Source organism: Sciurus vulgaris, assembly GCF_902686455.1.
Source record: "Sciurus vulgaris genome assembly, chromosome: 16".
NCBI classification, from domain to species: Eukaryota; Metazoa; Chordata; class Mammalia; order Rodentia; family Sciuridae; genus Sciurus; species Sciurus vulgaris.
In genome coordinates this window covers 26,687,034-26,821,996 of record NC_136477.1, presented here as the reverse complement: position 1 = coordinate 26,821,996, position 134,963 = coordinate 26,687,034, and the positions used below count along the sequence as shown (strand labels likewise).

The 134,963-nt window shown below is 42.1% G+C and overlaps 1 protein-coding gene across 1 annotated transcript; it reads right to left on the bottom strand.

The window, feature by feature from the left end:
- Positions 1-22,640: 22,640 nt before the first annotated feature.
- On the bottom strand, positions 22,641-117,017 carry SCN10A (sodium voltage-gated channel alpha subunit 10; the record flags this gene model as incomplete). The annotated part of the gene is given in 28 exon segments (XM_079115630.1): positions 22,641-24,354; positions 27,825-28,095; positions 33,041-33,141; positions 35,166-35,307; positions 36,190-36,243; positions 37,489-37,773; positions 39,180-39,302; positions 43,163-43,336; positions 46,234-46,388; positions 47,316-47,439; positions 49,116-49,256; positions 50,631-51,080; positions 52,570-52,929; positions 60,890-61,063; positions 63,863-64,101; positions 72,050-72,161; positions 74,788-75,066; positions 80,328-80,498; positions 81,224-81,421; positions 81,545-81,686; positions 85,404-85,470; positions 85,896-86,087; positions 88,700-88,782; positions 88,784-88,789; positions 89,310-89,438; positions 111,793-111,873; positions 114,559-114,677; positions 116,748-117,017. Coding segments are annotated over 28 exon segments (5,889 nt in total). The 3' UTR covers positions 22,641-23,107.
- Between the last annotated feature and the right edge of the window lie 17,946 nt (positions 117,018-134,963).

Here is a 134,963-nt window from a genome sequence, read left to right as displayed (position 1 = left end):
GTTTGAATTGAATTTGACAATCAAGGCATCTTAAACCTGTTCACCCTTTGCCTTCAATGCCACCTGTCTTTAGCTGGGATGTACACTGTCTGGGTTGTATTATGCTTATTAGCAATACCTACCCAGCCCAGCAGTCATTTGAGATTTTCTCTCTTGGTTTAGGGTCAAGATGCCCAAGAGGACTGTGAGCACCCAGTGGGGCCATGTGAACCAGGTTCAGAAGTAGGTACCCAGAGGAGGACTGGAAATTTGGGTCTCTGGACCAGCTGTGTGTTGCTATGAGCAGCAGGTCTGAGACAGTAATGGGGTTGAGGTGGTGATGCACAGTGATTGTGGAAGAGCCTGAAATTCCCAAAAGATAGGATTTTAGGATGGGCACTGAATTTCCACCAGAGTTTTATTTTTCTACCTTTAAGAAGCATTTTTTCTGGATACACACAACATGGACGAATAGATGCTAGGTATGTTATGCTAGGTGAAAGAAGCCAGCCTGACATGATTGCTTAGATTTATATGATTTCATTTATGTGGTATTCTGGAAAAGGAAGCATTAAAGGAACAGGAAACAGATTGGTGGTTGTCGGGAGGTGGGGTAGAGGGAAGTGTGGGGTCCACCACAGAGGCCCAGTGAGAGGCAGGGAATGTTCTAGGGTGATGGATCCGTTCTGCAGCTTGACTGTGACGGTGGCTGGATGACTTGGCATTTGTCAAAGCTCACAGAATTGTACACCAAAAGGAATTTGTCCAAAAGTGAATTAGGAAACAAATAAATAAATAATTAAAATCTAAGAAGGCATTCTTAAACCTTTTTGAATGGAAGTGGTACTTCCATCAGGAGTGTGTGGGCGTGTGGGTGATGAGAAACAGGAGGTGCAGAGGGTCTCCAGGAGGCGGGGTTGGAGCCTGGCCCTCAGGGACTCAATGTCTGCTGCTCTGTTTGGGCTTTGGCACAAAAGACTTTTTTTTTTTTTTTGCCTTCATCAGACTTTTCCTCCCTGTGCTTCCTAGTGGGGAAAAGGGAGGGGGCCTGCACACACCTAGGAGCCTCGCCACAGGTTCCTTCCTTCCCAGCATCCACAGCTTCCTCAACACATAGGTATCAGGTAACCTGGACTGAATGTGGGCCAGAAGAGTCACTGACTTCAGTCCCTAGCTTGCAGACAGCTAAGAAGCTGCTCTGGGTCTTGGTGTCCCCATCCCTAAGAGAAAGCCCTGATATCTTGAAATCCTCCAGTTGGTTATTCCACCTCTAATATTTATTTATTTATTTTTGTAGTACTCAAGATTGAATCCAGGGGTGCTCTACCACTGTTCTACACCCCCAGTCCTGCCTTATTCTTTGAGACAGGGTATCTCTAAGTTCCTAAGGCTGGCTTCCAACTTGTGATCCTCCTGACTCAGCCTCCAGAGTAGCTGAGATTTACAGATGTGTACCACTGCACACAGTTCCACTTCTAATATTGAGGGAGAATGTCACCTTAATGAAGGAAGGAAGCCCATAAGGAGGACTTAGCCTCTTGCATAGTTTTTCCCCTGCCAGGGGCCATCTGCCTCATCTCTGCATCCAAGCTCTGACAAGAAATCCCGGGTTTCCCTGCCTACCCCCTGCCACCTGCACACTCCCAAGAGAAGGGAATGAACGGAGGTGCCAGACCTGACAGAAGAATTCAGAAAACTTTTTTTTTTCCCCACTGGAAGTCAATGCTTTGGGCCAGAAAATGCTCAGAACTGGCAGCGACTGACAAAAGCTGCCTCTTGTCTGCAAGTGTATCAGCTTGTGAGAGATGAGAGGCAGGGGCTGGAGTGCAGGCTTCTCAAGTGAACGCTGACAGGAGAACAGAGGAGCTGCCTCCCACTCTCACGGCACAGAGCATCCGGTGCCAGGGTGGAGACGCCACCACTTCAGCCCCCTCCCTGCTCTGAGATGGGAGACAGGCCCACTGATGGGTGGTGACCTGCCCAGGGCCTGTAAGTGGCAGTAGCTGTTGCTGGGCTCCCTGGGGGAGGGCCCAGGGAGCCAGCATCTCGGATGTGCACTGTGAGAGTATGGAGCTGCTCTGGACTGCTGTGTTGGATGGAAGCAGCCTTATCATTTCTGACAGCTGCAGAGAACAGAATCCCCGAGGCTCCCCTTCTGGGAAAGGACTGCTGGAGGCCATGTTAGTCACACTGCTAGGGAGCTTGGCTTCTGCCTGGGTCATCACCAGCACCACACCCAAACAATGAACCTTTCTAGGGGAAGATCAGGTGAAGAGTGGGGTTGGCTTTTGTTCTTTCAGAAGGCCCTATAGGATAGTTCTTACCCATTCCCAGGGTCCAGACATCGACTATAATCCCTTCATGCAAACACTAGGGGTCCCTTGGGCTGCCCCTCCCGGGCAGATGGCACGCAATAGGAATGCCTTCTATGAACATTCACCTGCAAGTCTTGGTATGAACACATGCTTGCTTTTCTCTTAGGGAAATATCTAAGAGTGAAATGGTTGAATCACATGGTAGATGTTTGCTTAGCTTTTTAAGAAGTTATCAAAGCGGTTGTACCATTTTCACATCCTTCCCAACACTTGGTCTGATCATTCAGTTAAAATTTTAGCTACGTGTGTAATGGCATGTCACTGTGGTTTTAATTTACATTTCCTAATGATCAGTGACATCGAACATTATTTTTGTATGTGCTCATTTGTCTTTACAACTCTTTTGTGTGTGTGTGTGAAGTGTTCGTTCAACTTTTTTGCCCATTTTTTTTAATCAGGTAGGTACTTCCTTATTATTGAGTTTTGAGAGTTCTTCATATATTTTGGACCTTAGTCCTTTTTCAGATTTGTGCTTTGCAAATATTTTCCTTCAGTCTGTGGCTTGTCATTTTATTTCCTTAATGATGTCTTTTGCAGAACAGTTTAAAAATGTTATGAACTGTAATTTATCACTTTCTTTTTGTGGATATGCTTTTTATATTGTATCTAAGAAATCCTTGCCTAATCAAAGATTGACAACCATTTTCTCCCAGAAGCTTTATAATTTAAGGTTTTATATAGGTATGTGGTCCATTTTGAATTGATCTTTGTATGTGTTGTGAAGATTGGAATTCTTTTTCTCTGCTGTAGAAGTCCAATTGTTCCAGGACTATTTGTTGAGAAGACCATCCTTTCTCCATTAAATTACCTTTGTGCCTTTGTAAAAAATCAGTGAGTTTATACTTGGACTCTATTCCATTCCATTAATCTGTATGTTTCTCCTTTTATCAATGCTTGCACTACTTTGATTACTAAAGATATATAGTAAATAAATCAGTTAATGAGAATTTCCCAACTTTCATATTTTTTTTTGAAAAACTGTCTTGGCTTTTTAAGTTTCTCTGCCTTTCATATAAAGTTTGGAATTACATTGTTAATTTCTATAAGTAATCCTGTTGGAATTTTGACTAAGACTGTATTGAATCTATAGATGAGTTTGGGGGAGAATTGACAGCTTACCAGTGTTGAGTCTTGCAATTCATGAATATTGATTATTACTTAGATCTGATTTGATTTCTTACATCTGTATTTTATATACACCATTTGACATATATTTCCCGTATACATTTTGTTATACCAAGTAGAGCATTATACGTTAGTATTTACAGCAAGTATTTCAACTTGTATTTCACCTTGGAGGGAATGCCTAAAAATGCTCCAAATTACTGAACCCTTCATTAGGAGCTTTGTTGAGGTTATGTGCCCTTGCATTTTAATGAGATTCCTGTCCAATTTTCTGATTGATATCTCTTACTGAAGGTATCTAAAATCTCTGCTACTTCCTGTTCATCAGATTCAGTCATCATAATATCAAGAATGACATGGATCAGTGAGCTGTTACATAAATGTCAATATGATGGGGATTTCTTCAGACTATACAATTGCAGAGAACATGTGAGTTGAAATAGTACTAAGGCAAAACCATGCAGGTGTATTGTTACTCACACCAGGTAAAAGCAAGAAGCTTCTGGTGATCTTTGTAAACTGATATGAAGGAAGAAGCCTTTTTACCATCACTGGCTGCATCCAAATGCCAGGAGATGTGTTGATTGGTGGGCAGCAGTGGCAGAAATTCCAGTGACCTGGGAGGTTGAGGCAGGAAAATTGCAAGTTCAAGGCCAGCTTTAGCAACTTAGTGAAACCCTGTCTCACAATAAAATGTAAAAAGGGCTGGGGATGTAGCTCAGTGGTAGAATTCTGGGAGAGGGCTGGGTAGAGAGGTAGTTAGCTGGGATTATAGGTGTGCATCAACATACCTGGCCTTTTCTCAATTTTGTAAGAAGGTAGAAACCACCTTTTTTACACAGGTTTTGCCAAGGGGAGGAAAAAGGGCTATAGGCCAGATTTGGCCTAGGCCACAGTTTGCCAAGTCTTGGTATAGACAGGTGCTATATTATATAATAAAATTTTCAGTGATAATGGAAATTTAAGTTTAAATAGCTTATAAGTCAGTGGACTACATTGAACAATGTAGCTCTAGACCCATTGATCATGGAATCTCTTCCTTCTGGTCTCTTCCTTTTTCTCTCTTTCCTTGCAGGCTCCTGATGTGAGGAATTTTGTTTGTCATTCACTTTGATCAAGTTGTGCTGGGCTGCCTAGCTACAGGCCTAAAGCAATGGGGCCAATTTATCATGGTCTGTTACCTCCCACACTGTGAGTCAAAATAGCCCTTTTCTTCTTTGTTAATTATCTCAGGTATTTCTTTACAGTGACAGAAAGCTTTTCAAAGATGCTGATTCTCTCCTCATTGTTATGTTTGTCAATGTCCTGGGTAAGGGAGTATCCTTTGACTATCTTAAGGGTATATTGGAAAAGGCTGATGAGCAGGTCACATGACAGTTCAGTCTAATATTTCATGCTAGGGAATGTCTCAATATTTAACACATTACTCATACTTATTTTAAATTCCATCATCCCACTGAAGTTAGAGAGCCCAGGTCAATGATGGCCTATACCCTCACTATACCTGGTAAGAGAGGACAGCCTTGCTATAGTTTGGGTCTTGAGTGTCTTAATGCTATGGTTTGGATGTGGTTGGACCCACCCAAAGTTCCTGAGCTAAAGCTTGATTCCCAATGTAATGGTATTGAAAGATGGTGGGACTGTTAAGAAGTGGGGCCCAGAGGGGGGTGATTGGGTCATGACTGTCCTCAGAATGGATGAGTGATCATCTCAGAGAGTGTGTTGGGTCTCAAAATAGTGGGCTGATCAGTGCCTGTGAGAGTGTGTTATTATAAAAGAGCAAGCCAGGCCCCTCCCTGCTCTCTTACTTCCTCTGTGGACATATGACCAGTTTCTGTCTTGTGTGTGTGCCCTATCAATCTGCTAAATCAACCCCCTAGTTAGTGAGAACTAACATGCTGTTGCCATATGACACCATCGATCATATTGTGATGCAGCCAGAGGACTCTAAAAGATGCCATGCCATTGATACTTTCTAGTCACCAGAATCATGAGCTCAATGAATCTTTTTTCTTTATACCTTACCCAGCCTTAGGCATTTTGTTAGAGCAACACAAAACAGACCAAAACCGTGATAGCTCAAATTTATGTTCCACATAAGAGTTCAGTTCTTATTATTTTTTTATCTCTTCAGACTATATTTTATCTTGCCATTTTGTGTGGCTTTAAATTTTTTTTTTTTTTTTTTGGTAATTGAAAGTTGGAGGTCAGTAGACAGGGGTAAATATTTTTATGTTTGGAGATGAGTATGATTTTCCTTCTGCTGGGCCTTTGTGTATGGTGTGTGTGTGTGTGTGTTAGTCAGTAGTTCAGTGGTGTTTGAAGCTCCCTCCCTACCTGGTTTTGGGTCTTACCTTTTTGCTGCTCTTTTAAGGGAATGAACTAATTACTCTTCTCTCAGTTGTATTTCAGTTATTTTTACATGATGCCTGTTAGCATAGTGGTAGAGATCAGGGGAGGGAAAGACTCTGTGTATTGATATAACCTCGTCATAGGTGGGGACAGGGTCTGGGTGGAGTTTGGGCAGTGACTGCTCTTCCACTTCCCCAGTTAGCACTGGGAAGGGAGATTTATCTAGATTCTTCCCTGTGAGAGCCAGGATGGTCTCCTGAAGCAAGGCTGTGGACTCCTCTATTTATGTGCCTCCCCACTAACCAGGAGCTTTCCTCCTCAGGTTACCCCAGCCTTATCCTGTATAATTCATTAAAACTATCTAACTGAATCTCCTCACTGACTTACATCACATTCAGTGGCATCTAACCCAGGTAAGCAAATTCTCTGGACTTGTTTTCCACAAGGGCCTGTCTATCTCAGATAGTGGGTTAGTTCTTTGTTCAGTGATTTTAGATCTCTCAGGGATTTAAGAAAAGTCATTAATTTTCAGCTCTTTTCTTGTAAGGTGGGAACAATGCTTTCCCAGCTCTCTACATTTTTAAGAAGCAGGAAATCTCCACTACCTATTTTAACGGAGATAAGTTAATGTAAATGATTGTTAGCCAGGTATTAAGCTGTTCATTAGGTAATGGAAGAGGTAAAAAAAAAAAAAAAAAAAAAAAACACATTGGGATATCATAGTTGAAGCAACTGCAGGAAGCAGGTGTAACTTGATAGAGCTGGAGGTACAAAACTAAGAGTCTAGAGAAGGGATGCTGAAAAGCTGCAACTTGGACTTCAAGGAGGGATTCTGGCTGTTTATGGCATGTGTTTCTGGGAATAAAGATATGAAGTTGGTTTTTTAAGTGTTAGCAAATGCCAATAGATTGACCTAAGACTCTGGGAAGGCACTGTGGCTCAGCACATTATTAATAGAGCAGAAATTCCTCAACTCGTGTATCTGCTAGCACATAGGTCAGTGACTGAACAGAATCTCAACAAAACAGGAGATTAAGAAATAGAAGCTTATCAGGGAAAACAATATATAATGGGGCTGGCGGGGTGGGAGGTGAGAGAAGAATGGATGAACTTTAGATTATGCAGAGGGAAATGAGAGGGAGTGGGGTATGAAAGATGGTGGAATGAGACAGACATCATTACCCTATGTTCATGTATGATTACACGAATGGTATGAATCTACATCGTGCACAACCATAGAAATGAAATGATGTACAATATTTATGTACAATGAATCAAGATGCAGTCTGTAAAAAATTTTTAAAAATAAAAAAAAAGAAATAGAAGCTTATTTTTCCTTTGCATAAATTGATTTTGAAGATAGGCAGTCCAGTCCACGTTTGGTGGCTCTGTGATCATTAGGGATCCATCTGTCTTTCCAATCCATCATTCTGATTCACAACTCCTATCTCAAATTATGTCATCTGCAAGAAAATGAATGGAATTTGAGACCACTTTGTTAAGCAAAATAAGCCAAACTCAGGAGGTCAAAGGTTTTATGTTTTCTCTCATATGTGGAAGATGGAGAGGACAAAGGAAAGGAAAGTGTGGGGAATGTCTCATGAAAATCAAAGGTGGTCAGGAGAGTAGAGGAAAGGGATGGGGGAGTAAGGAAAGAGGACAAGGGAAAATACTGGGGAATGACTTTGGTCAAATTATACTGTTATATTGTGTGCCTGTACAAATATGTCACAAAAAAATCCCACCCCTATGCACAACAATAATGCACCAATAAAAACTATTGGAAAAAAAATCATATGGACATATTGGTGTGGGTCTATTTCTGAGTTTTCAAATTTCATTCCCTCAACCTATGCATTCATTTCTCCATTGATGCTACACTATCTCAATTACAGCTATGCAGTGAAATCTTAACATTGAATAGTGATTGTTTTTAGTCAACTTTTTTGCTGCTGAGACTAAAAGACCCAACCAGCACAATTGTAGAGGAGGAAAAGTTTATTTAAGGGCTTATGGTTTCAGAGGTCTTAGTTCACAGAAAACTGGCTTCATTCCTTGGGGCTCAAGTGAGGTTGAACATCATGGCGGAAGAGTGTGGCAGAGTGAAGCAGCTCACACCAAGACTCTCTCAGGAAGCAAATATATACCCCAAACTGTGCCCTAATTCCCACCTCCTCCAGCAACAGCCTACCTCTTCAGTTACCACTCAGTTAACCCCTTTTAGGGGATTAAATCACTGATTGGGTCAAGACTCTTACAATCCAATTATTTTTCCTCTGAATCTTCTTGCACTGTCTCACATATGAGCTTTTGGGGGATACCTTACATCTAAACCCTAACAATGATTTTTCCTGCTTTTTCCTTTTTCAAAACTATTCATCTCTTCTAGGTCCTGGGCCTTCACGTGTAGTATTTAGAATAGGCTTACCAATGTCTACAAAAAGTGTTGCTGAGGTTTTGGCAGAAATTTCATTAAATCTCTAGATTAATTTGGGGAGAACTGACATCTTCACTATATTGAATCTTCCAACCCAAGATTCAATCCATGAATCATCCAATCCAATTTTCAGGATATAGATACTGTATATATTTTGTTAAATTTATGTATTGCTTTTTCTTTGACATAATTCAATAATAGCAATTATTAATTAATTTTGGTTTCCGAAGACTTGTTGATAATATAGAAATATATTTGAATTTTGTGTGCAACTTTGCTTAACTCATTTATTAGTTCCAGGATTTTGTTCATTTTGTGGATTCCTCATGACTTTCTACTAGATAATCACATCATCACTACCTAGTACCTCCAGTAGTATGTTGTAAATCAGAGTGGTGCGAGTAGACATTCTTCCCTTGTCCCAAAATTTAGGGGTAAAGCATTCAATCTTCACTGTTAAATATGATGTGAGTGGTAGGATTTTGTAGATACTCTTTATCAAGTTGAGGAAATTCTCTTCTAGTCCCGCTAAATTGCTGAGAGGTTTTTATCATGAATTGATGTTGAATTTTTACAAATGCTTTTTCTTTTTTTTTTTAATTTATTTTTATTGTACACAAATGGGATGCATACTGTTTTTCTGTTTGTACATGAAGTAAAGGCATACCATTTGTGTAGTCATACTTTTACATAGGATAATAGCGTTTGATTCATTCCGTTATTTTTTCCTCCCCCCCACCCTCCCACCCCTCTTTTCTCTCTACACAGTTCATCTTTCCTCCATTCTTACCTCCTTCCCACCCTCCACTGTGTGTCATCATCCACTAATCAGGGAGATCATTTGTCCTTTGGATTTTTGAGATTGGCTTATCTCACTTAGCATGATATTCTCCAATTTCATCCATTTGCCTGCAAATGCCATAATTTTATTATTCTTTATGGCTGAGTAATATTCCATTATATATATATATATGTATATATATATATATACCACAGTTTCTTTATCCATTCATCAATTGAGGGACATCTACGTTGGTTCCACATCTGGCTATTGTGAATTGAGCAGCTATGAACATTGATGTGGCTGCATCTCTGTCTGTAGTACGCTGATTTTAAGTCCTTTGGGTATAGGCTGAGGAGTGGGATAGCTGGGTCAAATGGTGGTTCCATTCCAAGTTTTCTAAGGAATCTCCACACTGCTTTCCAGAGTGGCTGCACTAATTTGCATCCCCACGAGCAATGTATGAGTGTACCTTTTTCCCCACATCCTTGCCAACACCTGTTGTTGCTTGTATTCTTGATAATTGCCATTCTAATTGGGGTGAGATGGAATCTTAGGGTGGTTTTGATTTGCATTTCTCTTATTACTAGAGATGTTGAACATACAAATCCTTTTTCTAAATAAGTTGATATTGTGTTAGTCAGCCTTGCATTGCTGAGACCAAAATACCTGACAAGAACAACTTAGAGGAAGAAAAGTTTATTTTTGGCTCATGATTTTAGAGGTTCAATACATGGATGACCAGTTCCATCACTTTGAGCCCAAGGTGAGGTGGAACATCAGCAGAGAAAGAAAGCAGAAGGCAACCCCTGGTGATCTACCTCCTTCAGCCACACCTTATCTGCCTACAGTCACCACCCAGTTAGTCCCTTCAAACTAGATGGACTGATTAGGTTATGACTCTCGCAATCCAATCATTTCACCTCTAAATGTTCTTGCACTAACAAAGGAGATTTTGGGGGACACCTCATATCCATACCATAACAGATTTGATCATATCGTTTAGCCTGTGGATATGATCACATTAGTTGATATTTAAAAGTTCAAATGATTTTCAAGCCATTTGAATAAATCCCATTTTGTCATGGTATACAATAATTTTTAAGCATTGCTAGATTCATTTATCAATACTTTGTTGAAGATTTTTGTGTCTAAGCTTCAGAGAAATATTAGCTTCTCTTTCTACATTTTTTTTGTACTTCCTTTGTCTGGTTTTGGTATCAGGGTAAGTAATAGCATCATAAAATGAGTTGGAAATTGCTCCCTCCTCTTTTATTTTCTAGAAGATTGTGTAAACATGATTCCTTTTTAAAATCTGTTTGAGCTGTTTAGATTTCCTTTTCTCTGGACTGCCTATCTGTACTTGTTACCCACTTGTGTATTGCATTGTTTGTCTTTTTCTTATATATATTTGTAAGAGTTCTTTATGTATTTTGAATCTAAAACATTGATCTTTTCTGTGGATTACAGATGTCTTCTCCCACACTCTCTAGGGCTTTCTAATCCATTTAGAGATCAGTGAAGGACAGCACAATGAGGTGGGCAAGGGTACAGCCCTCAGCCCTTGACTGCCAAGGTTCAACCCACTCCATCTCTTATTAGAGGGCGGCAGTGAAGGGCGGGGAAAAGGTATGGGGGAAGGAAGGAGAGTAGAGTGAAACAGACATTACTACCTCATGTACGTATATGACTGCATGACTGAGGTGATCTGATCTGATTATGCAATATGCATAATCCGAAAAATGAGAGATTACACACCATTTATGTATGCTCTATCAAAACATATACATGCATTCTGTCATGTACAACTAATTAGAACAAATAAAAGAAATTAATTTAAAAAATTCTAAGTGTTATAAAAAAGGAATCAGGAACATACAATTAAAACCCCAGTGATTTATCATTTTGTCAGATTGATAAAAGTTAAAAATTCTGACATTAAATGTAGATGACAATGTGGGTAAGCAGGAATTGTCCATGCTACTGAGTTTAATTTGGTTTGACCACTCTGTATTATTTACAACTGCTAATGTGTAGTATGTACCCTAGGAAAATGTGAAGTATGTGCCCTAGAGAAACTTTCACATATATGCACAATAAATGTTCATAAGATTGTTCCGATCAGCACTGCTTTCAATAGTAACTTTTGTTTTCATGATGGTGGGGATCTCATGCAGGGCCCTGAGCATACGAGGTAACATTCCCACTATCTCCCTAGATCAATAGTAAAAATTTGAAATGATATAAATATTCAAAATATTGGAAATGGTTTATTAATTGTGGTATGTTCAAAAGAAGAAAAATAAGAGTTTAAAAGAAATGATAAACTGGGTATGGTGGAGCATGTCTGCAATCCCAGCTACTTGGGAGGCTGGGGCAGGAAGATTGGAAGTTTGAGGCCAATCTTGGCAACGTAGGTCCTAAGCAACTTAGTGAGACCCTGTCTCAAAATTAAACAAGACAAAACAAAAACACAAAAACCAAAACTGGGAATGTAGCTCAATAGTAGAGCACTCCTCTTTTTCTTTTTTTTTTTTAAAAAAGAAAAGACATGGAAAGAAAAGAAGGATGAGCTCCAAAATAATGTTAAGTGAAAAAAAGTAAGATGTAGAAAGATACGTGCATATTATACTAAGCAAAAAATTTTGAAATACCCATAATCTAATATATTATATTACAAATTTATGTCACATAAATGTAAAACATGTGCAAGAACATGTGGGCTCTCAACTCCTAATAACAGCTACCTCAGTAAAGGAAAGAGAATTAGATCAGGCAGGGATACAAGGGATACCTCCACTCATTGTTAAGGTTTGAATTCTTTCAAGAATAAAGGAAGAGATCCGAAGTTAAATGGGATGGATAGCATTTGTTAAACTGGGAAGTGAATATAGAGTGGAGGAAATGACCGCTGGATATGAAGGAAACCAAGAACACTCTGTTGGATGAATCACTCTGGAACTAAGATAGGAATAGAGATGGGGTCAGTGAGCTGGCAGGCATGGCATTAATGAATAGTGGGGAATAACCTGAAACTGTTACTTCTGAAGACACCCCAGATTCCATTAGTGGGTTGGGAGCAGTGTCCATGAAGGCCAGGACAATGGCGAAGCAATCAAGGCCCTAAGGTGCAAAATTTAAGGGGACGGTAACTCACGGGCTCACATAAGCACAGGACCAGCATTTGAGAATGAGTGTCTCTTTAAATGTCGTGTCCAGGGTACCTTGCTGGCAGACAGCACTAGAAGGGCAAGAGCAATCCCTGCAGGTGGGATGTGTGTGGGGGCGGGGGAGACTTCTCCTGAAGCACTGATTTGAAAAGATCAAATCTGTTATGTGGAAGTGTCTTGAATGGGGGGCTCTGAATCAGAAACACTGGTCCTCAACTGGTCTTGAGGGCAATCCATGATGACCGTGAACAGTCAAGGAGGAGTTGTTGTTAGATCTAATTGCAAAACAGCATTCCTGGTCCAAAATGGCTAAGGATGCTCAAACTATTGCTGAACTTCTGCTCTGACGGGCTCACTCTGTGGCATCTTCAGAATTTACTGTAATGTTCATGCAGAAGCCATGTTCTTCCTGTACTTCTCTCCCATGCTAGGAAGTCCTAGGGCTGAGCCATCCTTGCCCAACAAAGATTCCTTCAGTGGGCAGCCTCTATTCCGGGACTCCCCACCAACCTGACTGAGACTTTCTTACAGTTACCTGCACTGCACACTGAGTATCCCTAGCTAATCCTGCTTCCTTCTTCCTTTCCTTCCGTGGGCATCTGAGGCTTTCCCAGCTTGGTTGTGGATGCAGTGGACATGCCTTTTCAGTATTCATGGGTTGGGTGGAGTGCAGAGAGTAACAGCATCTATGTCACTGGGATGCAGTGGAAATTGTAAGGCTCTACATTCTGGGCAGTGCATTTAATATTTCAGAGCCATGGGGGAAGCAATCACAGCGGTCCAGAGAGAAGGCAGGACCCGGAATCAGGACAATGACAATGTAGCGGGTGAGAGGATGGAGTGAGATAGAGACTACAGAATCTAACAATGGATGGCGTGTATGGACTGGCAGTAAGCATGGGTGACTCTGAGTGTCCACACTGTGTGGATGGGAGGTGAGTGGTACCCTCAAGAGGGGGAAGGGCACTGGAGGCTGGGTAGGGGAAGGGGCATGAGCTGAATGTAGCTTGGAGGTGTTGAAGCCAGGTGAGAGACCTGGTGAGGAGGGGTGACTCTGAACTCTAGGGAGCACTTACAATTAAGGATGGTCAGAGGATGGGGCATTCAGAGCGACACGGACAGGAAGTGAAGAAAAGTCTGCTTTCAAGCGGGTAGTTGTAGGCAGGGCTCGAGCCCTTCTACCTCTTCCTCAGGGAGAGAGAGGGCCTGGTGTGTCATTCTGCTCCATTAGGAGGCAGCTCTGGAAGTTAGACACTCACTCCACATCTGCTGAAGAATTCCATAATGGTTCCAACGGAAGGACCCCTCACGAAGCTCTTTTCCTCTCCTAACACTTATAAAGCAGTTTTATTCCCTCTGAACCTCTTTGGTGGGCCTGGCAGGGCAGGAGTCTTTGCTCCCATTGTATAGTCAAGGAAAGTCGCTCAGAGAAGTGGTGACACAAGCAACAGAAACCCCAGAATCCAACGGGTCATTCCTTCCTCCCGTCCAGAGCATGCACTCAACAGAGGACCGTGCTGCTCAGTGGATGAGTTGAGCATTTCTGTGTGGATCGGTTGCAGACATTGGTAGCTTCCCAGTGGTTCTGGGGTTCCCTGTTCCAACTACAAGGTGCCTCATTCTTCAACAGGCACCCACGTGCCTTTTTACAGCTGGATAATGCAATTAAATCTGAAAGCAGGAAGCAGGGGCGGCCACATTTCTAATAACCAAAGAACTCAGTTCTGGTCAGGAAAAAAAAAAAAAAAAGAGTCTTCTTTCTGTATAACCCTTTATAATTTGTCATCTTTGTACAGTGAATTATAGCGACTGAGTTTTGTTGTTGTTGTTTTTAGTTCTATTGTCAGAACTGGTGCTTTAAAAGGTCAACGGTAGACGTGAACTTTCGTGTTATGTCTTCGATGCCCATAGGCAAATCCTGCCTTTTTCCACCTGAACTCATTTGGGTGATGACTCATCTGGGGCTCCTCAGGAGGACACACTTCAAATATATTTCCACTTCAGGGAATGTACGAACAATTTTCTGGGGTCAGAGTCCATTGCTGATTTGGGACTGAGGGAGTATTCATCTGGAAGAAAAGGTCTTGACCTTCTCACTAGAAGGTGGGAGTGGGCACCCCATCCATGTCATGAGCATCCTATCCGAATAGGTTTAATGACTCTTAATCAATTTCCTTGAAAAACTAAACAAATCAATAGCTCAGGTCTCCATAGAGCCCATCTTTCTACCTAACCTCCCCGGCCCTAAATTCAGCCTCTACCTTAATCTGTCACTGCCACCAGAGGGATCTTTATGAAATAGGAATCCAACACAATGGGGAATTCTTGCTTACCCAGTCTCCTTCCTCCTTTTGGTAATAATGTCTTATTATTATTATTTTTTTTGAGAGGCCATCAGGGGAGGCAATTGCATGTAATCTTGGTGGAGCTATCAATCAAAATGCCCCTGCCTTTCTTCACTAGCGCTAAACCCATCAATTGTTCTCTTCTGGGAATTTGAATTCTGACTGGACACCCTCAAGAACAAAACCTATAACGGACTGCTCCTAGCCTCCTGGAAAGACCCTCTTTAACAGTTTCTGCTGCCCAGGAACATGTTCAGCCTTGGCTGAGGTCCTCCTGTTTACTCAGCATTTACTTCCTTTCCGTGAGATTCTCAGTAGCCTTCTGGTAAATTCTTCTTATGCTGGATCTGGTTTGTGTTGCTTGTTACTCTGACTGACACAAAAATTGATACCTGGAGATGGGTGTTACTCTTAACAGATCCTAAAATGTGGCATCAGCCAAATTGAAATGGGATGTAGGACACTGAGACTTTCCTGTCCCAAGATCTAAATCTGGAAATTTCTATCATGCTCTTAAATGTGGCCTGTCGTATCTGGAAACCCAGCCGACCTCTTGCTGCAACAATTTAAGGGACTTAAATTAGGGGACAATCTCTAGGATTTGGAAAACTATAGGATACTTTTGGCTGGCTTAGTGAAGTTACACAAAGAAAAACAAACGTTGCCTAAGCTGGCCCATAAGAAAGCTGAAAGGGAGGCCTTTTCTGTCTGTGAACCCAAGCTTTTATTGCCTTATAGTCTTGTGCCTTGCAAAATGGAAAGAGGCAAATTTCTGTCCCAACCTAATAATGGTGTGAAAAGACAGAAGGTCTGGAAATAGAAGTGTGTTGGCAAGGGGTCTATTGCCAAAGGCAGCAACACCCAGGTTCAAGTTTAGATTGAAAGACCATAACCCAATAAGATCTAACAAATCGGTAAAATGCAAGATAAGAAATTCTATTAGGGTTGTAAGGGACACACATTGCCAGAGAAACTTCAGTCCAGGCAAGTAATGGCCCATGATTAATCAAACCTGAAGACTACTTCCAGGGCCCACTGGTGCCAGCACAGGAAGTGAGGAAACTTTTCATTCCAAAGAAGGAGTCTTATCTGATGTTTCTGTCTCATGAGGAAATAGGCAGTAGAGAAATTCTCCCAGATTGCAGGACCAAGAAGACCCTCCACTGTTAGGGCAAGGGCATATGCTTCAGGCCATATTGTGGATGTATGTTTCTGGATGTGAATTCTCCCTTGTAAAACAAGTTTTAAAAAAATCCAAGATGGTGTGTTGATCCTATACTTCTGTATTCTGAATGAATTGTTAGCTTTTGGATACTGTGCTGAGAGCAACTTCTGCACTGATCAAGAAGACGGCATTCACTCATGTGACAAATGTCTGTGAATTTACTTTGGCACTCTTCTGGTTGCTGGGAATATGTCAGTGAGAAAATAGAGTCCTTGTCCTCAGCTAATATTCTAGTAGGAAAGACAGGCAATAAGCAAGTATATATATGATATTCCAGAGCAGGGGGTTTGGGGGTAAGTGCTGGGGATATGACTGGCAATTAGACAGATTGACTGTGGAAGAAGTGAAGAAAGAATAGGAATGAGACTCGCCATATTCTGACTGAGGGAAAGGCGAGTTCCAAGGACTCCTGCAGAGAGTCAAGAGCATGGTTGGAGAGTTTCAGGAGCAGCAAGGAGGACCATGTGGGCCAGGCACAGTGAGCATCGGGGTGGGAGGGGACAAAATGTCAGAGAGGAGTGAGGACCAGATTATGTAAAGCCATTGTAATAACAGCTATTCAGAGTACTATAGGAGCTGTGGATGGATTTTGAGCTCTGGCTGCTGTTTGGTAATGGACTGTTGGGGACAAGAGGAGAGATGGAGCATTTGTTGGAAGACTTGATATAATGCTTGTACAAGATGATGGTGACTTGGATAAAGCTGAGATTTGTTAAGGTAGTAAGGAGCGGTTACACCTGGGTGTATTTTGGGGAAGTAGAGTTAACAGGACTTGCTGAGATATTACTGACATACTCTTGGCTTCAAGCTGAATGCAGGGATTGGGCGAGGATTCGCATTGTCTCCCTTTGGGAAGACAAAGTGTGGCTTTGTGTGGGAAGAGGGAAAGCGTAGATATATTATGTGGGCTAGGTATTTTTGATATTGCATGTCTGGAGAGCAGGATGTGTGTGGACACTGGGCAGCTAAGGGGTGGAATGTAGCAGACAGCTATTGTTTTATCCCACTCATCTGCTGTTTCCCCTTTTTGTAACAGAACTCTTGTTTGGGAACTGCTCTCAGCTTAGCTCCAGATTCCCAGGGTGAACACATGATCTGCGAGTAGCCGGTGTGCTGGACACAATATGTCTCCCTGGATTTTTGCTGAAATCATTGGGAAAGATTCAAGTTTCCACTCTGAAATCAAAGATGTTAATGATTGCAGGGCCATCTTTGCCACCACATGTGAAGAGTCTGCCTTGGAAGGGAGCCAACATAGAAGAAAGCAGAGTGAAGAGGGAGAGAGAGGATATCCCGAAGGCACCATTTGAGTTCCCAAATCCAGCTATATCTCTAGATTGAAATTATTTTCTTCACAACCTAATTTGGGTTGGATTTCTATTATTTACAACAAAAGCTAAAATCTGGTCCATGTGCACAGGTACAGTGAGCTATTCCTGTGCTGGCTAGTAAACAGCTACTGCCTCAAGCCTTCTAAGTGGTATCCACCCTCCCTGTCCCGGATGTCCCGGTGCCTTCTTTGGGGCTTCTCTCTAGACCTTTCCATAATCCAACAACCAGAGGGTTAGTACCTGGGCACAGCAGGGGACCTCCAGAAGCATGCTTTTGGCAATGTGGTCAGTCCTTGCTAATTTGTTGGGGTCCTGTGCTAGGCGGATTGCTTAAAGTTTTAGTATCACTCATGACACCATCCAAAGTGATTCCTAGGGATGTAAACCTGGCGGCCATTGGGAGCATTGCACTCACTGACCACCCTCCCTCCTGTGCTTGCTTCCCAACATCTTGGTTATATTTCCCCAAACTCTTCACACTCTTGCACGTCTCCTGTGTCTTGCACAGTTGTTATTCCCTCTCCCTAGAATTTCCTTTTTAAATTACCCACTACTGAACTCCTACTCCTCCCTTTACACTCTGCCCAAATAATCCAAGTCCAAGATAGAAATGCCGTGATTGAGAGTAGAAGACAGTAATTACTTCTGCGAAGAGAGAGAAGAATCTAAGCTGAGCCATTTAAAGTTTCTTTTTTATTTTTGAAATGGCGAGATAGAACATACACACAGAAAAGGAATTAGATAAATGTGTTTAGCTTAACACATAAAGACAACACTCATGAAGAGTGAGTAATTAGAACATTGCCAACATCAAATCACAAATGACTCCTTCCCCTTGGTGGGAACTCTACCCTGACTTTCATAATGACAGACTCCTGCATGCATTCCTAGACAATACAGTTTAATTCTGCCTGTTTTTGAATCTCATATAATCATATGGTAGATGTAGTTGTGGGTCTGGCTTCTTTCATTCAATATTATACTTGTAAGATTCATTTATAGACTGGTATTAGGCTATCTGTCATTTTCATTGTTGCATAAAATTACATTTAAAAAAGATATAACAATTTATTAAATTATTCTACTGCTGATGGACCTTGGTTGTCTCAAATTTGGATTCGTTATGAACAATGTCCATAAGAAATCTTGTACATGTCTCCTAGATCATGTGTGCACAGATTTCTCTGAGACATGAGCTTATGTATCTTCAACTCCTTTAGGTTAAGTTGAACTCTTTTGCAAAATACTTGTGCCAGTTGACACTCGTTCCAGTGGTGCTTGAGAGGTCTTGTTGTTTTCCTTTTTTGCCAAGTCTTGATATTCGTTAGTCTCTAAAAGTTTTGCAGATCTGATAGATGTATAAAGGCCTTTCATTGTAGATTTAATTTGCGTATTTCCATGATTACTAATTAGGTTGTGCACCCTTTTATATGTTTATTAGTTATTCAGATTTCCTCTTTTGTGAAGTGCCACTTCAATTCTCTTACCATTTTTCTATTGTGTTGTGTATTTCATATTGATTTGTAGAAGTTAAAAAATCTTTGAATATTAGACTTTTGTTGGATATTAAGTGTGTTTTTCCCAGTTGTGGGGATCCAACCCAGGACTTTATGCGTGCTTAGCAAGCATTTTATTAATAAGTTACACCCCCGGCCCCTATAAATGTTTGAAATATTTTCTGTTACTCTGTAACTTGCTTTTTAACTCTTAAGGTATATTTTAATTAACTGATATTGTAGATTTTAATGTAGTCTAAGTCATTGTTTTTTATTTATTATGCAGGTACATACATATTTCTATTTATTCTAAAAGCTTAACATATTTTCCTTTCACATTTCAATACACCTGGAATTGATTTTTGAGTATGGTTTTGTTAGGACTCTAATATTTTTCTTTTGAAAGCACAATTGCCCCAGTACCATTTATACAAAGATCCTCTTGTGCACTGCTAAGCTATCCCATTTTTGCCATATTTTAAGTGTTCATATACATGCTTGGGTCAATTTATTTTTGCTATTGATATTCAGCTAAGTTGTATTGCAGTTTAAAATATATACTTTATGCCTTTTGTCTTTTGAAAACTTTTGGAGTCTTATTCTATAGCTCTTTTTGTATATGAACTATTTTTGTAAATGTTCCTTAAGTATTTAAATATGTATTTTGCACTTAGTTGATAAACATTTGCATAGTGTATAATTTCTTCTTTTATTTTTATCTTTTTGTTAACCTTAGGTTTTAGGTATATCACTTGGTAAATATCATTTATTTGAATTTTTTGAGTCCTGCCTGACATTCTTTGTCTGTATTCTGGAGCATTTAGTCCATCTGTTTACATTTAGTATAATTATTAATATATTGGTGTTCAAATATACCACATTACTCTGTCTTTTCCACTTGTTCCTCTTATTCTACATTTCTTATTTTTCTTCTTTTTTACCTGACTTTTTAAATTGGTGGATTGTTTCTTAGCTTATTTCCGCTATCCTAGTTTTGAAACTCTGTTTTTGTTTTATTAGTGACAACTCTAGTAATTAAGTAATGCATTCTTAACTTACCAAAGTCTAACAATAATAAAAACATTTACTATCCTTCTGGATAATAATAAACTTTATGAACCCTATCCTATTCATGTCCTCCCAACTACCTGTTATTATTGTCCAGTATTTATATAATGCTGTTGATGTTTTCAATGGGAGGAGTGATTTAAATAATCTACCCTGTCACTACTGGAAATCTTGGAATGACTTTTTAATTAATCAGTCTATTTAAAAATGTTCAAACTGTGCTCAAATCTAGACTGAGGGTCTGTTTTATTTTGCAACCCTAGGACTTTGGAAAGTGAGTTTACATTTGTCTTTTTTTTTAAGATATACAAATTTTTTAGTGGTAGATGGACAAAATACCTTCATTTTATTTATTTATTTTTATGTGGTGCTAAGGATCAAACTCAGTGCCTTGCACATGCCAGGTGAGTGCTCTACCACTGAGCCACAACCCCAGCCCCTACCTTTGTCTTAAGGCAAATAACTTTAGTACACCAAGTCTCTCCTCTACTCACTCTTCTAGATTGACTGAATGTTCTCAAATGTACTTTGCCATCCATGTCTCTGTGTTGCATAGTTTAATGTCATAAAAATTAGGGTGGAGTTTATGACGGGAGCATCTATTGAAGAACTTGCAAGTTCCAGACATCCACATAGTCAGCACCATTGTTCTGGGCCTTATCTCCTTTCAGTGCTGAAGTGTCCTTACATATTCTGGGCACAGAGTTTCTAGTGCCATCTCTGATGGTGAGGTTGATGATATACCTTTGGCTGTTCATCTTCCTTGAATGTCTCAGGTTTGCTGCCCTGGAATTAGAATTCCTACCTTGTAATTGAACCCCTGGATAAAATTTGGAACTGAATCTAGTGAAATTTTCAGAGAATAATCTAGCATTTGCATTGGATACATTTCCAAAAGCTCTGAGTAATGCAAGATCTATTGTATCCCTTTTCTAATGGTTCTCATTATAATTTGGGAAATGCATGTGTATGGAAAAAATTGTAGAGCATATTAGTTTCCTAGGGTTGCTGTAACAAATTACCACCAACTGGGTGGCTTACAACAGAAATTCATTCTCATATTTCTGGAGGCTGGACATTTAATATCAAGGTATTATCTGGGCTGTTCTCTCTCTGGAGTCTCCAGGGGAGAATCCTTGCCTTCCACACCTCCTCCTTGCTTCTGATAGTTACCAGAAATCCTTGCCATTCCTTAGTTTGCAGCTTCATCTGTCTTCACATAGCTGTCTACCTCACGTGTGTTTATGTGTTTCACATTGTATTCTTCTCTGACCAAACTTCTCTCATATTATTATTCAAGTTATTGGATTAGAGACCACTCTAATCTAGTATAACCTCATTTTAATTTGATTACATCTGAGAAGATCCTATTTCCAAATGAAATCACATTCATGATTCAGAGTCATGTACAACTAATTAGAACAAATAAAAAATTAATAAAAAAGAGGACTTCAATATATTTTTTGGGAGGCGGTCACAATTCTACCTACAACAAAAGGCAAAAGATGTGATAAGAAAGCCTTTGGGAATAATATTATCTACTTAGTAAAACTAGTTTGATGGCTGGATATATTTAATGATTGCACCTAACACTATAAAAATAAGCCAGTCCCTAAGCTGTCTACCTAGCTGTCTTATAAACACTTGGGCTATTGTCATTTCAGTTGATGTTTTAATTGACCGCGTGGGATTGAAGATGTTGAAGAAGTTGTATGGTCAATATCTGTGCGTTCTGGTTCAGTGGCATACAAACCTAATGCCAGAGGGTAGCTACTTTGGGCTGCTATTCCAGCACCATCTTATTTTGCCTATGTAGGTACTGGCAACTGCCAACAAGCATCTTGAAAGCCTTCTGCTTCTGATGGGTCAAACTATGAGAGAAGGAGAGTAAGCCCCAGAAAACTTGCTTTCATGAGGCATATCAGATGGATCAACCTCTATGCCAGTGGAAAATCTTGTAAAACGATCAACTATATATCCAGTTAATCGACCTAATCTTTCTGAGGCTGGGACTATCCCAAGCATTAATACAAGATCATAGCTGTTAAGATTCATTATGTCCTAGGTAGCCACATGAACTCTTTGTTATTCTTCATCTGCCTAAATATACTCTACTGATAACCCTTACTCCATTCTTTGAATAAATCCAATTCATCTTTTGGAGCTTAACTCCTATTTTATCTCATGTACTTGGAGCAATGTCGGCCCTATAACAGGATTTTAATAAATTGGTAGATGGATGAAAAGAACTACTGGCCATACCTTTTATCTACCAGATCATCTTTTTCAAAATATTCCTTTTCTTTTGGTTATACTAATTATGAAGTCCCTAGCCCCAGGGATATATGAAAACCTTCCTTCTTAAGGTCTGATATGAGATGTAAAAAGGCTCTGGAATGTTTCCAAAAACTGCCTTGGTAGCCTCATAGCAGAAAGATCTGGCCATTGGAATGGAGAGTGTTTTTCCCATCTAAAGGGAACAGGGCACCCCTGAATTCTACCACAGAAGACTGAAGGGCTAGGCAAAACAGAATGTTTCCCACTCCCACTGATTTAGCATATGGGGAAACAGGTTCATAGGGGAAAGAACTCAGCTCTGGCCAGCCAGGCAATTGGTGGGAAGAGTTACGATTAGAACCAGACTCTCCAGCTTCCAGGACAGTGTTCCTTGTGGCCCTCCCCAGCCTCAAACTCCAACTACAAAATATCAGGATCCCTGAAAGTGAGGAGAAATGACTTATAATACATGTCAGTAACACATTAAGAAATTAATCAAGAAAAAGTGATGCTTTAAGATATAACAGTGGTCTTGGGCTGGGGAGACAGCTCAGTTGGTAAAGTGCTTGCCTTACAAGCACAGGGCCCTGGGTTCGATCCCCAGCACTGAAAAAAAAAATTAAGATATAACAGTGGTCTTTACATACTTTTAAAAATATTAGTTTTAATGGAATTCTCAAAGGCATTTCATGGCATAGACCACAGGCATTACTCTGGGTTGGAGAAGTTGTCCAGAAGTTCTCAACATGCAATCATGCAAACTCCTAAATAACATCGCACATCTCTATGTGGTATTTCAAAGAGGACAACCGCAGACCTTCAGCAGAGTCCTTACCATACATATCTCTGAAAGTTCTAGTCCTGAGAAATTTGTCTAGGTAGATAAAATCCCTGGTCATGACTAAAATAAATAGACCGGTGATGTTTTCTGGATGGTAAGAGAACCCCATCATTTGATATTGAAATTCAGAAGTGAAGTCAACGTAGAGATAATCTTGGCTTTTGACTTTTGTTGTATGGGGACCTTTTCAAAGATGGGTACCAACTACATTCCCTGCCCATTTCCGACATTGTGCGACGTGCATCGGTGAGGCCGTAGCTGGGGGGCCCTCTGTAGTAGGAAAGTCATCATAGTGAAGGGACACATCAGAGCTGGACATGTCCAGCTGGAGTATTCTCACTAGGATCTGGTGCAGTCACCTCCTTACTGGTGGCTTCATTTTCATTTTGCATTGAGCTGGATGTGCTCATGTTGACTCTATCACTGAGGCCTCTAGTGACGCTGTCATAGGATGGAGGGAAAGATGTGGCAGATGCAGTTTCAGATTTGTCTGGAAGGACACAATTCTCATTTGTCATAAATGCCACAAAGCCTTCATCTAGGTGTGACACAGCCTCCTCCTCAGTCCTGGGCACTCTGGAAGGGTTGGAGAGTGTCAGGGAGCGATATAGCACATAACTCCGATAGGCCTTTTGAATGACAGTGGCTGAAATGTCTTCTTGCTTCCACCGGAGGGTGGTTGCTATTGGTTCATAGGATGCTTTTGAAAGATTAGTTGCCATGAACTTCTCCTCCATGTTTGCCTTCAGGGAATCCAACTCTCCTGATTCTCCCAGAACATTCTTGGTGAAGGCAAAGAGGATGTCCAAGCAGTGGATCTTATCTCCAGGGACCAAGGGCATATCCATCTGGATTAATATATTCTGATTGGGTTTTGGGATTCTCAGGGGGCCTGAGAGAGTGTCTGCAAAGTCTGAGAGGGCAGAAAAGTTAATGAACTGGGTGGCCTCTGGGTCGAATTTCTCCCAGGTCTCATAGAACATGTCAAAGTCGTCCTCGCTCAGGGGCTCGGTGCTCTCCTCCGTGGCTACATTGAAGTTCTCCAGAATCACTGCAATGTACATGTTGACCACAATGAGGAAGGAGATGATGATGTAGGTGGTGAAGAAGATGATGCCCACGGCCGGGCTCCCACAGTCTCCTCTAGTGCCATTGCCATTGGGCAGATTGGGGTCACAGTAGGGGGGCCCTGTGTTGAGGATGGGGCTGAGGAGGCCATCCCAGCCTGCTGACGTCGTGATCTGGAAGAGGCACAGCATGCTGTTGGCGAAGGTCTGGAAGTTGAACATGTCATCGATCCCGGCCTCCCACTTGACATAAGCAAAGCTGGCCATGCCGAAGATGGAGTAGATGAACATGACGAGGAAGAGCAGCAGCCCGATGTTGAAGAGGGCAGGGAGGGACATCATGAGGGCAAAGAGCAGCGTGCGGATCCCCTTGGCTGCTCGGATCAGCCTGAGGATGCGGCCGATTCGGGCCAGGCGGATGACTCGTAACAGCGTTGGAGAGAAGTAATTTTCTAGTGATGTAAGAATTGCAGAAAACACCAGACCTTTGAAAGAAGGGGGAAATTACCTAATTAGTATACCAACCATGAACCCTGACAAAGTTGGTTGTGATTCCATTTCCTCATCTCTTCTCAATATGAACTTCCACTGGGGCATCCACATTCAAGGACTCTGGGCCCTGGGAATCTGGCACGGTAGTAGACACCACAACCACTCGATAAATGTCCACTGCCTTAATCCTCTCTTCATCAAACTGGTCTTACCCTTCCCACTATGTTCTTATGTTTTCCACCTCTTAGAATATCCTCTTTAAAAGTCCGCCTCGATGAGCGACACCCCATCCTCTGCAGTATTGTGCACCTGCCCACTTTATTTCCAACGCGATGCAGACCCTGCTCTTCCCCGAGGTTTCAGCTTTGGCCATGCCTATTCCTCCATCTTGGTCCTGTGCTCTGGGAAGGCCTGGACCCCCTGTGATTTATCTCCTTATATCCTGCTGTGAAAATTGACTCAGATCCTGGCACATGGTCCCATAGATAATTGTATGGAGCCTGGGATTAATTATAAGGGGGAGTAGGAGTTGGGCAACTTGCTGACAGCTAAAGCAGAATGGCTTTGAATGCCCAGCTGTCTGTATAATGGTTTTAATTTCTTTCTTTCACTTCCAGCTGTGCTGAACTCTGTTAGGGCCTATGGATGGGCTTTTTTAGGGTCAGTTACTGCCCCCAACCCTAACTATGAAAAAGATTGGAAAGATGGTGACTATAGGTGTCCCTCTATATGATATCTAACATGAAGATTTTTGAAGCTTGGATTACTGGGACCAAAGAACTCCGCTGAGAAAGACAAATGGCCTTCAGGGTAAGAGAATTCAAAGGACGTAGAATCAATTTGTCACTCCTTGTAGGGTTCCCTTGACCCTCTTCCCTGCTGTCCTTTGTTGCATGCATATGGGTGGCCAGGATATTTTGTTAAAGGGAATTGGAGGGAACTTAGAAATTTACTATAATTCTGTATCATAAAATCATTGCAAAAACTCAGTTTAACTGGGACATTTTTTCATAATGTGGATGCATTATGTGTCTATATAATCTACTAAAAATTTCTTCCAGACAACTGCCTACATCCTAGTTTAAATTTTCCCAGTACCTTATTTCAGGGTAGAATGAGTGCTCATACATATGACAGTTTGAGACTCAGTATGTGTCTCTATGGTGGGAAGGAAGAAAGGGAGGTGGCAGTGAGGACAGAAAGGTTAATAGGGGGCTATTTCACTTGTCTTTCAGTTATCAGAGAGATTTTCGCCTAATAGAGCTGCTGTTTTGGTCCCAGGAGCTGGTAGTTAAGATGTCTTCTTCATAGAACTGAGTATGGTGGGTGTATTTTATTTCTAAATTATTGATATGGGAAGTTACCTAAGCAAACTCCTTTCTCTAATATAAAATCAGAATGACCTTTCAAATCTCTCACTTCAGAAGGCCAACAAAAACCAAATGAAACAAAAACAAAAACAACCAACAACAAAACTCCTATTATACTAAGTGAAATAAGCCTGAGATCTTATTTAAGTGTCTTTAGCAATCAACAACTAACTGACTAACTAACTAACTAACTAATGTGGGAGAAATTTTTGGAGGCAATGGATATGTTTATGGCATTGATTGATTGTGGTAATGGCTTCATGAGTATATATCTACCTCCAAATGTTTTAGATTGTATACATTAAGTATATATGGCTTTTTGTATGTCAACAGTACCTCAATAAAGTGCTTTTCAAAAAGCAGCAGCAATAGAAAACAAAACAAAAAAGAAATAAATTTAAATCCTCCAAACAAATAAATGCAAACCGAGTCTATATTTCTGCACTAGGATGGGGAGATTGATGAAATGCTGCCAAGTTGTGTTTAAATGCTATTAACTCTTGAAGGTAAATCAATGGAAAATTAAGTCTACAGCTATGCCCTGACATGAAAAGTAAGCAGGTCAGGATATAACTGATTGGGATATACTTACAATGACAAGCGAAGCTGGGAGCTGGAATTTGGCTTTTATATCATCAAACCTTGGCTAAACCACAAGAAACCCAGGGATAGTCTCTTGGTTCTGGGTGAGAGGCAGCTAGTTCATTAGAAGAATTTAGCCTTGATTCTTATCCAAAAGAAATGAAGTCAGCATAGTACAGAGATACATGAATGCCCATGTTTATCGGAATGCTATTCACAATAACAAAGTTATGAAACCAGCATAGATACCTGTCATGAATGAATGGATAGAGAAAATGCACAATAGATAACAATGGGATTTTAGGCAGCCATAAAGAAGAAAGCAAGTAAGTCATTTGCAGCAAAATGTATGGAACTGGAGAACATTATGTTAAGTGAAATAAGCCAGTCTCAAAGTCAAAGGCCGTATATTTTTTTCTCATATGTGGAAGATAGAAAAAAGAGGAGAAAAGAGAGATTTTCATGAAAAAGGAAGGGAATAGAGGTTGGGAATTGAGGGGAGGGTAGAGTGGAAGGAAACAGAAGGTAAACAGGAGGTAATGGGCAATAAAATTGACCAAATTATATGTTATGTGCATATAGAAATATATCACAATGAGTCCCACTATTGTGTATAATTGTAATGCACCAATAAAAAAGAAAAAGAAAAGAACTTAGCCTGGTCAAAATTCAGCTCCACTCCTTACAAACTTTGTGTATTTGCAGAACTTTCTTAATCTCTAAGGCTCAGTTTTAAATGTTTCAAATGAGGACAAAAACATCTCAGGGTTTTCTGTGAAGATTCATGGAGCCCAGCTCAGTACTGAGGACTCAGTAAGTACTCAGCTCTGGTGGCTCTATCCCTTTATTTGCCTCTGACTCTACCAATTTCTCTGAACATCATTGTGTCCCAAATACTGGGTCTTTCATTCAACAGCACCCAGATTGAACCTTTGCAGCTCTGATCTCTTGGCATTGATCCCTTGACTTTTCTGACATTCATATTCCCTAAGAAGATAGTTACATATATATTTGACTTCAGACCCTCAGTTTAAGAATACCCTTTGAAGAATCTCCTTCTAGTCTTTCCCCCACTTTGCTGGCAACCCACTTCCTTTCTCAGAAAGTGTTTTATGAATCATTTCACATAACACCCCCCCCACACACACTTCTTTGAAAACTATAATGGTAAGTCCAATTGGAAACTTTATCATCTTATAGTCTAAGGTTCTCAAGAGGAGTGACTGTTCCCTGTTAAGGTTCTGGCAATGGGCTGTGCATATAGTAGGTGACTGCAAACATTTCACTGCAAACATTCTCATAGAATGGAGAATACTGATGGAAACTCTTCATTAAGAAAGCATCCTAGGGGAATTTCAAATCTGCTGCTCTTGGAAGGCTGCACATACTGGGCTTTTCTAACACATGGTATGTATTTTAAAAATTAGTTGGTTATCATCTTGATTTTAAAAAAGCAGTCAAAACAACTCCAAGCAGAGCTTGGCTTCTCTATCACGCAGCTGCACACTTACTCCCAATGGAGAGGATCACTACGATGAAGTCAAACACGTTCCAGCCATTGGTGAAGTAGTAGTGCCTTAAGGCGAACATCTTCAAGACACACTCGCCGGCGAAGACAGCCACGAAGAACTGATTGATTTTGCCGAGGATTTTCGTCTTTTCTTCACTCTGCTCATCTGTCTCCACCATCATGGTGATCATGTTGAGGCAAATGAGGACCATAATGGCAATGTCAAAAGCTTGCCTGGTCACAACGTCAAAGATGAATCCCTGGTACCTGTTCTGAGAAAACAAAAGATGGTGGCATGAGGACCTTTGGTTCCACATAAACCAAACTCCTGGAGGGGCTGAATTCTCCATACATGAGATTTAAAATCGTCCCTTTTGTCTCACTCACACTCCACATTCAAACAGAAGCCATATCCTCCTCACTGCCCCATTCTAGTACTCCTCAACCTCCGAGACACTCACCATCACCAGCTACTTCCTTTGTCCTGGTCCATGATCTTCCCTCCCTTTTAAATGCTCTTCTAGATTCCTCTCTCGTTATCTCAATCCCAATAGAGGCTGAGCCATCTCTCCTGAGCCCCACTTCCTCCAGGGGTTTTGCTTTACCACATTACACCTGTCCCTTGGCTTCCACAACCTTTGTAATCAGTCTTGAGTTAGGATTTCACATATGCATCTCTTCTTCTCTACTGGACCGTGAGCTCTTGGAGGATGGGGGCCAGGCTTACTCAACCTTGTGTTCCTGTAGTGCCCTGTGCATAGCGACAGTTCAAGAACTGCTTGTAAGATTGTTGATTTGAGCTGTTCTGCTAAGTATAAAGTCAAGTGAAATGGTTTGACCTACTCCTAGAAATGTCCTCTGAAAAGAACATTCTCGGGGTTCGGCAGATGTCTAAGCAAATGTAGGTACGGGGCACACGGTCAGGTTTCAGTTGTTTGCATTCTTGGGAGAAGGTAGAATATACTGGGTAACCAATTGACCATTTATATCCAGTTATCTTTATGAGGGTATTTAGAAAGTTCCCAGTGCAGGCCTTTCTTCTTTCTGTTGTTGTTAACATATTAATGCTCCATGAGTTCTTGGCCCACTCCCATTCTCCTTCCTTCCCCTTTTCTTAAGTCCTTCTCCTGACCTCTATGGTGCTCATAGGCCTCAATCACTAAACATCATCTTCCACTCAAAGGCCATCCTCCTCCTCCACCCTACGTGCCCCAGGACTTGGGGGCAGGCCTGGGGTCCTCTTTGTTCCCCATTATCCCTTCTAGACCTTTGCTCTTCCTGTATCTTGTAAAAGCCCTTCCTCCCTTGAAGCTCTGTCATCTCGTTGGCCAACCTTCACCTCTTCAATACTACCACTGACCCACCTCTTGCTCCCTCTGCTCCATTCCTGATAAATAAAACTCTTGACCATACTTGCCACCTTTTGGCTCTTATCCTAGGCATCTTTAACGTCCATGTAAATGACTCTAACTCTCTCTGTTCCTTAGACAATCTCTAATGATTCAGTTTTTCCTTACTTAAAGCAAAATCCTCCTGGGCCTCCCATCTCCCTCCAGCTACCACTTCAGTTCTCTCCTCATTTGCACAGCTCAAGTTTTTGAAAGAGTTACATACTATCACTGTCCCCCATTCAGTCATCAACCCACTCCAACAGAGCTTTGCCCCCAGCCTGCCACTGAAGTGGTTCTAAGATCAATAATAATCTCCATAATGTTGGCTCCGAGGACAGTTATTTGGCATCGCTCACTGCCCCCTTCTCCTTGAAGCTCCCCTTTCTTAGTTTCCGTCATGCCTTACCCTCTTGATTCTTTTCTTGCCCTTCAGACTGCTCTGTTTCAGTCTCCTTGTCCAAATTGAAGAAATTAGATCTTTCAAGACTCAGTCCTAGAGATCCTTTCTTTTTTTTCAGTCTTAGATACCCTTTGCCTTTCACCCCAACCTCCCTTGGTTATCTTTCCAGCCCGTGAATTAACATATGTGTTGTTTTTGCTAATTATTTGCTTTGGTCACAGACTTGTAATTTCTGCAAGGACAGAAACTTTGTCCATCTTGCTCACTGTTCTGTTCCTAGTGTCTGCACAGTGCTTGGCATAGAATAAATTGGTGAATAAATGGAAGACAGAATGGACAGCTCCACCTTATGAGCTTTGATTAAATTTAATTCTATACAGTAGGCGCTGTGTGCTATGCGCAGGGTTCTGCATAAGTGGCCACGAGGCAGGAGAAGAATGTGTCACAGTTGTCAGGGAGCTTCAAGGAGCTGCTAAGCAGACTGGGGGTGGGTGGGCAGTTCTAAGATGAGGCTTCTACTTCGTGACAGGGTGGGTCACTATCCTGCTGGGTTCGAGCAAAGAATCTGACCCAACTGGGCCTAGTTCCATGCATAATGACTGACTGGCTCATATCTTTCCTGGGGTGGGAGGAGAATTTCTGAGCCATTAACCCTTTCTTTCATCACTGAAAATGGTAAAAAAAAAATAGAGGCCCATTCATGGTCTCATGACTTATAATTAAACAAAGCAGGCAATGGCATCTCTAAGTGTCCAGGCATCAGGTTTGTCCCGGATTTCCCAACTCTAGGGAATGCAGCTGCTTTCTGGCAGATCCTGGCTTAGCCAGAGGGCAGAGATCACTTCTTTGTGACTCAGTGCTCTCAGAGATGATGAAGTGGGTGATTGATGATGTGATATTCTAGAGCCTATTACTTCCCAATGAAGTAGAGTATATATAACTTCCTTTTAGTGAATTCTGTAGCAGGGAATGTTATAGAGTAAAATATCCCATTTTGTGGAACCCTTAGCTGTTGTTATGAGTAAATGAGGCTGAGAACCTGGGCTTTGCCAGAGGTGAGGAGAGGTGTGTGTGTGCATGTGCAGGGTCCCTGTGTGGTTTCAGGTTAACATGCCATGAAACCTGGGGTGCAGAACTCCTGTGCCAAGGCTCTGCCTATCTAACCAGCTTGACCTGTTGGGGCTCCCAAGAGAGAAGGAAAAGGAAGCCGAGCCTGAAAAGGTGGATTCTCAGGAGTGGGAATGCCTTTTTATTCTTGGGTTTCTTTCTTAGTTCTAGACTTTAAGGAGGGTAGTTGATCAGGGAGTGCCAAGATGCCGCCTGCCATATGCATACCAGCCAGGAGCTAGGATGGGTCAAGGACTACGGGTTGTGGAGAACAGTCACATGCAGTTGCTGCTTGAACCCTGATCTGCTGGTTTCCCTAAGATTTCAAATTTTTTTTAAATGTTCCAGTCTTGCCTCAGCTTTGATGGCCTAGGGAACAAAGGAAAGAGCATTTTTACATGCTTAGACCATGTTATTAAAGAGAGAGCCACGTTCCTCCATTAAGGCTAGTATAGTTGGTGATGATGAGTAACACACCCCTCCCTGCAAACAGGTGGAGAATCTCAGGAACAGAGTTGGGCTATGAGATTTCACACATCCTTATTTAGAGGACCTCCCCTAGTGCCACTACTGGAGGAACTGGAGAGCCTTGGATATGGCTTAATTAGGGGAGAAGGTGAACAGCCAGGACTCCCACTCTGTGTTGTATTGCCTGAAACTCCAGCCTCAGGTTCAGACCTTTGTATTTAGATGTCCTTTATGAAATGCAACATATTCTATCCCAGGGACAATGAGAGGAAGAAGCTACAGTAGCCTGTGGGATTGATTGTAAGAGGAGAGAAGCTGGGATGTTGATTGGTTGATTGAGTATTGTATAGGGGAAGGTGCTAAAGCCTTTAAGGTTTCCCCAGCCTAGGACTCTGTGGGTCAAATGTGAATTTGAACATGAATCTGGCCACTAGTAAAGGGCAGCAGACTCAGCTACTTGCTTCTCACTAAGTCTCAGGATATTCCTCCTAGAGTTCTTGACTTGAGTCTTCTTGGCTGGGCTTAGTCTTTTCACCTACATCTTTTAATTTTGAGCCTTTTCTTCCCTATTGGACTTCTTGACAGAGGAACACGATCATATGAAAGATTTGGGAGAAATTCTCTACTCCTACAGAGGTCTGAATCTTCTACCGCTCCCTATTACAATCCTTCTTATCAGAATCTAGAAGAACAGTAATACATTTATGACCACTATTTCCAAATAAAGTGTGTCAAAAGTCATATCTTTTTTCTCTTATAAACGTTTTTTGAGAATCTGTGTTCACCAAATTTGGAGGCACTTATATAAGTACTATTACATGATTTAGAAAATCTAATGACTTGAGCAACAGAATGAATGTCTTTTAATTTCCTAATTCCTTTAGGGAAAGACTTGTTTCTTTGTTGAAGGTCCTTTAGCTTTGCCCTTGTGTAGGGAAGGGGTTAATGACATTGTGTCATAGGAAGTACCTATAGTTCTCTTCATAAATGCTGCATCTTACATAAACTTCCTTATGTAAATGGACGAGATGCCAATTCCATTCACTGCAGTGGTTGGCTTAGAAATTCTTTGAAGAGGTTCATCTGTACTTTCTGACATATCAACATCTTCATTCTCAAACCTGTTAATCCACCCCAACAGGGCTGCCATCTTGGGGCCACCCAGAGATTTGATGTTTCTTTCCACCTTCCAACAGAGAATTGGGAAGAATTTAGATGATGTCATGTATGATTTGGGTGTTGCATGTAATAGAGGAATAAAAGGGCATGTCTCTTAAGGTCTTTAGGGAAAAAAAGAATCAAAGTAGAGTCTGGTTCTAGTTTTGGGCCAATCTCTAAATTTCAGATATTTTTTAGTTCCTATTGGGCTACTAGACTATGACCATAACTGTATCCTGGGGGGCTGGATTTTGACCATTTCTTCTCTAGTCTACCTATAGGCACAAGGTGGAATGCAGGGTTAGTACAGAGATCCATTATAATCTGGATCATGATGTATAACCATACAATGTTTCATCTCTGGACTCTGATCACCCTTGTTATCATTTAACCTCATCTGTTTCCAAACCTGTGCTTGAATTCTAAAATTGCTGGGGAACTCACTGCTTTCCCAAACAGGTCTATTTGTAGCATATTTAGGAGTTATTTTCACTCCCAAATACCAGTTTCTTCATCTAAACTTCTCATTCTTTGGGCCTGGGAACCTTCATCATCCTCATCACCCTCATCTCCAAACCCAGTCCAGATCTCCTCCTCCACAGATAGTACTGGTCAGGCCTGCACAGGCATACTCATAGGCCTGCATAGGCTGTACGCACAAACACGCTGCTGGGGGGAAGCTGCATGGCTCACCAGAGGCCGTGGGATGGGCTTCTGGGGTTTCTTGGAGCCCAGCTTCTTCATGGCATTGTAGTACTTCTTCTGTTCCTCTGTCATGAAGATGTCCTGGCCCCCTAAGTAAAGGAGGGAGGCATACTATTGTAATTAAAGTAACAGGATCACCCAGGGAAACCAAAATCAGAACATTCCATATGGGAAGGACCATTTCAACCTTCTCTCTATGCTCAGCCTAGAATCAAGGAATCTTGACTGGACACCATAACCAATGACAGAGTGGTAGGACTAAGCTCATCTCAGACTTCCTGCCTGGGTCTCTGAAGCCAAGCTTGTTTCTGTTCGCCAGAAACCCAGAGAGGGGGAGAGTTTGGGACTAGGACCCAACAAAGATACATGTTGATTCAAATCTGAGTCTTCATTTCGTTTCAGTCAAACTCACTGGACTTCTAGAGTCAGGGGGCAAGAGCTTCTAAGAGCCTCTGGAGCAAAAATTCAGGACAAAGGGCCTTAAGCCCTTTCTGGAGAGGAGTTGCTGAGGACAGTTAGGGCCTTGTCCTTGGGTGCCTGGTCTTTAAAGGGCCTTGAATGGTTTTCTAGAGCCCCCCAGTTTCACTACCCCTGCTGTTAAGAGTGCCACATACGGTATTGATTGAATATTTCTCCCTTCCTTAAGAGTCCTGGAATCCTTTGGACTTCCTTCATTCAATTCCTCACCTTTCGATTCCTGACATAATCTGACAGCCCACTTCAAAAACATGCTTGTATAAACGAGTCTGCAGATGCTGAGGAAATGGACTGGTATCTATGGGGTAGGAGAGGAAATGTCAAAAGGCTTCTTGGGAGGGTCATCTTGGTGAGGCCAGAACAGGGGTTGGGGCAGTGAGTAGATGAGCACTGGGTAGGGTCAGACTGAGAATTTTGGGCAAGGAGTCTGCGGTTGAAGTTCTTGTCTCAATCTGATCCATGGCTCATCTCACTCTATCACATAACATGTCTAGTTTCCTCATGATGGCCTCAGTTTCCTCATCTGTAAATAGGAGAAAGGATTGCTTTAGTACTCTGAAATTGCTGGAATGGAGTACTAATGACAGCGGTCATTGCTGCCCTGAAGAGGCTGCCCTCTGGGGTTCCCATAGCTCTCTCCTTCCCTTGTCTAACACCCAGGACCCTGAGTGAGGATTTTCTGTAGGTGGGATGCCTATTCCACTAGACATATATTCTAAATTACAATAGTTACACTTAGCATGTGGTGCCCACTGTGTGCTCAGTCCTTAACTAGATGCTCTTTGTAGATGTTTTATTTTCCTTTCACCACACTCCTGATAAGTAAGTATTATTAACTCCATTGAGTAGATAAGAAAACTGAGACCCAGGGAGGTTTGTGATATTGCCAGCATCACCTGTTCAGCTGGTTACTGAGTCAGGAACACAAATCCGGGCTTATGTGATGCCAAAGGCTATGCTGTGCTGTGACTCAAACTTGCCACCCCTTTCTCTCTGGATTTCAGTTTATACAAATCTAAAATGGTGCCATATCTACCTTAGGGGTCTGGAGCGTACTCAATGAAAGGATAGCACAAAAGCACTTTATACTGTCAATGCCCTCATATTTTACTACATTACAAATACAAGAGGTTCCTATTAATCTGAATCAACATTCATGGAGCCGAGAGCCTTCCTTCCTATCCCAAGGAGAGTTGAAATTTTGCCAAAATCTGGGTCTTGACCCTTCTCAAGTTCTCCTGACTTAGTCCTCTGGGAGTCAGAACTCCAAACAGAGCAGTAAATACTAGATCCCTTTCCCTCCCTGTAGATATTTCCCAAGGGATCACCTGTGACAGTCTCAACACACTTGGTTCCAATTTGGAAGAACGAGGTCATTTTGAGGACAGTGGGAACCCACGGAGGTTCGTTTCTGACATGGAGTGAAGTGCATTTCTTTCTTCAACAACGGCCCCAGGCCCCAGATGGGGGTGAGGACTACGACCAGGAGGCAAAGGTCAACTTGGTGTTAGGGGTCAAAATTAGGCTCTGGGTTGGGAATAGAGGACTACAAGCAGTGTTGACTTTAGCCATGGGGTCAGGCCAGAGGCTAGGAAGTATGAGCTTCACCACTATGGTAGAAACAATGGAGCGCCACTTATCTTTTTTTTCTGTTGATTGAAGTTGTCAATTATGACCCCAACAAAGAGATTCAATGTGAAGAAGCCACCAAAAATGATGAAGATGACGAAGTACAAGTACATGTACACATTGTCCTCCCACTTGGGCTGACTATTGACCTATGACCAGACAAGAGGGAATATGACAAAAAGGGCAGGTACCTTAGGTTAGGTTTACCCTAAAAGTCAACCCTGAGACTTGAACCTGGCAACAGATAATTTTCCCAGGAAGCAGGATTGAGGAAATGGGGGAGAATAAGCAAGAAGTGAAGAAAGGTTAATGAAGTGGGCATTGTTAGGCAGGTCATCATTGTGGGCAACTGATGCTCAATCCTGTTGGAGCCTCCTGAAGACTCTGTAGAACACATCCAGAATGGTACCATCAAAGGACGGGGAAGCTGGAGTATTTATTTATGACTCCCCAAACTTATCAGTGAGGGGAGTCGTAAATCAATTTTATGACATTAAATTCCCCATCCTTGGGGGACAGGCTGCTGAGCAAGCTCTGAAGCATTGTAGGAAGTCTTGAGACAGACTCAGAAATGCAGCATGCAAGCAAACTCAGAAGTGGGCTAAGGAGACATGGGTCATGGCATCAGAGTGTCTGTCTTGACAGGAAGGTGTCCTTCCCCACTAACACCTCCCCCATCTCCTGATGCACCTGATTCTATCTCATTCCTTTGATGTTCCTTTATTCTTGTTCTATCCCTGTCTAGAGAGTGGCCTCCCATACACCATCCTTCAGAAATTACTGGTGCTCTCCTGGTGAGCAGAGGAAGAGCTTGAGAGGCCTGGGGAGTGTGCATGGGAGAAGAATGGGCTAGGTGGGCTTAAACACCTTCCAGAAGGCCAGCTGGATACTGCTTCAGGGAGGGACAGCATAAGGCTGCTGGATGACTGCCTCTTTTTGCACTAAAGCCATTTTCATTTTATTTCAAATGTAGACTGATATGAGCATGACACTTGGATGGGAGGGCTGTAGGCACTAGAATTGAGACTCACCTCTCGGGAATCAACAGCTGCATACATGATGTCCATCCAGCCTTTAAAGGTTGCCTGGAAACAAGGAGCAGAATCTACTCAGTGTTCGCCCATCTATCTACACTGGACCCCTCCCAGACCATGATGGTCCAGTGAAAGAGCAGATGCTAAGGAGGCATGAGGAGGAAAGGGCTTGGGTGGAAATGGAGAAAGGAAAGAGTCCTCTGGGTGATGTGATCAATCTCATATGAAGATTTAAAGTAATTCACATGTGGCTATTTTGAAATAGAGTGGTATCAAAGACATGAAACCTTCTAGAGTTTGGCATGGACTGGTTGTCTAGATGCCTGGCTGTAGTACCATCTGCTATGAGACTGCTCTGTGTCCTGGATCAGGCTACCCATCTCAGGACTGCTATTTTCTCAACAACTTTCCCCCTCATGCACATGACATAAGAATGTGATATAGTCACCTCTAGAAGATTAGGAAGTTGGGAGCAGAAGACCTCCACATTTCTGCCTCCAGTTGTAGCATTCTTGAGGTCTTGAAATTAGGCATGCCCTTTAGTATGTGCAGGTTATGAAAGACATCTCAAGTCTTGCACTCCTAAGTCTGTTACAGCACTAAATGGACTGTTCTGATTCACTATTTGTCTATTTTTCTCATACAGCATCAGTGCCTGGAACCAGTTCTGACTGTGTCTCCCAGGGCTAGTCACAATGCCTGGCATACCAAAGCTACTTGGGGATTATTTGTTGACTATTAAGAACAAATGGTGGAATGTGTGAACTCATGGGTAAATACATGACAAATGTATAAGTAGTTGTATCCACACTTAAGAGAAAAGAGGACTGAATAAACAAGTGGATGAAGACAAGGGATGAAGGAACAAAAAGAAAGAAAGCATGAATGTGTTTGATTGCCATTATGCCAACATCATTCATTACAGTGATAAACTTAATTAGATACAATTTATTACCATCTAGGAGATGATATAAAGTAGAAGATTAAGCACATGGCTATACCATGTCCATTTTGTACAGGCAGTGTGGTTATCCCTTGATACAATCCCACGGCAGGCCCTTCCTTTCATTCTATTCTCTTAACCTAGACTTGTCTACCTGTACCACTGTAAGACTGCAATCATTGGTAATGTCCTCTAGCCTAACAGTGTAGTCTATAGGAATAGAGAATGACCTCAGCCCACACTTAGTGCCACCCCCAGCAATATCTCTATGTACCATCTTCTGGAAGATTCCAGACTCTTCACTTGTCAGGCATCCAAAGAAAGAGAAATGATTGATCTCATAGTTGACTCACCACCTGAAGAAGTGCGAGGTAACCCATCGCAACATTATCAAAGTTGACTTTCACGTTGACCCAGAAGAGGTTTCCTGTGTAGTTTTGGTTCTTACAGTCAGAAATGTTATCCACAATTGACCAATGCACAAGAGAAAAGTCTTCATTGGTATTGTTGATGCACCTCCCAAACTTTCCTGCGAAGAGGTTCACACCCATGATGCTGAAGATGAGCCAGAAGATGAGGCAGACCAGGAGGACATTCATGATGGATGGGATGGCACCCACCAAGGCATCCACCACCACCTGGCAGGAAATAGAAAAGGACCTGGAACCCTGCAAATGTCCCTCCCTATGGGGTCCCATTTCCTTCTATACACATTCAGGCTGTTTCATGAGCCAGTGGCCTTTGGAAACAGCAAGAGAAGTATGGTTAATTAGTGCAATAATTCAGACTCAGAACACTAAGAGACATTGGGCAACTGAAAATGGGTTTAGATCTTCTTCCCCAAACCTCACTCAGGGAAGGTTTCAATGTCTTTCTTTAGGATTGAGGATATGAATGATTTTACAAGCATAAGCATATTCACTTAGGGGTATCAGTGTATGTATTGCTTTTCAAACTTTATTATCCTTAATTTTTGCATTTTATAGACTTCAGTGCAAACATCAGTGAAACTAAATCTATATTCACCAACTTGCTCATTTATAAATCAGCAAACAAGAATCTGGGCACAAATTAAAATAAATTTCAAGTTATTTCAATCTTAGCTCCTACTATTTGTAAAGATATAAGTTAATTTTAAAACTCCAGGTTAATTTTTGAAGCTCTGGTGACTGCTTTGAGCCAATGATGGAGAGGGCAAGGTGGAGGCTGATAATGATGGATAGGGGAAGGAGTGGATGGAAGGGAATAAGCCACAGGACATGGTGACTGTGTTAGGTTGGAGAGAAGTTGCATTCTGGTGGTGGCTGAGGTGTTGAACTGAAGATATCGCTATAAAAATGGATCATTAGAGAAAAGACTCATTCGTTAGGGAAAAATGGAGAGCTTGGGATTCTTTGGAGATGTTGTCAATAAGAACAAGAGGCAGACAATCCAAAAAAACCAAGGTCAAATGTTTTGTCTGATATGTAGATGCTGATCCATAATGGCAGGGGGCAAGGGAAGAATGGAGGAACTTCAGATTGGGCAGAGGGGGGTGAGGGAAGAAGAGGGGACGTGGAGGTGGGAAAGATGGTGGGATGAGACAGACATTATTACCCTATGCGCATGTATGATTGTGTGAATGGTGTGGCTCTGCATTGTGCAGAACCAGAGAAATGAAAAGTTGTGCTCCATTTGTGTTCAAAGAGTTGAAATGTATTGTGCTGTCATGTATAGCTAAATAGAACAACAACAACAAAAAAGGATGAGAGGCAGAGTTGGGAGCTCCACATGCTGTGGAGCCTTGAGTCAAGATCACTTCACAAAGGGAGTGAATCTTGGTGGGGGATATCTATGGATGAGAAGGAAAGAGGTTCTGATAAGGGTCTTGGGGAGGACCCAGAGAATTAGGATTGCAGTACCACCAAAGTGGGAGCAGGAAGGGAAGATGCAGAACTGACCTTTGGAGGTGGGGTCTGGAGGTTGGGGTCATTGGTATGAAGGCATAAAGTGGATAAGGGTTACCAAGTAATACAGATCAGAGAAGTTTTGAGATAGGTCTTACCCGCATGCCTTCGAATCGAGACAGAGCACGCAGTGGCCGCAGGGCACGGAGGGTCCGAAGGGCTTTGATGGATGCCATATCAGAATATTCCAGGATCTTCGCTACAAGACTTGTCAGTGAGATCTGAGTGCAGAGAGCAAAAGCAGGCAGAGAGCAAAAGCATCACACTAGGGTTCCAAGAGGACAGCCTGGTAGAAGAAGACAGGAAATCTCTACCCAGCCTCCTATTTCCTGCTCTGTCTAAGCCATTGTCCTGGCTCCCACCTTATTCTGTACATCAGTGAGAGGCAGAGAAAGAGTCTAGTTCCTCCTTATTTAGAGAAAATTTTGCTGCTTACTTACTTGGACCTTTGGATAAGAAAAACTCATTCTCCCACATTGCTACTCCCGTGGACATAGGCGGTCACACTTCCTTTCCCTTCTCACGTCATCAGCTAAGTCCATCAACCTTGGAATTTTGATTGACTTTCAGAGACTTGGAGAGATAAAGCCCCTTCATGGTGGCTATGCTTACAGTCTATGTTGAGGGATATAAAGTGAGTCTTAATTGTATTTGCTTAGAAAAGTGGACTGGAAAAAGACCTGTTCTGTCCCTCTTGATCCTTAATTTTTTGTGACCTATTAGTCCAGGATGCTTTTGCCCTTTGTAAAATGAGGAAGACAGACTAAAAGAATCCCACAGTTCTTACAGCTCTGCGGTTCTCAGTAAGAACCAATGGCAGGGGGTCTAGCTTCAATAGATGTCTGAGATATAATGACTGAGTTGGGAACCCCTGTAGCTCTGTCACCTGCCGGTTTTCTTTAATGATGACCCAAGGACTTCAAAGGACACAAACTGATGTGGAAAAATGGCATGGGAAAATGGTCACTCCTTCTATGAACTTTGAAGGTGCTAGGGAGAGGCAATCTATGCACAGGCTGAAGCCTGCTGGGGACTGTGACATAATCTTGTGAGATCCCAGCCATGGCAGGGATGGTGGGCTGATCCGGGCTTAGCTTATTCTGGTAGCCATCATAATTTTAGAAAGAGGTTTACACTTGGGTACTGCACCTCAAACAATACCCATTCTCTGAATGGGTGGTTCATTCCACCAGGACAAAGAACTGGAATTTGAAGGATAGCTTTCTTTCATTCGAGAAGAATCCAGACACTACCAGGTAGCACCAGCGTCTGGGCTGGTCAAGAGCTAGGAGGTTTGGGGCCAGTTCCATGCTAGCCCTGTTGAATCTTTTGCTCATCCTCCTGGGAAGGCTGGCTCATGTTCAACACGTACAGCTTAAGCAGCCAGGGGGCTGCTGCCTCTCCAGCAAATCCCACCCACCCAGACCAGCTCTATTCCCACTGCCCAGGGCAGCAGCCTGAACTCTAAGCCCCAGTTTTGTGTTCATCTCGTCCATACTCTACTGCAAATCTGATCGTGATCACATCTTTCTCAGAGGCACAACCTTTGTTGGTCTTTTATCACACTCAGGAAAAGTTTCAGAATCCTTAGCTTGTATTACATGACCACAGCTTACTCTTTTTGTCATATTTCACCCATGTATCCTACACAAATCAAATTGTCCCAGAACAACCTTGTGTCTGTGCCTTTGCTCAAAGTCATCCTTTAGCTAGGATGGGCCTTGTGCATGCCTCTTGAACCTCTCTGCTCTTGCTCATGTGTGTGACTCATATATAATGCCATCTCCTAGGTGATACCTTCCCAGTCACCCAAATCCCTGAGTGGAAGAAAGTTCATGTTCCTGACTCCTTAAGACACTAATTGCCCCCAACAGTGTCCACCACATCCCCTATCTTGACACATTAATTTCCCTATGTGTGTCTTGATCTGTTGAAAGACTAAAATGTAAACTCCTGGAGGTTGGGAGTATTTATCTCTTGCTTTTGTCCCTCTCTGAGCACTTGGTAAAACAATCTTGTATTTGGTAGATTTGAATAAACATTTGATAAATAGATGAAAATATAGAAGCATGTTGGGACAGACCCAAGGAATGAAAGAAGAAAGGAAAAAGAGCTGAGTGGAAAGTTGAAAGGCAACTGGGTAGAAAGATGGGTTAAAGATTACACAGATGGATAGATTTGATAGTCAAATTTAAGGATGGAAGATAGAAATCAAAGAAGAAAGGAAAAAATATGGGAACAGGGAATAGTGGATGGATGGAGAAGAATGCTGGATGAAAGGACTGATGTATGAATGGAAAGATGCAGAGTTGGATATAATGCATGAATGGAAGAAACAAGTGGATTATTAGAAAGTTGACTGGATGGAATGAAGGACATAAATGGACAATGAGTGGATGAATAGATGAATGGATGGAAGGAAGTGAAAGATGAATGGACAGATGAGTGAAACACAGAAAGGACAGTTGGATGGGTTGAAGAATAGAAAGGTGGAAGAATGAATGGATAGAAGGATGCTTGGATGGAAGATGCATGAGCAGGTGGATAGAAAGTTAGATGACTGGATGTCTGGATAGAAGGGTAAATCAAAAGAGAGAAGGATATAAGGGTTAAGGATCAGGATGAATGGATGGAAGGGAAGTTAGATGAATGGGTAGGCACAAGGGAAAAGGAAAAGAATGGGAATGGATAGCTGAAAGGAAAAGATTGAGAGAAGGACAGATGAGAGAAAAATAAAGATGAATGGATGTTTTTGGAGAAGGAAAAAGGAAGGGTGACTATTTGGATAGATGAAAGGAGGAATGTATGGAGGAAGGGCAGAAGGTTGGAAGGGAGACTCTGTAGGAAGATGGATGGAATTAAGGGGTGACAATTTAAGGTGATTAGGACTGAAATTAGTGACGTCCACATAGGTTAGAGTGACTGCACCCCTAAAAAGGTGGGAGTCAGAGTAAACATTTTCCTTTCATTTGTGAATAACTGTTTTGTACGCACAAAATTGCCACCCATGTCTCAGATTTTAGGCCTCACAGCTAGTCCCTGTGGTGCAATGGCCAGATGATGCTAGCACACTGGCATCAGGAAAGAAGGGAGAAGAGAGTTGTATGTCTTGGCCTGCTGTGGAGGATTAGCCAACATAGGAGGCTGGACAGAATGTTCTGTACTGAACCTCATCCAGTTTCAGGAGGCAAGTACCAAAAACAGAAACATTTCCTGACACCTCCAATGTGTAGACCTTGGTGCTGGTGTCTGCTGGTTGGGGGAGGCAGAGCCAAAGAGCACTATGCCTCACCCTGCTTATGGGAACCCTCAGCTATGTGGCAAAGCCAAGAGAGTGGCGACAGAGAGAGAGGGCGACAAGGAGAGGGTAAGGGAGAGGGAGAGAAAGAGAGAGAAATGTAATGATTAAGATACAGGAGAGGATGTGTGGGAGGCACATGGTAAGTTCCCTGATGGAGAGGTTAGCCGTCACAGGTTACTGTGAATCTGAACACATGAGCTCTGGCTCATCGCCTCTCCAAAGGGACCATCTTTCCTTCCCAATGGGAGGAGCCAGTGGTATCAATTCAGTGGTTTTTCCATCACAGTTGCACCTTGGAAATGCCTGGGAGCTTTGACAAAATACCGATACCTGGGCCCCACCCCAAATCAGAAAGATCAGAATCTCTGGAGTAGTGGTGTTTGGCTACTGTATGTTTAAGAGTTCCCCAGGTGATTTGAAAGTAGCCAAGGATGTAGACCGGAGCCGGCAGGTGGGCAGATTCTCTGTGCTCAAAGGTCACAGCTCCCCAAGTTCAGAGCCCTGGCAGTGAACGCAGGGTCCTAAGACCCCGGCCAGTCTTTATGTCATCTTGCTTTGGAGGTAAAAATGCAGAGGACTCTGGTATTCTTTCTGGTTGGAGGTCTGAGAACTGAGGACTCACCTGAGGGTCACCTTTGTGTTGGAGCTTAAGGCTCACAGGCTTTCTCAGACTCTACTCAGTAGTCAGAGCCTTTCTTTGGGCTTCATCTGCACTAGCTGGGGTCATGAGCCATTCGAGATGAGAACCCAAGCCCCACATGTGCCCACTGAGCCACTTACATTCACAATGAGGAAGTCCAGCCAGCACCAGGCGTTGGTGAAGTACTTCTTGAAACCGTAGGCCACCCACTTGAGCAGCATCTCAAACACAAAGATAAAGGTGAACACCCTGTCAGTGTACTCCAGCAGAGCTTTGACCTTGGGCTTCTGGTCCAGGTAATAATCTTCAAAGGCCTGGAGGGAAGGAAAGAGAATGGCAGGCTGCACAGTGGCCCTGGCAGACAGGGCAGGACCCAGCCAGCCCTGCTCACAGTCCCTGGGAGCAGTTTTGGTAAGCCAGCTTCTCCATATCATTTTCTTTCCTCTGTTCTGGGGAGGGGAGGTGGAGAGGGGAGGAGGCACGGTGAGATATAAACCAAGACTTCCTCAGCCAAGAGGGACACGAAGCCCTGCTGATGCTTTGCAGGGTTGCTGAATGCAAGTGAGAAAGGAAACCTTCTCGAATGGGATTTTGGAAGTGAACCAAAGGGATGCTAACAGTGACTTGGTTTAAAAATAAAAGCATCAAAGGATGTTCGCAGGCAGTTCACAGAAAAATGAAAGTAAGAAATGCCAACAAACTTCTGAAAAAAGTGTTTTATCTCACTGGTAATCAAGGAAATTGAAATTAAAAGAAGATGCCATTTTGTTCTTTTATCACACTGGTGGAGATCAAAAAGAATGGAGGGAGACCCCAGCACTACTGTGTGACCAGTGGGAAGGAAAACGAGGCTAGTCTTTGGGAAGCCAAATTGGAAAGATGACTCCAAGGTTTTAGAAGCTCAGTAATTCTGCCTTCAAGGACTTGTCCTAAGGGCACTGGATGCTGTTAGGACCCTTTTAATGAGCCAGTGCCCTCACTCCCAAGCACTGGGAGTGGCTTTGCTGGGTTGAGGGAACTGGTTCCACCCTGAGAAATGCTTTGCAGATTAGGTATCTGGTGTCCACCTCAGGGCAGCCAGTGAGGATTGACATGTGGGTTTGTAAGGTCATCCCTTTGCTTTCAGAGGAGGATTTCCTGTGGGATCAGTCATGGCTGAATTTTATCTTCTCTTAGCTCCTTTCTTTGTTCATGTACTCCCCTCACAAACTTTACCTGAGAGCACCCCAATAAACTGCCAGCACAAGAAAGTCACTTCGGGTTCTGAATCTAGGACCAAACCTGACAGGCAATCATTGATATCTCCAACGCAATACATATGGAAATGCGATGCATATTAGAAGTAAACACAGGAATTGGTTGAATAAATTATGGCACATTTCTCTGATGGAATAGGCTGTAGTCATTAAGTGAGATAGTATGAGAACATTTCCTGAGAAAATTTCCTGGGAAATTACAGACTGCATAGATGTGGTTTTAATTTTGTAATATTTATGTATTCTGTGCATAAAAGAGATGGGAAGGAGATATATCAAATGTTTTCAAAGTAAGTTTCCCTTTGAGTGATAGGAAAATGGGTGATTTTTTTTTTCCTTTGACTTTTTTCTATAACTTTCAACTTGGTTTTCTCTCTCTCTCTCTCTTGTTCATTTTCGTTGTCAGATGAAAACTCAGGTTATATTTTAAAAAGTACTTCCAAGTAAGAGCATAAAGACTAAATTGGTGCAAGCCTGTTTGGTCCCAGGGGAAGGAGATGGGGAGTGAAGGGAAGCTGCTGGGGCAGAGTCGCTGTTGCAGGGTCTGAACCCCGGCTAGGAATGGGGAGGGTGTGGTTGGGGTGTGAGGGAAGAGCAAGGGAGATGGAGAAAAATGAGAGAAATTAGTATTATCATTTTATCCAGGAGGTCAGAAGGGAGAGAAGGAAAGGTGTGGAGAAGACCCCGTCCTCCTTTCTCAGGCTTCAGTCACGTGGCCTCAGCATGCTGCAGGCCAGGTGGACCAATCAGCACCCTGTCCCATGGCAAGGGCAGCCTCAGAGGTTGTCACCATCTGCAACTACCTCCATGGCAGGCCAGCCCTGCCACTAAGACTCTCCTCCCTTGGCTTTGTGCCATCACTGCCGGGTCCTCCTCCACCTCTCAGGTGGAGCCTTGTCCCTTGCCTCTGCTCTACACCAAGGTTGAGGCCGTTCTGACCAGTTCTGGCACCTTCCATGGGAAGTCAGGCCATTCAGTCCAGTGCTCAGATATTCAGTAGGTTATTTTCATGATAGAAGAGGAACAAGACAAGTGAAAACACTTTCAGCTGCAGAATCAGGAGACCTTGCACTAGTAATCTGGGTCCCCACACAATTGCCTTCATGTTTTGGGGCTCCAACTTCCACACTTATAAAATATGCACAACTCGGGATGACCAGTCCCTTCTGGTGTCTTTGTCTACCTTGGTCTTTTGGGATGAGCACTAGAGATTGAGCCCTGGGAGAGAGAGGATCCTCCTTCCTTGTCCTACAAAGCCTGGCTCTCAGCCCAGGGCTTTGGGAATGTCTTGAACTCTGAGCTTCTATCCCTGAGACCTTGCTGGTCAGCGTGCAAAAGTTCATGGATGACAGCATTAGCCTCATCTGGAGCATGTGAGAAACACAAGCTCTCAGACTCTGCCACCAATCTCCCAAAGCGAACCTGCCTTTTAACTAGCTTCCCAGGTGAATCGGTTTTGAGAAGTGCTGCCATAGTAATTTTCTGTTTTGAGGGATGAATAGTAGCATTTGCAGGTAGTTTGATAAGACAAGGAAGGATGGTCTTTGTGCTAGGATTTCAGGGAAAGCCAGGGGGAGGTCAGAGGGAGGGAAACCAGGGACAGGGGACTCATTTGAGGGCAAAATTAGGTTTTGTTACTGCCAAGTTGGGTGAGCTTGGAAAAGTCCCCCCAAACCCTTTGAGTCTCAGTTTCTCCATCCATAAAGTGGGGGACATGCACTCACTGTTTACAATGCAATGTTGCAGTCAGACTTATCAGGTCACGTTGTGGGTAACTGAGAACCTGCCATGCCCTGCTGTTAAGAGGAACACTGACGTGCAGCTCTCCTTCCCCAGCGACAGGCTGAGAACTTGAATCCCAATTCAAGGGAGCCCACTGAAGCAGCTCCAGGGCCTTCAGACAGCAAGAGCTCCCCTTCGGAGAGCTTAGGGGCAGGGATCCCTCTTCCCCTTACCAGAGACCCACTGCTAAGGAGGATCATGAAGATGATGAAGCTCTCAAACCAGCTGTGCTCCACGATTCGGAAGCAGGTCTTGCGCAGCTGCCAGCCCACGGCCCATGGAAACTTGGTGGCATTCACTTTGCAGCAGGGACAGTGTTGAATGCAGCCTGTGGGAAGAGGTGACTCATAGTGAGTGATATTCCACTTGAATCATTTCTGCTCCAGCCCTGCAGAGAAACCACTCTTCTGGGAAACCCACTTGATACACTTTTGGAAAAAAAATCCTCTCCCAGAATTTGAGAGGAGGGGTCCCTTCTAGGTGGCCCTTCAATTCAGTCCTTTAGGTGATTTCTGCCTCGTGGGTCTTGCCCACTCCGATGATACCAGTGGTCCCTCTCTTTATGCTCAAACCTCCCTGGAAGCATGATGAACCATGGGTTATGCCTGAGCCCATGATGGACTAAGCGGTCATCACATGGCTAGGATGTGACCCATCCTAATCTAGGGTCACATGGAACCAGAAACTCAATGAAAATGGTTTTGCACCCCCTCCCCAACTTCTACTTCTTTAAAGGTGCTGAGGCCACAATAACTGTTGTAGTGTGAACTATTTGTTTACTCATTTGTTTCACAAATATTGAGAATGTCATGTGACTCTGTCCTAAACATTGAGGGAAAGGATGAATAAGATTCAGGCTGTGCCATTGAGAGTCATACAAAAGACTGAGGGAAACAGACCTGTTGTGGCCATTCTCTGGGTTCTTTATGTCCCCACTCAAGAGTTATGGTCATGCTTGTGGTAGTGACTATTCTCTTTTCAGGATCCAGAAGGCTGGCTCATAACTCAGTGAGGTGTTCTCAAGGCAGAAGAGGGAAGCTCAGCTCCCGTCTTGTGTCCATCTGACATGGCATGAGGTACGATGAGTCATAGCATTTGTGTCTGACATTGAATCCCTGAGCCTGGGATTAGGGCATTTGTCGGGCTCCTGTGGCTGCCAAGCCAGAACCCTGGACCCAGAGGTGCCTAAGTGAGTACCCACCTGAGTTCTGACCCTAAGGACCACCAGCATGAGGAGGCCTGGCCACCCCTTTACCTTCTGTGAAGCAGTCCTCTGGTTCTTCCAGGTCGTCCGCCAGCTCAGGGATCTTCCTCAGCATCTCCTCCGGGTCTGGGCAGTCCACCGTGCTGCCCTCTGAGGAACTTGTGTCGTCCACTTCCTGCAGGGCAGAGGCCCAGGCCAGTGAGCTCAGCTCTCTGAGGCACCTGCACGCAGTTCCTGTAGGGCCAACTGGCTGAGATCCCCGAGGCGCAGGGTGAGCCCCTCAGGGCCCAGAGCCCACGTCCTGCCGCTGGGCCTGACCCGCATCCTCCACGCGTTTGGTGCCTCAGTAGCTGAGGCCTGGAACACTGCTGCTCCCTGTGGAGCCCCTGAGGCTTAGCTAAGCGAAGCTGTAAACTTCCAGGCCCTGATGGAGTGCTGGCGATGGCCCGAGACACCATAATTACACCCATAAAGACTCAGCTTTCACTGGGCTTGAATATTTAATCGGGGAGCAAGGCTGAGGGGCCTGCTGCCCTCCTGGCAGCTCTGGCCCTATAATGTCTCCAATGAATTCAATTAGGACTTGAAGCTGCTCTCATATTAGTAAACCTGATAGCTTGGCTAATGGACCCAAATGATGGGGTGGGTCCCCATCTGTCGCTGTCAGGCCCCTCCCTGCCTGGCCAGGGTCACAGACAAGAAAACAAAAACAACAATAAAACCAACACCCAGAAGTTGGGCGCTGAAAACATGGAAGGGGGAAAACTGATAGGAGAGTCCTGAGAATGCTTAGAAGGGAACGGGACACCCCGGTGTCCAACGTGACGACCCCTTCTACTGGGGTCCAGCTGGCTTGTGTTCACCCACCACCCCCAAATCCCAGCTCAGCCCGCTCTCTTATCTTACCTGCTGTGTTGGCCTTGCCCAGGGCCTGCAGCCAGCAGCCGTCAGGCCTCCTGCTGGAGGGCTTGATAACTTTGGGGTGATTTCTGTCTGGCTTATCTTTGCCTAGCCTAGTGCCGGTCCTACAGCCTACACTCAGGGGCTGTGTGTCACATTAAATTCTCCGATGGATTACAGTGGTAGTGAAGCTGCTGAACCTTTATAAGGCCCCTCTTTCCCTATGGATTGTTTTCTTCCAAGGTTTGTAAGCCACATTGCAAAGTTTATTTTTAGCTCCCGGAGGACATTCCTAAACCCGACTCTCCCTCCGGCTCAGTCCGTGTAAGGCTGTCACTTCACCACTCACCTGCAGACAGCCTCTCTCCAGTCCCAGTCTGCTTTTGGCTAGGACAAAAAATGATGTGGACAAAAGAAAGCGGGGGAGCCTCGCAGGGGAGACTTCCCCATCCACGAGCACCTCCCACTTTTATCTGCTGCCTCTGAAAGGTATTTGATTCTTTTTGTGCACTGTCTTTTGTTTCCTTTTCCTTAGCTGTCATTTTCTGGGCACTTACTCCATTTCAGGCAGGAGCTAAACACTTGACAAGCAGCGTCTCATTTAAGCCTCAAAATAATCCTACCCGGCAGGCATCATCAATTTCACAAGGAAGAAGGAGGCTCAGAGAGGTTGAGAAATGGCCCTAAGCCCCACAGCGTGTGGAGCCTCACTCCTTCTCACTATCCCTACAATCATCCAGGAATGAGGTTCCAGTGACAGTGTGTGAAAGCTGAAATTTACTGATTAGCCAGAGGTGGGCGGGGACTTAAAATTTCCCAGTATGAAAAATGAAGTTATAAGGTGGAGTGTGGTCTGGAATACCCTCCCCCAGCCCCATTCCCCAGTGCCACTGGTCCACTGGTCAGTGAGCAGCTGGCTATTCAGCCTCTCCAAGAAGCTCACATACCTACCTCTGCAGGAACCTGAGGAGCAGCTGTGTCTTTCCGCTGCTCACCCAGGTATGGAGTTAGGGCCTCAGAGGATGTACCAGAGCCTGGACTTGTAGGTGCCAGGTGGTCCTCACACCTCCCAGCTTGCTGCAGCTGCTCCTGCTAATGAGAGAGGGTCCCGACTGGGTACTTGAGTCGGTTTCAGCTGAACATGTCCAAATTTGAAAAGATCTTGCACACCACCAGCTGCCAGAGCTAAGGACTTCATACACGCAACTAATACACAAACATCCATACGTACACTTGTGCAAAATGAGCACAGACCCTATAGCCAGATAGATCTGCATTTAACTCCTGGCTTCACTACTCAGAAGCTGTGTGAGGGTAGGCAAATTATTTAATCTCTCTTATCTTTTTTCTCCATTTGCAAAATTGAAAGGCAGGATCTACATCATTCCATTATTTTGACAACTAAATATGTTAATGCTTATGAAATACTCTGTAGGAGGTGCTCGGCTCAACAGATGTTAGCCACGACCAATATTGCTTGAGCAGAAGTCAGACTGCTGGTGAACTTGGCCAGCTGGATCCCTCCAAAGAACCCCAAAGTAACTGAACATGCCTCTTAGTGGCAGACAGCTGTCATAGAATTCACGTCCTTTACTCTGGGATGGTGACGCCCTGCCCTCGGCAGTCACCCAGACAAAGGCATGTAAAAAATGGCAGCTGATAACAGCAGCTGCTCGAACGTAAGAGAAGTGACAGCCGTAGAGTAAGAAGGCTGTGGAAGAGATGCAGACTCAAAGCACAGCTGTCTGAGGCCACTTAGTGTCCTGGCCAGCTGCCCTCTATGTCCCTGGGGCCCCCCACGGATGCTCACCCTCCCATGTTGTGCCAGAGGACGTGTCCTGAGTCAGTGAGAAGAGGTTCATAGGGTTGATATACCAGCTTAAGGTAGTAAAGAACTGTGCAAAGGTTTAAAAGTATATATTCTCAAAGGTTTAAATGTGCTTTCCATTCTTTGATGCTGAAAGGAGTGTCATTTCCCGATGACATCACTTGTCAGGGAAATTTCAGCAAATGAGTCACATAATAATCAGGACTTCTTAGGATGCTGGTGAAGATTACACGGGGCTGCTCTTGGACAACATCCTGTTATCAAAGGAATATCATTAGTGTCTCATGTATGAAGTCTGAGCAGGGAAGAGTGAAGGGGCCGCAGTGTGAAGAAAAATGCACAAGCACCTCAGGGTAGCCTGGGACTGGTCTGTGACCCTCGCTCCCTGTTTGCCTGTCTGGGCTTTCTGACCATTTCTTCCAGGCCCTGCTGATGTGTCGCCTCCTCAGGAGAGCTTGGTGTGGTTTTAGCTTCTTTATGTCAAGGTCTCCTCTGCCTGACTAGCCAGGGGCTCATCACGGCTGTGCCAGCCCCAGTGTGGAAAGCCTGTGTACCATCACTTCCCTTCTGTCCTTTGTCACTCTCATCCTGAGGCCCCTCCCCATTTTGTGTGGCTGTCTCCTGGGGAGCACCTTTACCTGTACTTTTGGGGGCACTTCCTGACAGGAGCTCTGAGCATCCTGCTCACCATCATCCTCCAAGTCATCGAGATCAGATTCGCCCTCAGCAATGGGCACAGAGACCCACACGTTAGGATTGGTGATGAAGTCGCCGTGTTCCTCCCTGGGGTCCCTGAGACCTGGCAGTCCTCCAGGGCTCCCCGCAGCAGCCGCATTGGCAGCAATGTGGTTCTCGGCTTTGGAGATGGAGATGGAGGGTTTCATCCACAGCTGGGGCTCCGCCTTGGGCCAGGGGAGCAGGCAGGGCCTGCTGAAGAAGCTGCGAAGCGCCTGCTTGGTGCGTCGGCTGAACACCTGGATTCGTGCCAGGGCCACCTGTAGGTTGTTCACTTCCCCATCATCCTCTGGAGCAGTGAGGTTGTCGGCACTGAAAGAGTTCAGCAGCAGGGCGATGAACAGGTTGAGCACCTGAAGAAAAGGAATGGAATAAAAGACGGCTTGATCAAGGAGCTGAGTCCCTTACTCAGCCCACCTGGTGGGCAGCAGGATGGCAGGATCACCATAGGTGGCCCTCTCTCTCCATGTGTGCCCAGGATGCCTTGCTTCTTGGGAGAATGTGCATTCTGAGATCAGTTGGGGGGATGTCCTGGGTGACCTGACTCAGGAGAACAAGCCTCGTAAGCACATTGTCCACCACAGTGGAGGATCACCCTGCTGAGCAAAGGGACATTCAGGAACAATAGAGAGGAGCAGGCAGGGGCTTGCCCTAGGGCCACCCTTATCAGTTGAAGCCCTGCTTTCTGTTCCTCACTCTGGAATCCCAGGCACATCTCCTTGCTGCTTCCCCAACTTCATGCCCTTCTTCGGCGAGCAGGGAGTGGGGCTCCCTAATTTTCAGAGTAGATGTGAAGATATAAGGATGTCATTGTGCTCAGAGAGACAAACTTCCTGCATGCTAGGAGAGCTCATGGCTCTGCAGAGATGGTGAGTGAGCTCCACCTGGGAGAAAGGAGTAACAGACTGCCCCGACTTGGGGACGCAGGCAGGAAGCATCTCTGGCTTGGGGACCTGACTGGGAAAGATTTGAAGGGTCTGGATATGTTCTTTTATCTCTTCTCTTTGTTGAGTTTTCTCCTGTCTGTAAAACTTTAGACAAAAAGACTCCAAAATGGTGGACTTCCATGGCAATAGGAAAGTGATTCTTGGAAGATCATGTCCCCTCTGGTCCCCCCCCCCCCCCCCCCCCCAGAAAAACCAGAACTAGTCAGTTGCCCACAACTAGAGTGGGTGGAGCCAAGCTGAGGTCGAGGAGCCAGGCAGGGGTGGAGAAGGGGTGTTGGTACTAATTGGCAGAAAGGCCTGCAGAGGGAGTCCCCCAAACCTGGGAATAGAGTTGAAAAATAAGATCTGCTGGACACTGTCCAGTTTTTCTCTTTCCTTGTGCCCTGACTCTTTCCTCTTCTTTCTTGAAGAAATGTATCCTCCGAGCACCCCCAGATTGCAAGAGAGGGGATTTTTCCTTCAACAATGAACAGCTACCATTTATTGAGTTCCTAGACACTGCACTAGGTAATTTGCATATGCCATCTCCTGTCATTTAATTTCCCCAGTAAGCCCATGAGTAAGCATGTTTTTTAATTTATTTATTTTTTATTTTAAGGAAATCAGAGCTTAGGGAGAATTAGGTCTCTTGCTCTGGGTCACCCCGCCAGTCAATGTGGTGGGAGATTCCCCCCAGGACTTTCCTTCCCTGTCACATATGCTTGTTTCTATGAGTCAGGTCACTTCCCGTGGCATGCTTCATATTGCATGTCCCACGTGACTTTGAAAAGTTTTTAGACTTCTCAACCAGGGGGGGAATGTGGTCATAAAAATGCATTGGTCAAGGTTTTATAGGTGGCCCAGAAACCTTCTTCACTGGCCATGAGAGGGGACCCCAGTGGGGCTCCTGACTCACCACAAGGTTCCCCAGCACCATGACCGTCAAGAAGAGGATGAGGCATATGGATTTCTGGCTGACTTCCATGCAGGCCCACATGTTCTCGATCCACTCTCCACAAAGGATCCGGAAGACGATGAGGAAGGAATGGAAGAAGTCGTGCATGTGCCAGCGAGGCCACTCTTCACCTGGCACAGCGATAACATTCCGGTGGTCCCGGTAGTCATCCCCCAGGAGCTGCTTGCCCACCAGAGCGAAGATGAAGACAATGATGGCGAGGATGATGGTCAGGTTCCCCAGCGCTCCCACGGAGTTCCCGATGATCTTGATGAGTGTGTTTAAGGTTGGCCAGGACTTGGCCAGCTTGAAGACCCGCAGCTGGGGAGAAGCAGAGACTGTGAAGCCCTGGCAACTCTTCATCACCTTTCATCTAGCCTTGGCTGGAAACCAAAGTTCTGAGAAAAGTGCGTGGCCGCTCATCCGCTAAGCTGGGATGCTCCCTGGAAGTTGCTTTCAGAGACCTCTTTTTATAAGTCACTCAAAAATAGGATCAGCTATCTATGGTCCTTAAGTATCAATGTACTTCACTGACTGTCAATCAGGGTCTTATACTGCTCAGGGAGTCTCCTCATCTTTGTTCTATAGCCACGGGCCTGATCCCTCCCAAATGTCACTTGCAAATAGCTGGAGTCATCTAATTGGGTTCTGACTGATAGTGTGGACATGGAGACAAAAGGTAACACATATTGTTTCAGGCATAGCTATAAATTCCCTGCTCTTTCTCTTTCCCTTCCATGGTTACCACAGAGGCTACCCATTTAAAGTGGTGATATCCTAAGGCGGGATAATCCTGAATCCCCACATCACTTCTTGGAGTAAACACTCTCAGGAAAGCTTCCCTACCAGCACTGAATGTGCCGTGAGATATCGACCTCTAGTATGCCAACTCACAGACTTAGGGTTGTCACTGGAGCTAGTTATATTTATTTTGAGCAAGTGTAAAAATTGCATGCAGAAAAGATGTATTGCCATTTCAGAAACATTGATTGTGTGGCAGTGGCCCTCTGGTCATGTTGTGGACACAATGGAAACAGACTAGGAAGGCTTGGAAAGTGTTGATCTGTGTTATTCATTGGCAAAAAATATTCTCTGCAATAATTCTGGGGTAGATCAGTGTGCCGTCGTGAGCCGCAGCCCTAGGAGAAAAGTGGTAAACCTTAGTACTGTGTGTCCACTTGTGATTTGGTTTTACCATATTATAAGAAAGATATGAGTTTCAGAAAATATTTGGTTGATTGTATAAGACATGAAGGGAATAGAATCCAGAATTTTAAATCCTTGAAGATATGGGAATGTACTGTATTTCTAGATCCCAACAATAAGCTATGGATTAAATCTCAAAGTGTTGAAGACCTGTCAAATTTTCCAATGAAACGAGGTAACTCTCAGCAAGATTACATTAATGTGTTAGCCATTAATGTTTTTCTTTTGAGAAAGAAAAGACAGGAGGACAAAGAAGCAAAGAAAATAAAGCAGAATTAGGAACTATGTCAAAGAGTGGTGCTCTGAGTGTGTAGCACACAAAAGGTCTGAGCCATTTGAATTGATTTTGAAGGAATGGTATTGCACATGATCCCTGACTGAAAAGCTTTTGACTTTTAAAACCTAAGGCAAAATCTTGGTCCATTTTCCCTCAAGCAGAAGCACTTTTGCAGACTGGAAGGCCATCTTTGAGAGACCAGCAGAGTCGGTTCCTGAAGGAGTCCCAGCTAGCGACGCCTGATTTGCCTGATTTGTATCAGGCTAATGATATGACTGAGAAATAAACCTTTATTAGGGTTCAGCTACTAAGTTTTTGGGGTTGTTTATCAACCGCTAGCATTATTTGTTCACTGATTAATGACATTTTTTTTGTTGTTCTGGGCTCAACCCCATAAATGCCTGCACTCATCATCACTGAGCTACATCTTCATCTCCCTAATTGTTAAAAAGAGATAAAATTAAAATACTTATTGCATATGTACTGGGAAGGAGAAATTGGATGAAAATGTTCCTGGAGGAAAGGTGGAGACTTTAGCTAACTTTTGACTTGACTAATTTAACTGCTTATTGCTGTAGTTTCTAAGGGTAACTACTCAAAGAATAACACTGAGTATTTAGTTTTCCAAATCAGTAAAGGGGGAAATAAGACAAGGAAAATATAAAAATATACAATCTAAAATAAATCAAGAAGTGTGCGTGTGTGGGGGGATTGATCAATTTAATGATAAACATGTATTCAAATATGTCAGTATTTATGGTAAAACAGGTAGACTAAGTGCTTAGTGTCAATGTTTTGGGGGAGCTGCATTCCAACTCTGGCAGCAGGAGGGGACCAGTGTGCCCAACCCCCAGCCCGTGGTGACCATGCTCTCCCACCTGCTCAAAGGACACCAGGTCAAGCAGAATGAGCGCAAGAGCTGCAGAAGAGGAGGGCTTGAGACTATCACTTGCAGTGACCTGCCAGACAGAAGCTTGAGTGGATCACCTCAATGTGGGTGTGGCCCAGACCTGCATGAAGCAGAGAAAGCTGGACAGTGAGATGAAGATCTCAGGAGCAGCCCATTTGCTAAGGCAGACAGGTCAGTGGATCAGGATGGTGGAGAACTTCAACCAAGCACTCAAGGAAATCAGGGATGTGGAGAACTGGGCTGCGGAGCATCCAACTGGATAGGCCGACATATTGCCACTGCACTGGAATATGTCTACAAAGGGAAGCTGCAGTCTGTACCCGTCCTAGCCCCTCTTCCCTGCCCCCAACCACGTGCCTCACCCACAGAGGCAGGAGGGAAACTTACAGGTAACTGATGAATAAAACTCAAGTGTCCATTTCTAAAAAAAAAAATAAAATAAAATAAAAAAATAAAAGGCAAAGATTGTGCTGTTGGAACTGATAAGAACAACAACTCTGTCTTATAGCTATTGGCATAGAAATACTGGATTAGCACATAAAGACCTCTAAGTAGAAGTATGGATAAAAATATATTGGGCAGATTCTAAAACCAAAAGAAGAAGGGTTATTTAATTAACATCAGGCAAAGTCATTTTTTTAAAAGGCAAAACATTTATGAAGAAGGTCCATTTAATAATAAAAGTTTCAACTTTACTGGAAGATATAACAACTTAAAATAGGTATGCACTTAATAATGCAGACTCAAGACCAGCCAGATGAGAAACAGACCTGCCATAATCATGTGGGAGATATTTTTATACACCACCTTCTCTGTAATTGCCAGAACAAGCAGTCGACAATAATAACCAGGGATATAGAATGTACCGCATGATAAAATTTCTCTACCCAATGGGTATATACAGGGCATTGTACCCTACAGCTATGGAAGACACATTCTATTCAAGTGCATAAGAAACATTTCAATACACTGAGCCAAAGAGAAATTTCAATAGTATGCCAAAGCATTAAAATCATACGCATATTTTCTCTGACTATAATACAATTAACTAGAACTCAATAACATAAAGATAACTAGAAATACCACATACGTTTTGAAATTAAGAACCACACATCCATTAACCTTTGAGTCAAAGAATAATCAAAGTTGAAATTAGGAAATATTTAGAACCAACAAGAAGGAAAATTCTACATGTGAACGCAGTTCTTAGAAGGAAAGCGAGGTCTTGAATACATTGGAAAAGAAAATTGACTGCAAATTGCATCTTAAGAAAGTTGGAAAAGAACAAAATATGTAGCATTGAGGATGTAATTAAGATAAGATGCAGGATTAATTGAAAATAGGAAAACATCAATGGTTGCAGAGAGGATCAACAAGCTAAAGTTGGTTCTTTGAGAAAACTAATTAAATTGATGACCTTTGGCAGGACTAATGAAAGGATGAGAGAAAGCATGGGTCATTATTATTAAGAACAAAGTGGCAAAGGTATAGGTGACAGAGATCCTTAAAAGACAGCAGAAGATGTACAAGTCTATGCCAATAAACTTGAAACTTTAGATAGGAAGGAAAACTCTTAGAAAAACCCCTTAACCAAAACCAGTTTGAGAAATAGAAAACCTGACTAATTTTGCAGCCATTGAGAAAATTAAATCAACAGTGAAAAATCTTGACCTCCATATGGCTTCATAAGTGAATCCTACCAAACTTACTAGGAGCAATTTATCCCAGTCTCACACAAAGATTGGCTAGAGAAAAAGAGGAATATCCCTCAACTCTTTTTATGGAGATTAGCATAGTCTGCCTACCTTGATATCCAACCTGACAAGGACAAGATAAGTAAGAAAAATCACAGGCTAAATATCATTCATCAATATGGATGTAACATGGTAAGCAAATCATCAGCAAACTGAATCTTGCAATGTATTAACAAAAGTATCAAGATCAAGATGGGTGTATCCCAGGAATGAAAAATTCTTTTTTTAACGTTATAAAACCTATTAATATAATTTGCCACTTTAATAGGTGAAAGGAGAAAGTCTTGTGATTATCTTAATGTGATTATCTTGCAGGCAGAACAATGATGTGATAAAATCAAATGCCCGTTCATGACAAACAGTCTTAGCCAAACAGAACTTCCTAAACTGATAAAGGCTTTTTTTAAAAAAAAAAATTTTTTTTTAAAAAGCCTGCCACAAATGTCAGACTTGGTGAAATATTGAAAGCATTCTCTTTGCAATCAGGAAAATAGAAAGGATGCCTGCTATTAAATGCATATTTTCAACAGTGTACTGGATGTCCTAACCAGCACAGTAATGCACAGTAAAAAAGAATCAAATGGTAGAAGGATTAAAAGAGAAGAAATAAAACTCTTCATTTGCACATGACATACTTGTGTTAAAAAAATTTAAAAACTATGTAGGTAAATCATCAGATTTAATAAAAGAGGCTTTTGGAATCCAAAATATTAAATGTCAAAATACTAACAAAAAGTAAGAAAAGAACATTTAAAAAATGTAAGATCCTTATGGGGAACATCATAAAGACGCTGTAGAAAAATCATAAAACTTTATAGAGAGATTGGAAATAAATGAATGGACTATCTTCATGGATCAGAAGACTACATCTTACAAAGTTTACATTTCTTCTCAAATTGACTTATAGATTACTGAAGTCCCAATGGGAAAAAAAAAAAAAAAAAAACATACCCCAAGAGTTTTGTGTATTTGTTGGTATGTAACATGGCAAGCTGATTCTTGCTGAATATGAAAGTTCAGGGGCTGAGACACTCAAGAGTAAAATGAGGTCGAAGACTTGACTTACGGACACAGACATATTCAAAGCTGCAGTGTGGGATTGGGACAAAGCTAGACCAATGAATTAAGGAAGCAATGCCTTGAATGATGGCATGAGAACTGATGCTGTTGTTGTGGGAGAAAGAAGGAAGACAGACATGGAACTTCCATTACTTCCCTCTTTCCTCCTCCTTCCTTCCTTTCTTTCCTTCCATCAGTCAGCAGGTATTTATTGAGTTCTTACTTATGTGCTGGGCCTTGTGCTAGGCCCTTGGGATGGAAGGGCAAACAAGAAGACTCTGGGTCTAGAGACATGGGATATTCAGATGTAGTCATTATACACTGTGAAGGACAGGTTGATTTGATGAGGGAATGCATTGTTCGCTAGCAGGGGTGGGGAGGTTCCCCGTAAGAGGACATGGAGTTGAGCCCAGAAAGTTGAGAATTACCGAGCTAAGTGAAGACTAGGGGAAAAGCATTCTAGATAGAGGGGATAAGTATAAAAGGCCCAAATTCAGGAAAAATCTTATTTCTAGTGAGGGAGAAGAGGTCTCTCTGGCTGTTGCAAAGGCGGCAAGAGGAGGTTGCTTGGCGAGACAGGCAGGGCTGGATCACGCAGAACTTTTACACTATATTAAGGACTTCAGATTTTATTCTCAGAGCAATGGGAAACCATGAGAAGTTACTTGTAACAAATATAATTTACCAACCTAAGATGTTGGTAACGGGGAAACTGTGGATGCGTGCATGTTTTTTTTTTTTTTGTGCAAGGGGTGTGGGTGGAGACGGGGGTGATGGTATAGGGGAGCTCTCTGTCCTGTCTGCTCATTTTTTCTGAAAAATCTAAATCTGTTCTGAAAAATCAAATCTAGTGATTAAAACTGACCAACTGGACTACATTTTCCTCTGGTAATTCCCACAGTTCAGGTGCAGGCACGGCAGTGGGAATATTTGACTTTGACTCGGGAATAGGACTCTGTACAACGCAAAGATGCTTTAAGAGCCGAGGAGAAAGATGAGTTTATGGTCAAGGCCATAAGGATGATGAACCATGAAACCTAAGCCAAGTCATGTAGGAAGTGGAACAGACCCCAGGAAAGTATGTGGCAAGGGAAGTGGAGTTGATCAGCAGATTAAGATCAGAAGGTGAGGGAGGGGGCATGCACCGGAAAGATTCTGTTGACCCAGGTTGTAAAGTAAACCTCCTTTTTTTTTTTTTTGGTCATTACTGACTTGAGACTTTGTGGGCTCAGAACAAAGTGACATGTAGACCTTAAAGCGCCAAACTTGTGTTTCCCTAAACATCCCCCAAATATTCAAATTCTATTAGAAAGCTAGTTTTGGGCCCTGCCCAGGGCGGAGGAGTGTGGAGTCCTGCTTCCATCTTACACTAGCTGTGAGCATGCGGGCCTGCCACTTGTCATCATCTTCTACATACCTAGAAAAATTTGTCCTCCTGAAAGTGTGACTTAATTATAATCTAAAATTTCCAGGTCACATGAAAAGAGTCCTGCAGGCCTGCTCTGCTCTTCTCCTCCCTGGGATTGGGTGGTAAGGTTATTGGGAGGCACTACCAGCTTAGGCAGACTGAATCAACCAATGGGATTAGGGCAAGAATGTCTCAGTGCATTGATCTTTAAGTGTGATGATTTTAAAAATTGAATTACTAGTCAATATTAATAATATTCATGCAATAATAGAGATTTCTGGTTTCTCATGGAAAAATTGGAAACTCTGACTCTCATGAGCAGGTCACTTCTTTGGTATAAGTTGCAAGGACTTATTGCATTAACATTCCTCCCCTGGTGTTGTGAATTGGGCTGGTCTGCCTGGGTGGGAATGAGTTGTCCTTGTTTGTTTATCTGAGGCGAATATCCGGGACCAGTCCCTCTTCCTTGGCCAGCTTTATTGCATTGCCTGCAGCCATTTGAGTTTGCCACGCCAATTCCAGGGCAACCAGGCTCAGGGCTCAGCTCTGTCTTCCTAACCCCCATGATTAGGTCCTAAGCAGCCTTTCTGTCCTTGTTCTCCTGAACCAAGTGACCTCTTCAGCCTGTGGATGCCCAACACTTGGCAGAACTTTCTATTCTCACTTGGTGAGATCGCTGGCCACTCTTGCCTTCAATTTGTCACCTCTCTCCAAAACTAGACACAGAGCCCCTAGTTGGCACTAAGAGAATACTGAGAACAAGGGACTCCTGTGCTAAAAAGTCATGTCATTTCTTCAGGCCTCTCGCCTACTCCCAAGAGTCAGCAAGATGCCAAGATTCTTCCAGATGGTCTGGGGACATGGGAGACTCCAGTGACTCCAACCTGGCCTCCTGGGAATCTGACAGATTTGGGTGACAGATGCAGCTCCGCTGAGAGTGGGTGGCCTGCAGGCAACGGGTCAGGAGTGACTTGAATAGGGGAACTTCTGCAGAGGATGTCCTGGAGCTGAGTCTGGAGAAGAGTCGGGACATGAGCCTAATGGGAGGTAGTTTTCGGCTGATGTGGAGTGCCAGATATTGGGCTGTGATTTGGGGAACCAGGGAGTGGGAGAATGACTTTTTTAAGGCAGGAAGGACCTGGGACTCAGGAGTCCGGCAACCTGGATTTAAGGTCAGGTCTGCTGCTTGCTGGCTCTCTTGGAGGCTGGGAGACTTTGGGGTCATCATTTAACCATTATGTCTCAGTTTTCCTCATCAAAATAATCCCTGGGATACTAAAAGCCACCATCTCAGGTTTGTTGTGAGTGTCAGATGAGATACATTAGGTCAATGGCATAGCAACATGCCTCACACAGCTAAGTGCTAAATAAATATTAGCTGCTTCAATTTATTGTCATTATTACTATTTGGTAGGAGAACAGGATGGTTCTTGGAGGGTTCCCATTGGTGAAGAGGGGATCCAGGCCTCCAGAGGAAAAGGCATGTCCATACTTGGAGTCTGGGTAAAGCTGGGACCAGAGAACCAAGTCTCCGGGCTCTTAGGAGCCATGCCCTGGAGGAAGGGGAAGTTGACTGGTAGAATCCTCAAAGGACAGTGCCTGTCTCCAGGGGTCAGCTTCCCTCCATCTGGGTGGCCATTTCCCAAGGGGCCAAGAGAAGACATTACCAAGCGGAAAGTCCGCAGCACAGACAAGCTTCCCTTCTTGGCCACGCTCAGCTCCAGCAGGCTCACGGTAACAATGACACAGTCGAAGATATTCCACCTCTTCTGGAAGTAGTAGTAGGGGTCGAAGGCAATGATTTTGAAGACCATTTCAGCAGTAAAAAATATGGTAAAGACCTGCGGAGGGAAACAAGTGGTCATCACAGGGGGGTCTTGGGGTGAGGGGACAATGACAAGAGGACAACAGGGAAAATGTCAGGTTGGCAATGTAGTGAATCCTCGTATCTTTGTTGTGTTCCATTTCTGTATTGACTGTGGGCTTTTGAGGATTGGAAATGGCAACAGTGTGGCAGAAGATGGCAATTTCTGGACCCAGGCTTGGGGCGTGTGCATAGAATCAGAAGGCAGGCTTCAGTTTTGGCGTATGAACGGCAGCAGAAGTGGAGTGAATGGATACTGGTAAGATAATATAACTATCTTACATCATTACGTTAATAGGGGGCCAGTCTGGTTCAGTAGTTAAAAAGCATGGGTGGGTGGTGGGACAACACAGACCTAGATAAAAGTCCCAACTCAGCCATTTCTGGCTTGGGTAAGCTTGGAGAGGTAATGCAGCCTTTTTATACCTCAATTTCTTCATCTACAAAATGGGTGTAAAATGAGCTAATGCTTATGCAGTTGTTAGCAAAGGCCCTGGCAGATGGTAATTCCCTGATACACAACAGTAATGAAGAATAATAATAGACAGTCTCTAAGATTCTTTTTGGCTCTGTGTGTCTTTAATTGCCTTAAATAGGACAGAATTCTGACATTGAGAGAGGTCAGTGTCAGGCTCATACAGTGTCATACAGAAGCCAGCAGGGTAGCAGCCAGGCAAAGAAGAAGGCAAAAAGACCAGGTCAGGGGCTCCCCTGCACCACTGTCTGTCCTGTCATTAGGGCCTTGTCTGGCCTGGGGAACCAGGGACTTGGGAAACTGGCTATCACATCTCTGTTCAAGAAGGAAAAGGCCAAGAATGTTCATTATGCACCCAAGGCCACAGCAGGGTAACCATGTGATACAAAGGGCGCCTACTGAGCGCCCTCTGCAGGCAGCACAGTGTAGGGAGTGAGCATGGGGTGAGGTCTCGTGCCTTGGAGAGACCTGGCTAACAGTGCTTCCACTCTCACCAGCTGTGCAGTCTTAGGCAGGATACTTACCCTCTCTGAGTCCTAGAGCTTTCTTTTGCGATGTGACAGTGATGAAGACCTTATGGTGTTGTGATGTTGGGTAGCATTCCTAAAGCCACCCTGACTCATCAAAGACACACCTTCTTTCCTTTTTTCTTCCTTTCTCTCTGAAAAATGATCCTCTGCCCTGACACATGGGGGAAAGGCTTCTTTTCTCTCTTGCCTCAACTTCTCCAATGTAAAATCAGGGTGTGGGTTCAAAGGTTTCAAAGGCCTATACCTTAAGTCTCTCTGAGGTCTAATGCTGACTTCTTAGAAAAAAAAAGTGTCCCCTCTCTTTCCATTTTCCCTTTTCATGTCAACTTTAAATAGAATAGAACCCCCTTTTTGTACTGGGGATTGAATCCAGAGGTGCTTACCCACTGAGCCACATCCCCAGCATTTTTTTGTATTTCATTTAGAGACAAGGTCTTGCTGAGTTGCTTAGAGCCTCACTAAGTTGCTGAGGCTGGCTTTGAACTTGTGATCCTCCTGCCTCAGCCTCCCTAGCCACTAGGATTATAGGCAGGTGCCACTGCACTGGGCTAGAATATAACCTCTTAGTTCAGGTGCTACTCAAAGAGAAGGCACACTCATGCCACCCTGTGCTGAAACCGCAGCCCCCATCACATCTGGGTTAAGGGGAAGGGGCAGGTTTCCAGGAAGTAGTCACACTCTCTCTGGGACCCTCACTAACCTTTAAGGGGGTCACAAGAGCTCTCAGGTCCTTGTACAGCTGGTAGACCAACTCCAGTGGGGTGGAGCCTAACACAGACCTGGAGGCAAGACCCTAATCCTTCTGAGTGTCTGCTTAGCCACGCACAGTCGCAGGGCCTGCAGGGTGGTTTAGCCCACCGGGTAAGAAGCGTGGGCTTGGGAGCCAATCTACTGTGTTCAGATCCCAGTGCTGACACTTACTCACCCCTATAATTTGGGCAAATGATTTAACCTTCCATGTCTCAGTTTTTTCCATCTGTGAAGGGGGATAATAATAGCACCTACCATGAAGGGTTCTAGTGAAAAAAGTTGGATAAGCCTTGAGAAGCATCTGAGACCATGTCTCAGGGTAAGTGTTCAAATAAAGTTAGCTATTAATATTCCTGTGAATAGAGTAAGGTTGGGGGCAGCTGTCTCCTTCTGAGTCAGCTACTTTATTCAGTGTGCAGTGAAACCCAGTATGGATTGTATCTTGTTGAAGCAAATAATATTAAGGAATTAATGGAGGAAAATTTAAAGTCGCATCATGTCTAAGTTAGACGCAAGAACCAAGTTCTGACTCCCCGATGCTCTGGCTATGATAGCACATGCATTTCCATGTCTCCACCCCTCTCTGTCTTTCCCTTCCCTCTTCCACTATTTCTGTCCTTCAATGACAACATTGAAAATCATAACTATGGTTCATAACAGTCATACAAGTAATTAAAGAGGAAGGAAACTTACAAGACCATAGATTGTCTTTCAATGAGAACGTGACATTTGTTCTCATTGGAAGGTAGAGGGCACTGAGATCCAGAGTATTCTAGTGACTGTCCTACATTCTACAAAAGAGAACCAGCTGCTTCTAGCTCAGGACTTCCTCCATCCACTTTCCTGTGTTTGCTCATCGCTGAGCAATTCCCACCTGCTCATCCTGGTTCCTCCAGACGTGACCTCCTAAAGCCAACGTCCACACTCTCCTGCACAGCCACTCTGCCTTCAGCTAATGAGATCGCCAACCACTGAGGTCATGCCCCGCCACCCCCTCCGCGGTAGCCTGGCGGTCACTCACGATGTTGCCTACGTGGAGCATGGTTTCGAAGGCAGTGCTCATGCCATGGTGCTCCATGGCCATGAAGACGGTGTTCACCACGATGCACAGGGTGATGGTGAGTTCTGCAAAGGGGTCCGTCACCAGCCCAAAGAGAGCTGTCTTGAGCTTCACCCAGGTCGGGCAGCACTCCCAGATCAGATACTTCTGAGCCAAACTGGTCAAGCAGGGTGGGCATCGCTGTTGAGAATCCTCCAGTTCTGCATTACGGGTGGGGTCAATGATAGCTGTCAGTCATGGGTCACTTTGGAGCCCCATCCCGCTGTCAGGCCCTGACATTGTCATACTAATAACCACCACCTCCAAAATCTTGACTTCAGCCCTCCCTCTCCCTGACTATCATTTCCTGCTTGCTGAGCGTCTGTAGACCTGTAACCGCGACCCAATCACTGCCGCATGCAGTCCTTCAGACCACCGACCTCACACATTCTTACCGCCATTTCCAATGTCATGTCCTAACTTCTCATCTTTTCTTTTTGTTGACAATAAAAGCTTTCTTTTATGGCACGTTGTGCCAATATGTATGTTAATAAAACCAGAAGTTAAAAAAGAAGATATTACAGTATAAACATGCAAAAATAATGAGTGATTCTTTTTAAGTTCATTAATGCATTTTTGAAACCCTAGATCTACACGTTGGTCTGCTGTAGAAACAAATAATGTTACAATTAAATCACAAATAACAACAAGGAGAGCAATTAAAGTGAATAAACTTTTCAGGGTATGACTCAACTCAGTAGAATATTTCATGTGTGAGTGAAAATTTGACCTTACCAAACAAAAATATTACACCTCACAGTTTTACTGTTGTTTTTAATTTTTAAAAATTTGTTCTAATTGGTTATACATGACAGTAGAATGCACTTTGACATATCATAAGTAAGTAGAGTCTAACTTCTCGTTATTCTGGTTGTACTTGATGTAGAGTTACACTGATCTGGTAATCATATATGCACATGGGGTAATAATGCCAGATTCATTACACTCTCCTTCCTACCTCTCTGCCCCCCTCCCTTTACTCCCCTCTGCCTAATCCAAGCTACCTCTCAGCCTTCCAGGCCACTATTTCTTCCTTCCTCCTCTCTCCTCCAATCCCTAGCTCCTCACTCTCTGCTCTTGAGCTCCCTTTTATTTCACTCGAAATGCAAAACAGCTTACAGAAGAACTTTCTCTTCTTCCTACCACCAGGTCTCCAAAGTATCCAATCCACCCCAACATCTGCCTTCACATCCCTCTGTGCCTCCTCCTCTCTCCCGTGAGGCGCCTGCCCCTCCCGCCTGCTCAAGACCTGTCCTGTCCCCGTCTCTCCTTTCTGGACTGTCTCCATCAGCATGTAAACATGCTTCAGTGATGTCTCGACTTTGAAGAAGCTCTTCCTGGATCCCGTGCTCTCCTTCATCTACTGAACCTTTACTAGCAAACTTCCTTATAAAATTTTTCTCCTTTTAGCCTTCACCTTCCCACCTGCTCTTCTCTTTACAGACCCTGGAATCTGGCTTTTCCTTCCAAACTCAAACTGTTAATTTCTAGTGCTCTTCTTATCCACCGCTCATAGCATTTGACAGGATCTGTCATACTCTCCTTGAAACCTGATGTCCATTGGCTCCCAGGACATCATGATCTCTTGTTTTTCCTCCAAGGTCAGTGATGGCTTCTTCTCAGTTTCTCTTCCTGTCTCGCTCTTCCTTTCCTGTCTTTAAGCGTTGGAGAACTCACAAATTCTGTCTTTAGTCTGTCTTTCATCCTCTCTCTAGGTAATTTCTTTGAATCCTATGACCTTAAAAATTTCTATGCTGATCCTCCCAAATTATATATCCAGTTTCTTCTCTCCCACTTGAACACCAGGCTCATCTCTCTGGCTTCCTCTGTCAAATTTCTGCTTGGATATGTAGATAAGGGGCAATTTCATAGCTTTGGGGTAATCTGTAAATTCTGCCTTATGACATGCACCCTATAGATGTACCAGCCCATGTGGGCAAAGAAGATAATGTCCATTATTTACAATGATCACAAAAAAATGAAATAACTAGAAAGGTACATTACAAAAAAGGATGAAGCAGATTTGTGATGATATAAAACTATATATATATGGAATGTGTGTGCTTATATATGCATAGAACACTGTTTGAAGGACTCAGGAGAAACTGGAAGGAGACGCATTGGTAGACTGGGGAACAGGGATGATCTCTAGTGGGAGGGATGAAGTTTTCATTGTACACACATTTGTAGTATTTGCATATTTTTACAATATGCATTTTTTCAAAATAAAGTGAGTTTATAGAAATAGTTGCATGATCCCAAATTCTGCTAGTGCCTCATTGGTAGTTAAAATTTTTGTATTTAGTTAGATTAGCTAACCGTGCCTCATTGGTAGTATTTTGTATGTAGTTAGATTTATCATGTGTTTCTTCATCCTTTGCCTTTCTCACTGCAAGTCTTAAAAAACACTATTTGTGTTTCCTTCTTTCTTTTATTGTTCATTTAAATCTTTGATGCATTTGTAGTTTATTTTGGGTAAAGGCAAAGATATTGATCCAGTTCATTTCCCCCAATCTCTGCTTATTGGTGTCAACAAGGATTTGAAATGTCATTTTGTCACAAGCTTTTTCCCATATTTATCCACATATTTTCATAAACCTGTCTATTTTTCTTCCATTGATCAAATTATTCATTTTCACTCTCATGCTGCTTTAATTACCTGCTGTGGATTTTTGAAACTACAGATATCAAAGCAGGCAGAGCAGAGTTCTCTAAAGAAGTTGGCACAACCTGGGAGCAAAATCAATAATCTCTATTTAGAACAGAAGTGCAGTTTCCCTGGACTATTTTGGCACTAAAAAGAAACACAGGACGTGGTACTGAATGAGGAAGCTTGCCGATATGCCATTTTGTTAGGAAGCAGCCTGCCTGTGAGGCATCACAGGAAAAAAGACTCAGATTTGTGAGCATCATTTACGTGGCTGATATCAATGGCTGAGAGACAGAGAGGCTAAAACAATCACATGCTTACTAGATTCATGTATGATTCTTCCCCTCTCCAGGAGAATCTTTAGAAAGAATTTTCCCCAGCCTCAGTGAAAGAGGTGTCCTCTTCCTGACAATGGCCAATGTTTCCACTTGTGCATAGTCTCGTGGCACTTGAGGAATCTACTGAACATTCCCTCTTCTCCCATAATCTTCAATCTCTCCCATTCTCTCAGATCCTCCCCATCAGCATGCAAATATGCTCAAAACAAACAACCCAAACCTCCTTCAACTCAGCCTGCTCCCTGGTGTCATCTTACTCTTCCTCCCCTTTATAGACAAACTGCTTCAAAAAAATTGTCTGCAACCAATATCTCCATTTCTACCCCCTCCCTCATTCTTCAAGCCTCTTCAATGTGGCTTCTGTTGATTCTCCTTCTCTGCCATCTGTCTTGCTCATGTTGCCAAAGACATCCATGCAACTGAAGCCCCTGGATGCCCTTCAGGGTACATTTTACCTGAATAGCATTGCTTCTGTTTATCTTTCTATTATTCCTGAAGGAATTGAGACTCTTGGCTCTGCATTGTGTTCTGAGGCATCTCTTATACTGACTCCTTCCTTCTTAGTCTCCCCTGTTGGTTTCATCTCTTCTGCTTAACTATTAAACCTTGTAGTTTCCTACTTGATCCCTGCCGTGGCATCATGTCCTCCGACATATTTTCAAAATTACCACATTGCTTCAAAGTGCTATCAAATATGCATCTCTGGGCCACCCTCCTCAACTAAGTTCTAGGACCATTTATCACAAAGCCAATTTCCTACTGGACATTCCTACCTGGATTTCCAAAGTCACCTGACACCCAACATGTCCCAGACTCAACTCCTGATCACCCCTGCTCATCTCTCCCCAGTAAAACCCCCTCCTCCACAAAGAGGTCCCTTGTTGAGCGTTTGCACTGACCACCCTTCAGTTGCTTATACCAGAGCCATGTGCGTTATCAGGTCCTGAATCTATGCTCCTCAGATACCTTGGAAATCTTCCATTTCCCGTTGTCCCTGCTGCCACCACCCAGAGTCAGAGTGCGGCCCCCTCTCCCTTGGTTTCCTCCTAACTGGTTTTCCTGCCAGCACCCTTTCCCTCCTAATTCCATTTTCTCTGACTATTCAGAGTAACCTTTATAAATGCAAATGTAGCTCCCCTGCCTCCAGTCCTTTAATGGCAACTAGCTGCTCTTAGGATGAAGTCCAATGCCTTTCCTATGGTCTAGGAGGTTCTGTAGACCTGGCCCCAGACCATCACTCTAGCCTTATTTGAGCCCCTCTCCTCCCTGTTAGATATGTGCCAGCTACAACTTAAATGGCTTTTCATTTCTGCTTCAGGGTATTTCTTCCTGAAATACTTCCCTGAACCCAGGCTAAACTTACTTCACTTCCCTAAGCATCCTGTTCTTCTCCTTCAAGACTCTCAGCACCCCACTAATAACTTGTTCCATGCCAATCTCTCCCACCAAGCACGAGGACAGCTGTACTCACTGCTGTGATCCTGCTTCTGGTCTTCTGGTTTGGACAATTGTCAAATCTCGGCTTGTATGCCCAAGCATAGATAGCTCACATGCCTTGTGCTCAGTGAATTGCCAAGTTCTTGGCCAAACTTTCTCAGGCACCATCACTCCCAGAGAGGTGGCCTCTAAATCCTATTATGACTGACAGCATGAGGTATCCTTCATCTATCCCATAGGCATAATGGAAATAAAATCCAATCAAAGAAGATCCTGCATGTGCCTGGTGCTCTGGAAACTTTGACCTAACCTAAAAATGTCATTGCTTCTCCTGCCATTCCTAGCCTACTCTCACAGTCTCTTCTTAAGGTGACATCTGTCCTGCCCAAGATGTCTGACTATTCCTTATTTTATTTTTTTCCATTGGTTCAGGTAATTATAAATTAGCCTCACCCTCTGAATATCACCTTTTGAGTACCACGTTCATTCATTCATTCAACAGTTGCCTGCAATGTGCTATGCACTGCCTCTCAAGGTACTAGTAATCTACCTGTGAACAAAGTGGACACATCTCTGCCTTCAAAGAGTTTGCAACCTAGTGAACAAGAGCCCACAGGGGATGAACATTACTATGCACTTGACCTGACTCATTTAATCCTCACAAAGTACTGAGTGTATTTTCACTTTTTTTTACTGGTGAGAAAACCGAAGCACAGAGAAGAAGTGAATGGAGTTCCAAGGTCACACCATTTTCCATAAATGGCAGGGTCACAATTCAAGCCCAGGAAATTGGCTTCAGATCTGGGTTCTAAACTCTGTTGCCTCTCCTTCACCCCAAGACCTTCTTTGGTTTTACTTATTTGGGATGTGTCTGGGATGCACGTTTTTTTCCACTTGTGTCTCATTCCTGCAAATAGTGTTGGCGGTTCATGACTGTGGAACTCTCTCCAGATTCTCACATGGCTGATTCCTTTACTTCATTCCAATTTCTGGTCTCCTTAGGGAGAATGACCTTCCACAATCACCTTATCTGAAACAGCCCCTACTCTTCAACTCCTTCCTAATTTCCTCCTATTTCTTATCACTACCTGATTATCTATTTGTTTTTTATCTGTGCCTCCCTTTCCCCCAGCATGTGGGTTCCATGAGAGCAGGTTTTTGTCTTGTTCACTACTGAGTTCCAAGCACCTAGAGCAAAGCTGGACACATAGCAAGTGCTCAACAAAAGTTTGTGATGAGTGAGTAAATATTTTTAAAAAATAGGGAAAGGGGATGCTTAATGAATAATGAAAAAGAAATAAAATAATGAATAATAAAATAGGAAGCTGTTTGTCCTTAACATTTGCTTTTTGAGGACTAATAGCCAAAAAATTAAAAAAAAAAAAGGAAAAAAATCCACCTGGTCAATAAAAAAATTATAGGCAAAGTAACGTGATGTTCTAAGCAGTCATGAAAAATGTTGGGAGTGTAGATATAATAATGAAAAGTGATTATTAAATAATTATCAGCAAGGAAAAATGATTTGAAAGTCTGTATGCATTTTTGCAGGGGGGGACTGGAGATTGAACTCCAGGGCACTCAAACACTGAGCCACACCTCAACCCTATTTTGTATTTTATTTAGAGACAGGGTCCTGCTGAGTTGCTTAGTGCCTTGCTTTTGCTGAGGCTGGATTTGAACTTGCAATCCTCTGACCCCAGTCTCTCTAACTGCTGGGATTACAGCCATGTGCCACCATCCCTGGCTGAAAGTCTGTACGCATTCTTAAAACCAAACCTCAGTTCCATCCATTTACCAGCAAGTCATAATTTCATTCTTCTTTATGGCTGAGTAATATTCCATTGTGCATACATGACATATTTTTTTATCCATTCATCTGTTGAAGGACACCTAGATTAGTTCCACAGCTTAGCTATTGTGAATTGAGCTGTCATAAACATTGATGTGGCTGTGTCACTGTAGAATGCTGATTTTAAGTCCTGTTCTTTCTAATATGTAGATGCTAACCCACAAAAAGGGAGGGTGGGGAGGGAAAGAATAGAAGTACATTGGATTAGACAAAGGGGAATGATGGAAAAGGAGGGGGGAGCAGGACAGGAAGGACAGTAGAATTAATCAGACATAACTTTCCTATCCTTGTATTGGAATACACAACCACAGTAACTCCACATCATGCACAATCACAAAAAATGGAATCTGAATTAGAGTAAGTTATACTCCATGTATGCATAATATACCAAAATACACTCTCCTGTCACGTATATCTAAAAAGAACAAACAACAAAAAAACACCAAAGCTCAAAGCTCAGGTATGCAAGAAATGTAACTTAAGGGTGTCCCTCATCCCAGCAATTGAATCCAATTTAGACTTCGAGTTCCTAACCTGGGAACTTTCGGTTAATTCAATGCCTGACGCTCTTTCATGATCTCAGGTTGTTCTTGGGTTTTGGGAGTTCAAGTTGGGTGGAACACTTAGTTATTGCTCAGTGTATTTCACTTGAATTTGAGTTCTGATGTCACCTCTGAGGGGACCATCCCCGCAGGTGGTTCTTTGCTCTTTCCTTTCTATATTCGCTCTTTGGCTCTCACTTGTCTCCTTCCATAGCCTTCATGGGGGTGAAGTGACTGTCCCTCCACTCTGCTGCCATTCTGGGCCTCCAGCAGAGTGGCCATTCACAGAAGGCCCGAGGCTTTCTCTATCAGGTACCTTACTCTACAGTTTCTGCATCATGCTGAGTGTGTGGGCCTGTCTCTAGGCCCTGCCACCTCTGGCTTCACCCTGAAAGTAAAGCCCAGATTGGGTCTGGTTTCCAATCCTCCAAAGAGTTTCTATTGCTCACTACCCACTACCTTGAAGTGAAGCTTCAGTGGAGGGCTGCCAGGGAGGAACATTGTGTCCCTTCTCAGCAGCACACCAACATCTGAGCTCCCTTTTGCCTCATCTAGTCCAGAGAAATTTAGTTTTTCTAAGGCAGTTAAATAAGTGGATATAACTAGAGCAATATTCTCCATACCCTGAAGTAAAACAAAGGTTGGATTAGAACAAGCCTCGGACTCAGCGTGAGGAAGATGCAGCCATAAATATGAGAACTTGGGTGAATTGGATCCATGACCCAATGCTACCGGTCTCCTCCTCCGTCCCTTGGCTGGGTGTAAGCAGCTAGAACTTAGGCACATCCCTAAGGACTCTGAGTGGCTTCACACTTGAATGCCAAAATCCAGAATTGACAAGGAGTTAGAGAAATGAGCTGATTAATTTACTTAAATTATCTTCCAATATTTAGCATAATGGGGACTTGAGACAGAAATTAAGTTCCCACTGTGTTACAGCCACGAAAACCATGGGGGTAATTTTGCCATGCTAGAAAACTAAAGACTTTTAATCTTTTGTACACCTGAGAGGTGACCTGAATTCTTTTGGTATCTGCCCACTTTTAAAAATCTAGTTTTGTGAATACATATGAAGGAGATGCTAATTTGAACAAGAGATGAACTAGGGTATTTCGTTTATTGAATTCTTTTGTTTTTGAAAAATTATGCACATAAGAACTACATTAGTAAAGGAGGATGGACCTACGGCGTACGAAAGAGTATTTAGGATCTCAGGACACAGAGATGGGTCCTTGGGTGGAGGTGAGACTCGTCACTGCACAGTGGATGAATGTCCCCATGAGGAGCACTTACCCTCGATGACGGAGGTCATGATACTGACAACACTCATTGCTCTTTGGACTCTGAAAGGTTCATTCAAGTATTCTGCTGACAAGAAAGTCTTCTTCTGCCCTGCATCAAACACCTGCTGAGACACAAACAGTCAGGATGCTCCCCCAACCTGAAGTCCTCGGTGGCAAAGACCATCATTCAAGCCTCCTCCTGGCTAGTCTCACAGGGCTGAGCTGCTCTGTGAAGCCATGATCCTCTGCAGACAGTCTTGGAGAAACAGGGCTGGCACTTGAACTTGAGGTAAGAACTCAGGCATGAACACCAAGGCCTATAGCTGGGATGGAACCAGAGCTCAGGTTGGAGGCCAGGGTGGTGACTTGGACTCACCTGAGTCTCTGCAAACTGCTTCCCTAGGACAGGACCTGGACAGCCAGGTGGTGATGTGGCTGCCTCTAGGGTCTCTGAGGTTTCTATCAAAGGGAGGTGGAAGCTGCAGGAGCAGTGGGCCAGGCAGTGGTTAGGAGACTTCCTCTGGGCAGCGCATGTGACACTTTTGTGAAATTCTTACTCCCCAGTGAAATTTCCTGACCTCCCATCTAATAGACCCATTTCCTTCCCCAGCACACAATCCGCTTCCAATTCCACAGTTTCTTTCTTTCTGCAGGGAACATTTGTGTGCATTTATTGCCCATCTGATGATTATCCGTAATGGACTGAATGTTTGTGCACCCCCCCCCCCGCCCACCTCAAGTTCCTGTTGAAATGCTAACCCTCAGTGTAATGGTATTAGGAGGTGGAGCCTTCAGGAAGTGATGAAGTCCCAAAGGTGGAGCCCTAGTGAATAAGATTCATGACATTAGACAAGAAACTCCAGAGAGCTGTCTCACTTCTCCCACCAAGTCAGGACACAGCAAGAAAGTTCCATCTATGAGCCAGGAAGAGAGTCCTTGCCAGGCACTGAAATGGCAGATGCCTTGATCTTGGATCTCCCATTCTTCAGAACTGTGAAAAATGAATATCTGTCATTTATTTGCTGCCCTCCTGTTACAGGAGGCTGAACAGGCATTGTCTATCACAATCTTTTTGACCCCTTCCTCTTTAAACCTTCACTGGAGGTTCTGCCTGGATTCTCTACCTGTCTCCAAGACTCTGGACTTGGAGAGTTCAAGGTCCAAAGCAGCTGACAGCTCTGCACAAACCATTCAGAGTCCATATTCAACAAGCATTGATGGAGTGCTTATCAAGGTCATAAGTATATAGTAGAAACTTAATGAATACGAAATTAAGACAGTTTCCAAGCCCGAGGGTTCTGCAAATGATACTAGCAGCTACAATGTAGGAACTTTATTATTTCACTTCATTCTCCAATTCTTTAGGAAGCTTTTTACAAGGGGAGGTAAGGAGGCATGGAGGGAAATGCTAAAAGGGATTCAGTTGGTATGTGGCACAGGTACTTGCAACATGGAAGGACTTAAAGAGTAAATCTTACCCTAGCTGAGTTATTTAGAAGGAGTCAAGGTTAGAACACTACTACTCTCCACCTCCTTGCCCTGCTCTGTGTCCAGGGAGGGCAACCTGTACAAAATGCTTCACCCTCACCCTCTGGTTCTGCTCAGGCTTGGTCAACGGGAGGTACAAACAGGACATTAGAGAATAAAAGGAGAGACTAGTCAGGTATTTGTCCCTTGGCTTCTTCCTGCTGGGCTATGGCTGAGTAGCAGCTGTGATTCTCTCCCTAGGATGGCAGGTTCTATGCCGCAGCCTCTGACACACAGCTGCAGCTCTTCACAGATTCTGATCCTAGTCTTTTCCTTCACTCGTTCAGCCTAGGCATGTAATAACTTCCCACTGTTGCTGGTCTCCAGTGCCTTGCTGTCCTTATTATTTCCCTGAGCCCAGCCCACACCTTTATAAATACTTTTCTAAAGTCTTTCCATTTAGCCATTGGAGTGACTGTCTTGTTTCTTGCTGGAACCCTGAGTCACATGGCAACTAATCGGATTGAGTTATCGCAGCTCAACTCTTAATACTCACTCAAGTCAGTAGAACCATATAATGATCTCTTTACAAGTCTGTTTGCAAATTGCTCTGTATCCCTGGCTAGCCACAGAGGGCGAATGAAAAAACACTAGAAGCATCTTTACTGAAACTGGATGGAGAGCACAAATTAAATCACAGCTCCAATCCAGTAAGGAGTCCCTGATTTACCATTGACTCTACAATTATTCTATTAAAGAGTGCTGGACATTTAGTCACTGTTGCTTAACTGGCACATTTGGCTAGTAATTTCTTCTGTGACTCAAGCAAGGAATACTTCACTTCTACTAATATCTGTCCTGAGAACCTCCTAGAGTTTTTCTGGGTCCCATTTGCCATACCTTGGGTAGTTTGCACAGAACCATAGGCAAGTATAGAAGGATCTTGAGTTTTTCTGATACATTCTGCCCCTCAGAAAGAAAATGAGGTGATATACAATGCAGTGATGGTGAGTGGGGACCCAAACACTAAGAAGAAATATGAAGATAAGTGGAAAAAATTTGTATCACTCTTCTGCAGAGTAAGCCAGGAAATTTGTTTGACCTCAGGAAAACCCAGTTGCTCTCTCTGGGTCTCACCTACCTAGTCTTTAACACGGGGTTCAGATGGGAGGCAGAATGACTCAAGCACCCTTCCATTGGTGACACTCAGGGTTTCTTAATCAAAGGCCTCTGGTTTGAGAGAGGAGACTCTGAGATAGTCTAGACCATGCACAAACTCACCGGGACTTCGGTGGTTCCAGGGACAAGCTCACTAGTGGGCAGCATTGAGTATCCCTCTTCTCCATGCCCAGAGCCAAGGCTGGGGGGTTGAGGCAGTGGGCCTTGCTGTCCAACAACCTTGTTCAGCAGCAGGGAGCCCCGACGGCTCTCATGGTCTCCTTGAAAGACTCCATCATCTGTGATCCCATCAGGGAATGAGACGTCTCGGCCAGGGGCTCGGAAATGAAACATACTGCCGTGGCTAGCCCGACGTCTTCCAGAAGTAAGGCCTAGGAAAGACTGGGCATTGCCCCAGATGAGCAGGAAAGAAGGTGGGCTGGAAGCTGGCCCTTCTGCCCACTTCCACTTCCTGACCCTATTCTCATGACCTTCCAGTAGCTAAACAATGACACAGATCTGAAGGGTATTCTAGGTAGACATATGGAGTGGACAGGGGAAAGGATATTCTAAACAGACTCAGGGAAAGGCCAGGAGGGAAGGAAGATTATGGGTGTTGAAGATCAGCTATCAGGCCATCGTGGCCAAGATCAGGTCAGAGGACAAACTTGCCATTGGATGGGTTAGCTGTTTGCCGTCTTTTGACCATAGAGCTGGACAAAACTGTCTTAAGTTCCCTTCTCTGTATGCAAAGCGGTGATCTAAGGAGACTATTATGCACACTAGGACTGGCACATGCTTGGAAAGTGGTTGTTGAATGGGCAAGTGCACTCTATTGTCTGGAAATTAGGTTGTACAATTCATTACATCTCATCTGTATGAGAGTGAGAGTTTGTATTGCAAAGGAGGAGACAAGAGCTTTATAGTGTAATGAGTTTCCAGGATCCCTCGAGGCAAGCTTTGAACAGTCAACAATGAGGAGATTGAAGGAAGAGTTGCAGCCTAATTTCCTGGAAGAATAATGCCATTCTTCCAAATCAATAAACATTTCCCATCAAAATCTCCCACTGAGAGAACTGTGTGGCTTACAGGTTCCAGAGGAAAAGAACTAATTCATAGGCCTGGGAACCCCAGAGACTTAGTGCTTGGGTTAGCCAGTTGCAGGGCCACTGTGGGAACCTGACCACAATAAGCCATGGATCCTGTTCTTGGGTCATACATGGTATTTCTAAAATGTAAGCACTGGCTCCCTACTCTGATCATACTGCTCGGCTCCTCCCATCCTTAGTTCCTTTTATTTATTAAACCACAAAATTTGGGCATCTTGCCAATTAGAGTCTTCCTCACTTCTCTCCTTTTCCCACAGAATTGACGTTTCCTTTCTTGATGATTTGGAGCCTGATTCTATTTAGCAGCCATCATTGCAAGCACAGTATTATAACTAGAGTGTTCTTTGCTTAGAACACATGGCCAAGAACGATAGGACTCATAAAAATCCATGATTCTGCCCCACTTTTGAAGGAAAGGAGAATAACTGTCAAATATATATTAAAGATGAGAAGAATGAGTTACTTGTACTTGGATACCATGCAAGCCAATGAAGAAAGTGAAAATATTTAGGTCCAGTATTTGACAGCCAGTGCCTGCTTGGTCACCATTTATTTCAGAATTAACCTATTTGGTAAATGGTGGGTAATGATCTCTGAGTCTAAGCATTGATATTGCCCTAAAGTGCATCAATAAAACAGATCAAGTAGTCTTCTGTGTGTTTCTGGAAACCCCTATAGTCTCTCCTGTCTTACCCCCAATCTCTATCTCATCACTCCTGGTCAGAAAATGTCTTTATATAAAAGCCGTCTAAGCAAACCAAAGAAATTAAAGGGATACGAATTGGAAAAGAAGAACTCAAACTATCCCTGTTCGCTGATGACATGATTATATATTTAGAGGAACCAGGAAATTCCACCAGAAAACTCTTAGAACTCATAAGTGATTTCAGTAAAGTAGCAGGTTACAAGATCAATGCCCATAAATCCAACGCATTTTTATACATAAGTGATGAATCTTCAGAAAGAGAAATTAGGAAAACTACCCCATTCACAATAGCCTCAAAAAAAAAATAAAATACTTGGGAATCAATCTCACAAAAGAGGTGAAAGACCTCTACAATGAGAACTATACAACACTAAAGAAAGAAATTAAAGAACACCTTAGAAGATGGAAAGATCTTCCATGTTCTTGGATAGGAAGAATTAATATTGTCAAAATGGCCATACTACCTAAAGTGCTATACAAATTCAATGCAATTCCAATTAAAATCCCAATTGTGTACCTTACAGAAATAGAGCAAGCAATTATGAAATTCATCTGGAAGAATAAGAAACCCAGAATAGCTAAAGCAATCCTTAGCAGGAAGAGTGAAACAGGAGGTATTGCAATACCAGATCTTCAACTCTACTACAAAGCAATAGTAACAAAAACGGCATGGTATTGGTACCAAAATAGACAGGTAGATCAATGGTACAGAATAGAGGACACGGACACAAACCCAAATAAATACAATTTTCTCATACTAGACAAAGGGACCAAAAATATGCAATGGAGAAAAGATAGCCTCTTCAACAAATGGTGCTGGGAGAATTGGAAAGCCATATGCAACAGAATGAAACTAAACCCATATCTCTCACCATGCACGAAACTAAACTCAAAATGGATTAAGGACCTCGGAATCAGACCAGAGACCCTGCATCTTATAGAAGAAAAAGTAGGTCCACATCTTCACCTTGTTGGTCTAGGACCAGACTTCCTTAACAGGACTCCCATAGCACAAGAAATAAAAGCTAGAATCAACCACTGGGATAGATTCAAACTAAAAAGCTTTCTCTCAGCAAAGGAAACTATCAGCAATGCGAAGAAAGAGCCTACAGAGTGGGAGAATATATTTGCCAATCATACTTCAGATAGAGCACTAATCTCCAGAATCTATAAAGAACTCAAAAAACTCTACTCCAAGAATTCAAATAGTCCAGTCAACAAATGGGCTAAGGAAATGAATAGACACTTCACAGAAGGAGATCTACAAGCAATCAACAAACATATGGAAAAATGTTCAACATCTCTAGTAATAAGAGAAATGCAAATCAAAACCACCCTAAGATTCCATCTCACCCCAATTAGAATGGCGATTATCAAGAATACGAGCAACAACAGGTGTTGGCGAGGATGTGGGGAGAAAGGTACACTCATACACTGCTGGTGGGGCTGCAAATTAGTGCAGCCACTATGGAAAGCAGTGTGGAGATTCCTTAGAAAACTTGGAATGGAACCACCATTTGACCCAGCTATCCCACTCCTTGGCCTATACCCAAAGGACTTAAAATCTGCATACTACAGAAAATACAGCCACATCAATGTTCATAGCTGCTCAATTCACAATAGCCAGACTGTGGAACCAACCTAGATGCCCTTCAATTGATGAGTGGATAAAGAAACTGTGGTATATATATACAATGGAATATTACTCAGCCATAAAGAATGATAAAATTATGACATTTGTAGGCAAATGGATGAAATTGGAGAATATCATGCTAAGTGAGATAGGCCGATCTCAAAAAGCCAAAGGACGAATGATATCGCTGATAAGTGGAGGATGACACATAATGGGGGGAGGGAAGGGTTAGAGTTAGGGTTAGGGAGGGGGGCAAGTATAGAGGAAGGAACTACTGTATAGAGGGTAAAGAGGGGTGGGAGGGGTGGGGGGAAGGGAAAAAATAACAGAATGAATCAAACAACATTGCTCTATGTAAATTTATGATTACACAAATGGTATGCCTTTACGCCATGTACAAACAGAGAAACAACATGTATCCCATTTGTTTACAATAAAAAAAAAAAAAAAAAAAAAAAAAAAAGCCGTCTAAGGTCTATATTCCAGATGGCTATGTCTGGAAAAAGAGGAAGGGATGCATTCTTGTAATGAACTTGAACAAACCAGTTAGCATACAAGAAGGATCCACTTGGTTTCTTTGCACATACATGTTCTTCTTTTTGCCTGGAGAATACTTCTCCTAAGCCCTCCCATACTTTTGATTACTGAAAGAACCCTATATACTCTTTGCTATTCACCTCATTTTCCCCTCATCCAGGAGACATTTACTGACACACATCCACCCCCACAAGAGAGTTTTTTTTCCCCTCATTTATTTCTAAAACATCACATGTATGTCTCTACTACAGTACTTAACACGTATTCTGTTTTTATATCTGCCTCCTCCACCCCAACAGAAGTCCTTGGGAAAGAGGCCATGTTTTAGTTCTCCCTATACACCAAGCACTTAGTATTCTTGAGTGAATAAGACACAGTCTCTTTTTTTCCTTATGCAGGTAAGTCCAAAGGGAGAGACAAGCATGCAGATCAAACAATTCTTGGACATCCAGGTGTTAATCTGTATGGGGCTGAGTGAATGGGGGAAATTAAAGCCCAATTCAGAGTGTCATTGACATTTCCATGGAAGCCGTGATTCATCCTGCTCTGTGATTGTCAGAGCTCCAGTCAAATTTCCTTTGAAACATCATCTGAACTATGCCCTGTGTATGGCAGGTGCTGCTCAAAAGAGGGGGAACAAGGAATAAAAGGGCACAGATGCAAATGAATTCTTCAATGTGGGTAGGTCGCTAGGGTCAGAGTGCATGTAAGCGTGTCTGTGCACACACACACACACACATACACACACACACACACACCTCGGGGTTGGAGATGGTATTGCAGAAAAGTAGAGAGTCCTTTAGATGAGAGAGATCAACAAGAGAGATAGAGAGGGCAGGATGCGTGACGAATAGCTATGTTTATCCCCCTTTCCATACTATTAATGTGGGAACTACCCTTCTACTACCTTTCCTATAGAAAGGGAATATGTGTTGTACACAGGATTTTTGAGGGACAGGGAGGTGGTGGGAGGAAGCCTGTTGAGGAACATTGGAGTGGGACCTTGCAGTGGGAGCTAAAAGTTCAAATGGGGCAGAATAGCTAAAGGGCATAAGGTGAGGTTCTGACACCATTCCTGGGCTGGACTGTGTCACAGAGATGGGCTCTGAGATCTTCCTTGACAACAATAGGTGACAACTTTAGCTGCAGGGCTTGAGGCATGACATCAGAAAGATAGTTTTGAATTGTTTCAGCACCAAGGACAGAGACTGCCTGCCAGCTCAGGACCTGCAGGTCAGAGGGCCCAGGGAAGCTGACCTTTGATGTTCCCAGACACGTTAGGTCAGTTTGTCCAATATGGGCTCCCTGCCTTCCTTACAAACCTGGTTCTTTCTCCCATGCCTGTGTTTTAGAAATATCACCCAGCTAAGTGCCCAGTTCTGAAACCCTGGAGTCATCCTTGACTTCTTTTTTTCTTTTTCTATATTCCACAGTCCCAATCTTGTTGATGCCTTCCTTTCAGAAAGATTCCTATACTTTACCTCTAACATGCCCCATCTAACATGACTCTGCCCATATTTAGGCCACCATTGGGATGGGGTGGGTGTCTGGATTACTAAAACATCCTAATCTCTGTGCCTCTGACTGTCTCCCTGCTAGACCTTTTCCCATGTCAACTCTCTGCCCACAGCAGCTGACAAGGTGGTTAATCTTTAGAGCACAAACCTGAACCCCTTACCATCCTGCGCTGGTTGTAAGGCTCAGATTGGGGTGATCTGTTGTCATCCGTGGAGCCCTCTGACACTTTTGGTTTTATTCTGTGCCTTCTCTCACTGGCATTTTTGGAAGGCAAAGGTGATCCGTCGTGGGAATGGAGAGAGGCTGTGTCAATGCCCAGTGCTGTCAGCACCTGATGAGAAAGAACATCAGCTTCAGCCAACAGTATCTGGTGGGCTTAGCCTAAATATGTGCACCTGACATGGGTTGTCACAGGGATGGGGGATTTGAGACAGAGAGAGTTAAAGGTAAGGTTCAGGGTGGTGGTGGGGTTGAGATGCAACAGGAACAGCCACTTCTGAGTTGCCTCTCTCACTCAGACCCTGCAGCTGACTCTTGGTGCCCCACCCAGTCCTTTTAACCAGGTGAGCATGCCCACGCCCTGTTGTTTGTGGCAGCTGCTAATGCACACACCTGCAGCATGGAAAAAAAAATCCATGGGTTTCTTTCCCTGGTGTAGGAATGGGGGTACAAAAGGCCAGGTCACTTGCCTCAAGGAGTGACTAACTTTGTGGTGTAAATCATGCTCCAGAGCTCTCCAGGGACTCAAGCTGAAGCTAGTCTTGGGTTGAGACCACTTCATTGTTTAGATCCATTTCCACCCCACCTTGCTTCCTTCATTCCACTTCTCCTGAGAAGTCTCTCTGAATAAATTACTTGTACAAGAATCCTATTCAGGTTCTCTTAAGAAACCTCACTTAAGACAATCCCTGAGGTAAGAGGCATCCTCTTGCAGTTCTCTAGAATGGCAACTTAATCTAAGTGAAACCTGGTAATTTGTAAATGAACCTAATTCAGACTCTGTCCAAGAATGTACACTCTGCAGTTGTGTTCACAAAACTTGTGACCCTCACAAACCTCCTGCTCCTTCCGGAGCATCTCAAGGGCCTCCTGAAACTTCTTCTCCTTTGCTTCAATTTCAGCAATTGTCGCCTGGTTCTGTTCTTCATATGCCATGGTGACCACAGCCAAGATCAAGTTGACTAGGTAGAAAGATCCCAGGAAGATGACCAGCACAAAAAAGACCATATACATTTTCCCAGAAGCTCTGAGGGTCTGCAGATTCAAGGTAAAGAAGACAGACCTGTACTCATAGCATGTGGGTCCCTGAGGTTAGGTTAGGATCCTCCAGGAAGCGTATAGCCCAGCTAGTTTGTGTGGGGACATGCAGATCAATACCTGCTGGTAGAGCCGTTCCCAGGAATCCTGTGTCATGAGGCGAAACAGTGAGAGGAAAGCCCAAGCAAAGGAATCAAAGCTGGTGTAGTTAAAATCTGGGTTTTCAGAAGTTTTAAGGCAGATAGAACCAACAGGGCAGTGGCTGCAGCAAGAACAGAGAAGGTCATTGATTGTGTAGCCCTGGTTGGGGGGCTGCAGAGAAACCACAGGGTTTGAAGTTAGAGATCAGAATAAAAGGCCAGACCTTCTTATTATCTGTATGACTTTTTAAAATTTTATTGAATCTCTTTAGTCATACATGATAGTAGAGTCCATTTTGATATAATTATACAAGGGTAGAATGTATCTTATTCTAATTAGGACCCGAATCTTGTTGTGAGATTCACTGTGGTGTATTAAAATAGGAACATAGGAAAGTTATGCCAGATTCACTCCGTCGTCCTTCCGATTCCTATCCCTACTCCCTTCCCTTCATTCCCCTTCATCTAGTCCACTGGACTTCTAATTTCTCCATCCCTTATTGTGGGTAAGCTTCCACATCAGAGAAAACATTCTTTAGATTTTTGGGATTGGCTTATTTCACTTAGCATGATAGTCTCCAGATCCACGCTGAATGACTTTGGGTACTTAGTACCTTTAGGATTCAATTTCTCTCATTCATAAAATGGGATGTTAAGTCTTTTACTCCAGAATTTTACATCCAGGAAGTATCCTGAGAAGACCAGGTGACTGCCCAAAACTGATTCCATAAGGTGTCAAACTCCTTGCCAGTTCATACCTGGGTAAGGGATATTCAGTAACAATAACGCAGACTTCAGTGTTGGTATCATCTGCAAAGCTGTCTATCAAAGGAATACTGACCAATCATAGATAACAATGAAAATAGCACTTTCCATTTGCTTTACAAACACTGTAATTTATTCATCTCAATAATCCTTCTCTACAGATGAGGAAGGTGGAGCTCAGAAGAGAAGTCAGTTGGCTAAGACCACAAAGGTACCAGCATATTCATTAGAAAGAAGAAACGCAGCCATAAAGGAGCCCAATACTTATGTGGGCCCAGACTCCTCCTGGAGATAGGGAGGCTGATGTAACAATGGCTACTTGGTGAGTGCTAGGGTGGGATGTGCTAGACTCCTCTCCCTCTCCCTCATAAGAGCAGGTGGATAGATGAAAAGAAGTATCTCTCAGCTCAGGGCATATGAGTAGCTCCTGTCCACCCCAGTAGGGATGACCTGGTCAGGGACACAGTAGCACCTTGTGTCCTTGTGTGAACTTCAGGATTCTTTTACTCCTAGGAGTCATCCCAAACACCAACCCCAGGGATTCTCCTTACTCCAGACATCCAGGTGAACGCATAGGCTTCAGGACCCACTGAATTGATTAGAACGCTAACAAATTAATTAGCATCAATTCCAGTTCGATCTCCACCTTGACATTTGCAAGTTCCCTGACTCTGCAGACCCTTGGGTTGCTCTCCCGAGGATCTAGTTTCCTAATTAACTCTGAGTACAGGCTTATTTCTAGGTCTTCTCTAGGACCCCACCCTGGTCACTGCACATTGATGACTAACTGCTCGGTGTCACAACAGTTAACTGCTCTGGGGATGAAACGAGTCTGTGGTGCACAGTCTCTTGCACAGCGCTCTTAGCACAATAAATATTATACACATAAAATGCAAGTTGAAATTCCTGCTGTTGGGAGCTACCAAAAGGAGGGGCTGGAATAGCACCTGTGACAAAATGCAGAAACTCCCCAGGTATTGCAGTACTCATTCTCCACCTAGAGACCCCAGACTTTCTCCCATGGTGCCATTGGTCCTTGTGGGACTTTACTCAGGGCTCTGGCTCTTCTGTGGCCCAGCACCAGATCCAGGTTTGGTGTTCACAGCAGGCTACCTCAGGGCTCACTGTGCTATCATTTTGAGCTGACCTTTCAACTAAGTCCCCAGCTGGGTCCATTCCTCCACTGCCTGGCTGGGACCTTCCCAGAAGGAGGTCTGGTTTCTGTGAGCTGAGGTGGGAGGCATAGATGGACCCCCACAACTTTATCATGGAAATGTACTTGAGTTGCTCTGGAGCCACTGGCTTGGGAAATACCATCATCTAGACAGGAAGAGGACATTGGGAGGGCCTTGGTTTAAATCCAAAGGAAAATGGAAACTGACATCAGAACAATCCCCTCCCTGAGCCAAAGACCCAAATGCCAAGAGCATTTCTAAAGAAAGCAACCAAGGAATCAGATGTGGACCAAATTTTCTTTTTTGTCTCCACCTCTTAGCTCTATCTGAGATTATTTTGCTAGTGAGCCAATTAAAGTAGAGCCTCACACAGGTCCTGCCAGCTCCATCTGGGCAATGTGGGGCTGTCAGTCGCTCAGGGAGTAACAACACTGTGAGTGCTGATCTTCCAGGCTCACAGCCATGGAGGTGGGCGAGATGGACCTGGCCTCTCTGATCTGCTGCACGAATTTTTTTCTGCACATGTCTCACTCCAGAGGCCCAGAAGCCAAAGCATTAGGCAGAACTGAGGAATGCCCACCCCTAAGCTTCATCTCACTTTCTGTTCTGCCACCTGGAATGGTCCCCATCCAACATCTCCTGGAAATGCAGACTGGAAGCATCTTACCTACCACTGTTTCCAAGAAGCCTTCCCTGAACTCCCCGCTTGCTACCTCACTGTTTCCCCAGTCCCTGGAGCCTGTGGCTCAGCACTTGTTCTCCACAGTGCAGCATTTTTTGTGTATGCAAGCGAGATAGAGAGAAACCAAAAAACCCTGGCAGCTTACAGGCTGAATTTAGCATGTAGACATATTTTGTTTGGTCAACACAATATGTAGACATTTTGGGCAACTAGTAACCAAATTTATAGATGGGAAATTTCACTTAAAAATCAAAATTTCCGGTCTCTCGTTAAAAGTTAGAAGAGCTGGAAGCAGTGGACCCACATTTCCACATGGCAACCAGAGACAGGACTGAGCAGTGACTGTTCCCTTTAGATGGGGAATGAACTCCCAGTTGCTATGGTTCCCTCCTGGCTTGCTCCACTCATCTGTTGTTATGTGTCTGACCTCTGTAGGAATTTGAAATTGCAAAGTGTTATGCATGTGTTTCTTCCTCTAGTATGCAACAATAATGAAACCCGTATGATCATTAAATGCAGAGTATTTGACACAAATATGCTTAATAAATATTAGCTTCTTCCTGGAGTAGGTCATTTGCAAAATGGCTATAATTTTTTCCCCCTTCAGTATGTACACCCCTTTGCAACAGGAATTTGCAGCTCTTTCCTTGAGAGGTGAAGTCGATTTCCCCACCCCTTGGATCCGTACTGACTTGTGACTTGCTTTGGTCAATAGAACACAGAAAGAGTGACACCATACCAGTTTTAAGTCTAGACTTCAAGAGGAATTTTACACTTCTACAAATTCTCTTGGAATTCTGTTCCTGCATGAGAACAGGCTCAGGCTAGACTGCTAGGGAATGAAAGGTCACCCATAGATAATAGGTATTCTAGATCAGCTGTTTTGCAGTAATCTGTCCACAGTCTTCAGATGCATGAATGAGCCTGTTCAATGCCAGCCAATGGCCAGCTGATCTCAGCCTAAAATGCTGATGCATAGAATCATGAGCTAAATAAATGGTAACTGTTTTAAGTCACAAAATTTTGGGGTTGTTTGTTACATGGCAAAAACTAACTCATATACTTCTATTGCCACAAAGTCTAGGATGGCAAAGACCATGACTTATTCATTTATACATCTTCCTCACAACCTGTAACCCAGTCTCTGCCCAGAAAATGTGGAGGACAATGGAGAAAGTACTGCTGGGCTTTGAGGCTGTCATGTGTTGGGTACTCACCCTGCATCAGATCCATTGCCACACAGTAAGGGATCAGAAGTGCCTGACTTAATAACATATGATAAATCTGCCAAAGAAAGGAAGAAATAAAAGCCATATATATGATTCTGAATCTTCTGACATAGGTCTGTATAGCAAACACAACACCTACATCTTCTCTGTGAATGAAGTGAGCTTCCTTGACTATGTACGCTCAGCGGGCACTCAGCTGACATCCTGAGCTCTACAGAAGGTGTAAATTCCCATGGAAGAAAGGCTGACCAGTGACTTCAGCTCTAAGCTCCACCCCAGCACAGTCAGTATGACTTGCTTCTGGATTTAAAGCTAATTTCCTTGCAAAAGGGATACTGAGCAACAAGCAATTGTGACCCCAAAGTAAAACACAACTCAGGAGAGTCTATACAGATACACAGGGACCTCACCCTTTCCTATGTCCATTGGGTCCCACTGTCCCAACCAGGCCTTGATCTCCATGAGGGACATTCCACTCACTTGTTCTGTGAGATGAATAGTTAGAGGCCTCATCAGGAGATGTGTCATTCTTGACGCACTTGTTCTTGAGGTTGCCCTTGAAGAGCTGCAGACCCACCAGGGCAAAGACACTCAGGCAGAAGACAGTAAGGATGGTCACATCAGCCAGCTTCCTCACGGAGTGGATCAGGGCCCCCACAATGACCTTCAGCCCTGTAGGAAGATGACTGTGATACTCTGGTGTGGGTGACGTGCCACACAGCACACACATCCTCCCCATTCTCTTCTTGTAGGTGTGAAGTGTTTACGAATTCCAGGGCAGTTACAAGCCCAGCTTCTCATCAGGACCTTGCAATGGCCCTGAGGGGCAGGCAGGCAGGAAGGCAGGGGCTATTGTTCTCATTATAACAATAAGCAATTGGGATCCAGGAATACATGTCGTATCATTTTAGGGCTAATACATTTCTGATATTAGCAATTCAATTTTTAAAAATTGCTGAATAACCACTGCGTTCCCTACCCTGTTCTCATGTGAGGTTACTCACTTAACTCCAGTCATTTGGCATCTCTCAGTTCTCATCTTAGTATCTCAGTTCTGGGAGGCAGTTTGAGGCTTGGTACACATGAATCTCAGTGTGTGTGTGTGTGTGTGTGTGTGTGTGTGTGTGTGTGTGTGAGAGAGAGAGAGAGAGAGAGAGAGAGAGAGAGAGAGAGAGACATGGGGGAAGGAAGATGCAAGGGAGATAGAGTGAGGGAAAGATAGACAAAGAAAGATAGATAGAGACAAAAAGATACAGAAAGATGAACTTAGCAATATAGTGAGACCACAAAAGTCACTGAGAGTTACTGAGGTAGAAACCAAGAGACATTGAGGAAGAGTATTTCCAAGTCAAGCAGATCTGGCAGCAAAGATGTGGCCATGCTCATTTAAGAAGGGGTGACTGTTGCTTGGGCAGATGAAATGAACTTCTTTGTAGGGCAGCTTCACAGGCAGCAAAAAGAGCTTTGACTAGGGAAACAGTCTGGGTTGTCTTAGTGGTAAACTGATAATCCATCGAGCACTCCACATGACAGTCCCTGAACTGGAAGCTGACTGACAGTTGTGGTGCTGGTGTGGAGTGGGTGGTCTGACAATGGAAGGGAAACTTCATAGTGCTATCAAGAGGGTGGGCGCACGGAGGAGAACTCTTAACTGAAGCTCATGGTGGGAGTAGGTGGGTGGAGCGTGCGGAGGTTGGAAAATACCAGGGGGTGTCCTTACAACTATGTTGTAAACACTCTGTCCTTGGCAGAACCCTGAGAAGTGAGTGTGAGCTGAGTAGGGAGAGGAGGAAGGACATTCCAGCCACAGGTTGGGAGATGAGCATGGACTTGGAGTATTTATGGAATGCTGGGTTGGATTCTGGAACATGATGCAAGGTGGGTAGAGGTCAGGGAGGAGGCCATAGAGGGAGACTGGGATGGGCCAGTCTTATGAACAAGACTCAGGATCTTCTGGCTAAGAGTAGGTGAGAGAGATACCAAAAGACACAATTATGGTTTCTTCAGGAATTTCATTCAGAGGAAGTTGGCAAAGGGTTTCCAATCTCTCCTTGCCAAGCCAGACATGGACTTTTGCTCTAGAATTAGTGTTCCATTTTCCCAGCAAGGGAAGAGATTCTCAGGGGAAAGGGGAAATCATCCTCCAGGCTACAAGGGGACATACTTTATCTCTGTCCTCACTATCCCCACCACCAAACTAGTGGGCGTTGAGTAGTCACAGAAGGTTGACAACAGAGATATTGGAGGTTCAATAAGATGAGCTTTGGTGGAATACACTTGTTTCTGAATTCTCTGTAGTCACGACTTGCCTAGTTTGGAACTGGAGAACATCATGCTAAGTGAAAAAAGCCAGATTCGGAAAGTCCAGGGTCCAATGTTTTCTCTCATATTTGGAAGCGAAGGAAAAAAAAAAGGAATAAAAAAGGGAACTTTGCAAAAATAAAAGAGAGATCGGTAGAGTAGAAGTGAGGGACCAATGGGGAGAAGGGAGGGAAGGGAAAGGGGAAGAACTGGGGAATGAAGGTGACTACTTATGCCTTATGCATGCATGAATATATCACAATGCATTCCAATTTTACATATAAATATAATGCACCAATTAAATAAATGGAAGGAAGACCAATAGAGTAGAGGAAGGAAATCAGGGGAGAGAGTTGGGGAGGGTAAGTGGAAGTAGTGGGGATTGAAATGGAGGAAATTATGTTATATGCATTTATGAATACATCAGAAGAAATCCCACTATTACATACAATTATAATGTATTAATTAAAATTATTTTTAAAAAAGAATTGCCTAATTTTTTTTCTCCTCTGCAGGTCTAATGACAGGACTGGGGCTCAGGCTTTTAGATCCCAGGACCTGGTGGAGAAGCCAGGCTTTCGGATTGCTTGCTCTCTTCCTCACCACTACCAAGATGAAATCTTCTGTTCAAGGTCTATGTGAGAATCCACCTGGGGGTTATGCCTCAACCCCATAGCAAGAACAGAAAATGAGGACGCGGTCTTCTTGTCATTTACTGATGGTAAGGCATGGGGTGTGTGGACAGAGCATGGGCTAGGAGTTAGGACACTGAGCTTCCAGCTCACACTTTTGCTCTTACTAGTGATAAGGCCTTGAGCTTGTGTTTTCTACACCCAGAACCTCAACTTCTTTGTCTTCTTAAGTAAGGGCAAGTAGTCCTTGCCCTGGAGTCGTACAGGTTTCTATGAAAACTAAAGAAGGGCATTAGGCTCTGAAAACTAACATTTGCTCTGTGAATACATGTGCTGGTTAAAGAAGCTCACCTGGGATCACAGAAACTGTTTTTAAAGCTCTAAGAACGCGGAATGTCCTCAGGCCAGAGATTCCTCGGAGATCTATTGCGCACCAAATATCTGTAGGACCAGAAGTCAGTCAGCATTTCTGCAAGGAGAGGGCTCCAGGAATGCATGAGGCATACGTAAGGAAAACGTCAGATAGTGTGAACTTAGGAAAACTCAGGACTGAGACTGAGAACCTAGTGGCACTGCCATCTGTAGACACAGGCACTGATTTAATTATCACATTCTCTTTTGGAAAAGACCATTTCAGAAGATGCACTATGATCAAGAGGCTCTGTGCACCCCATAGATTATGGATATTCAAGGACACAGTCTTGGCCAGTCCATCTGCTCAGACATGGTTCCTCTGGAGATGCCATCATGTTGGCTAGGTACCCAATATGGGTAGGATGAACTTTGCCTCATCCACTTTGGCCAATTATCAGCTCAGAGCTAAGGTCTTTGATTTGTCCCTGTGGGTACTCTATGGCAAGAAAACCCTAGGCCAGATAAGGAAGCGGAAGTGAGATGAGGAGACACACCCAGAACCTGGACACACAGGGATGAACGCCAATCGGTGTGGGCAAATACTCACGCCAGGGTAATGACGCTAAAGTCCAGCCAGTTCCAAGGATCTCTCAGGTACGTGAACTCATTTAGACAAAATCCTCTTGCCAGTATCTTGATCAAAGCTTCAAAGGTATAAATGACAGTGAAGATGTACCTGGGGAGGAGGGTGGAAAGGGGCATTAATGGGGCCATGGAGAGAGCTCAGGTGGTTCCTTCTGCCTCCAGGAGGGGAGATGAACTGCTGTGGTTGTTCCAGAGAAGCATGAGCGAAGAACATCAGCAAGATGAAGAAGGGAAAGAAGTCGAGGTAAGGAGACAAGACAGAAGATTGCTGGCAGCTGCACTAGTGGGTGGGGTGGGGAGGGGCATGTGTGACTGAGAAGCCAGCAACCTCCGGAGGTAGACAGAGGGCAGTGGCAGGTTAAGAACAAGGATCTTCCTGTTCCAGGAGTCTCTCAGGAGCTCCTGTCCTATGGGAGCTGGAGGCTCCCTTTCCAGTCTGTTTGTAGTGGAAGATGTAGAAGAGGGACGAGGCTCTGCTACACTCCTACCTCAATCTTCTCTACTTTTGACTCTCATTTCTTCTCCTACCATCATCCCTGGTCTGCCTATGATCCTGATCTAGGTGCTGTGAAAGAAAAAGGCATCCACAAGTGGATTTAGATCCATTTCAGGAGGATGAATCCTAGCAGAGGAGGTTATCTCTAAATAGCATCTTTATTTGACTGGGTGCCCTGTTGGGTTTGGATCTGAAGAGATGAATGTGGAGTTGAGGTTGGGGTTGAGGTTTCTCAAATGTTCAGATTCCCTCCTTCACCTGCGGCAGGTTCTCACACTATAGCAAGCATCAGAACACCTGACGTCCTGCTCATTTCTGTCCTGAGGGTGTCTTTTTCTGATCCAGTAGGTCTGAGTTGGGACCCAAGAATGTGAATTTCTAACATGTTCCCAGCTGTGGCTAATGAGGGGCTCAGAGAACCACCCTTTGAGAACCACTGACTCAAAGAATTTCATTGCACACAGAAATTGCACATAATTCTGTATACACTGAAAAAAACCTTTAAATTATAAGCATGTATTCTGATATTAAAAACATGAAAAGTTTTGATTAGCTATGGTAGATAGAATACATGTATTTACCTTCATCCTTCCTGAAACACTTCTAAAATGACAGCTAAAGAGTTGTTTAAAAAGGTATAAACCTACCAGGACAGACACAATGGAGACTACAACAGCAGCATTCTGGAAACCAGAGTGTAGACTGATGAATGAAACCAGCAGAGCAGACAACTAGTGAAGCTTGCTGCAGAACCTCCAACAGCTCAGGACTTAGGGATGCTCAACGGCTCTGAGCGTGGGCTTTGGGAGAGGAGGCAGATGGAGCAGAGAAGACTGTTCGAAAGTCTCCACAAAAAGCAATGGGGGTTGGAGTTCAAGATGGCAGACTAGAGGGTGACTGCATCTCCTGGCATTCCAGAACTCAGGATTCAAGAAGGGGAGGTATTGAGAGACTTGGAAGAACTCAGAGATGCTGGATGAGTCGCTCCCACTGGGTGAATCTCTGCCTGGGCAGCAGGCCGGGACAGTGGGCAGCTTCTCAGAGCAGAGCAGGGCGGTGAGAGGTTTTCCCCAGCAGCCTGGCTCCATCCGGTGGCAGGCCCATTCCATAGCCAGCTTCTCCGAGCAGATCTGCCCAGTGAGAGGCTTTCCATGCACACCCAGTCCCCAGTGGCAGCCCAGGTCTTGTCTGCAGGCAGCTTCTCGGACCAAGGCAGGGGGGCCTGAGGCTTTCCCGGGCAGCCCGGCTCCATCTGGCGGCAGGCCCCGTCCCAGCAGGCTTCTCGGAGTAGGCCCACCCAGTGAGAGCCTTTCCGTGCACACCTATCCCCCAATCCCACACCCAGCAGCGGGCCAGGGGCAGCTTTCTTCTGAAGCACTGCATTATCAAGTTCCTCTAAGACTTCAGGCTACTGAAGTTTAGGAGGTGATATGCTGGAAATCTACAGGGACACTATAAGCCAATAGAGGAAATCTGCAATATCTCAGAGTCCCACTGATATCTGACCAATATGAGAAAACAAGGAAAAAAAATGTCCCAAACAAACCTAGATACTATATCAATAAAACCCAATGACAGCAAAGCAGAAGAAATGTCAGAAAGGGAGTTCAGAATGTACAATCAGGGAAGCAAACGAGGAGATGAAAGAGCAAATGCAGGCATTGAAGGATGAGATGAAAGAGCAAATGCAGGCATTAAATGATCATACCAATCATCAGTTAAAAGAGCAAATACGGGAAGCAAAAGATCATTTCAATAAAGAGTTAGAGATACTGAAAAAAAAATCAAACAGAAATCCTTGAAATAATGAAACAATAAACCAAATTAAAAACTCCATAGAAAGCATAACCAATAGGATAGAACACCTGGAAGACAGAACCTCAGACATTGAAGACAAGATGTTTAATCTTGACAACAAAGTTGACCAAACAGAGAAGACGGTAAGAAATCATGAACACAATCTACAAGAATTATGGGATATCATGAAAAGACCAAATTTGAGAATTATTGGGATAGAGGAGGGCACAGAGAAACAAACCAAAGGAATGAACAATCTATTCAATAAAATAATATCAGAAACTTCCCAAAAATGAAGAATGAAATGGAAAATCAAGTACAAGAGGCTTATAGAACTCCAAATACACAAAGTTAAAACAGACCCACACCAAGGCACATTATTATGAAAATATCTAACATACAAAATAAAGACAGAATTTTAAAGGCTGCAAGAGAAAAGAATCAAATTACATTCATTACATTACATTATTGGGGAAACCAATAAGGATATCAGCAGATTTTTCAATCCAGACCCTAAAAGCCAGAAGGGCCTGGAACAACATATATCAAGCCCTGAAAGAAAATGGATGCCAACCAAGAATCTTATACCCAGCAAAACTTACCTTCAGATTTGATGATGAAATAAAATCCTTCTATGATAAGCAAAAACTAAAAGAATTTATAAAAAGAAAGCCGGCATTACAGAACATTCTCAGCCAAATATGCCATGAGGAAGAGATGAAAAACAATGATGTAAATCAGCAAAGGGAGGAACTAGCCTAAAGGAATAGCCTAATAAAGGAGAAACCAAGTTGTGTCAAAAAACAAAAATGAGCTAAAAGACTGGAAATACAAATCATATCTCAATAATAACCCTGAATGTTAATGGCCTGAACTCATCAATCAAAAGACACAGACTGGCAGATTGGATTAAAAAGAAAAATCCAACAATATGCTGCCTGCAAGAGACTCATCTCATAGAAAGAGATACCCACAGACTAAAGGTGAAAGGATGGGAAAAAACATACCATGCACATAGACACAGCAAAAAAGCTGGAGTATCCATCCTCATTACAGATAATGTGGACTTCAAGCCAAAGTTAGTCAGAAGGGATAAAGAAGGACATTTCATACTGCTTAAGGGAAGCATAAATCAGCAAGACATAACAATCATAAATATCTATGCCCCAAACATTGGCTCATCCATGTACGTCAAACAAATCCTTCTCAATTCCAGAAATCAAACAACACAATAATACTAGGCGATTTTAACACACCTCTCTCAGCACTGGACAGATCTTCCAAACAAAAACTGAATAAAGAAACCATAGATCTCAATAATGCAATCAATAATTTAGACTTAATGGACATATATAGAATATATCATCCAACAAAGAGCGAATATACCTTCTTCTCAGCAGCACATGAATCCTTCTCTAAAATGGACCATATTTTATGCCATAAGGCTAATATTAGCAAATACAAGAAGATAGAGATACTACCTTGTATTCTATCAGATCATAATGGATTGAAATTAGAAATAAATGACAGAATAAAAAACAGAAACTACTCAAACACCTGGAGATTAAATAATACACTATTATATGATCAATGGGTAACAGAAGACATTAAGAGGGAAATAAAAAAATTCTTAGAGGTAAATGAGAACAAAGACACATCATATCAAAATCTCTGGGACACTATGAAAGCAGTACTTAGAGGAAGATTTATTTCATGGAGCATATTCAATAAAAGAAGTAAAAATCAACAAATAAATGACTTAACACTACAGTTTAAAGCCCTAGAAAAAGAAGAACAGATCAACACCAAAAGTAGTAGAAGACAGGAAATAGTTAAAATCAGAGCTGAAGTCAATGAAATTGAAACAAAAGAAACAATTGAAAAAATTAACAAAATAAATAGTTGGTTCTTTGAAAAAATAAACAAAACTGATAAACCCTTTGCCACACCAACAAAGAGAAGAAGAGTGAAAACTCAAATTACTAAAATTAGGAATGAACAAGGAAATATCACAACAGACACAAGTGAAATACAAAACATAATTAGAAGCTATTTTGAAAATCTATACTCCAACAAAATTGAAAATCTCAAAGACATCAACAGGTTTCTAGAGACATATGAATTCCCTAAACTGAACCAGGAGGACATACACAACTTAAATAGATCAGTTTCAAGTAATGAAATAGAAGAAGTCATCAAAAGCCTACCAACAAAGAAAAGTCCGGGACCAGATGGGTTCTCAGCCGAGTTCTACAAAACCTTTAAAGAAGAGCTCATTCCAATACTCCTCAAAGTATTCCATGAAATAGAAGAGTAGGGAACCCTCCCAAACTCATTCTATGAAGCCAATATCACCCTGATACCTAAATCAGACAGAGACACATCGAGGAAAGAAAATTTCAGACCAATATCCTTAATGAACATTGACACAAAAATTCTCAACAAAATTTTAGCAAATCGCATACAAAAATATATTAAAAAGATAGTGCACCACGATCAAGTGGGTTTTATCCCAGGGATGAAAAGTTGGTTCAACATTCGGAAATCAATAAATGTAATTCATCATATCAACAGACTTAAAGTCAAGAATCACATGATTATTTCGATAGATGCAGAAAAAGCATTTGATAAAATACAGCATCCCTTTATGCTCAAAACACTAGAAAAAATAGGGATAGTGGGAACATTCCTTAACATTGTAAAGGCCATTTATGCTAAGCCCATGGCCAATATCATTCTAAATGGTGAAAAACTGAAAGCATTCCCCCTAAAAACTGGAACAAGGCAGGGATGCCCTCTTTCACCACTTCTACTCAACACTGTCCTTGAAACTCTAGCCAGAGCAATTAGACAGACCAAAGAAATTAAAGGAATATGAATAGGAAAAGAAGAACTCAAACTATCCCTATTTGCTGATGACATGATTATATATTTAGAGGAACCTGGAAATTTCACCAGAAAACTTTTAGAACTCATAAGTGAATTCAGTAAAGTAGCAGGATATAAGATCAATGCTTATAAATCCAATGCATTTTTATATATAAGTGATGAATCTTCGGAAAGAGAAGTTAGGAAAACTACCCCATTCACAATAGCATCGAAAAAAATAAAATACTTGGGAATAAATCTAACAAAAGAGGTGAAAGACCTCTACAATGAGAACTACAGAACACTAAAGAAAGAAATTAAAGAAAACCTTAGAAGATGGACAGATCTCCCATGTTCTCGGATAGGCAGAATTAATATCATCAAAATGGCCATACTACCAAAAGTGCTATACAGATTCAATGCAATTCCAATTAAAATCCCAATGATGTACCTTACAGAAATAGAACAAGCAATCATGAAATTCATCTGGAAGAATAAGAAACCCAGAATAGCCAAAGCAATCCTTAGCAGGAAGATTGAAGCAGGGGGTATTGCAATACCAGACCTTTAACTATACTACAAAGCAATAGTAACAAAAACGGCATGGTATTGGTACCAAAATAGAAAGGTAGATCAATGGTACAGAATAGAGGACATGGACACAAACCCAAATAAATACAATTTTCTCATAATAGACAAAGGTGCCAAAAATATGCAATGGAGAATAGATAGCCTGTTCAACAAATGGTGCTGGGAAAACTGGAAATTCATATGCAACAGAGTGAAATTAAACCCCTATCTCTTACCCTCCACAAAAATCAACTCAAAATGGATCAAGGACCTTGGAATCAGACCAGAGACCCTTCATTTTATAGAAGAAAAAGTAGGTCCAAATCTTCAACATGTTGGCCTAGGATCAGACTTCATTAACAGGACTCCATAGCACAAGAAATAAAAGCAAGAATCAATAACTGGGGTAGATTCAAACTAAAGAGCTTTCTCTCAGCAAAGGAAGCTATCAGAAATGTGAACAGAGAGCCTACAGAGTGGGAGAATATCTTTGCCACCCATACTTCAGATAGAGCACTAATCTCCAGAATCTATAAAGAACTCAAAAAACTCTACACCAAGAATACAAATAACCCAATCAACAAATGGGCTAAGGATATGAACAGACACTTCACAGAAGAAGATCTACAAGCAATCAACAGACATATGAAAAAATGTTCAACTTCTCTAGTAATAAGAGAAATGCAAATCAAAACCACCCTAAGATTCCATCTCACCCCAATTAGAATGGCGATTATCAAGAATACAACCAACAATAGGTGTTGGTGAGGATGTGGGGAAAAAGGTACACTCAAACATTGCTGGTGGGGATGCAAATTAGTGCAGCCAATCTGAAAAACAGTGTAGAGATTCCTCAGAAAGCTCGGAGTGGAACCACCATTTGACCCAGCCATCCCACTCCTCGGCCTATACCCAAAGGACTTAAAAGCAGAATACTACAAAGATGCAGGCACATCAATGTTCATAGCTGCTCAATTCACAATAGCCAGATTGTGGAACCAACCTAGATGCCCTTCAATTGATGAATGGGTAAAGAAACTGTAGTATATTTATACAATGGAATATTACTTAGCCATAAAGAAGAATAAAATTATGGCATTTGCAGGCAAATGGATTAAATTGGAGAATATCATGATAAGTGAGATAAGCCAATCGCAAAAAACCAAAGGAAGAATGATCTCGCTGATAAGCAGATGATGACACATAATGGGGCGGGGAAGGGCAAAAATGGAGGAAGGAGGTACTGTATTGGAGGGAAAAGAGGGGTGGGAGGGCAGGGAAGAAAATAACAGAATGAATCAACAACATTACCCTATTTAAATGCATAATTACACAAATGGTATGCCTTTATTCCATGTACAAACAGAGAATCAACATGTATCCCATTTGTTTACAATAAAAATAAAAAGAAGAATAAAAAAAAAAAAAGAAGAAGCAATGGGGCTGTCTAGAATTCACTTTATACCATCTGCTCATGACAAGCTGTGTCCTTTGCTCCAGAGGCAGAGAGGACCAAGAGGGAGACAGCTGCATACGGAAACACTGGTATAAAGGAAGATTTTGTGTAGCGAAATGCAGATGCACCCCTTCTGCCCTCATGAAGTTCTAGAAGGTAGTCAGGTTTATGGTCCTGCAGATGCTGCAGTTTACCACTCTGAAAAGCAGTATAGAGATTCCTCAGAAAACTTGGAATGGAACCACTATTTGACCCAATTATCCCACTCCTTGGCCTATACCCAAAGGACTTAAAGTCAGCATACTATAGTGACAAGGCCACATCAATGTTTATAGTAGTTCAGTTCACAATAGCTAAACTGTGGAACCAACCTAGATGCCCTTCAGCAGATGAACGGATAAGGAAGATGTGGTATACGTATATACCATTGACTGGTAAATGAATGGAAAGGGAGACTATTATACTAAATGAAATAAGCCGATCCAAAAAACCAAAGGCTAAATGTTCTCTCTGATCGGTGGATGCTAACACACAATAGTGGCGGTGGGTGTGGGGGACAGAATTTCACTGGATTAGACAAAGGGGAATGAAGGGAAGAGGTGGGACAGGAATGGGAAAGCCAGTAGAATGAATTGGTCACAACGACCCTCTCTTCATATATGAATGCACAACCAGTGTAACGCCACACCACGTATGACCATGAGAACAGGAAGTCATACTCCATGTATGCATAATATTTCAAAATGCACTTTATTGTCATGTATAACTCAAAGAAGAAACTAAAAAGTCAGAAAAGTAAAAAAGAAACAAAAAAAGGTGCTGCCCTCTGAGTAAGAATAGCCAGCCAAGCAGCATCAGGAATTTTCTTGAAAACTTTTATATTCAGTACAAAAATTCAAAATCATCTTATGGTTATAATTTTTAATATTTTACCAAAAATGAAATAAAAGCCTATAAGCAAACCCATATATGTTCGCTTGGCTAGTTCACCTTATCTAAAATATCAAATAAAAAGAAGTCCCCCAGAGTCCTCCAGGTGACCCTTAGAATGCTTTTGTGCATCATGTCTACGTGTGACACCTTCTCTGTGACTTTGATAAGGCCAGCACTGATCAGGGTGGTCTTTTGTAGCTCCAAAGAACTCTTGAATTCCAGTTTCACTCAGCCTCCACTTGGTCTTTTGACTTTTGATATGTTTTCTCAGGGGAAAAAATGCAAGATATCTCCATAAATTGCCGATGGCTAAAAATACCAGAGTCTGAGAAGGGCTGTGTTTGAACAGTTGACATGCCTGCTGCTCTCTAGAAAGGGTGGCAGGAGGGCAGGCTGATGTGCTCGGCAAGTGGGGACTAGCGAAGACCTACCCCGCCAATGCCTCTTCAAGGGGCGTCAGGAATTTGAACGACACTTCTAACACCCAAACCCGCAGCAACCGAATTGGGGGAGGGGGGAAGACAGTAGAAGAAAAATTAGAGAGAACGGATGCTTTTAGAGAGTTAAGAGGTGAAATGAACACTTACTAAAAAAAAACTCTTGAGAATAAAATAAAACTTTTGAAAACAAAAATATAAATAGCAAAAGTAAAACATGAATAGGAGGACTGGAAATAAATTTTGAGAAATCTCATAGAAAGTGGAACAAAAATCAGAAATGAATGAGGTGATAAAAATATGAAAAGTAGCACATCAGACTGGTAGGTGCAATATCTCACTAATAGGAAGTCGAGAAAGAAATAGAAAGAACAGACTGGAGAGCGGTATTAAAAAATAATTCAAGCCGAGTGCAGTGGTCATGCCTGAAATCCCAGCGGCTTGGGAGGCTGAGGCAGGAGGATTGCTAGTTCATAGTCAGCCTCAGCAACGGTGAGACACTAAGCAACTCAGTGAGACCCTATCTTTAAATAAAATGTGACTCAGTGGTCAACTGCCCCTGAGTTCAATCCCTGGTACCAAAATAAATAAATAAATAATTCAAGAAAAAAATTCCAAACTGAAGGATCTAAGCTGTAAACACACTCACTGACCTTCAGGAAAATCAGTGAAAAAAAAGACCACATCTATCACAATTTTCAGAGCATTGTGCACAAACAGAAGAGCTCAAAAATTTTCTTGAGAGAGGAAACAAAAAAGACCATGGAAAGGAGTAAGAATGAAAATATCATTGGATTTCTCGAAGAAGCCGTGGAAGTTAGAAGACAATGAACAAAGATTTAAAAATTTTGAGGAAAATAACTTCTACTATAGAATATCTTCCCCAACCAAACTGTCAAAGAGGAGGGTAGAAGAAACGTAATTGCTGATAGGTAAAGTCTCAGAAAATTGACTTCCCAGTTACCTATCTATGAAAATTGCTAGAAAATGTGTTCCACTAACACCCACACCAAGGACGTAGAAAGGAGGGTGGGGGTGTGGGATCCAAGAGCAAGACAGAGGGAATCCAAGAGGATGGGAAGCCTCTCCAGGGAAGAATTGGGCATCAGAGTTACAGAACACGTAGGCCAGGTCGAGGCAGGAGTTGAAGGACCCCAGAAGTGATTTCCCCAAGAACAACTGAAACTGATGGATAAGTTGATGTGTTCAAATGGGCTGAAGAAAGGGTTAAAGCTTCGGAAAAGAGTTTTGAAACAAATGAGGGATAAGGATATAGAAAACCGTGCAAAGGAGGAAATGAAATCCTTATGAACTCCAGAGAGAGCAAAAACATTGCACAAAAAGGAATCATTATCCAATGCCACTGTCCTACATAGCAAGCTTACCGGGTCATCCTACATGTGGCTGGCCCATGTATATATTATGTGAGGACTTAATCAAAAATTATGATATACGTGCTAAGTGAAATAAGCCAAACCCCCCAAACCCAAAGGCTGAATGTTTTCTCTGATATGTGGAAGCTTATTCACTATGGTGGAGTGAGGTAGGGAAGAATAGAGTTACTTTATATGAGGTAGAGAGGAGTGAAGGGAGGGGAAGAGGTGTGGGGTAGGAATGATAGTGGAGTGAAGCAGACATTACTACCTCAGGTACATGTATGACTGCGTGACCCATGTGATCCTGCAATATGTACAATCAGAAGAATGGGCGATTACACTCCATGTATGTAAGATCTATCCAAATGCATAAATGCATTCTACTGTCACGTACAACTAATTAGAACAAATAAAAATTCTAAAACTATGATACAATGGGAAGATGGGAGTGAAAGGAAATGAGCGTGGGTATATGGTCCCAATTCCTACTTTTTCCACTGTGGGAAGCTCAGAGGAAGTCACCTGAGTGGGGGGAAAAAAAAATAGTACAGTGAGCCTAATATTGGAAATCAGGAGACATCAGAAGAAAGAAGTGAAAAAGCAGAAGGAAATTTCTTCTGGAAAGGTGGGATTAAGGGTGAGGAGTTGAAGAACATGAAATTGCTGGCTGTTTTTTGTTAGGATTCTTATAGAACTATGTGATCTTTAAGACCAAGAACATGTTTATCTTAAAGAAAAGGGAAAAAAAATCAAATTAAAAAGCGAATAACAGTAATGTTTTTTGTGTCTTCAAGAGGAGAGTGTTTGAAACTGTTCAGGAAGAAACCTCTATCTGACTGCAGAGCTGCTTCAGCTGTCAGCCTTAACCCTATCTTGTTGGTGTCCCCCCTTTATGTTTTCTAAATTAGAAAATCTTAACTCAGAATTATAGGCTGTTGGGAAGCATTGACGGGTATTTCTGGCTTTTCAGATCAAACACAGACCCAGAAATCAGGGAGAGAGTTCTGTTGGAAGACTATTTCCAGTGTTTCTCCAGAGGACGAGGGCTCCAGCTCAGCACAGCTGAGAGCTGCCGGGCTGACCATCTCAGGAGACAGTGGCTGATGGGGGCGTGCACCTCTTTGGTGACATTTGACTCTGGATGCTCTTTCCTGATGTCCAGTTGCAGCATTTGGATGTAATTTTTAAGATGCCCAATGTGTGTTTCCCTGAGGTTTTTTTTTTTTTCCTAGTAAGTGAAAAAAATCATTGGATATTGGGAAAAAGTCAAACCCAGCTATTTAAGCCATTTGTACTGCTTTTCTGTTTTAAGAAATCCTGACATTTAGGCTCTGCAGTCAAAGATCCATTCTATTCAAAATCCTGAATGGATCACTGAACTGTACCGCTTGTATTCATAAAAACGATCATTTAAAAAATTTCATCCTGCAATTTTCAAGCACTGTGGTAGATGTATTTTGTTCGCTAGACAGAGTCATTCAGGGAAGGAGACCAGCATCTCATCCTCACTTTTTGTCTCTGCCCACTAGGCGCAGGTGACATGCACTAAGTGGTCACCCTCAGTTTGCATTCACAGTTTCCACTCTGTTCCTCAACAGGGTCTGGAGGCAGGCTAGGACCCACAGCTGTTTTCCAGGAAGGAGTCACGTGCTGGCAGCTGGAAACAGTGCATTTGGATGGCAAGTCTTTCCCTTGCTGACCTTGTCATTGGAATTTCTTCAACGTCAAATCACACCTGTTTTTTTTTTTTTTTAAACATCTTGGTAAAATATACACAACATAAAATTTGCCCCTTAAACCATTTTTCCAATTCAGTGGTATTAAATGCATTTACAAATGTTGTACAACCTTCGCTGTCTCATCTTCTCAAACAGAACTGTACCCATGAAACAACAATTCATCGTTCCCCACTCCTTGGGAACCTCTACTCTCTAACCTCATAATTTTGCCTACTCTAGGTCCTTTATATAAATGGAATTGTACATTTATTCTCTTAGTTTGGTTTAGTTTACTTGGCATAATGGTTTTTTCAAGGTTCATCCATGTTGGGACATATCAGCATTCAGTTCTAAGGCTGAATAATAGTTCATCCTTTACGTATAAGCTACACTTTGTTTATTCATTCATCTGTTGATGGACATTTGAACTATTTCCACCTTTTGGCTATTGTGAATACAAATACTTGTGTATAATACTTGTGTAAATACTTGTAAATAAATACTTGCGTAAATACTTGTGTATAAGCCGACTTACCTTTTTTTGTGTAGTGGAATTGAGTCCAGGGGTGCTTAACCACTGAGTCACATTCCTGGTCTTTTTTATTTTTTATTTTGAGACAGAGTCTCACTAAGTTGTTTAGGGTCTTGCTAAGTTGTGGAGGCTGGCCTCAAACTTATGATTCTCCTGCCTCTGTCTCCGGAGTCGCTGGGATTACAGGTATGTGCTACCACACCCAGCAAAGCCAGCTTTGCTTTTTAAGTGTGTTTGATAGTTTAAAACTAATCTTTAATTTAAAAAAAGAGAAAAATCTCTTCTTTTAAAATTAGCTTCACAATAAGTAGGACAAAGTGTCATTAAGCACTTCTCTCACATATAGATGGAACATATGCTGACAACTGATTAAGTCAGTTTTGTTCAATGATAAAGTAAAATATCTTTGTTCACATACATAACAGTCATTGATTTTAAATGCCAGTCACATTATAAGGAATACAGTAGTCCTGCTAACCGCATTCTACCAATTGTTTTTCTTGCTTCCTTTCTAAACACGATATCTGTCATTGATTTTGAAGCTGGTTTCATGTCTTATCAAGAGTATGCCTGTTTTGGCTATGATGATGAACAGGTGACTCTATAGTTTTGGTGTCTTCTCAACCTTTAACATCAGATCTGACAATTTGTACAGGAAAGCCTTATTTTGTGCTTGTAAAGATAGCCAATTGTTTATAAAAGTGAGGTTGATAAGCTTTATTGAAAAGATAATATGGAAGTTTGGGTAGTGGATTACTGGGAGAAATAGAGTCAAGTGGGAGTGGGAATCTGGTATGTGACAGAGTCAACAGTAGGAATCATATGGTCCATTAAAAATGAGGCTGGGATAATTTACACAGAATTGTTGGAAACCTGTCTCATACAACACACATGTAAAAGTAAATTCTAGAAGGATGAAGTATTTAAATGTGGAAAAAAACCTTATGACTTTAAGAAGAAAATACAGAACACCTTTATGGAATATTATATAGCAGTGAAAATTAATGAATTAGGTCTACAATGGTCCATTTAGATAAATAACCAAAACACAATATTGATTTTTTAAAGCATAAGATAAAACATGCATATAATATGATAGCTTTCCCATAAATTTGAAAAGACAAAGCCTTTATGCCTGCAATGCCAGGGACCCAATTCCCTATTTGCCACTAGGTTCAGATTAATTTCCTGTATTTTTTTTTCCCCCAGATGATAAAACACTTCTCTTTTCATTATGGTTTTCCCTGCAACCAAACTGCTGCAGTTTGTCAGATGTCTTTCCAGAGTCTAGTATGGCTAGTGACGGGTGTTCTAAGACCATCCAAGTGGCGCTTCAGTGGTTCTGTGTGAGTCTGGGGCACAAGGAGAGTGGGAAAGTCCTAGTCTGGTTGCTGCTAACACCTTTTGCTTCTCTGTACCTTTTGTCTCCTCCTGAATATCAATCTGGCATATTCTTCTCTATTCTGGCCTTACTGGATCTCTTGTTTCTTTGTGAGCACAAGAAGTGATTTAAAAATGGAGTATGTATCTCTATCTTCCTTCAAGCAGATGGAGAGGCAGACAGGCAGGAGGCAGGGAGCTGTGATTATCAGCAGGTAATAGTGCAAAGCTAGTGTTTCAGGGAGGGCTAATGAAAGGGAGGGAAGATAAATGCCGGGAACCACTTGCATCCACAAGATTGTATCAAGAACACAGGGATAGGATTTGCTTCTGATTCCTCACTGGCTACAATTTATTTTTCCTTTAAAAATACACAGCATGAGCCTTGGAGCCCCAGTCTATCCTGAGGATATTTAGTCTCTTATTCTGGGCTCCCAGCAATGTAGCAAACCACTAATGGTTGTTATCAGTTTGCATTTCAAAAGTAAAATCCACAAGGCCAAAGATGCTCAGCTCACCAGATACTGTCACATGAGTTCCCAGGACTAGAATCAGATAGGAAAAGTTTTTTTATACTTTATGTTTTCTCGAACTGTGTTTATAAAGCAAATTGCGTCAACAATTCAGTTAATGCAAAATCTGATAAAGAATGGATTTAATAATCACCGGGAATGGAAATTGACACAACTGTGGAAGACAAATTGGACAATATCTCAAAAATTAAAATTGTACATGCCTCCGTCCAGGTAATTCCACTTATAGAAATTAATTCCTTAAATTGACCCACATTATGTGTGCAAAGATATGTACACAAGGCTATTCACTAGAGAATCTGTGATGGCAAAATGTGAGGATTGCATTGATTAGCATCAACATGAATGTCATCAGTAGGGTGATCATTAAGTGAATTTTGCTTCATCCATGCAAATAAAAGCTATTCATCCTATTTCTGCAAAACTATTGCTACTGAGAGTTTAATTGGCATTTCATCAAATCTATAGATTAATTTGGATAGCATTAACATTTTAATAGCAGTGAGGCTTCTAATCCATTAACCTGAAATATCCTAAGATTATTTAAGTGCTTTAAAATTTCTCTCAATAATATTTTGTCATTTTTCAGCATAAAGGTCTTGGGCATTTTTTTTTAAAACAAGAGATTTTCTATGTATTAGTCCTATTGTTTTGCTTTCCAATTTATTTCTCCTTTTATAATTATTTCTTCTTTCTATTTTCTTCTCATTTATTTTATTATCTTTTCTAATTTTATGTTAGGTACATATATAATCTTTTTCATCTTTTACTGATATAAATAGGATCTGCTCAATGCTGTAAATGATTTCCTGAGCACATTTTTACATTTTTTTAGGTTCCAATTAAACTGGTTTTTAAAACATCTTTTCTTCCCTAGAAATTCCATAGTTTTAGTTTATAACTGTCTTTTATAAAGAGTTTCTTCAGAGAAGATTTAACCATTACCAAGTAGAAAGACTTCTTATTTTTTTCCTGATCTTACTATTATTTCTAATTTTATTGTATTGTAATCAGATAATTTTTTACTATTGTTAATTTCTGGAATTTATTGAGGCTTTTGTTGTGGTTTACTATGTGGTAAATTTGTATGGTCTTTTGAAAAGGAGATGTAATCTCTATGTGCCAGGAATATCATTTGCAATATACTAATCCGATATGTCACGGTTATATAGCTTAAGTTGTCTTTTTCTTTATTCTTTTTTACTCACTTTATCTGGTATACCAGAAATTAAACTAAAGCTGAAAGAAGTTAACTAAACTTTCCCAGTCCTACAATGTTTTTGTCTATTGACCCTTATACTTTTATACTTTTTGATTTATAAATAGTGTTGCTCCACCACTTGTTCAAACAATATAAGTTACCGTTATGGGTTCTTTAGCTTTACAACATATCATTTTTGTTCTGTTTAATGCTTTTTGACCTAGATTCCACTTTCTCTGATACAGATTGTGACTTGCTTTCTTTGTTTGCTTTTGCGTGTATCTTTGTCTATTCTTTGATTTTAGTTTTCTTGTGTGTCACTCTGAAGAACATCTTTTTTGGGTATTGCTTTGTAATATTATATGAATTTTTGGATTAGGTAAGTCAAATCCATTTATACTTGCCGACAGGACAGATTTGCTTGTATTACGTATGTATTGCATAGCCTTTAAAAATACTTGATTATCTGCTATGTCTTATTTGCTTTTATTTTTTCGTGTGTGTCTGTACAATTCCTCTAATTTTTAGAAGTTTGTAGTTTTGCTGCAGTGTTTAGCTTTGTAAGTATAAACATCACCATAAATGTATAATCATAATTAAAACTATGTAGCACATTGCCCTTCAAATGCTATTTCCTTGAACAGTGTCTCTGATTTGTTTTAGACAATTCTATTTCCTCTTTGTTTTCTCCATTGGTTGCATTAAATAAGAACTTTCTGGTGTTCACCCTTGTACTGTTGAATATGACAGGTTTTTTTCCCCTTCCTTGATTTATCAACCCTGAGAATATTTTTTTGACTTCTTGCTATTATAGAAACAGCACTACGTGAACCTACTCTCTGCTCCCACGTTCTTTTCTCTTTCTGCTCCCATTTTTTGCTATTTGTATCCTGTCGCTGTTTCCAGTACCTCCGGAGCTTGCAGGGGGTCAAATGCCTGATCCTCATTTTTATCCCCCTCTGCAGGCGCTGTGGCTTACCAAACTCTGATCAGCTAAATGATTTACCTCTCTTCCACCCACTTTTAGTCTCCCAAGATTGTTTTGACATCCTTTGTCCTCTGTGATTTCCGTTCTCCTCTCTTTGTTCTTGTGTATTTATACTGCTCTTACTCCTATGCTGTCATTTTATTGGCATTTTGAGAGTGGGCTAAAATATATGCATGCTATCATCCATATTTAACCATAATCCCCAGATAACTCCCAAATAACTTGTTTTGAGAAAAAATGCTTTAGATTAAAAATCCAAAAGAAGGATAAAAGTTTTCCATGCTATGTGTTTTTAGTCACATAAAATGATTTTATAATTTTATAATTTCTCAGTTACTATCTTCTAATTTGTATTTTTATTTACTTTATGCAATGGTCATTTATTTTTAAAAATTATTTTGTTTTTAAAGCGTTTTATTACAGCATGTAATAGGCATAATAAAAAATGGACATGAAACCTAAATTTTTATGTGGTTTTAAAATGAATGCTTGTGTATTAGTTAGCTCTGGATGCCATAACAAAATACTGTGGACCAGGGGACTTCAACAAAAGAAGTTCTCTCGGAGTTCTGGGACTGGGAGTGTGAGATCAGGGTGCCAGGAGGGTCCAGGGTTAGTAAAAGTCCCCTTCCTGGCTTGTAGATGGCTCTTTTCTCCCAGGGACTCACACGGCAGGAAGAGAACATTGGGTTTTCTTCCTCTTACAGGAGCACCAATTCTATGAGAAAGAGTCTCACCCTGGTGACTTCCATTAACCTCATTCGTCACCTTAAGTGCTCTATGTCCAACACAGTCATGTGGGAGGTCAGGGTTTCAACATATGAATTTTCAGTTCATAGCAACTTGAATGACAACTACCCATGTCACAAAATGGAAATTACAAGCACTCTGCAACCTCTTCCCTACCTCCCTCTTCTGTCTTGGGGGTTCCTATTCTCCTAATTTTTGGTGCTTTTTCTTGCCTTATTTTTTTCTATTTTTACCTTCAAAGTATGCTATGCTTTGACTATGTCTCCCCCCTCCACCCAAACTCCTGTTTTGGAGATTTAATCCTCCAATTCATATATGAATGGTAGTTAGCGGTGGGGGTCTTTAGGAGGTAATTAGGATTAGAGGAGGTTATGAAGGTGAGCCCCGATGATAATATCAGTATTAGTGGCTTCATGAGAAAAGGAACAGCTTGAGCTGGGCATGATGGTGCATATCTGTAATCCCAATGACACTGGAGACTGAGACAGGAGCATCTCAAGTCAGAGGACAGCCTCAGCAACTTAGCAAGACCCTGCCTTGAATTAAAAAAAGAAGAGATTGGAATGTAGCTCAGTGATAAGGCACCTGCCTAGTATGCATGAGGCCTTTGGTTTAATTCCAAGTATTATAAAAAATAAAAATAAAATAATAATAATAAATAAAAATTAAAAAGACTGGGGATGTAGCTCAAGTGCCCCTGGGTTTAATACTCAGTACAAGAAAAAAGAGAGAGATAAAGGAAGGAAGGAAGGAAAGAAGGAAGGAAGGAAGGAAGGAAGGAAGGAAGGAAGGAAGGAAGGAAGGAAGGAAGGAAGGAAGGAAGGAAGAAGGAAGGAAGAAGGAAAGGAGGGAGGAAAAAGAAGAGAAGAAAAGAGGAGGAGGAGGATAAGGAGGAAGAAGAAGCACAGGGCTGAATATCCTTGCTCACCATGTGAAGCCCTATGCCATGTTATGATGCAGCAAAAAGACTCCCACCAAATGCTGAACCGATGCCCACACCCTGTTCTTGGCCTTCCCAGACTCCAGAACTGTAAGCCAAATACACATCTATTCTTCATTAATTACCTAGTCTCAGTTATTTTGTTATAGCAACAGAAAACAGATCAAGACACTCCCTAAATGAAATAGTTTTGCTTGTTTTTGAATATTGTCTAAATGGAATCATATTTATATAATCCTTTGTGTCCAGATTCTTTCATTCAATATTATGTTCTTAAGACTCATTCTTGTTCTTCTGTGGAGCTATAGTTTATTCATTTTAATTGCTGTACATTATTCCATTTTAGGATATCACAAATATTTGATGTGTTTGAAGATTCATTTTCAGTTTTGAGTTTTTATGGGCAATGCTCATAAACTTTCTTGTAGTCATATTTTGGTGCCCAAAAGTACATGTTTTGGTTGAGTGTGGGTACCTAAGAATATAATTAGAGAAACACAATGTACGTGTCCTTTCCTACACTCAGTAATGTTCCTGCTATCCAAAGAGGTTGCCTACAACTCATGCGCTGTCCACTGAGTTTCTGTTGCTTCCATATCTGTCCCCATTCTTGGCATTTTATCATGTTTTAAAATTTGCTTAGATCATGAGTATGTAATCATCTCAGTGTGATTTTAATTTGTGCCTCATTGATTAAAAGTCTTAAGAATACATTGATGTGCTTATTGACCATTTGGCTCAAGGTCTGTTCAAGGTTTTTGCTCATTTCACAATTGGGGGCACTGCCATTTTACTAATTGGTTTGTAGGGGTTCATCACTCTGGATGTAGGCACTTCTTAGATACACGGTGTTGCAAATATCTTCTACTCGGGAGGCTTTCTTTTCCATGCTCTTAAAAGTTGTCCTCTGATGAACAGAAAGTCTTAATTTTAGTATATTAAAATGCTCCTGTCTTTTCCTTCTATGGTGAGTATTTCTTGTGTCAGTGTAGTAAAACTTTTCCTTCAGATATGGGTACACAACCAGTGTAACTCCAGGTCGCATACAATCACAGAAATGGGAAGTCAGACTCCATGTATGTATAATATGTCAAAATACACTCCACTGTCATGTGTAACTAAGAAGAATTAAAAAAAAAAAAAAACCATTTCCTAGTCCTGAGGTCATGTTCTCTTCTTTTTTTCCTTCCAAAAGCTTTACATCTTGTTGTTTCACAAAGAAAATAAGGCATCAATCCACCTAGAGTTAACTCTTGTGTGTACTGTAAAGTTGTATGTTCCATGTAATTATTCCCCTGGGATTCCTGATTATCCTGCATCATTTGCTGAAGATTATCCTTGTCCTGCTGTTCTGTGGTGTCACCTTGATTACAGATCAGATGTCTGTGCATTGGTCTGTTTATGACCTGACTGATCTTATACCAGTGCATACTTCTCCATTATTAGAGCTTGAGGATATCTTCACACTCAGTAGAGTGAATTCTTCTGCCTCGGTTTTCTTCCTCAAAAGTATCTTGGCTATGATTTACTCTGTGCATTTTCATATAAATTTAGTCACTTTGTCAAGTAAAGCAATAAAAGTCTGTTGGAATTTCTATTGGAATCACATTCAATTGATTAGTCATTTGGGGGAGTTTTTCCAATATTGAGACTTTGAGTCCAAGAACATAACATCACCTCCCCCATTTATTGGATTTCCTTTAATTTTACTTAATAGATTTTATAATTGTACTTGTAGAAATCTTACTCATACTTTGATAATCCCGTTCCTAGATACTTGATATATTTAAATGCCAGTGTAAGTGGTATTTTTAAGTTACTTTATTTCTAGGTTGTTACTAGTGCATAGATGTGTAATTGATTTATGCATATTAAATCAGATTCAGCTACTCTCTTACTAATTTTATTAGTTTGTAGTTATGTTAGGTATGTTATATATATAATATGATATCTACATGACCATACTTTGGTACTTTTCTTATTCAAGAACCCTTTATTTTTTTTCCTTGCCTTTCCACACTGCCTAGAACCTCTTTCACAAAGTTGGGGCAGGGGGTAAAAAAGACATCTCTAATTTTTTTCTGTTGATCTGAAAGGGAAAGATTCCCTGTACACAATTAAGTATGATGGTGGCTACCCTCATACGCCCGCTGAGCACCCTCTCTCAGAGCAAGGCAATTCCAGCCTATTCCAACTTTTCTGAGAGTTTTAAAATCACAACTGGAAATGGAACTTTATCAAATCGTTTTTCAGCATCAATCAAGGTGACCACAAGATTTTTCTCCTTTAATCTATTAATAGAAATAGAACACATTCTTTAGTGTGGGGTGCATTACTGCTATGATTAGCAAAACAAAAAACAAAAAGTTGGAAAAAGAGAAAGCTTTGCAGCTTAATTCATAATAGCTAAGTTATGGAACCAACCTAGGTGCCCTTCAACAGATGAATGGATAAAGAAAATGTGGTATATATACACAATGGAATATCACTGAGCCATAAAGAAGTATGAAATTATGGCGCTTGGATGGAACTGGAGACAATCATGCTAAGTGTAATAAGCCAATTCCCCAAACCAAAGGCTGAATGTTCACTCTGGTATGTGGATGCTGACACACTATAGGGGGAGAAAATAAAAGTTCATTGGATTAGATAAAGGGGAATGAAGGGAAGGGAAGGGGAATAGGAAAGACATTAGAATGAATCAGACATTAACTTTCTTTTGTTCATGTATGAATATATGACCAGTGAAACTCCACATAGTGCACAACTGCAAGAATGGGATCCTAATTAGAATAAGTTGCACTCCACATATGTAAAAGAGGTCAAAATACACTCTACTGTCATGTATATTTGAAAAGAACTAATAAAAATGTAAAAAAAAGAAAGCTCTGCAGAGATCCTGCTGTTATGCCTAAAGAAAAGTCAGGTGCAAGCTGGGGCAGGGGCTTCTGTCCCAGATGTGGTGGTGCAGGTGTTTGGGGAAAGGACCCCCATTCTGAAACTACAGAGGCTTTGCCTGCTAACCCATGGAGACAGAATAAGCTCAGTATTAAGGTCACTTTGAAGGATATGAGTCATGACAACTTAAACAGCTTCATTCATGGGTTATTTTGTGAATATAAACCAGAACCATTTGTTCTTTAAAAATTTTTTAATTTGTTCTAATTGGTTATACCTGACAGTAGAATGCATTTTAATAAATCATACATAAATGGAGTATAATTTCTCATTTTTCTGATTATACATGTTGTAGGATCACATCGGTCATGCAGCCATATATGTACATGAGGTAATAATGTCTGTTTCACTCCACTATCATTCCTTCCCCCATACCCCTTCCCCTCCCTTCATTCCCCTCTACCTAATATAAAGTAACTCTATTGTTCTCTAGAGCCCCATCCCTTATTGTGAATTAGCTTCTGCATATCAGAGAAAACACTTAGACTTTGTTTTTTAGAAATTGGCTTATTTTCCTTAGCATGATATTCTCCAAATCAAAACAACTCTAAGATTTCATCTCACTCCAGTCAGAATGGCAATTATCAAGAATTCAAGCAACAATAAATGTTGGTGAGGATGTGGGGAAAAAGATACACTCATACATTACGGGCAGGAATGCAAAATGGAGCAACCATTATGGAAAGCAGTATGGAGATTCCTCAGAAAATTTGGAATGGAACTGCCATTTGACCCAGCTATCCAACTCCTCGGTTTATATCCAAAGGACTTAAAATCAGCATACTATAGTGACACAGCCATATCAAAGTTTATAGCAGCATAATTCACAATAGCTAAACTATGGAACCAACCCAGGTGTCCTTCAATAGATGAATGGATAAAGGAAATGCGGTATCTAAGTGTACACACACACACACACACACACACACACACACACACACACACAGGAATATTACTCAGCTTTAAAGAACAATGAAGTTATGGCATTTGCCAACAAATGGATAGAGTTGGATATCATGCTAAGTAAAATATCATGCTAAGTAAAATAAACCAGTCCCAAAGAACCATTAGTTCCTTATTCTGTTGTAACTGTACTTCTGCCTCTCTTTCAGAGTAGGTCTTCCCTAAACTTCATTCACGTGTATACTTAGCACCTGAGAGTGTGTTGGCAGGGAGCAGAGAGGACTTTCTGCTCACACCACCCTGTCCAATGAAATGAAACCCTCTGGGCAACAGGATTTTAAAAAATCTCTCCAGGATTTTTCATCACGTGACTAAGGTTGAGCGTCCCTGATCGTGTAGTGACTTTTTGAAGTTGAAGATTATATGTGTGTTTGTGAAACAAAGTCCGTAGGAAAAATATCTCATCATTACAAAGTCAAATCGATAATAGAATATAGCATTACCCAAATGAGAGGTGACAGGACAAATGAAAGAAAAAAGCCACCAAGGAAAGAAAGAGATGCGAACAAAGAGAGAAAATGGCACAATAATCATGGTAAATCTACTCACTCGATTTTCTCTGGAAGGTCGGTTCGGGTCATGCACACACAATTGACCAATATGGTGACCGTGATAAATAAAGTGAACCACCTGAGAGGCCAGTGTTAAGGAAGAACTGAGAGTCACCGTGTCTCCTTGATGTCATGTAGGCCACCTAGATGCTGAATGATCAAGTTCATAACTCGTAGCTAATATCAGCATTATGGTCTTGTCACAGAATACTCCCTCATATTTACCCAGTGCCTGGGCTGAAAACCCTACCCACTTATTTCTAATAGCACGCAACCTATGGGTGAATATTATTATTTACATTTTTGATCTGAGCAAACAGGTTCTCAAAGCTTAAATAACTTTTCTGAGATTTTGCAGCCAGTTAACCATGGGGATGTGGGCTCAGCTCTGTCTGGTAACAAACCCTTTGGAAAAAGAAAAAAAAAAGAGAATCCCTTTTCCCAAAATGTCCTTCTGTCCTGAGACTTTCATTTCACCAGACAAGGTGACCTGAAATTCCAACCAACAAAAGTCTCTTTTATTCTAAAAGTCAAGGAGAAATTAGGGATTTAGAGATAAGTGGCAGGGTACCAGCCTTCATAGGACTATTTTAGTTAGATCTTTTTCCTAACATAGCTGAGCTCTACCATGCTGAAGAAACAGACTTCTGGGTGGGTATGGTGGAGACAGGCACCCGGAAGTAAAATACTTATTTGGGAAGAAAATCCTAAATAGGATTAGTTATGCATAGCCAGAGAGGAAGATGTCAGGAGCAGGGAATAGGCAAAGGCATTCTGGAAGTGGAAGGAGACTTTGAAAGGAAGGTGAGCGGAAGTGGGTAAATAGGAAGAAAGGGTGACTGGGAGGACCCAAAGGCAACTTTCTCCCATGTGGACATTTCCTCAGAGCTAGCTGGCCTCCTAACAAGATTTCCTACAGAAAAGCAAAGCCTGGAGAGAAGTCTGACCTACAGAGAGAGGGAGAGAGCCCGACTCATCTTTCATGATTTCAATTTGAGCAGAAGTATTTAAATTCACTTTAGTTTTCATTTTGAGCAGAAGTATTTAAATCCACTTTGGTTTTCTATAAATGCCTTTAGTGTCCCTTGTTTTATGGTTACTTAGGAACACATCTATTTTGAACAGGGAAATTCTATTAATTAAACCACATTTCCTTGCTCATTTACAAATAAATTAAGAAATGTGTCTACATAGGGGGAAATGTTAACCCAAGATTAAATTAAAACCATATCTCTAATTCTACCAATCAGATGGCATATGAAAATATTCACAGAAAATGGAATTGTAATTTTGGGTGAAATATTTAATTATAGTCCCTGAGGATTCCACACCTTGAAGAGTATCTTTTGTGGCTGCAGTTACCAAATTGATGAGATTCAAATATATAACTGCTATATAACATAGACTTTTGAGAGGAGGAGACGCCTCATCAGATGTTCTATGCAGCTGTGACTCCACCAAATAATTATTTACTTCTCAAATCTCAAGACCAAAAGAATATTTACCTGTCACTTGGTTCTTTAAAGGGATTTTATTTCCAATTAGCTGTTTCTTACTTACCTAGACATAATTCAACCAAAATCCATGAAGAGTTTATGGATGTGCTATTTCTCTTTATTTGTAATTTCTGTATATATATATATATATATATGTATATATATATATATTTCTCTCTATATATATATTTTTTAATGCAACAACTGCCCAAGTAGAGATGACACACTGAGATAATAATTATTCTAATTTATATCCATTAACTGCCTACTTCCTCACTGCAGATACTGCCCTAAGAAGGCAGGCTGGACCTCTTAACTAGCTGTGAGATTTTGGGCAATTTACTAAATACCTCTGTTTCATTATCTGTAAAATGGGGATGCTAATCTCTGCTTCCAAGACTTCGGTACCTATGAGAGCACTGACATTAAGGAAGTATTTAGCAAAAGGGAGCCTGCTATTATCATTAAGTTCTTTTGAAGAATCTGGAAATCCAATATTCAATTCAGAAAATATAATTTCTCTTGGCTAATGGTAAAGATAAAACGTGGAAACAGAAAGTGGAATGCACCTTTATCAAGCAGTGCAGTTTCTTGTTGAGTGTGCAGATGACTCTATGTGATGCTTACTCAGTGAGAAGTGACCAGAGATCCCACAAGCTGTCCCCCAGTGACAGAGGGTGGGGCCACGTGGGTGCTCCTTTGTACTGGAGTTTCCTAAGAAGCAGCTGGCTACCATCTGCCAGGCAACCAGGGCAAGGCTGTTCTTGCATATCAACTTTCTGGAAGTCAGGGTTGAATTAGTCATTGGGAATTTCCAATTTGGACAGTCACTAGGGAAGATCCCTGGAAGTCAAGCTCAAGTCTCTTTTGTCTGCTAGTTTGGCTTGCCTTGAAAATAAAGTAAAACAAAACAAAAACAAAACTAAAGACAGTTTCTGGTGCTACCTACAGCAACTCATGTAATATAGACTTTTGACCAATGTGTCCCTAATCATTACTTTCCCCCATGGCAGCAATCTCAGACTACTGTTGTAGTTTTGGAGTAACTTGTGGTATTGGCAGTGCCTCATGTCCAGTGAAGTCCCACTGAGGCAATCTCGGAACTGTTTGGGGATATTGGGCATATTAAAGCCACAAATAGCTTTATCAATTTAATCTCCTCATTGTCTGAAGAATCAATTGTAGGAAGCTCTACTGCTAACCCCTAAAGAAGGTACTGGACAGAACCTGATTCTAACATGCAGAAGAAGCAACTGTGCAAAGGATACGAATGGACAGACATTTTGATGGCCGTTCTTCTGATCAGGTTGAAGGGACTGAATATCCACAGGGCCCGAGTGGCACTAAACCTGGAAATGGTCCTGCCTTTGTTCAGCACCATAAATGTCTAAAACAAAACAGAGCAGAAGTGGGTCTCCAGTGAGAAGCAGGAATCCTGACACAGCACAGCCATGTCTTTGAGCATGAGTGGCATTGTGTCAGGCATGTGAGTAAGAAGGGGCCTGGGAGCCGTGAGTCACTGATAGCCAGATGGAGGTGCAGAGTCAGAAGGATCAGGGATTCAAAGCCCTATCCTCACTCTCCCAGAAAAAGTCCTGTCTTTGTGGCTGACTATGCACCAGGATGGCCCCACGGAGAGTGCTTAATGGACAGACAGCTAAATGGAGGCTGGTAAGATGTGTCATGCCCAGGAGAGGATTCTGGCAACAGGAAGGTGGAGGTCTGGTTGCATTTAACTCTGCTTCTGACCAGAGGACCATTCCTGGTCCTGTGATGCTCCTTCTGTTGTCCACTTCCTAGGCCTCTGCTTCCAAAACCCTCTCCCGATTCCTTCCTTTAAGCATTTAGGAGGGTGTGGGCTCTTGGCAAAGGAGAGAAGAGAGAAAGACATTCCAGTGCCCTTTTATTTTCTCTATGGACCATATTGAGATGACTGATACCTGGACCTTGGAACTACCAAACATGTGCTCACCATTTTTTTGACTGTGTAGAACACCCACAGTATTATACAGGTGAGGTAAGTGTCTTGAAGCACCTCTTCTTTAGACTAGTAGTTCTCAAACTTCTTGATTTAAAAAAAACTCCCCAAATTATTGAGAACGCTAGAATTTTTTACATTTATACCTTTTTGCTTATACCCAAATGTGCGTGTGTAGATGTACATTGTTATGGTTTGGATCTCAGGTGTCTCTTAGAGGCCACATGTTGAAGTCTTGGTCTTTATCCTGTGGCACTATGGGAAGGTGGTTGGATCTTTAAGGAGGAGAGCCAAGTGACAGGAAGTTAGGTCACTGGCAATGTGCCCTTGAGGGGATATTGGGATCTCAACTACTTCCTCTCTCTCTTTTTGCTTTCTGGCTACCATGAGGTGAGCACTTTTTCTTCTCCATGAACTTCCTCCATGATAATCTACCTCACCATAGGCCCAAAGTGAGGGGGCCAAGTAACCATGGACCAAACCTCTGAAACCACAAGTCAAAATAAAACTTTCCTCCTTTTTAAGTTGATTTTCTTGAATATTTTGTCAAAGCAATGGAAAATTGACTAATATACAAGTATAGAAGTATATACACATAAGGTGTATACACATATATTTATGTCTGTGTATATGTATCATATTAAAAATTAGGAATGGTGGAAATTTTAAAACACAAGAATGTACAGACACACGTTTCAGTCGCTGTTACAGTGGTGATGTTATTCCTCAACAATAGCTTTTAAGTTTACCACTGTGTGCTCATAAAAAATATGAATGAAAAGGACAAATGACATCAAAGTATTATTATTAAAGAGATTTTTTTCTTTTTTCGTTTTGTACAGGGGATTGAACTCAGGGGAACTCAACCCTGAGCCACATCCCCAACCGCATTTTGTATTTTATTTAGAGACAGGGTCTCACTGAGTTGCTTAGCACCTCGCTTTTGCTGAAGCTAGCTTCGAACTCATGATTCTCCTGCCTCAGACTCCCAAGTTGCTGGGATTACAGGTGTGCACCACCGTGCCCAGCTACAAAAGAGTTTTGACTTCACAAATCCACTAAAAGAGTTTGGAAGACTCCAGGGGTTCCAAGATCATACTTGGAAAACCACTGGCTCAAATCATTCTGCTTTTGGTCCCCTTTCCCATGTCCCCTCCCCCAACCTCAAGATCTCTGTCCTCCACCTGCAAAGAAGGCCAACACCTCTGGGGGCCTAAGCCAGGGCTCATCCCAGGAACTGCCAACTTTTCTTGCAAGTTCTGCAGCAATTGTCTGCTTTTGAGGATTTGGGTTTTATTAGCTCTTATCATAAATATCATAAAGAGAGCATCAAAGAAGTGAGTTAGATATATCTCCCATTGACTAAGTCTTTAGCAGACTGTCATATCACTCAGGGTTCAGGAGGACTCCCCGGGCCGGGTGGAACTGAGACTTCCTCTCCAAGAGTGGAGGGCAGACATTCCTACTGGTAGCTCTTACCCGGTGTGTGCTGTAGAAGGGGTCTAGATCCTCCAGGGGCTCCCCGACCAGTTCTGCTGGGAGCTCACCATAGAACTTGGGCAGCTGGTTGCAGGCTTTCAAGTCCAGCTGGGGCCGTGGCTTCTCTTCTTGGTCCTTCTTCTCTCTATGCTTTTCTCTGACTTTCTTTCCTGCCTGATGGGCAGCAATTTGCTTCTCAATCTCCACCAGCGACTCTGGAGTGAACCGACGGAAGTTGGTAGTTTCCAGGGACCCCAAGGGGAATTCCATCTTCTCATTCTTCTTCAGAAGAATTTAAACTCTTATGGGAGTAAATATAAACACAGAGAGGTGACAGCTTGCTCTTGTACCCTTTCCCTCCCATCTGTCCTGTCTTGATGGATAGAACAGCTTCCCCACCCGCATCTTCATCTCCCTTAATTCACAGAAGGTTCCTCCCAGGAACATATCCCCCCAGTGATGTTCAGGGGAGACTGTTGATTCCATCCTACTCCAGGTACCTCAGGTCTTGGTTTTACTCCCCAACACTAAGTCACTGCTTCTTCAACAGTCTGAAATACCCCTGGCCCCAGCTTTCACCACTTTGCCCTCTCTCCTCATTTCTAGGACCAAAGAGCTCCAGGCACTCTCCCATATTCATCAAAGCTTTGGTTCATGATCCACTTTATCTTAAGTCTCATCCTATTTTCTGAACACCACATTTGACTTATTGACATTTTCAGTATTTCTTCCTTTGAGCTTTATTTGGATCTCCTGGTTACCTGCTCTTTGTCTGTGGCTGAACAAGTTTCTTCATAACCAGATGAGACCCATGGTCTTCCATGTTAGCTATGTCCTCATCCTTATCCCAAATCCCAATCCTAGGTCAATCTAGGGCAGTCTAATTCAGGTTTCTTTGAACCTTGGACTGCTGAGGGATGATGGGGAACATGAGTGTAGTCTTGGAATCATATGTTTTCCCTAGTCAGTAGTTTCTTCTAGACTGAGATTTCAAATACACCTGATCTTTCTTGACTCTCCTTCCTTCCTTTCTTCCTTGCTTCCTTCCTTCCCTCCTTCCCTCCCTCCTTCCTTCCTTCTCTCTCTCTCTCTCTCTCTCTCTCTCTCTCTCTCTCTTTCTTTCTTTCCACTGCACCACAAACACAGTCCCCTCTGCATCTGTTCTTGCTGTAAGCCAATGACCATGTTTCCTGGTTAAGGGAGAAAAATAGACTCCCTCAACTTCATGCCACCAAACCTTCAGCTTACCTGTATACACCCTCTCCTTTCCTCTGTCACTACAGGGGAGGTATCATCCCTCATGGCTAAGATCAATCTTTTCCTTTGACTTAGAATCTTATTCCTTTAATATTTCACAGTTGTTTCTCTCCTTGTCTCCTGGCTCCTTCCTATCAGCATTTAGAGATACTGAACTCCTTTTCAATTTTAAGAATGTCCACTTGAGACATAGCCCATCCAGCTCTTCCCTCTTCCTGTTCTCTGTTGGATTTCATAATTCCTACTCACTCTGAAGGCCTTGCAGTGGCTTCTTTTTTTTACTTTTGTTTTAAAATTTTGTTCTCTTTAGATATGCATGACAGCAGAATGCATTTTGACATATCATACATACATGGAACTGTGGTTGTACATGATGTGGAGTTACACTGGTCGTGTATTCATATATGAACATAGGAAAGTTATGTCTGATTCATTCTACTGTCTTTCCTATTCCCATCCCCACTCCCTTCTCTTTATTCCCCTTTGTCTGATCCAAGGAACTTCTGTTCTTCCCTCTCCCTAGTCTGCAGCTTGGCTTCTGCTCCCACCACCCTAAAATATTTCCTTACAAGGATACCAGAGAACTCTGGGGGGCTTAAGCCAGGGGAACCTTCTTGGTTCTTGTCTTAAATTAATTTATTTTTAAATTAATTATTTATTTTTAAATATTTTTACAGACTGCATTTTGATTCATTGTACACAAATGGGGTACATCATTTTGTTTCTATGGTTGTGCACGATGTAGATCCATACCATTTGTGTAATCATACATGTACATAGGGTAATAATGTCTGTCTCATTCCATGATTTTTCATACACCCCCTCCCTTTCATTTCCTTCTACATAATCTAAAGTTCCTTCATTCTTCTCTCACTTTCTACCCGCCACCCCCATTATATATCATCATCCACTTCTCAGGGAAAACATTCAGCCCACCTTTTGACCCAGTTATCCCACTCCTCGATTTATACCCAAAGGACTTAAAATTAGCATACTACAGTAACGTAGTCACATCGAAGTTTATAGCAGCTCAATTCACAATAGCTAGATTGTGGAACCAACCTAGATGCCCTTTAACAGATGAATGAATAAAGAAACTGTGGTATTAATAGTGATATTAACAACATCAACACACTGATAATGGCTTAGCATTTACCAAGATTCCATTATGTTCCAGACCCTGGATGAAATAATTTACACTCTTCATCACATTAAACATCACTATATCCTAGGAAATATTATCTTCAACATAAAAATGAAAAACCAGAGCAGCAATGTTAAATTTTCCAAGAAAACGTTACTAAGTGGTAGAACCAGTACTTAAACTCTGCCACGATCTCCTGGGGACATCTCTTCCATTCTGGTGTTGTCCATTCTCATTTATATACAGATGAGTCCTGAGTCTTTATCTTAGCCTCTCATGGGTCCTTGGGGACCACACCCTCATTTGGCATCTCCACTTAAGTGTCCCATGGGCACCTCAAACTCAGTCTGCCTCAAACTCATTATCATCTCCACATCCCTTTCTAGTAGCTTCCTCTCCTCTATGGCTCTCTCCCTTTGTGAATGGACCCACACAGCTTATTTCTGTGCCTGCCCACAGTCTGGGTATAACCATTATGTCTTTTTCATTTCATTTCCCTGTACAGTAAGACATCAGTGCTGTTAATTACTGCTCCTCAGTCTCTGCTCTCATGTCTCTCCAACTTCTCCACTGTACACTGGTCCAGCTGCTTGCATTCCCATGGTGTCCTGCATGTCCTCTTACTTCCCCTTTAGTTCTTTCTGACCCATTTTTTAACTGTAATGAATATTTCTAAACCTAGTTCTAATTTACCCTTATTTAAAATCACTACCAATCTCCCCACAGCACTTACGATAACCAAACTTTCCAACTCTGTGGTCACTAATCATATCCCTTTCATTAGTTTCCCCCTTGAATTTGACTCATTCTTTGTCATCTTAAGGTCTTTCCATGTTCTGTTACCCCTCCTGAAATGATCCTACCACTTTGCTCTTCTGGAAAACCCTTTCTCATTCTTTAACTCCTGGATGTGAAATGATTTCCTACCTCCTACACAAAGTCTGTGTTAGGATTCCCACTTCATGCTTCCATAGCTTTCTTCACTTTCTCAGTAAATCTCTGATTTGTAATTTCTGATTGCTTTTTGATTTCTCCTACTGAATTGTAAGCTCAGTGAAAGCTGGGAACACATCTATTCTGTTTTGCATTGATTCCCTAGAGCCTAGCCCAATGCTTAATGTTTAGAATCTGTTGGCATCAATAGATATTTCTTGAATGAGAAGCAGTAACTCCAAAAATCATAAGTTGAAAAGATGAAAGAATATATTCTTTAGAAAAGTGCAGCAAAACCACAGATGCAATCTTAGGAATGTAGAGAATAAAAGAAATGATTAAAAAATTTAGTGTTTTTAAAAAATTTAGATAGCATCCCTCAAAGTCAAATAGATGGGGCAGAGGCAGCATTTGAATTTAGTACCTCTATAATGGAGACCCTGTTTTCTTCCACCAAACCTAGAGACAGTTCTTGATCTGTCCCCTGTGATGGAGATTCTGCCAGTTGAGCCAGTCCTAGTTCTTGTATCTAGCACCCACATTGGGAAACCCAGTTTGCTGTTGCCGGGCCTTCCATGTTCTGTAGTCCTGAGACAAGATCTCATTCCTCAGATACTTTTCCTCTTCCTTAATGCCTTTCATGACTTTAGCCTATAAACTTCCCCTGCCTCTTTCCCTCTCTTCCTGCCCACTTGTACATGGCTTTCCTTTTAGGGAACTCTTCAAAATCAATGTACATTATAGGATTGAACATCTGTCTTGCAATTCTTTCTATCCTAAGGATCTGTGTGCTGTACTCTCATGTCCTGATTAACAAGGTATATATATGCAGTGGTCATTCAGACATTGTTGACTTGACTGGATCCAATCAGTGTCATTAATTCTTTCCTTCTGAGTGACAAGAACTACTTTATCTCCCTTATCTTGGGGAAGAAGAACTACATGTGGGACAAAATTTGAGTTCCAGGCCTTGGTTACAGAGGAACAATGTAGGATCTGCCTCAGTGATTCGGGAATGCAATATTAAGGATCGAAAATAGGACCAAGCCAGAAGATCAGGTGCTAGAACATGGACTTGAAGTTAAAGTGGTCTCAGCCCTGAGGTTGACTTGCCGCTAAGTGTCCATAACTCTACTGAGTCGACATAAATTCCTCTGGCCAAGGTCAAGGTTGTTCTTAGAGTAGGGGTGAGATTGCTCACAAGTGGGATTTTACAGTAATGTGTTGTAGGTACTTTTACCCAGTACTTTCCTCAAGACTTTCTAATTAGGAAAGATCAGCCAACAGGGCTATTCTATTTCTTTTGCTTTCTTAATGTCAAGTGGGAGAAGGACTTTAAGAAAAAATATTGACCTCTTCTAAAGACCCAGGGAAGGTTAAGATCCCTTAAAAGTAACGTGAGTCCTGAGCAGGGCAGATGAACTACAGGGCCAATTCTTTCTGCTTTGTAGTGGGAAATCTCTCTGCTCCAACTCTCAGAGGCCATTCCCAGACCTGTGGAAATTCTTCATCCCTCCTCACTCACACTGAGTGATTATTCATAGAGTTTTTGGCTCAGAGCTCTTAGAGTGTGGTCTAGTCCTGCATTTCCTCCAATTTGTTTCCCAGAAATGCAGTGCACAGTGAACAAGCGTTCTGGAGGAAAAACAATGTTGATGAAAATTCTTCCCATTAAAAAGCATTTGCTAAAAAATATGAAAGATGTTAACACTTTCGATTTTTTTTTTTTATCATGTAATGGTATGCTCTTAAGTTACAGCTACTCTTTTTTTAAACTTTACTTACTGAGTTTGATTTATTTCACTTTATTTCATTATTTCTTAATGCTCTCAAGTTCTATCTATGTTCCTGCAAATGACATATTTCATTCTTCTTCATGACTGAATAAAACTCTGTCGTGCATGGATACATTTTCTTTACCCACTCAACCATCGATGGATACGTAAGCTGGGTTATAGATTGGCTGTAGTGAATTGTGCTGCTATAAATGTGGGTATGCATGTGTCACTGTAGTATGATGACTTTAATTCTTTAGGATAAATACCAAGGAGTGGTATAGCTAGGTCATATGGTGGTTTTGTTCCTAGTCTTTTAAGTACCCTTCACATTGATTTCCATAGTGATTGTACTAATTTATTATCCCACCAACAGTGTAAAAGTGTTCCTTTCTCTCCATATCCTCTCCAGAATTTACTATTGTTTGTATTCTTGGTGACTGCCATTCTTACTGGGATTGAGATGAAATCTCAGGATAGTTTTGATTATTTTCATTTCCCTAATTACTAATGATGTTGGACATTTTTTCATATATTTACTGGCCATTTGTATTTCTTCTTTTGAGAATTGTCTGTTTACTTTATTTGCCCATTTATTAATTGGGTAATTTGATTTTTTGGTGTGAAATTTTTTTGAGTTCTTTATGTGTTTTTGATATTAATCCTCTATTAGAAGAGAAGATAGAAAAGATTTTCTCCCATTCTGTAGGTTCTCTTTTCACATTCTTCATTGTTTCCTTTGCTGTGCTGAAGTCTTTTAATTAGATTACAACCCATTTATTAACTCTGGGCATTATTTCCTGAGCATAGGGGTCCTACTGAGAGAGTCATTCCTAGCATCTATATGCTGGAGTGTTGACGCTACATTTTCTTCTAGGGTTGCATAGTTTCTGGTCTAATTCCTAGGTCTTTGATCCATTTTGAGTTGACTTTTGTGCAGGGTAAGGGATAAGGATCTAGTCTAATTGTTCTACATATGGATAACCAGTTTTCCCAGGACCATTTGTTTAAAAGGCTATATTTTGCCCAATGTGGTTTTTTAAATATTTTTTTGGTTCTTATTAGTAGTTCATGATAGTAGAATGTATTTTGACATATTATACATATATGGAGTATAAGAAGTAACAGCTATTCTTGAATAAAGTGGCAGGGAGATGGGGAAGGAGGTCAAGTCCTTGAGAATATAGCTGTACTTGAGACTTGAGTATTCTTCTGAATAATGCTCTATAATGCAACAGCATAATTGTAAGATTTTTGTTCTTAATAAAATAAGTTATTAAGTTTTTCTTTTTTATTTTCAGTCCTTGTCATTTTTAAAAATTTTTTATTTGTTTTAATTAGTTGTACATGACAGTAGAATGCATTTGTACATTTTGATAGATCATACATAAATGGAGTGTAATTTCTCATTTTTCTGATTCTACATATTGTAGGATCACATCAGTCATGCAGCCATATGTTTTTCTAATTGGTTAGTTTCCCTTATTATAAAAGTTTTCAACAAATAAGATATGTGTGTATGTGTGTATGTATATATATATGTAAATTTTTTTACTACTGGGAATTGACTTTGAACATGCTAGGCAAGCACTCTACCATTGAGCTACACCCTCAACCCTCTATATAAAATATTTTTTTATTATTTCCTCAGGCAATTAAATTATAAGTCAATTTGGGGTGTTTATTTTAATCCCTGTCTACTTTATAGCTCCTGAGAGACCATTGATGATTTAGCAGTGCATGATTATTTTCAAGTTGTTATCATTTCTTAAGTTTACAAAATCCTGGTCTAACACATGTTCTCTAATGCATCCAGGATCTCTAGGACCCTGGTCCACCATGGCCCATGAAGACCCTTGAAAGCACTTTAATGATTGTCTAGGTTTTCTGTGGGCCTTGAAGTTCTCAGAAAGCCTATTACCCCCAGGGTTGGCCTGGAGGTAAACAGAATGGCTTGCCATCATTGTGGGTAGAGCAGTATCTATGTGATATTTTCCCTGCTTGCTCTAGAGAAGCTAGACTGAAGCTCTTTTAACAGTATACATTTTCCTAGTTTTCTGCAGTAATCACTGGTTCTGTGGTTCTGCCACCTTCTCCAATTATCGTTCACAGTCCAGTACTGGGCCAAATGCATCATATCACAGAAGGAGTGAGTTAAAATACAGATTCCTGGACCCTAACTTCAAAGATTTTCATTCAGTAAGTCCGAAGTGAGGCCCACGGAGCTGTAATTTTTTTTTTACAGGCTCATAGCTGAAATCACTGAAGGCATTCTTTCAAAAATCTGTGAAGGTCTCTGCAACTGTGGATAGGATATGAAGTACGGGTCAGCGTTACAAGAACTGTCTTCCTGGATGGTGGAGGCAGGTCAGAATCTAGTGTTGGGTGTGTTAGGAAGGAGACCTGACGCCAAGTGGCAGGTATTCTTGTTGAGATACTATTCTAAGAAACTGACTCCTCAAGTTTTTGGTTTGACAATCTTTGGGACTTCCTCCCTCCTGTTGTCAGAAACAGGGAAGAAGTCTTCTGTCAAGACCTACGGCCTGAAGGGCCAGCAGACTCAGGGCTGCTCAGCGGAGGTGGATATGAGCTGGAGTGTGGGTGGAGATATCCCTGAGATTACAGAAGGCAGGCAGTACAGGGGGTTCTTTTATGCACCTCTGTGGTTTTGAGCAGGAAAATGTTTCTCTGATCACGCAACAGTCATGAATTCTGCTTCCTCCTGAGTGTGTACAAAAAATTGACCAAGCCTTACGAGAATTACTCAAATATGCAAACCAAAGCAATACCAACAGCGCCTCACTCATGTACAGGCTAATTATTCCATTTATTCCTGTAGAAATCCTATAGTATAGGTAAAAGATATTCTGATCTTACATTATGTAGAATCAGAAAAAGGAGAGATTACACTTTATGTATGATCTCTCAAAATCTATAAATGTATTCTATTGTCATGTACAACTAATTAGAAAGCATAAAATTTAAAAAATCTGAAATTTTTTAAAAAGTTCAGCAAGTATTGATGTTTACTAGAGGTTTTGAATACACTAACTGTACTAAATAAGTTTATCTCTGGGTCTTTTGATTTCAGTCTTTCCCATCTCAGGGTGGGTATGTCTGTCTGGAGCAGTTCTAGAATCCTACTGCCTGGGGCATCATTGGAGGGTCCAGGACTTGAGAGAGGCAGGGACTGATCTTAATGAACTCAGATTTGGTGAGGTCTCAAGGGGCCTCAGAGATCAGCCTCCTTGGTTCATACCTGGTTGAGGCTCTTAAGAATCCAAAAGATGACTGTCCCTACTAATGTAGAAGTTGGCTCTGTATGGCAGATATGGTGTGGGAAAGCAGGTGATTATGGTTATTCCAGCGCTTGATTAATAGGTAAAAGTGTCACCCCCATTCCAGGTAGGATGGTACCTTCTCGTGCTTCTCATGTTGTGCTCATCTACTTCTATACAACCACATTATTATGATGGTAACTCCAAAACCAGGTCTTTCCTTCTGATCTCCAAACTCATTAATCCAATACCGTAGGATGTAGCACCTTGATGGGCTCCATAGACACCTCAAATTATTGGCTCCCATTATCACATCATCATCTCCCCCCCCAAACCCAGCTTCTCCTCTTCCTGTGTTTCCTGTCTTAATAAATTGTGCATTTTCCTAACATACAAATGTAGGAGTCCTTCTTAATGTCTCTTCTTCCTTCAAAGCTTTTTCCCTTTTATTAGATGTTATTTTAGACTCTGGGGTATAGCAGGAAGCTCAGGGTTCATAACTTTTAGGAGCTTAAATGTAGCTGTGGGCCTCACCCAACTTATCTGGCCAGCTGCCTGCAACCCTTACTTTCCAAAGGAGAAGCTCTAGTGACAGCATGGGTAGTCTGGAGCCACATCCAAAACACAGGTCTGAACTTGCATCTTTAATTTAATTTAATTTAATTTAATTGGCACCAGGGATTGAACCCAGGGGCACGTTACCACTGAGCCACATCCCCAGCTCTTTTTTTTAAAAAGATGAGATCTCACTAAGTTGTTTAGGGTCTTGCTAAGCTGCTGAGGCTGACTTTGAACTCATGATCCTCCTGCCTCACCCTTCTGAACCTCTGGAATTACAGGCATGCACCACTGTGCCTGGCTAAGCTTGTACCTTTAACTCAGGTCTATCATCTGCGTTCCAGATTTATTGTGTCTAACCATCCACTCTTCACCCCCACCACACACACACACACACACACACACACACACACACACACACCTGGATGACTGACAATGTATAAAGTCCAACTATCATCTTCAAAACACACTCTTCCCTTAGTCTCCCCACTCCTTTTAATGCATCCAAAGTTCACCCTTCCAGTAGTGGAGGGTCCAAAGCTTGAAACTATAGTTATCCATTACTTTTCTCTCTCAGTTCTCACATTCAGTCCCTCAGAAAGCCCCCTCCTGAAGAATGGCTGTCTGCTTCACATCACAGCCACTGCCAGCAGTCCAATCCCCTGCTACCCACCTCCACTGCTACTGCCACAATCCAGTCCACCATAGTCTCTGGCCTGGACTGCTAATGTATCTTCTCAATTTATCTCACCACTAGCATTCCTTCAACCCCTGAGGCCTATACTCTTGGCAGCAATCAGAATGATCCTTTAAAAACATACCCTGTACTGGGTTTCCATAAAAGTCACCTCTGAAGTTTCATGTCATTTTCTCCCTTGCTCACTGGACCCCAGTCCCACAGACTGCTTTGCTGCTTCATGAACATACCAAGAACATCTTTACCTTAGCATTTTTGAACTTGCTACTCCTCTGTCCAGCATTTGCCTTTCATTTATAACCACATGGTTCATTCAAATATCACCTTCCTAGGGACAGTTCCACTAATCATTCTTTCCCAAACAGCAGTACCTGACCATCATTATATATGTCCCTTTACCTTTCTTGATTTTTATAGCATTTTTACTATTTAATATTTTTATTTGCTCATGACCTTTCTCTTTCAAACAGATTTTTTTCCTCCATGAAAATGTGAATTTTGTCTGTTTGTTTAACCCTGAGAACAGTGCTTGGTATTGTAAGAAATCAACAAATAATTGTTAGAGTAGAGGAACCACTTCTGGTTCTTCTTTAGTGAGGTATGGTAACTATTGGGCAAAACAACTAGGATATATTTCAAAATGACTAGAAGAGAAGAGTATAAAATTCTCAGCACATATAAAGATCAATGATTGAAGAGATGGAAATGCTTATTACCCTGATTTGATTAATAGTATTATATATATGTATTGAGTTGTCATTATGTACCCCATAAAGATATACAAATTGAAAATAAATAACTATTTCTTGACTAAACGAATGATTAGTCAAGAGATGTGAATCAAATATTTATGAAACAGTTTCTCATCTGACCTGAGGATTAAATTTGGGGCACACAGAGAAGAGAAAGCAAAAGTATTGAACTAGTCACTCCAGGGTGGGTAGAAACTGACCATAAGTCACGCTCCTGAAACAAGTGTCTTATGTTCCCTAAAAGTTGCTGAAATCCATCCTGATGTGGATAGAAATTGTTCTCTGAGGAGGAAGGAGAAGATGAATGCAGGAGGGTCATGGGGGTGGAGAGGCACTGATAGCACCAGGATGAGGTAGCCTAAAACAAGGGTGTCAGTTTCATAGAAACAGCAGGCAAAGCAATCTCAAGAACAGATGAGCTTTGTTCCAGTGAGACGGTGATTTTAGTCTTTGGGGTGCTTGGGGGAAGTGTGAGTGAGTGCCCTGGAGTACAAAGGATGTGGCTAGACTGCTTGAGTTGTGGAAAAGGGAGCAGTTGAGATGTTGGAGTGTTTGCACACATGGCCAGGCTAGTTATAAGAGGCATCAAAAAAAAAAAAAAAACCCAGGGCCAGCTTCAAGTTCTGCTGGTATGACTTAGTTGTCTAGTGGAACAGCAAAAGTATTGCAAGAGTGTTACTAGGACTGTGACTGAATCTATCATGGCATTGGGTGAAAAGTGTGGCCGAGCTGTGCTGAAAAATAGTAACTGAATCATTTGTATATCCAAGTGAAACCTTTGTGCATGGTGCTGAGAATGGGACTTGGTTCTCTATTTCATGGAACAAATAACCAAGCTTACTCCAGCACTGGTAATATTGCTGGTCTCTCCATGGCAACAGGAGAATGGGATTAAATGTCCTTGGTTTGGGGATGTGGTCATAATGGTCAAGACTTAGAGGACATTTTTTTTCCTGAGATTTCAGCATTTTATATAGTCAGGAATACTGATACATCTAGCTAAGCTGTGCATTATCCTGAAAATGTTTATCTTTAGACATTTTATTGGAGTAACAGGATTTTGGGGCATGTGAGTAAGCTGTCCAGGGAAGAGACAGAATTGAAGTAGGTATGTGAAAATAAGCTGTTTGGGGTGATGAAATTGAGACCACAACTAGCCATGATCCCTCTCTGTGGTACCAGAAAAATAGCACTGAGCTATCTTCAAAGCTGAATAATCCTGAGTTATCCCAGATGCTATGGGAATGGGGCTGGGGAATCCTTACTGACCATGACAACCTCTGAATGATGCAGGGATGACTTCTGTCACAGTGGTGAGGAAAATGCATGTGCTCTCCTTGGCCCTGCCAGAACAAGGAAACCACTAGGCTGAGCTTGAGCTGTCCGTGGTACTGAATGATAGAGGCGAGGATGGGAGAGACCTGCCTGTGGATGGGTTTCTGTGAGGCTTGGAGACTTAACTGTTTATTGCACTGAATGAGTGTGCTGGCTGAAGTGATGAGGATAGCTGCATTTATGTAGGAGCAAAAAGGGAAGAAGAAAGTAATTGAAAGAAGGAAGGTGGGTGTTTGAGGGAGAAAATGCCTAATCAGGTATTTAATCAAAAAAATCTCTGCTCACTAGAAGAGAAGTCCAAATGAAGTTGAAGAGAAGGGATATTCCTTTCTCCAGGGTCTTTGAACTACCAACTAAAAATGAATGGGAGGGAGACCAGTGGATGAGAGAAAGGGGACACCGTGAAGGGAGAGGGAGGAAATACGAAGTATTGGGGAATGAAATGGAGTAGATCACATTATGTGCACATATGAATATGTCAACATGAACCACACTATTATGTATAATTATAATACACTAATGAAACTTTAAAGAAGAGTCTCTGCCTCCTTGCTATCACTCCCCATACATTGAAAATGTGTCCAAAGGGGGGAGGGGGAGTTTGTTTCCCAAGGAAGAAAATAAGTTCCACATCACATGATCTGGAAATATCATGACCCCAGAAACCCAAGTGACAAAGAGCCAGAGACTCTGAGTTGCAATTATTCAAACGATCCAGAAAAAGTAATGTAGTTTTATTGAAATAGCCACTAGGTTTAGTGACAGAAAGCATGGATCCTGATACTGACTGGGTTTTCTGAATTCTATGACCCTCACTTCTGTGATTTGTAAACTGGACATGATAACTTCTGCCCTGTTCATCTGATGTTGTTGTGAGAATCAAATAATGTATGTGAAAGCACTTCGTAAGCTAAGTGCTGTACAAATGCACCACACAGACATTAATATTCCCATTACACATGTGATTTAATAGCCAATAGCCACTTAGCCTATTTCAATCCCACACCACTACCTCTCAGCATATAAACTAAATAAACACGTGAGATCGTTTGCAATTAAATTCAATATAAAGAACTTACAATGTTCCACTTTACTTCTCTATACCCCATCTTTAGTGTGTGAATACTTTTGAATATGATTCAGCTGCCCAAAATAAAAGCATTCATTTAATGAGGTAATTTAAATTACAATAGACCCAAGAAACTGAAGGAGATTCATGCTGTGGATAAGAATTTTTATTTTTTTAAAAAAATACAGAATCTACTTCTTTTCTCTTATTCCTAATCCTCCCCCCCATAATTCCTATTCTGCTCAACAGGAATGTAATAGAATACATCACTAACAGACTTTTGAAAAGTTCTTGGAGGAGGGACCTTGCAAGAATGGTGAATTCTTATTATTTTTAAAATGATGGATTAACATTGCCAGGTATATTTAAGTAAGCCAAAGATTTTGTAAGGGTGAAATGGACACTTGATTCCAGTGTCATGTCAAAATCACCAGTGTAGACAGTTCTTCGCCATTTGTTACGTTCAGGTAAGTAGTCAATCTCATAACCTGTTTAGGCTTTCTAGGGATGCTAGCATCCCAGGTTCAAGTAGGAGGCACATGCTTCGGAAATCACACAGAAGAAACACATCCATACTTGCCATTCAATCTGCTCGGCTATGTCGCTCTCAGCTCTATTCACCAAAGCTTTCACTAAGTTGCAAATGACTTCCAGGGCACCAATTTCAGACAAACTTTCAGATCTCTACTTTTACTTGACTTAGTAGGATTTGACACAATTGATCACCCTATTTTTTGTTGTTGTTGTTGTTGAAATCCTCTCTCTTTGTCCATTCCATCTGAAACTTCATTGAAATCGTCTTTCTTTTCTATTGAGTCATTAACTATTGGAGCTTCTTGGGATTCTGTCCTAGCCCCCATTTTATCTCCCTGTCACAGAAACTGAACCTTTTCTCTCAACTTCCACTCAAACTTCTCTTCTTGGCCAGACCTGACTACATACCTATTCTTTTCATACCTATTCTTTTTAAATACATCCTCCTCTAAATTGGCTTCTTCTTTATCTTCTCTTTTTTGAAGGGCACCCTCAAAAACTCAGTTGATCTCATAATAAATCAATAGATATTCTTCACTACTCTAATCTCAAAATCATAGCCATCTCTTAATTGGCTATGCTCATAGCAACCAACATGATCTTTTAAAATGCAAAAAAAAAAAAAAAAAAAAAAAAAAAAAAAGCAAACCTGACTGATAATTCCTTTCCAAGGCTTCCCAATTCCTTCAGACTGTGTCTGAATTCATTCACATGTTACAAAAGGCCTGGCACAATCGGTCCCTGCCCACCTGCCCACCCTTCTATGTCACTCTGACCCTGTTTCTGCCCTGGCAGTCACCTTTCCTTTTCAGTTGCGAGGATTCACCAACTTCCTTTCTGCATCCATCTCTTTACACACACACTTTTCTCCCTTCACATGTGCATGAGCCTTCTTGGTATTGTTTTTTTTTTTTCTATCCTATCCCAGGCTGATTTATGCTGTTCTTCCAGGTTAGTTTAAATGTCACGTCTTTAGAACAGCTTTTTCTGACCCTCAAGACTAGACTAGGTTTCTTTGTTATTCTTTTGTGTAGCAGCCTGCATTGTCATGGTAGTTATTTCAGTAATCACCTGTTCAAATGTCTGCTCCTATCCTAGAAGGTAAGCTTCTCGATGTCATGGGTCATATCCATCTTTTCCCTGCCACAAATCTGTAATAAGCTATGTTCAGTCTTTGGGCATCTTCTCTCTCTGGATCCTAATATTCTCATCTGTGCAAGGGGATTGATCTAGATGTATATGGAGGGCCTTCCATATTGACAAGAAGACATTGCCTCTGAATTTCCTCCGAGACCTCTGAATCTACTCAGGGAGAAAAGGAGTCCTCACAATCACGACATAATTTAAAAAATATATAGGGTTTAGAAAGATACGTATGCAACTCTGAACATGGAGGTGTGGGTTTTTTGGTTTTGTTTTATTTTTGTTTGTTTTTGGTAATGGGGACTGAACCAGGGGTGTTTTACCACTGAGCTACATCCCCAACGCATTTTGGTTTTTATTTTGAGACATGGTCTCACTAAGTTTCTGGGGCTGTCCTTGAACTTGCAATGCTCTTGCCTCCGTCTCCCAAGTTGCTGGAATTACAGCACAGTGGCACACAGCCCAACATGCTGTTTTAAGTAGCAAAGGTAAGTGCCTCAAGGTGTTGAGGAAGGGACAGAACAACAGAGATGAGGGGAGTTAGTGATGGGATACTGCAGGAAGCTGTTGGCAGAGTGTTTTTATGATGGGATATGTCACAATATGAATGCCATGTTCAGTGCTCTCTGGCTCTGGGACCCTGAAAACATGAAAATGCTCCCCCAGTGAGGGCTGCCCCATGGTGCCTCTTTCTGTGTTTGACTTTGATTGGTCACATCTTGAAAGCAGGGGCATCTAAATGGACCCCATCCACGAGGCAATTCTGTGGTTGCTAATCTTCTTCTTAAACACTAATTATTTTAGAACCAAATACGTTTCTCATGAACAATAATTCCCTTTTCTCTTTGCTAAGTTTCTAAAGAAGAAAATATGCAAATTCTAATAAAAATTGACGGGTAGAAATTGGTTTTGGACAAGGTTCTGAGGCAAGAGCGCTGTGAACATTATGTAAATGCCAACCAACATAATGCAACTCATCGATTTATTCCAGGGAGGCACAGGGACTCAGAAAAGCCCGTGTTGCTGCACAGCTCCTGACATGACATTGAAGGAATCCGTCTTTTGTTCACAAATCACATCCTGATTCGCTCCTTCAGTTCTGCTTCCCAGTGGCCAATTCTGACAAAATCGTGCATCTCCTTTTTGACTGAAGCTTCAATGTGGCTTCTTTAAAGCAAGACCTTTCTTAACCTCACTGTCTAAATTCACTGTCCCCAAGAAGACCTCCTCCAAAATTCCATTTTTTGTCTTTGTTGGCACTTATCACAGTTGATAATTGTATTTATCGGTGTGTTTGTTTAGTGTTGATCTGCTCCACTAGACTGTAAATTCTAATGGCAGAAATGACATTTGTTCTTTCACGGCTCTGTGTCCTTAGTGCTTGGCACAGTGAACAGCATGTAGCAGATGCTGCATGTGGGTTTGTTGAATATTTGCATGAAATATTGTCATTAAGTAAAAATGGGGTCTTGGTGAGATCGTCACATCCTAGAAACTTTGTAGCATATGCTTAGTATTTCAGATTTTTCAAAATGCATTAGAGTGAATCTAATATTGGCATCCTCTAATTTTTTAAAACACATTTTAAAAGACTTATCACATCTCTTCCTCACACAGCAAAATCTTTTCATTGGTTAAAAATGCCATTGGTGGACTGGGGTTGTGGCTCAGTGGTAGAGTGCTTGCCTAGCATATCTGAGGCACTGGGTTCAAATCTCAGCCCCACATAAAAAATTAATAAACAAAATAAAGGTATTTAAAAAGAAGAAACCTTAAAAAAAAGAATACCATTGGTTTAGAGAGGCAATGGTGCAATGGTTAGGTTCTTGGATTCTGGATCCAGACTATCTGGGTTTAAATCCCCACTCTACCAATTAGTAGCTCCAGGACTATGGAAAAGTTACTTAACTTCTTTGGACCTCAGTTTTCTCACCTGCGAAATAGTCATAATCATAGTAGTTTGAGGTAGTCATGGGAATTAAATGAGTGAAGGTAAATACATTGCTTATAACATAGAAAGCATTTATGTTGATTTTGTTATTAATAGTATTATTCCCCAAGGTCATATAATGAAGAAGTGGATCTAGAAGTTCTACTCAATCTATTTGATTTCACATCAAACCATACAATCTCCATGAAGTACAACTATCCCCAATGAACAGGTGAAGAATCTGAGATGCAGAGAGGTAAAGATTCTTGCTAAAGGTTCCAGATGTTCAGAGCTGTGCCACCAATCCAGAGCGTTTATTACACTCCAGCACCAATACAATCAGTTTCCTTAGGATTCCCTTTCTCTTGCCCACGTACTGGTTTCCCACATAGGCAGGACTGGAATAGATTGGAACAGGAGATCCAGTGCAATGCCCTCAGTCAGTCACTGAGCCAGTGGTCTGATCAGGATGCTCCGAGTCCCCTCAGAGGACATTCTACCTCTCACTTGGCTTACAGTGTCAACAAGCCAAGAATCAGCTGATACCTTCTTCATGCTGCTGATCCATGTTTGGCCCATGATCGATCAAGGATCCAGTTAGTACTTTTTAAAAAAATTAAATATCAACTTTATTCATTTAGAAATCAAACAAAAATGATGACTGCTTTACAGCTTTGTTAATATACCAGGCACAGTGCTAAGAATCTTATGCACTTTGGCTCATTAATCCTCACACAATCAAATGAAACAGACCCTCTTACCAACAAACGCTTTTCCACAGGTAAGGCACTAAGGTCCTGAGTCTGTCTTAGCTAAGGTGAAAGTTGGCTAAGCTAAGCTAGCTACTGGAGGTCTAAGTTATCATTCTTTTTTACTTCTGCCCAGTCAGTAATGAATACAAATACTAACACTGCTTACTCTTGGCTATAGTATTAAAAGTGCACCACGCTTACTAATTCTAAGTTTACAAGTTCATGCTTTTTCAAACATATGCAAACACCTGTGTTTCCACCATCTGACCAAGCCATAGAACATTCCCTGCACCCAAGAAGATGTCCCTGTGTCCCTTCCCAGTGGCTACCCCTGTTCCACTGGAGGTGACTATTATTCTGACCTGTCATCAGTCAGCACTTTCTGTGTGTTTCTGGTTCTTGGCTTGTCACTGAGCCCTGAGCACAGAAACCTCCCCACTATTTCCCATCTATCTAAATTCTGCCTACTATTCAAGTCCCCTCGGTTCCCCTTTCCCTGAAGCATCCTCTGATGCATGCTGCTGGTCAGCCCTGGGAGTCCCATGAAATAACAACAGTAATAATAACACACGGCTCACTCCACCTTCTCTCTCTGAGGACTGTGTTGACGCGAGGTCAAGCTCACACCTGCTGATGCACTTGTGCTGGGCTTGGAAAGCCTTGGCTCCTCCCTGCAGAGTGTGAACAAAGCAGCGGAGCCAGGCAGCACCAAACCGTTGGGGGGGGAACGCCTCACGATGTGGGCAGGAGACTGGATTCCTGTTCCCTGTTCCAGTAAATAGCTATATGACCTTGAATAAGTCACTGCAACTGAAACTTCAAGTTTCAGTTTCTGTGTCTATAAAAGGAGGGCATCAGACTAAATCCAATAGGAATTGGAACTAATAGGAGGAAAAGAGCCCTTTATGTAAATCCACCTGTTTAATCTTTACAGTAGTCTTGTGACACAGGTATTATTAAGGCCATTTCACATTTGAAGAAACAAAAGGAAGGAGACTACCATGCCTAAGGGGTTAATAAAAGCAAAGCTAAGACCCTAATCGAGGCCCAGCTCAGTGC